Genomic DNA, 144,179 nt, shown 5'->3' with positions numbered 1-144,179 from the left:
ACTGCCACCAACACTCCCCAACACTAGCATCTGAAGAGTCAAGGCAGCAAAAAAGCTCCCCTATAGACCAGAAGGCCAATGCATTGTTTTCCAATTAATAAAAGTCCATAGATTTCCAAGGAAATCACTACAGCTTTCTTTGCATTGAAAAAAATTATCACCTTAACCACTTTCTATCTGAAAAATCTTAATTCTCTGGCTGATAAACTGGCTTAGTGAGTAAATACACTTGCTATGCAAGACTGACAACCTGAGTTCTATTCCTGGATTTTAAGCAAAAGGCAAGATGAGGCAGCTCACATCTATACTCTCAGATCTTTTACTGTGAGATGGGAGGCAGAGACAGGAGAACCACCTGCAAACTCACAGGACAGCTATAATTGAGTATTTGTTGTAACAGAAACAAAAACAAAAAACAAACAAACAAAAAAGGATCCTGCCTCAACAATATGGAAGGAGATAATCAATTCTAAAAATTATATTCTGATTGTCACATACCTATTGTGGCATGTGTATGTTCCCTACTCACATCATAACACACACACACACACACACACACACACACAGAGAGAGGGGGGGGGGGAAGAAATAATAATACATATTTTAACACATCATTTTTCTTTTTTTCTTTTTTCTCTTTTTCTTTTTTTTCTTATTTTCTGGCCCAAACTACAACCAAAGGCTCCCAACCTCTTTTCTCTAGACACTGAATCCATATTATATTTTTAATTAATTGAGAATCATTCATACAAGGTATTTTAATTATATTCACCTCCTCCCAAATTCTCTCAGATCAAACCCAGCCCACATTGTGTTCTGAGTTTGTAAGCCCATTGAGTCCAATTGATGTTGTCATGTACTCTTGGGCCTGTTGCCAGCATGGACAACCTTCCAAGGGCCACACTTAAGAAAACTGACTTCCTGTCCCAGCAGCTATGATCTGCCAAAAGCTCTCACCAAGGGTGGGGATTCTGTGTTCACCTTCCCTCTCCATAGTGGGATTTTGTCTGCTTGGGTTTACAGAGATCTAGTGAATGGAATCACAACCAGCATAAATCCAAAACTGTAACTTCTCTGATGTATCCAGACAACCATTTCCTTTTACTCACCCACTCTCTCTGCATCTTGTAGTCTTTCTACCTCCCTCTTCCACAATGATCTCTGATCTTTGGGAGAAGAGATGTGGTATAAGTGTTCTGTTTAGAGCTAAGCACTCTGCAGTCTCTTGTTCTCTGCACCTTGGCCTTTTCATCACCTTCTACTGTAAAAAGCAGTTTCTCTGATGAGGTTTGAGAGAAGCACCACATTGGGACATAACAATAAGTCATTAAAAGTAGATTTAGTACTATTTCTCTTTAACAGAGTGTTAGTAGTAAGTTCTACCACAGGGCCTGTGACCTGTCTAGCAAGATTCTTCGCCTTGATAATGGTGCCAAGTATGGGTTCTATACCATGGAATGGACCTTAAGTCAAATCAGAAAGTGATTGGTTACCCCCACAACGTCCATGCCACTATTGCACCAATTGGAATATCTTGCCAAGACAGTCATTATTGTAGCTTTGATGGTTTATAGCTGGATTAGACTGGTGATTACTTTTCTCCTCTGGTAACATGCATAACAATTTCATCACTGTGAAAACTAGCCAGTAAAATTAAAACTTCCAGGAAAGTGTCAGGTTAATTTCTCCATGTTCTATGATTCAAGTATGTGGTATCTTTGGCAATAGAGTCTAACTGTAAAATTCTGGAGGGTAAGCAAATACATTGCCAAAAGTGAAAATGTGGTACATTTACACAATGGAATATTATTCAGCTGTCAAGCAAACAAAATTATGAAATTCACAAGTAAGTAACCCAGACTCAGAAAGACAAATACTGCATGTTTTAGCTCATATTTAAATGTTATGTTTGAATCTTGACATACGTGTGTTTCATTTGTATTGCACACAGTGGTAAGGAATTTAGTAAAGGTCTGTGATGGTGTGGCTTTCATGGGGAGGAGTAGTATAAAGGGTCAAAGGGGAATAACGGAACAAGAAGTGTTAAATGGGAATGAACAGTGGAGGAGGGAATATGTGGGTGGGTAAGTACCACTAAAGACCATTTGGGAAAGTCCTATGGAGTCAGGCAGTGGTGGCACACACCTTTAATCCCAGCATTCAGAAGGCAGCAGGAGGAGCTCTGAGATTGAGGCCAGCCTGGTCTACAGAGAAAGTTCCAGTACAGCTGGTGCTACAAAGAGAACCCTGAGAGAGGGCGGGGGGGACGTTCTATGGAAACCAACTCCTATAAACACTTCGTAAAGTATATACATACACATATAATAAAAAAGAGTACAGACGGAGTTACCATAGAACAAAGTGATAATACTCCTAAGAGGCACTGCAGACTAACAAATAAAATGCCCATGCCAGGAATGGGTTGCCTCTTCAGGAATTGGTGGCCAGTAAGATCGCGCAGATACACAAACATGAGATTCAGTATATTTTATACCCCGTTGTATTAAATTATAAAAAAAAAAAAAACCACTGCTCAGTTAGACACAACGATCAGCGCTTTCCAATGGCATCAAGAGTACACCTTATGCTAAGATGTAGCTGATAAGGCAAGTCTGTTAGCTAGTCAGAGTGCTCGGCTGTGGGCACAGACTCATCTGATTCAGCTCATGCACTATTCAAATTAGCAGGGGCAGAAGAACATGACTGGGTTTTCCCCAGAAAGAAGTTTGTAACTATGAGTTTCAAACCACAAAAATAACTTTGACTAGAACACACCTTTCCTTTTGGGGTTTCTAATCATGTCTAGCTAATGAATTTGTGAACCTATGAAACTTTGGTTCTATTCCAAAAGCATGGTGCTTTACTGATTTATAATACAGTTAGGTGACGTGGGTGTGAGTTATATGGTCAGGAGCTCTGGTTGTTGGCAAAAGATATAAACACTTTGGGTAGAATGTTGATTTATTTTTCTGTACTTTAGTAATCCGAAATAATATTACATTTATTGAACTTATATTTTATGAGACTTGTCAAGATAAAGTGAGTAAAAACATTCCCTAGATTTCACAAAGAAAAGTATGTGTTTCTAGGTGGTTAAACCTTAATTTTTGTCTGAATAAAACAGAATAAGAACTATGTGTCTTCTGTACTATAAGTTTTTTGGGTTTTGTTGTGTTGCCCCTGTTGCAATTTGCTTTCATTGACTTTCTGTCCAGTGTGCTTGTGGTGGCAATCCATAGGGCATGTCTGGTCTGAATCAAATTATTTTTTAGCCATGATAAATGGTGATTTATTCCAGAGACTCAGAGAAAGTTTTCATGTCTGCATCCAGGAGAAGTTAAATTTTGCTGTAATTATACTTGTACTCCATGAAAAGGATACAAAAATGCTTCTTTAAATATTCTTTGAAGTTTAAAAACAAAAATAGGTTTATATAGTGTATTAGTGTAGAAGAAATGCAACAAAAATGAGTTGTAATGAATGTACTTTTATTTTTACTTATTCTTTGAGAATTTTATATACCTACATTGACTGGATTCACTCCCTTCCCTAAATCCTCCCAGATTTAGTTCCCATTCTCCACCACACAATTTCATGTCTTTAGTCTATATAAGCCCATTGAATCCAATTTGTGCTGCTGATAGACTCTTGGATCTGTGGCCTGCCACTGGAATACTGTCAACCTACCAGGTACCATACCCTTAGGATAACCTGATACTCTCTCTCCTAGAAACTGCAAGTTATCGATAGCTCCTTACCTGGGAGTGTCACAATACGTCCACCATTTCCCCTCCATGTTAGGACATTGTTTGTCTTGAGTGTGCACAGATCTTGTGCATGCTACCACAACCACTGTGAATTCATATGCCCAACTGCCCCGTTGTGTCCAGACAATGGTTTCCTTTTAGTCATCCATCCATTTGTTCTGGTATTTGCAATCTTTCTGTGAAGGAGAGATAAACATGTCTTTTGTTTAGATCACAAGTGAGAGATGAGAAAAAGACTTCTGAGAGAGCAGGTGATGTTTATCCCCTTAGAAGTCGAACCACCATGTGGGGGAGATTGGTTGTTAACCAGCTGAAAAACATCCTTGAACAAATTCGGTGAGGAGGTATAAATGTGAGCCAAAAACAAGAGGCAGGGATTTGGAGACTTGGGATAGTTTTGGCTGTTCATCGCTCTACTTCGAGCTCCTAGAGAGAATCACTCAAGGGGAGGTTTCGTGGCTCCAGGCTCCACCTGAGGTTCCAGGTTCTGGTTGCTCCAGGTTCCAGCATAAGAAATCCTGCTGATTACACAAGGAAAATCGTTCCTCGGAACTGATATCCTTACGGTTTCATTATTGCATTCTTTACTCTTCTTTTCCTATTGTTTAGGGTAGTTGTGTTATAAGTGAGGTACTCTCGGTTAATAAGTTCGCAATAAAATATATTTGCTAAGAAAATTGAGCCTACTTTTGCAAGACCCAGCTATTCCACTCCTTGGAATATACCCAGAAAATGCTCCAGCACACAACAAGAAAATTTGCTCAACCATGTTCATAGCAGCCTTATTCATAACAGCCAGAACATGGAAACAGCCTAAGTGTCTCTCAGTAGAAGAATGGATAAAGAAAGTGTGGTACATTTACACTATGGAATACTACTCAGCTATTAAAACAAGGAATTCCCGAAATTTGTGGACAAATGGATTGAACTAGAAATGATCATAATGAGTGAGTTAACCCAGAAGCAGAAAGACTCAAATGGATCTGCATACTAGCCCAAGGGGCATGTCCCATGAAAGTCTTCACTAACCAGGAAACTGGGATAGAGGGGAGGACATCCTATTGGGACTCTAGATGAGAGAAGCATGGGAGAATGGCAAAGTTGAAGGATCCAGAGGATCCTAGAAACCTACAAGAAGAACATTATGATAGGCAGATTTGGGCCCAGGGGTCCCACTCAAACTATGGCACCAGCCAAGGACAATACAGGCCGTAAACTTCAAACCCCTACCCAGATCTAGCCAATGGATAGGACATTGTCCACAGTTGAGTGGAGAGTGGGATCTGACTTTCACATGAACTCTGGTGCCTCATATTTGACCAAGTCCCCTTAATGGGGAGACCTGGTGGCACTCAGAGGAAGGACAGCAGGTTACCAAGAAGAGACTTGATATCCTATGAGCATATACAGGGGGAGGAAGTCCCCCTCAGTCACAGTCATAGGGGAGGGGAGTAAGGGGAAAATGGGAGGGAGGGAGGAATGGGAGGATACAAGGGAGGGGATAACCATTGAGATGTAGTATGAATAAATTAATAAAATAAATTGTTTAAAAAACTAAAATAAATAAATAAATAAATAAACAACTGAATCTCAAAAAAAAAAAAAAAAAGAAAGAAAGAAAGAAAGAAAAAAAAGCAAATTAAGCCTACATTTCTGTCTCCCTATTTTGAATAATCTCTGATGTTTGGAAGGTGGGGTGTGATATATATGTCCCATTTAGGTCTCTGTATCTCTTATTCTGTGCACCTTGGCTAGTTATGAGCCTCTGTTAATTATCTCATACTGCAAAAAAGAAGCTTCTCTGATGAGGTGTAAGAAAACACTATGTGCATGGCAATAGTCATTAGGAGTTGACCTAATATCACTTCTCTTTGATAGAGTATTAGTAGTAAGTTCTCCTCCAGGGCCTGTGACCTATCTAGCACCAGAGTCTTAGCCCTGATAACTGTGCCAGGTACATTTTCCATACCATGAAATAGACCTGAAATCATAAAATGATTTTTTACCTCCACAATATTCATGCCACTATTGCACAAGTGGACATATCTTGCCAGCACAGTCAATCATTGTAGTTTTTAGAATTCACAGCTGAGCAAGATTGCTGATTATCTGTCTCCTCTGTTAATGTAGTACAGCGCTATGAAAACTAGCCAGTAGGGACAAAGTTTCCAGTAGAATACTGGATAATTTCTTCATGTTCTATGATTCAACTATATGGTATCTTCAACAATGGGGCCTAACCATGAAGTTCTGGATGGTAAACAAGGACAACGGCTTTTGCTTTCTGCAGAACCTTACTGGCCAACAACCTCAATAGGAGTAAACCATCCCAGCCCTTTTATTTGTTAGCTTATAGTTAACAAATCTAACACGGGCATTGTTGTCCCATCATAGAGTGACTACATATACTTTATGCATGTAACTTTATGTATACATGTATGCATGCATATTTTATGTAGTAACTTTTAATGGCAAATTCTTTCCATCAGCCATGAAGTACCCTACAACTACCACAGCCTAGCCACTCTTTGAAATTACAGCTTTTTCAGTAGAAACTACTGCAGAAATCCCAGGTGGAATTGCAAAGGAAGAAAGAGTTAAACATAAACTTAAGTGATATCCTGGGTATATTAGAGAAAGGATAAGCAGGCTACCAGGATGAGACTTGATAGGCTGTGACCATACTGTGGAGGAGGAGGTCCCCTCCTGTCACAGACCTAGGAGAGGGGAATAGGGTGAAAGAGGGAGGGAGGGAGTTATGGGAGGATGCAAGTGAGTGTATAACAATTGAGATGTAATCTGAATAAATAATAAATAAAAAAGAAAAAGAGAGAATCTAAGAGAACAACACTGAGCCTCTCAGAGACAGATATAATACAAAATAAAGATAATACCGATTGCTAAAAAAAAGAAAGGAAGAAAGAAAAACAAAAAACAAAACAAAAAAAAGCAACCAAAACAAAAAACAAACAAACAAAAATCATTCTGATAAGAAAAGAAGTAAACCACATATAATTGCCTTGAAAAGCTTTATCTATATTGTTATATTTCTTGACTTATTTCAAATGTACCCTAGAGGGAATGTAGTGACAAAATTTAGACTCATTCATTCTATAAATTTCTAGTGAAGCCTAACCATGGATCAGAAAATATTCTACAGAGTAGGAACACAATAAAAAGGGTGAGTTTGCTGCCCTCAAGGGGTTCCTGATCTAGTGTGAAAAGAAGATGATGAAAACCAAAAGGAGGGATGGATTGATGGACTAAGGAGAATAGACTACCATCAGAGGGTGATCTGGCATACAAATACAATCAGATCACAGCTGTGAGTTTCAGAAGGATTAGGGGGAGATGGACCTATTTTGGGTTAAAACAATGGTTAGGGCACCCTACTTTTGTGATCGACCCTTATGGATTTACTCAGTAAAAAGAGGAAGAATTCCAGGTGAAGGTGTGAAGGAGGACTTCTTAAAATGGAATAAGAGCCCAGTGGATGGTAAGCTTCAAATGTTTAAAGGTCAACAAGAGACCTCTGTAAGGTTCAGGGGCTACAAGCTGAAGCCTGGGTAGTGAGTAGAAACAAGAGTCAAGCACAGGTTTTAATTCTTAAAAATGCATTTTCCAGTATGCGCATTGGATTGAACAAAAATTACAGACGGGCGAGTGTGAGCAAGCAGAGGCCCTTGCACCTGCTGTACCCACTGTTCTCAGTCGTTCCCCACTCACGTCATGTAATTAACTCTCCTACACTATCTTTCAGTTCTTACTTCATTCACTAATTCCAGCAAACCTTTCCTGAGTCCACACCTTGGATTGCTCTCCTTGCTTACTGGAGCAGGGTTTCCCTCTCCTGCTCTGTAATGTATTTGTCTCAAGTTTCATTGAAAGCATAAGCTCAACTAAGTGTCTCCACTCCAGAGCCCAAAGCTGCACTGCCACACAGTCTCTTCTCAGTACCTCCTGAACCAACTCTGGAAAGGACCAGGGCTGGCAGACAACTGCACATCTTGAGGGTTCCAGGGAAGAACTCGTGTCCTTGCCAGGAAAAGTATACTAAGAGAGCCTAGAATCAGTGAGTAAAAGCCAGATTTTGTGAATGTTATTAGTTTTCCTTTTTTTTTTTTTTTAAGAGTAACTAATACTTCCAGCTTTCAACAGTGTGTATGTGTTACTTCATTTTTAGGTCAGAAGTCTGACTACCATCTCATGGAGATAAAATGCAGGTGTAGCAGGACTGCATTCCTTTGCAGGAGTGAAGCAGAGTTTGAGCCTGCTTGCTTAGTGTTGTAGTTTCATAATTTATTCCTTAAAGTCATAAGACCAAGGTCCTCCTTTTGTGTTGCTGTCAGCTGAGCAGGATTCTTGCCAACTTCCAAAGGCTGGCTAAGCTCATTGGCTTTTTACACCCTACTTCTAAGTTCAAGGCCAGTAAAACCAGACAGAATGCATGCCACACTTTCCATCTCTCCTGCGTCACTGTTAGAGGAGTCAGGGAAATCTCTTTCTATTAAGTCAGCAACCATTAATCCATCTACAGCCCTAACTTCTCCAGTTCAATATATTCATTATAATGTAACAAATTCATGTTCAGGAACCTAACAATAGGGTACAAATCATAGCAGTCAGCATCCTGCCCTCTCCACTGCGTTTGCTTTAGGATTTCTTTCATCATCGCCCAGCCTTTTTTACAATAGGAAACTTCCTGACTCTCTGTAACTATAACTATGCCAGTTGAGTAAACCAAATACAGTTGTCTTTTTCAAAACAAAGAGCATACCAGTTATTTATATTTCATGATGACAATTTCTTAATGGGATAGAAAGAGAAATGGAGGGGGGGGTGGGAAACCCCAGAAAAGCCTCTCTGAATTCCTGGGAGAATGTCCCTTATACCCACAAGAAACTCTTCGTGTGGATGTGTTAGTATTCCTGAGATGCTTCTCAACTTTCCCAACAATTTCGCCCTCTTCTGCTTCTGCTCTTTCTCCTCTTCCTCCTCCTCCTCCTCCTCCTCCTCCTTCTCCTCCTCCTCCTCCTTCTCTTTCGACTCCTCCTCCTCCTTCTCCCCCCCCCTTCCTCTTCTTCTTTTTGTTCTTCAGAATATACTTTGGCCATTTCTTTAGTCATTCCCACTGTGTCTGCCACAGATTCACTGACTAATATGCCTTATGACATCATTCTAGAAAGACCCCTTTCCTGGAAAGTAACACTGTTGCTGTGTTAACTTTGAAAATCCTACAGAGCCTTTCCACACTGAATTTTCATAAGCGAAAAAATGTATCCGTTTCTGTGCCAGGTTGATGGGAGCCTCAGAAAGATTAAATGAGTTAGTACATGTGCATACAATAGAAGTTGGCATACTACTACAGTTTGGATAGGGGCTTCCCAAAGGCCTCTGTGTTAAGGGATTGATTCTACTACTAGGATGTGGTAGAAGCTTTAAGATGTGAGGTTTATGGGAGGATTTCAATTCCAAGAGAGTGGAAAGTATGCCCTTGAAAGGAACATTGGATTTCCAGTCCCTTCCCGTCTGCTTCCTGACCACCAGAGTTGAGAAGCATTCTCTATTACATGGTCCCATCATAATGTACTGCTGTGCCATAGGTGCAAATGGACAGGCTAAAATAAACACAAAATAATATACCTTCTTCTCTGGACCTCATGGAACTTTCTCCAAAATTGACAATATATTCAGACACAAAGCAAGTCTCAACTGATACAAAAAAAATTGAAGTTAACTCCCCACATCCCACAGACAACTACAGATTAAAGCTAGATTTCAACAACAATAAAAAATTTACAAACTTATGGAAACGGAACAAGTCTCTGAGAGAAAAAATGGATCAAGGCAGAAATTAGGAAAGATATTATAAATGTTCTATAATTGTATGAAAATGAATACACAGCATACCCAAACTTACAGAACACAGTGAAAGCAGTTCTAAGAGGCAAGTTCATAGCACTAAGTGCTTACATTAAGAAAAAAAACTGGAAAGAGTTCATACTAGCAACTTAACAGCACACCTGAAGGCTCTAGAACAAAAAGAAACAAACACACCCAAAAGGAGTAGATGGCAATAAACAATCAAGCTCAAGACTGAAATCAATAAACAAGAACAATACAAAGAATTAATGAAACAAGATTGGTTCTTTGAGAAGATCAGTATGTTTGACACTTTTCCAAATTAACTAAAAGATGGAGAGAGAATATACAAAATCAGAAATGAAAAGGGGGGCATAATGACAAACATCAAGAAAATGAAGAGAATTTTAAGGGCATACTTTAAAATCTGTACTCCACCAAGTTGGGAAATCTAAAAGAAATAGATAATTTTCTTGACAAGGACTACTTACCAAAGTTAAATCAAGACCAGATAAACAATCTAAACCAACCTATTAACTCCTAGTGAAATAGAGGCAGTCATTAAAAGTCTCACAACCAAAGCTAGTTTTAGCTAGAGCAATTGTAAATGTTACAGCTCTGAGGAGAAAGAATTCCTCTGATAGAAGTGTTGCACCTCTGAGGGGAAAGGTATCCTGGCAGTTGGGAGCCAAGGAATACCAGCCTCACAACAAACCTCACATTAGAGATTTATTGGCAGAGACACAAAAGGGTGGCTACTTCTGCTTGGGCAAGAAGCAATAGAGAAATGAGCTGGAGGCAAGCTTTTGTATAGGATTTCTTGGGGGTGGCGTTTTCCAGGATGGAGATTTCCAAGGTGGGGAATGGTAGGATTTCAAGGCAAGCCCAAGGATTGGTGAGTTTTGAGCTCAGAGATTGATAGGTTTTGATAAGTTTTCAAACCCAGAAATAGGTTTGGACATTTTAATCTACAACAATAAGACAGCTGAAGGAGATCAGGGCGTACAAATTGGAAAGGAAAGGTCAAAGTACCTTTATTTGATGATGTTATGATAGTATACATAAATGACCCTAAAATTCCACTGGGAAATCCTACAGCTGATAAACGCCTCCAGAAAAATAGCTGAAAACAAAATCAACTCATAAAAATCAATAGCCATCCTGTATACAAATTACAAATAGTCTGAAAAAGATATCAAAAATACAGTACCTTTCATAATAGCCTCAAATAATATAAAATATCTTGGAATAACTCTAACCAAGCAAGTTAATATCTTGTATGACCAAAACTTCAAGTCATTGAAGAAGGAAACTGAAGAAGATATCAGAAAATGGAAAAGTCTCCCATGCTCATGGAATGATAGGGAGATTGTAATTTTAGGTACTGATATCTAGTCTTGTCTTTGTTGGGTAGATGTTTGGTTCTTTAGTTTTTGTTGTCCTCTCAAGTTCTTAAGAAAGTATGGTGGCTGGTAGGGAATGCTTCTGGAATCCTGCTATTCATGGGCACTGAAAGTTCAGAGTAAAATGGGTTTCTAGCTTTGGGGACCTGATACTTAGGAGTAGGGACTGGGTGGAAGGAGGATCAGAGGCCCAGAGTATGAAGGAAAGCAGGATGTTCCTGGGAACAGGGGCAGAAATTGAGGAGAGGCCGAAGCAGCAGGAAGTCTGCTTCAGAGCCAGGGATGAGGCTGGAGGATTGAATATGGAGGACAGGAGAGAGTGACAATCTGAAGCTAGCCTAAGCTTCTGTGGCAGGCTTGGCGGCCACATTCCCCGGGGAAGGCCTGCTAGAGTTGGGGCCTGAGACAAAAGGATGAGTGGAGATTAAGTTTAGAGGAGAAGCTTTACCTGCTGGGGACGAGGGCAACGAGGGAGAGCGGGAGGACTGTAGCAGGTGGTCTGCTATAGACCGATGGACTGGATTTGGAGAAGAGGAGGAAGTGGTGAAGATCTGCAGTTAGCCTACCTGCTGTGGAACTGGATAGTAGCCTCCAGAGGGCTTCTCAACACCAGCTAGGCCCCAAGTAATCAAGACAGAGACCTTTTGGATTTACAAAACCTTTAAAGCACAGTAACTGGGAAGAAGCCAACCCTCTAATCTATTTTGCTATGTCCCAGCTATGCTCACCAAGTTACTTGCCATAATTGCTCCTGCTCCTGCGTTGCTTCCATCAAGCCAGCCCTCACAGCAAAGTGCTTATGGCCCCCAGTGTGCCATAGCTACTCTCCTCTCCCCTGCTTCTTCTCCTCCTGCTACATTTTCTGCTTCCTCTCTTCCTCCTCCTTCCAGCCTCATGGTCCCTCTGAGACTCCAAGCCTGGGAACTGAAGCTCCGCTTACCTCTCTTCTGCCCAGTTACAAGCTTCTTGCTATTTTATTAAATCTAAATTAGGTAGAGCAAAGTATACACAACAAAGACCGGTGTACTTGATGATGTACTATCTGGACTGCAATCAGATCTTGGGGGCCAGTAACTTAGCAGCTGAATACATAGCCCCACATCAACCCCCACACCTATCTGCTTCCCTGACCTGCATCAATGAAAGGTTGTTTTAAAGTAATTAATCATTCACCGCGGAGGTGGAGAGCACACTTTTAATCCCAGCACTCTGGAGGCAGAGGCAGAGGCAGATGTATCTCTGTGAGTTCAAGGCCAGCCTGATCTACAAAGCAAGTTCTAGGATAGTCAGGGCTACACAAAGAAACCTTGTCTCTAAACAAGCAAAACAAAAAACCAACTGAACAAAGATGCACATTATCCAGGTTGAGATCTGTTCCTGTAATAAATTTCATGATGAAAAGTTAGGAAGGTATATGGTAGAAAGGGTATATTTCAGCTAGATGATTGCAATCTGTTACCCAGGAAAGCCAGGGAAAAGGCTCAAGGTGGAAACTTGGAGGCAGGAACTAAAGCAGAGATAGCAGGGGAACACTACTTTGCGGCTTCCTTCCAGGATTATGTTCTTTCTTATACAACCCAGGACCACCTGCTTGCCCAATGAGCTAGGCCCTCACTCATCAATTAGCAATCAAGGAAATGTCTCACAGTCATACTAACATGCAAAGAGAGGCAATTTTTGATTAAGGTTTCCTCTTCCACTGCATTTGATGTTGACGACCAAGATTAATTATCACACACATAATGTTCTAAAAATTATGGGCTGATTTTTACTCCTTTCTTTTTTCAATTTTTACTTCCGCCATTGGAAACATTTCAATTTGGCTAGCCCTAGGTTTACTCCCTAAGTTCCTAGTCTTATAATACAGATATTCTAAGGCTGGTGAGATGGTTCAGCAGGCAAATGCACACAATAGTTAATTTTATTGTCACCTTATCACTAATCCGAATCATCTGAGTCTCAACAAGAGACTGGATGTGTTGGCATGACATGTGGGTGTGTCTGTGGAGATTGTCTTAATTAAGTTAATGTTCATGGAGGACCCAGCCTAATTGTGGGCAACACCATTCCTGGATTTGGGGACCTGCACTGTGTGAGAGTAGAGAAAGCTCTTCCCTGTGCACATGTGCCCTCATCTCTCTTTCCTCCTGACTGAGGATGTCATATGACTGGCTACCTGAAGCTCCTGTCTTAACTTTCTAAAAATGATGGCCTGTAATTTGAAATTGTAAGCTAAAATAAGCATGCTTCTTTCCTAAGATGTTTTTTCTCACAATGCTTTATTAACACAATAGAAATGAAATTAGGATACTGTACCAGCCTGGTGACCTGAGTTTAATTCCTAGATCTCACCATGGAAGGAAAAATCCAACTCCCAAAATTGTCCTTTGACCTCCACATATGCCCACTCAAACACTGTACAAACTAATAATAATAAAAAATAAAATAAATGAAAGTTTACCATTAATGACTCGCAGTAAAACAAAAAAGGAAGAAATATTTTTGAGGTCTAGCATGTCCATACATTGTGGCCTGGTATTCCATTATAAATGTGGCATGTGGTATTTGACAGGAAGTCAATCTAAATAAATATTTGCAAGATATATTATGTTTTATTATATTTATGTTATAATATATTTATGCTTGGTTTTCATTAAATATCTTGGGGTTCAGTGATACTTCTCTACATATTTTCTACATAAAGATTATCATCATGGGCCCAATTTTGCCATTATTTGTATAACTTATCAATGTCTTAAATAGCCTTGTGTTCATTTCATTTCTTTTTAGTGCTAAAATAAACGTTAGATTTTCAGTAACTTTTCTGGATTTTGTTGTTGTTGTTTATTGCTTGTTGCTTGTTTGTTTTACAACACGTGGTTTCTTTGTGTAGCCTTGGCTGTCTTGTAAATCACTATGTTGGCCAGGCTGGATTAGAACTCAGAGATTTGCTTGCCTCAGCCATCAGAGTGCTGAGATTAAAGGTGTACACCACCATTTCCAGCTCGCTCAATAAATTTTAAATGTCTTTGTTTGCTTTCTTCTTTTCTCCTCCCCTCTCAGAAACACAACAGTAAGCACCTTAGCCATGTTCAATGACCATATCCTATTACACTGACCACATATTGTGCCAGTGAATTGAACTGATCGATTACTCTAGCATCTAGAGGGAGGAAAGCTAGATGTGCTGAAGTGCTGACGTCTTCAAAGCTGAGTGAAGGGAAAGCAATGGCGTCTGTCTTCAGTGGTTACGATAACCAGCAGCCACTCACCTTGATGACTTCTTGTTCTTGTTTTTACCAAAAAAAAAAGCATTTTGGGCATTTCAAATGGTAAAATGGGTACTTTTTTCTACCCCTTTAGCCTTTGACTAGTTCTGCGTGACTATAACCCACATCGAGCGGCTCAGCCTTCTCTGGAATATGAGAAAGCATGCAACAGCTCCACCACACCACATGCTTTGCATGGCTGTCGGTCAGGATAATCACGTAAGCACACACTGATGTGGGGAAGTGCTGAGAGGATGGAAGTAAAGGGCAGGAGCCCACCGATGAGTCCCTACAAGCCGGCTCTCCTTGCCAGGACACTGCCCTTTCTCTGTCGTCCCACCGCCAGTTCCCTGACTGAGCTTCACAGCATTTCTGCAATTTGCTAGCATAACAGTGAGCAGGTAGAACCCTTACAAAGACAAGAGTTAACATTTTGAGATGGGTTGGCTTGCAAGATGATTTTAAGGTACCGTTTCTACTTTTGAATCAAGAATAATAATGATTACCAGTTCTCAAAATCCTTTGAGTCTTCTCTGTTGGAATAAACAACTAGCTTTGCTCATATTGTTTACAAGATACTCTAGCACACTCTGTGAAAACTGGTTGCTGTTGAGAGAGCTGTCATCCTTGTCTTGTGGGGATTTACCCATGACCACATGCCTGTCCACAACTGTGCTCACATCTCTCAAGTCCTCTGATTCTGCCTTCTGTGGCTTCTCTGACGCACCCTGTTCTTCCCACTAGTCCTCAATGATGAGGTCTGCTTCTCTCCAAGGAAAACTCCATTTTTTAAAATTCCTTTTGGTTCTTTCCTCCTCCTCCTCCTCTTCCTCCTTCTCCTCCTCCTCCCCTCCTCCTCCTCCTTCTCCTCCTCCTTCTTTTTTGGTGCCATTACATCTTCTATTGCAGCATGTTTTTCTGTCTGAATTCACCACGCCCTTCCCCTTAATCATAGTAAGTGACAAAAGGGAGTGGCAAATACAAGCAAATGTCAGTCATACTTTAATGAGGAAAAAAGTACAGCCACAATGTTTTCAGACTATCTGGCTGGTGTTGGTAAAACTTCACACAAACTTGTTGGGCTCAAGAGAAGGACACAGTCTCTGCAATTTCAGCATTGACCATATGGGACCATTCACACCAGATTCTGTTGTTTTGTTCAATGCAGGTAAACCTGATATGTATCTTACAGAAATAATAACTGATTTAGAACTATCCTGTCCTACTCATGCTTTGTATTCATATGCCTGAGAACATTTTGTTTTTTCATACAGTTAGTTTTAAAATAAAGAGGTGTACATGTGTTTTTATGGCTTTTTAACTAACTTTTATTCAGTGTGTGGGGTATACTCCTATGAATGTGTGTATACACATGTGTGTGTGTGCCCATGTCACACAGGTGGAGATCAGTGTACAGTCTACAGGAGTCAGTTCTCCCCTTCCACTCTATGGTTTTCCAGTCAAACTCAGGTGTGAGACCTGGCAACAAGCACCCTTACAACTGACCCATCTCATTAGCTCCAAGAAGAACATCTTAAAGCTTTTGAAATCTATGCAAGACCTGACAGTCTGGATCAGAGAAAATCAGAAATGTGCAGGACATGGAGTCAAACCAACACCCACATTCTTCAGATTCTCTGCCCTCTACCCCTTTGATGGACAAGCAAGAGGCAAGGCCATGTCTACTCTTCTGAGCTCCTATTAGACTTGCAAGAGCCTTAGGTTTATAACCTTAAATACAGTTTAGACATATTAGTATTTGTTTTATCTGATAAACATGCTTGAAAAAACCCTTTCTTCTCCTGCCTGCATACTTACTCTAATAGCATTACACTTTGTGGTTGTTCTAGATTTTTTTTTCTGTTAGTGTCCTAAGAATTTGAGAGTACAGAAAAGAGAAATAGGTACATTTCTATCCTCAGACATTCAGTTTCCTCCTTCTAACCACAAAATACTGCACACATTCATTTGTCTGAATTCCATTTTAGGTGCCCATGTGTTTAGAAATAAGAATAAAGAGTAAGGGGCTGGAGAGATGGCTCAGAGGTTAAGAGCACTGCCTGCTCTTCCGAATGTCCTGAGTTCAATTCCCAGCAACCACATGGTGGCTCACAATCATCTATAATGTGATCTGATACCATCTTCTGGCCTGCAGTTGTGCACACAGGCAAAGCCTTGTATACACAATAATAAATAAATAAATCTAAATAATAATAATAATAATAATAATAATAATAATAATAATAATAAAAATAATAAAAAATAGCAAAACATGTCTTAATCTTTATTTCAATCAGTTTGTCTCTTTTTTGTATTTCCAAGTCTGAACTAAGAAAATCTTGTATTTGTATTTCAACATCATTATCAACTAAATGAAACATAAAATGGTATTAGCAAGTATTGAAAAGATTTGTTTTTGTGCTAATTAGTTTTTTACATATGAAGATTTATTTCTAGAAATATTTTTTTAATTATGAATTTTATTAAAAAATACTTGTGCTTCACAAACATAAATGAAGAATTTTACATTTTTCTTTCTACTGGTTTAGCTTGTCTTTGTTTTAAATATCAGTGGATCTTAGCTTTGAGCCTCTCAGACACACTAACTTATCATTCAGTGAGCACTGTTTGGAGGTGGGGTTTGTTTTGTTTTTTTGAGATGGGGTCTCACTACATAGCCCTGGCTGGCCTGCACTCAATACATAGGTTAAGCTGGTCTTGAACTCACACAGCTCTGTAGCATCAGGTTCACAGATGCATGAAAGTAAGGATATACACTGGCAGTTGAGTGTAGATGGGGCCAGACGTCTATAACCATCTAACATACTCACTAACGATTAAGTAAGAGCAGAAAAGAACTATACTTAGGGAGAGCGTGAAGGCTGGGTTGTCTAGATTAGAGATGTCTAGGAATGGTGAGATACACCTCTGGGGTATCTTGGGGGTAGGTTCCAGAGAGGATTAACATGTGAGACAATGACTGAAAGCAAACAACTGCTTTGAACGTGGGCAGCACCATCCACTGAGCTCACACCTCAAATATAAAAAGTTGGACTGTGAGGAACACAAGGAAGCCAACACATGTGTGCAAGCTACCTTCCTCCTAAGCAAACGCACCTACCCTTGCTCCTACCATCCTGAGCATAAGATACCCCTTCTTCAGCCAGTTAACATTCATTCAACACCAACCACTATCTAAGAACCTTTGAGGCCTCCAATGGAGACTGTGATTGCTGCATCTTCCAGCTGCTTAGACTGAGCAGCAGCTTAGATCTCTGCTTCGAGGCTGCAGACTACCAGCTTTGAACAAGTCAAATTCCTATCATGTAAGCCATTTCAGTAAATCCCCTTCATATCACATATATTTATACACCCATATATTAATACACATATGCATACATACATAAATGCATACATACATATTTTCTTTTGCTTCTGGCCTTCTAGAAAACCTAATACAAAGAGGCAACCAAAGCAACAATTATAAGCCAGAGTACATAGAGGAAAGCACTCACTCAACTCTGCTGATCAGAAAGACTTTCCAGAACAATGATGGGTTCACTCAGTTTTAATGAACAGAATATTTTGCTATGGCAAGGAAAACAGATCAAAAGGATAGCTAATTAGACACCACACGGGAACCAGCATTGGAAATGGAATGGATATCTTGCACTTAGCTATTAGGCAATGAGGTGGCGATCGACCTTGGACAAGATATGCAGCAGCCTGGTCTCTTTCAAACTGAACCACATCATCTCATTCTCTATTTAATGACCTCTGAACATGATGTGCTTTTTCAAAAATGGTAATAGTTGTGGGCTCTTAGCAGCACTCATAATGCTCAACATACCATGCCTGGTAATTTCTCCAAGTTTGTGTACTTTACATTTCACAGAGGAAGACAACAAACATCAAGCCAACAACCCCTATGCTTCAGCCTGGATATTTTCCAAGAGTCCTCAGCATTCAGGCCTTAGTCAAAGGCTCTGAGAAGCCCTGCCCCCACCGACTGCCCTATACTAAGTGTAGCCTCCCTTCCTGTTGTACTGTCTCAAAGTATTTTTAGCCAACATGAAATGTCTGCTTATTTACTCTGAGTGATCTGCTTCCCAATGAAATTCAGTGAAAACAAACTAGACACAGCCGTGTCTCAGCATCTAAAAGGTTTGCCAGTATGGATTGGATCAATGAGTACATTCTGACCACGAGAGTGAGTGAGCAAAGATCACATGGGATCATGAGATCCAGGAGCAGTGTAAAGGCTTTTCTGGGTCAGGACAAGCTCAGAATTGGAAAGTGGAAGGGTGAATTGATTGAGATATAAGTAGGAGTCCATGGAGAACTACACTACAACACCCTCTTTTTATTATGTAGTAAATGTGGCCATACACCTTATGACTATTTATACAAACCTAGAAATATATGTATGTATATATAGTCTCGTCTGTGTGACACCAATAATTTTTATGTGTTTATTTCAGTGGGGATTAGTACTGATGAGGTATCTTATTGAAGAAAGCATCTTTCAGCTCATAAACCGATATGTCTTCCTCTTCTGCTTCTATTGTATTAAGTTGTTGATTTGTGATTAACATTTCTAAGGAAAAACATAGGCCCCAAACCAAGGCTGATCAGTGTAGGCAAGATACATGCTATCTGACAATGATGCATGCCAACATGCATATTATAGTAGCTAACAGATCTCAACTGACAACTGATTGGACTGGGAAGTCCCCAGGAAGTTACTGAACCACATTTCTGGGTGTGCCTGTAAGGCATTTTCAGAGAAGATTAACCAAAGATGGAAAGGTCCACCACAAATGTTGCTGGTACTGTCCACAGGCTTGGTATTGGATGGGATCAAAAGAGACAATGGAGAGAACCATTAATTTAGTTACTCTCTGCCTCTGTTCCCAACTCCCATAATGGGAGCTCAGACTCTTACCCAGACATACCAACTGAGTCCTCTAAAATTGAGCAGATATAAATCTCTTTTCACTTAAAATCATGAATATTTGCTCACAGCAATTTTTTAAAAAGACATACTACATGTATCTTTACATATTATAGGTATGATGTTTTGTTGTTGTTTTCCAAAAAGACAAAACCTTTTAAAATTAGACATAAACAACTTGTTACAGAGCTAGGTCCTAACCAGCATGGATGTGGGCCTCAATGTTCCTATCTACCCTGAAACCTGCTGTGTGAGCTGCTCCAACTCCACTGCCATCCTCAGGTCGCCCCACAGACAGCAGCTATATTGCTATTTTTAAATAAAAGGAAAACTTGTAAGAAACAATGATGCTTTTTTATAAAATTATTGTATCTGTCATTTACATATAATTTAAAAGTTTGTCAGGTATGTGACACATGTCTTTAGTCCCTGCATTTCAGAACCAGATCCTGGCAAATCTCTATGAAACCAGGGCCAGCATGGCCCTGGCCAGCGAAGGATAAAAAGTAAGACCCTGTGTGAAAAAAAATTTTTAAAACAACAGAAATGAAAATATTAAGTGCGGGGCTTGGAGAGATGGCTCAGCGGTTAAGAGCACTGACTACTCTTCCAGAGGTCCTGAGTTCAATTCCCAGAAACCACATCGTGGCTCACAACCATCTATAATGAGATCTAATGCCCTCCTCTGGCTGCAGGTGTACATATAGGCGGAGCACTGTATACATAATAATAAATAAATAAATCTTAAAAAAAATATTAAGTGCAAGAATGACATCTATGTCCTTTTTGTAACAATAAAAATATGTGCAACTTGATGGAAAAAATCCTGTAGTTTACAACAATATCATATCTATAAAACACAGAGAATATTTGTTATTTGAATAATATAACAAAATAACATTTATATTATAGTACAGTAGTCTCCCCTTTTACGATGAGTATGTTCCAAGACCCATAGAGGGAAGCTAAAACTGCTTGTAGTATGGACCTATACACTTTTTCCTACACATGCATATGTGTGGTAAGATATAATATATAAATAAACATGCGAAGTATAAGACTAAAAGCAATAACTAACAGTTAATTATAACAACTACAACAATATGTTTTCCCCCATAAACTTAAAAGTGGATCTTATCAACCTCAGCATATAATCTCTTTTCCTTGCTAAGTTGCAAACTCACTTACTCCCTTTTCACTTAAAAGAAGCACCTAGGAAAGATGTTTCCTTCAAGGATGTCTAATACAAATAGCCAAAACACTAAGAATGTAACATTTATATAATTCCTGATTGTGTCATGGTTCTTCTTGCTATATGTAGTTTATTGTATATATGTGTAGTAATATAAATGTATATGTAAAAAATAAAAAATATTTTTTAAAAAAGAAGCACTTTGGAGTGCATATATATATAATATATAAAAAGCAATTGAAAAATACTTTAAGGCTTCTTTGGGTTATAGTTGAATGGCTAGAATCATATGACTTACATGTTGGGACAAGTGTTGTCTTCTCTGAACATAAGAACTTCAATACCTCGACAGTTAATCTGATAGCCAGCGTGGCTGAGTGATGGTGGATAGGATGACAACAGGAGTATGCTGGGCAAAGGGAAGTGTCCAGTCCCAGGCAGGGCAGGATGGGAAGCCTTTGGAATTTACCACTTTTCTAAAAATAAAAAGTAGACAATTTAGCTCTCTTCCCTCTCTCCCTCCTAGCCCTTCTTCCTCCTCCTCGCTTGCTGTTTCTGTTTCTCTCCCCTCCCCCCATCCTTCTTTCCCCATGCTTATTTAGTAAACTTCTCCATCTAATTAAAAAAAAGTAGACAATTTAACATTTGGAATTGTTTATCTTTTGAATTTTTTAGTATTTTTATATCACCATGGAACGGCCCCTGACATCTACAGCACTAGACAACAAGGGGCAATTCATGACCTTTTCTTTCTTTCTTTCTTTCTTTCTTTCTTTCTTTCTTTCCTTATTTGCTTATTTATAAGAAAAAACTAAAAGCTTCATTAAGAAACTTATATAAGAGGCTGAACTATTTATAAAGCATGAAAGCAGAGAACAATAACATATCATATAAAACAGGGAATAAATCAAAATGAGTGGATGACAGTTTGGGAAGAGAACAGATGAAATGAGGCAATGAATTGGAATAACAAATCTGTAATTTTCTCTGACGCCTGTGGTTCCAGAATCTGTGATCAGTGCTGGAACACTCAACAGTTTTATTTCAATTCATAAACGCGTAAAATGTAGAAGCACTGAGACGGCTGGATGTTTTGGTCACAGACTTGTCACTGAACCCATGCCGAGCTTACTGGAAGCCGTCCTACTGTGTGGTGGAGGTTTGTGGCATATCTCACTCACCTTTGGCCTAGCCTGTCTGCCCTGCATCATGGCTGCCTCACAGCAGTCAGTGAATGTTGCAAAGGCCAGCAGGTGTTCCTGTCGCCTCTTTTTTATTGAGATATCTGTACTTTTATGTTTTTAATTTATGACTGGTGCTAAGTCAAAAAAGAAAAGCAAACACTACTACTGATCCCAATCTACTTCTAGGCAGATAATGAACATACGAGTGAATATGTATGGGACATAAGATTTTAGTTTCACGTTCACTCAGAGCAGATCAGGTGGAAGATTTCAGGCCTATGAGGTTCCTATGGGTATTTGAATCACGTCTTCCCACAGACTAAATCTATGTGTTTAGGGTCATATTGTATGTCACAATCATCTCAGACCCTGTCACTAAGGAGCAAAATTGAAATTATTAGTCCAGACCACTGGTTTTTGTTTTGTCATGCAAGGAGTGGCTATGCGGGAAAGTAGAACGAGTTGATTATAGTAGAAATAATAAGTACTTCCCACTGAGTGGGAAAATAATACTAATAGGAAAAGAAGTAGAACCAGAAGAGCAGGCCACCTGGTAGCTGCAGCCACTCATTCTGTTAGCCACTGTTCTTCCCTGGGGGCCACTGCTGGCGTCCTCTCCCTAATGATGTCCCCTGGCCACGCTGACACAATCAGCTGCTTAACTGAAAGAGGAATGTCTCTGCCCCTGAGTTCCTGCATATTTCTTGGGAGTATACTTACCGCTTTCTTTAAAAGGCCTTTACACTGACAAAGACTTTCTAATGATAAACCCAAAAGCCACTTGAGTTCCTATTGTGTTACTACTCAGAGGATGGCAACGACGCAAAGAGAGCAAACGCCGAGTATGTAAAAATGAAAGGATTTCCCCTTTCACTTCCCTTCAGAGCATGCGCACATCAGCATCCCGGAGTGTTTAGCAATGCTTCCAAGCGCAACTCAGAACTTCCCCTTTCCTTTGTGTATGACGGTTTGTTAGCTGCCAAACAACACCACGGTGTTGCAGTAGCCTTAGAAGCTGAGGGGTCAAACCCCACCTCAGGTTTCCCAGGTAAGACAAAAAAAAGGGGGGAAACATCAGCTTCGCCACTCTGTGACTGTGAAAAGGTGAAAGTGTCTGGGCTCTAAGACAAAGCTAGTTTTCCTGTTCAAAGAACAGAACCAAAGCTCTACCTGAAATCCTGGCAAGAGATCCAAAATTTTAGTTCATCCAGGTGCACCTATCAATTGCTTTGCGGAAAGTCTATCTCCATGACTACCCTGAGTTCTAAAGCCAGTGGAAAGAGATTCGAGAGGCTGGAAAATTAATGAAGATATAAGGTAAATGTGACATATTTTACTCACTTCAAGAAAAGACCCTCGTCCTGGTCTTAAGAACACATTTATGGGTCTTTGTGACGTGTATCGCGGCCAAATCCAGAAGGTGCAGAAGGTGATGGTGCAGCTCATCAACCTCATCTTCAGATACTTGCAAAACAGATCTCGGATTCAGGTGTGGCTGTATGAGCAGGTGAACATGCGGATAGAGGGTTGTATTATTGGCTTTGATGAGTACATGAACCTCGTATTAGATGATGCAGAAGAGATTCATTCAAAAACAAAGTCAAGAAAACAACTGGGTCGGATCATGCTAAAGGGAGATAACATTACTCTGCTCTAGAGTGTTTCCAACTAGAAATGGTCATGCACCGGAGAAGTTAAGAAGGCAGTTCAGTGGTTTTAAAAGTGTCTTCTGCTCCGAGAATAGCCTGAAATGTTTATTTGTATTGTTTAATGCCCCCTATCCAGTGATAATAAATGCTGTGAGATTGTTTTTGTTTAAAAAAAAAAAGAACACATTTATACAGAACCATATAAAAGTGTTATTTTACCAGAAATAGTTACATAATAAGTTACATAATAGTCATACTTACTGCCAGCTCATGGACCCCAGTACATCCAGTTACTATCAATACCAGGGCAGCATTGTCTAAAACTTAATCGTCATCCTCACCCTAGGAAATCTTGGTTGCCTGACACTATGCCGAGGCAATAAAAAGAATAATTAGTCCATTAATGAAACAATACACTTTCCCTTCCCAGAAGCCCCACTGCCACCACCGCTTGCAGAGTTTCTGTCAGGCAAAATTGTGGAACCTGCGCTGTGCAGCCTGCCCATTTTTCTCAGTCTTAACATAACTTTCATTTCTCTTTTTCTTTGGATATTGACCAAAGCCTGGGCATGCTTTCTCTGATGTTCTGAGTCTTCTCACTAGTTCTCCCAGATCAATCTTCTGAGACACCACCACTTGCCAGTCTCCATTGCAAAGGTATGACTTTCTCTCTCTTCTCCGGCTCGCCATCTCAGGAAACCACTGAGGTTTACAGCTTGTCTGCCCTTCTGTTTCTCTTAATCTCTAATAAATCCCCTTGGATTTCTTTTGGAGTCATTTCTATATTGTTTTATTAATAAGACTAAGAATCTAGAAGTGGAATCCCTGTTTCCTCACTGATATTAGGAAATCACAGACATGGCAAATTGCAAAGGAGATCTGGGAGTTTTGGCATATGCCTTTAATTGCAGCACTCAGGAGGCAGAGGCAGGCAGATCTCTGAGTGTGTGGCCAGTCTGGCCTATAGAGTGAGTTCCAGGCCACCCAGGGCTATGTAGTGAGTCCCTGTCTCAGGGAGAAAAAAGAAAAGAAAAGAAGAGAGGAGAAGAGAAGAGAGAGAAGAGGTGAGAACTTGGGTATCAGATCTGCCTCTGTCTGTTTTAGGATTTTTCTTGATGGTGCTGTTTTAGTTCTGTTTTGGCTTTTTGGGTTGTTTGTTTGTCTTTTGTTTTCTTTTCCTACTTTTGCTTTTGTTGTAGTTTGGGTCTTGCATTTGTGTATCTTATTTATTTGGTTGGTTGGTTTTGCTTTTTCTGTTTCTGTTTAGGAGGTGGGTTGGTCATGTGCATCTCACAGCACATGTGTGAAGAGTTAGTTCTCTCTCTGCCATTCCACCTTGGGTACTTGATCTTGTATTGAAGATCTCTTACCTGCTGAGCCCCCTCCTTAGCCCTGCATGGTTTTGCTTTTTGAGATGAGGTTTTTCTGTAGTATAGGCTGACCTAAAACAGCTATCTACCAAGTGTAAGAATGGACATGCCACCACATCCAACTTGAACCTGTTTTGGTGGTGGTGGTGGTGGTGGTGGTGGTGTGTGTGTGTGTGAGAGAGAGAGAGAGAGAGAGAGAGAGAGAGGAGAGAGAGAGAGAGAGAGAGAGAGAGAGAGAGAGAGAGAGAGAGTGTATGTACAGGCCCAAGGTCCACTTTGAGTGTACCAGAGGGTATCAACTTTGTTCCTTGAGTCAAGGTCTCTCACTGACAGATGAGAACTCACATAGGCATATGAGCAGAAAGAAAAGGGTTAGGAAATAAAAGACTTACATAAAAAGAGAAATTTCTATGAAAATCCCTAGCATCTTTCTTTGAATCTCTATAAACAATCACTGTGAATCATCCAGCCTTGTAGCTGTCATCCAGCAGATCCCTTAGGATGAGGAAATTCAACATTTCGTTGGAATGAGATGACACGAGCTTTGTCATGTGTCACTGCATTTCTAAGTAACCTAAGTATTTGTCATAGAGACTGTTCTTAAACCAGGCTCCATATCTACAGCATTATGGTTCACAGAAACAAACATTAGAAGTGGGTTGTCACAGATCCAGCTGTGCCCAAAGGGGTCATAACCCACAGACTGAGAACCACTGGATTAAAGACTATTAAATTTAGCTGTAACTCAGAAATCCAAATATATCCTCTAGAAGGAGATAAAGCATGCCTGTTCAAGATCTCATATGAAGACATCAACTTGGGTTCTCTGGCTCAGAAAGATATAGAGAGATTCCTGTGGTATGAAACCCAAGAGAGACAATATTGAAGACCTAAGTGATGGAGGAAGTGTGGTAGCTTGGTCTGGAATCTTTACACTGTCCCTTTTTTCTCCAAGATCACACGCAGTTAGCTGAGATGCCTGGGAGTTGGCATGGCTTGAGGAAAACTGGATACTGAAGGGAAAAAGTAGAACAATTGCCCAAAGCATCGCAAGGAAACTAGAAAGAAGCCATTGTGTTGTGGTATGGTTTAGATATGAAGTGTTCTCAGAGGTTCGTGTGTTTGATCACTTGGTCCACAGCTTGTGGTGCTTGCTGATTTGGGGCTGTATAAAACAGACCCGGCTTCAAGCAGGCTAGTAGGAACAAGCCTTTGAAGGCTATGCCCCCTTGAGGATCCAGCCTGCTGTCTGCTTCTTGGTCTGCGCTGAAGGAGGAATCTCTACCATGCTTTCCCTTGCCATGATGGAGTTGTGAATGACAGTTCCTGAAAAGAAGCATGTCAGGCTGTGAACAAAAACTCCTGAAAGGAGCTTCTGTGGCTACAAACACTGATGTACTAATAGGAATTTCACTCCTAAGATTGGAATGTTGTAGGTCCAGAGGCTAATTACTTTATGTTGAGCTATGTTTAGCCTTCTGAAACACCCATACTGTGCTCCATTCTGTATCTAAACTAATACCACATGGTAATAAATAAAAACCTCTTAAAAGTTTGTAACTTAGCGGAATACTAACTTCCACTAATCCAAGAGCTACGAATGCCATCAGATAGCATACTGGGTCTATAAAAAAGCTTCCACCATCTCTATGTATCTGTCTTTCTGGTGTACCTACTAATGCATTTTAAACTTGCGTTGATTTATGACTTTATTTGTATTTTTTTAAATTGAAGCGTAGCAATTGAGATGTAATATGAATAAATTAATAAAATATATTAAAAATTAAAAAAAATCTTTGAAGCTTCCCCCACTTTGCAACATGGAATTTCAGATCACTTATAATGGCTCCAGAATAAACTCTCTTGCTCTATTTAAGATGAGAGCTGTATCTGACAGAGTCAAAAAAAAACCAATTCTCTCTCTGAAACCATATGTTAAAATAAACTTTCCTCTTAAGGTGTCTCCACCAGATATTTTTGACAAAGAAATGAAAAAGATGATTAATATAACTGGACACTTTCAATAAAATCTGAAAGTGAGGATTATGCCTGGGATTGTAAGTGAAAAAGTTAAATATAGAAATGTTGAAAGTATCAAAAATCTTACCTTTCCTATGATGGTATTTATTCATTCCTAAAAGTTTTAAAGTACAGTTTTTAAAAGTTAAAAGTGCAGATAGTCATACAACATGCACACTAGACTTAAGCACAAAATTAAATAATGTTCACAGTTTTTTCATGCTAATAGAACCATTAACTTTTATCAAACAGAAATATTCCAAAACCAAAATTGTAAACTATTTGTAGTCTATATGTATTTAATCTTACTTACAGAGGAACTTTCTTGATGTTGTTTTCACAACAAATTAACTGGTTGTAGGATATGAACCTCTACCTATAACAGGCAAAGATGTGGGGGGTTGTGTGCATTCTGTCTCAGCGTAGGTGATTTTAGAAGCAGATTTCATTCTAAAGATCTCTCAAGCCATCTGTGAAGCCGATCTAACTAAAAGTAGATAGAAATTTTATAGAAAAACATAAGCTTATGTTCCATGTTTCTAGTGTGTGTGTGTGTGTGTGTGTGTGTGTGTCTGTGTGTGTCTGTGTGTGTGTATGTGTGTGTGTGTGTGTGTGTAAATGCCCATGGAGACCACAAGAGAATCTGAAATCCCCTGGGGATGGAGATACAGGTGCTTGTGAGCCACTCAATGTGGGTGCCAAAAACTAAACTATAGTCCTCTGCAAGAGGAGCCAGCTGTCTTTAACACCAAGTCCTATTTTCTTCATTAAGGAGAAATATAGATGACATAGAAAGTAACTTTTTCAAAGTCAGCAATCAGGTCACCGTTAACGTATTCACAGTACTGTCTCCTCTAGTTCCCAAACATTTTTGTCAGCCTGAAAAAAGGCCAGTACTCATTAAACAATTGCCCTTTATTCCTCCCTTCCTCTAGTGCCTGGCCACCACTCTTGTACTTTCTAATTCTATGGATTTACTTGTCTTGGACATTTCACATAAATCCAATAGTAAAAATATACTTGCTGCATGATCCCCATCAACAGTCTCATCAGTGCTCCTCTCCAGCTATTTCCTTTACTCCTGAAGATAAAGTCTCTTCTCCCAGGCTACCAGCTCCCTCCTTCCTTTAAAATTTTATGTCAGTGAGAATAAAACATAAGTGTAGTCACTAGTCACGTATCTGAAAGAACTTTGCAATTGATGAACACTACGTACATGGTAGAAGCAGAAGGAAACTGCTGGTCTAGACTAGGGTGTGTCCTTCTCAAGGAGAAGAGTTTCCACACAGCCGGCAGTGACTCCTCAGAGGTAGAAACTATGACTGTGAAACACTTCGCCAACAAATTCCTTGGAATTTACTCTCAGACTGTATGTATCTCATCACTGCTCACTCTCTGACATTTAGTTCCTGAGTCTATGTTAATGAGCCTGTGCTATCAACATTTCTCAGGGGGTAGTTTCAAAACCATTAACTTTCAAAGCGCACGCACAAAAACTAGAAGGAAAGGACAACTCCAAGAATAATTTGAGAATCTTGGCCAAGCTTTAAATGACCTTTGGCTTCTCAAGAACCCTTCAAGGTTGTAGACAGTAGACAGCTACAGTTTAACAGTAGAAAAAACTATCCTCTTAGTTACATTGTTGATACATCTAAAATGCTTCTTTTATATCCAGAAAAGATCTCCAATGGCAAGTTCTGACATTCAAAAGATAAAATACATATGTTCAATAAGGAACCAAAGTCCCCTGGATAACTAGAAAAAGACAAGACTGTTCAGTTATTTTCATTATTCAAGTAAAGAGCTCTTAAAGGATTTACCCATTCCAGCCAGAAACAGCTCTCCATAGCCTACAAAAGATAAAGAATGGGACAAGGGCAAGAGAAGTGTACAGTGTGTTTTGGGTGAAGAACTGGGACGAAATTCTCTCCCGGACGCATTGTCTGTGTGAAGTTCTTGAGAGCCCCAGCAGAGGTCGCTGATAATTGTCTCTGAAGGACAGGCTGGATGGTTTTCCACTAAAGCATTCACCCTTCTTGGAAAATCCTAAAGATACGGCAGAGGAGCTAAATTGAACAAAATAAGCCTAATAAGGTTTAGGAAATGTTGAAGGGTTCTGGGCGATCTTGAGAACCTCACGGGCTATTTTGATGCTGGAGAATAATGGCTAAATGACTACAGGTCGATACCCTGAAAGAGAACTTTGAAAGTAACATATTTTCCCAACAGAATTCTGCAATCATCTCACAGTCGATATAAGCAGGAACTGGTTGGAAAAAGGAAGCCCTAGGCTGGAAATAAGTTTTTTTTAAAAAGCAGAGCTAGTTGCATCACTACCTCTAAGGGTAGAGGCCATGGGCTAAGCGGTGATCAGTGGTGGTGGTGTTTTGCTTTTAATGTAAGAGACAAAATGAGCTGGGTACAATAGCACACATCTTATTTCAGCACTGTGGAGGCCGGAGGGGGGCAGGAAGGAAACAATAAACAATAAGGAACACTTGTGGTGTATATGTGTGTGTGTGTGTGTGTGAGAGAGAGAGAGAGAGAGAGAGAGAGAGAGAGACAGAGAGAGAGAGAGAGAGAGAGAGAGAGAGAGAGAGAGAGAAACTGTTATACACACCTCAGCTTCTAGAAGTCCTTGTTCTCTCTAGCCACCAACATTATTCAAATTAATATCTTATCTAAAAATATGACCAATGAAGACTATGTGAGCATCACAGCTGCCAAGAAAATAATTGATGTGAGGTAACCTAGCTGGTACTGGGTCAGAAACTTCTCAAGTCTGATCAAGAGGCTTATTTTTTTCTTACACATTTAAACTCCACCCAGTGGGGAATTGGGACAGATGCTGGGTTTTGCTGCTGGACTCCAGGTGACAATGATATGGAAGAATGGGGGTTCAGGAGCCCCCAATGAGACCATCAAGGCCAGCAGATATGGACCCAGGGTGGGTGGCTGCACAAACTATTGCACCAACGAAGGACAACATATGCAGTAAACCTAGACCATCTGTTCAGATCTAATCAATGGACAGTTCATTCTCCATGGTTGGTGGAGAGCAGGGACTGCCTCTGATATAACTCTGGTGCCCCCTATTTGATCACCTCCCCTTGGTGGGGAGGTTCAGTAACCCACAGAGGAAAGAGAAGCAGGCTATCTGGATGAGACCTGATAAGCTGTCATATGCTGGGGGAAGAGGTCCCCTTCTGTCAGAGGTTTAGGGGAGGGGAATAGGATGGGGAAGGGACGGAGAGTGGGAATGGGAAGATTCAAACAAGGGGATAACAATCGGGATGTAATCTGAATAAATTATAATGAATTAAAATAAAATATATAAACACAGTAAAACTTTGGGTGACAGTTCCACATGCCAATTATCACAACAAAGCTTTAAGCATGGCTACTGTGAAACTCCTTTGCAGAGTACCTTAGCTGGTTTTGCTAACACCTGCTACATTTACTACAAGAATGAGTTATATTGACTGATAAGCAGAAGCTCAGGAGTCTGGGGGTTTCATGAAGGTTGGCTTTATACAATAGCAAAGATTACCAGGTATAACACATCCATTCACTGATTTCTGGATGGAAAATGGGTATGCACATCCCTTCCTTTGAATATAAGAGCTTCTTTCTTTGAATGGAAACATGCTTAACACATGGCCTGTGTTCCTGCCAAGGACCATGATAAAGTCTGTGAACAGTGCTATGGCAGAAGGCCATGTTGATGTCCATTGTCTGTGCTGCTCCTGGAGACCATGTTACTATCTATAAGCCAGGCTGCCTTTGAGGACCATGTCGGTATCTGTGGTCCATTTTGTCCCAAGGCCCTATTGATGACCATGGCCTGTGTTGCCTCCGAGAGCTACAGAGGTGTCTGTGGCCCATGCTGTGGCAGAGGGCTGTGTTAATGTTCATGACCTATACTGCCCCTGGAGAGCATGCTGAGGTCTGTGGCACATGCTACCAACAGAGGGCTTGAGGATGTCTGTGGTCTCTGCTGTTGCCAGAAACCTAGTGGAAGTCCATTATCCATGCTGCTGCTGCTGACTGTAAATGCAAGGAATTTGGGGGGTTGGGGTTTTTGTTTTTGCTTTGTTTTATTTTGTCTTTTTGCAGTGGTATCTCTTGTTCACGATCTGCTGGGTAAGTGGCCTGAGTCCCACAACCTGATCACATGTTTTTTCTGCTTAATACACAGTAGGTGTAATCTGTATATACAGGCTGTTTCTTCTTCTTCTTCTTCTTCTTCTTCTTCTTCTTCTTCTTCTTCTTCTTCTTCTTCTTCTCTTATCCTCCTCTTCCTCCTCCTTTGCTTCTTCCCCTTCCTCTTCTTCTTCCTCTTCCTCCTCCACCTCCTTCTACTTTAGGGGAAGGATGTCACAAAGGTTGGGGAGGTGGACCCGGGAGGACTGGGAAGTGAATGTGATCAGAGTGCATTATGTGAAATTCCCAAATAATCAATAAATATATTATGTTGAGGGGAAAGTGCTAGCAATTCCTTTTTCTCTACAGTTATCTGTGACCTGTGTCCTCTACAATCAACCAACCAGGAAGGTGAAATGAAAAGCATAAAAAAGTAGAACCAAACACTGAAGACATAAAATGTAGGTCCCCATTTAAAGTGCTATGACAAGTCGATTTGTTATCTGTGGAGTTAATAGGGTGCTGGAAGTTCTGAACCTATAAAAGTGGAATGAAGATGGACACTGACCACTGAGAGAAACTACTAAGATTATTTAAACATGGGGCCTGAATTACCTCAGTTTTAGAACAGTTGCCTGATATGAGTTAGCTTCTGAGCTCAATAGCTAGAATGAGGGGGAAAGTCAAGCATTAAAAAAAAAAAAACACACACACACCTTATAAAAAAAGAGAAGCAGTGATCACTCCAAGTCAGCATGATCCCTCAAAGCACAAGCCATGCCTCAGTTACTTCACTTCCTGTTGTGAGCATTCTCTAGGCTGGTAGACCTGCAAGGCCAGTTACATGGCATGCTTGATGTTAACAAGCCAGTTAATAAATTATTTCATGACACGATGTGATGGCAACAGCTATACCCTATCAGTGACTGACTGGCAGAAAAATAATCTAATAGAACTTTACAACACCACATATACACATTTTGTATTTGTCTTTTCCTATAAATTTCCTATAAGCTTCTTAAGGAATAATGTCTCCTCATTGCCTAGAATATCACTAATGAAGCAACAGATTCCCAATATTTACTGAACAGTAACTAAACAATTACAATTAACACAAAGTCTGTCTTTTAAAGCATCTATGAGGGGATGGAGAGATAGCTCAGTGGTTAAGAGCATTTGCTGTTCTTGCAAAAGATCTGCATTAAGAGTCAGCACTCACGTGTTGGATCATCCATCCATAGTCATAAACACGGTACACATACATGTATACAGGCAAAACACCAATACACATAAATACAATAAATCTAAAACTATTTTTAAAAATAAAAATAAGAGCATCTATGAGAAAAAGCAGGTAGGTTCCTTAACTCACTTAGGAATGGTATAGAAGTTTTAATTGGTTACTTGATATTGGCAAACTGTGACAAGACTGTTAGAGACAAAAGACTACAAAAATGAGCAAGTGCTGAGAAGCATAGAAACATGCAACCAGCTTCCTCTGGCTGGGGCGTTGTTTTCTCTTCTGCCCTTGGCTGGACTCTTATATGATTTTCAGAGTTCAGAGAAGTTATAGACTTTATGAGAGGCTTTTTCTGAGCTGGTCCATTCGCTAAGCTCCTACACTGACCGCTACCAGTAGACATCACACTGCTTTATAGTCATCTGCTGACTTCCATCTTTGTGGTCACTCTGGGACACCAGGGTACCCACAGAACCCACTTCAAGCACAGGATGCATAAAACATTCACTGAGATGTTCCTCAAGGAAATCACTGGAGTTCTACAAAGAGTTAAGGGATAAAGTTTTTGACATGCAACTCCAGGGGATTAAATTTCCACTTCTGTCATTTGTCACAACATGGGGATGTTGAGAAGTCTCAGCAATGTCAAGTATAAACAAGTCCCACACAGTGTACAAATTTAGACAATAGTCACTTATGTTTCTACTCTCATCAATGTTCTTCTTCAGAATATTCCCAGGGCATGGCACAGTATCTTTGATGGATAATGTGTATTAAATGATATGTTCTTATATCTTCTGAGAACATTGTTTTTCAATTATAGCTTAATTGCTTTATAGCTGGAAACATATCTCTGCTAAGTGCTGAAAATAGAGTGTTATAGGAATCATATCTCTGTCTTACTGGTGAACTTATATCTCTGTCTTGTGGGTGATAAAGTACAGAGGCAGCCACCCTCAACTCTGAGACCAGCTAATGGTGCACTTAGTATAGCCTCTTTAGAATACACTTTATTTCCAAATGTTCTAGTTTATATTTAAGTGTTCTCAATTTTCTCTTTTCTTTCTTATGTCTTTTCTCCATTACGCAAACTCTACTATATCTGTGATAATATTTGTTCATTAATAACCAGAAAAGGTCATGATTGAAAGTGAGGAGACATTTAACCTCATTTCAGGTTTCTGAAGTGAGACTTCTCAGACCACTCAAAATGAGTGATGATCCACATACGTCTCAGTGACAGATGTCAAGTCTGTGGCTAACTTCCATCTGAAATGGAAAAGGCTAAAAACAATTCTTTAATTCTCATTTGTGATCACTTAAGGCCTACTTGAAAACTAACTCTTTGGAATTTGTAAGAAAGGGGAAACTAAAAGACAAATGTAAAACTTTTTACAAGCCAAAAAAGCAAAATTTGTCACATTAAGCTTTAAGGATAATTTTTTCTCTATGCATATTCATCAACAAAATGTGTCTTAACAATCTTAATTTTAAGTAATAAAGTATATAAGAGTCAATTTTAAAAATAAGCCTACTCTATTATATATATCAGGGCCCATTAATGTTATTAAAATCAGAGATTTGGGGAATGTTTGAGCAGCCCCAATATTGATACAACCCACAGCAAACAGTAAGCCAGGCATCTGATATTCACAAAAGCACTAATTAGGATGAGAGAGCTAAAGCGCTTCTCCTCACCCAGAAGAAAGTGTATGACTGTGTTCTTATAAGGTTCCTTATACCATGAACATTATAATCCTTTTCATTTGTCTGTGTATGTGTGGGTGGTGTGTGCATGTACATGCACATGTGTACACAAGTTTACTTGCTCATGTTCCAAGTGTGGAGACCAGAAACCAAAATTAGATGAGTTTCTTCACCTTGCTTTTTCCTCTTTAATTTTTAAAAACTCTTTATCAGAAAAATATATTTTGATCATATTCTTTCTCCTACACCAACTCTTCCCAGATCCTCACCATCTCTCTACCCACCCACCTTCATGTTTCTTCTCTCTCAGGAAAAGAAAAAAAGAAAAAGAAAAAAGAAAGACAAAAGAAAAATGCAACACAACAACAAAAAAGGGAAATCAATAACACAAAACCCACAAAAATATAAATCGTACTAAAATAACTAGAGTCCATTTTGTGTTGGACAACTACTCCTGGGCATGGGACTTGCCTTGCTCAGTGTGATAGATACACAAAGTGACATTTCACTGGTATCAATTACAAGGAGTTTCTTGGTCAGAGACTTTGTGTCTACTTTTTCTCAGTGCTAAGATTTTTTTCCTGTTTTGGAACTGTGTCTTGTGTGTGATGCCACAGTCTCTGTATGTGCCTATGTGTATCAGTCCTCTTGTGTCCGAAAGATGTTGCTTCCTTGGAGTCATCCAGTAACCCTGACTTTTATGCTCTCTCTACCTCCTCTTCCACACAAATCCCTAAGCCTTGAGGGGAAGGGTTTTATAAAGGCATTCCCTTTAAGGCTGAGCACTCAAGTCTCTCATTCTCTGTACTTGTCCGGTTGTGAATCTCTTTGCTAATTATCATTTACTGCAGGAAGAAGCTTCTCTGATGAGGAATGAATGATGATGCTTTGATCTATGGGTCTAGCAATAGGGCTCATTAGGGGTCATTTCACTGCTATGCTCCTTTAGAAGAGTAATAGTAATAAGTTTTCCTTTAAGCCTGTGATCCTTGGAGTCTCAAGTTCTTTGCTACTATAGCAGTGCCAGGCAAGGCTTCCATCTCATGAATCGGGAAATTCCTCCACCTGATTATTGAAAATGGAGTCTCTCACTCAGCCAGGGGCTCACTGTTTCAGCGAGATTGGCCAGCCAGTGAGCTCCCAGGAGGTGTCAGTCTCTGGCCTCTCCCACAAGTGCCAACTTGTCCAGCTTTTACATGGGTTTTGGGGTTCAGAACTCAGGTTCTAATACTTGCACAACAGGCATTTCCAGATGAATCAGTCTCTGCAGACCAATCATTGTAATATTTCCAAGTCATTTACTCGCTGGGGTATTTATATATTCTACAATAACTTTTCTCATCCAAATATATTAAGATTTAAATCAGAAATGTTCCCTAGGAGGCTCATGTTCAGAACAGTGGATCCCCAACTTGTAATGTTATTTTAAAGGCTATGGGCCTCGTAAGATGGAGCATGGCTGGAGGAAGTAGGTCATTAGAAGCAGACTTTTGGAGATTATACACACTTCTCATTTGGGCCTACTTTTGTGCTTCCTGTTCCATGAATGTGTCATGGTTTGCATAGGAATGGTCCCCAAAGACTCATGTTTGAATGCCTGGCCCATAAAGAATGGCACTATTAGGGGGTGTGGCCTTCTTGGAGTAGGTGTGGCCTTGTTGGAGGAAGTGTGTCACTATGGGGGCGGCCTTTGAGGTCTCCTACACTCAAGATATGTTCAATAACACAGTCTCCTTCCGATGCCAAGGGATCAAGATGTAGAACTCTCAGCTGACTCCTCCAGCACCATGTCTGCCTGCACAATGCCATGCTTCCCCCCATGATGATAAAGGACTAAACTTCTGAAACTGTGAGGCAGCCCCAATTAAATGTTTTCCTTTTATAAGATCATGGTGTCTTTTCAGAGCAATGAAAGCCAAACTAAGACACCATGTGAGGAGTCTCCACTACATGCTTCCTTTGCCATGCACACTGTCATCTCTTCTCATCCTGTGGGACGGAAGCCATGAGCCAAATTAAATCTTCCTTACTTTAATTTGTTTCTGCCATGTATTTTTGTCACAAAGATAACCCAAAAAAGTAAATAATACAGAAAACTGGCTCCAGGAGTAAGAGTTCTTGCTGCTATAAACCTGGCTGTGAGTCCTAGACTGGGGAACTGGTTTGCATGAAAAATGTGGAAGAGTTTGGATGTACATGTGATGGAAGTTTTCATTTCTTTAAAAACTCAGTTATATTATGTAAACACATTTTGTTTTAATCCCAGGTGTGGGATATGGGGGCTGCTCCAGTTTGTCCACAGCTGAGAACAGATTCGTGAGAGGGAACATGATGTTTGTCAACAGAAAACTGCCTAGTGCAGAGGTGTGGTCTTTGCCTATAGAAAAAAATATGAGAGTCCAGGGCAGGGGTGGGGGAGAGGGAGAGGGAGGAAGGAGGGCTGCAAGAAGAACGCTTGGAGGAGACGGTCGGAGGAGGAAGGAGGGCTGCTGCTGTGTATGCTGTTTCTGGCTGTATATCCTAATGATGGAGACCAGCATTGCCCCAAAGAACATGACAACCCTAATCAGCAGGAAGTAGCCAAACAGAATGATGCCCCTTCTCCTCACTAACCTTCTTTCTCTCCTACCTGGTGTTGGGGTGTTGAAGGGATTGTGGTGGAGAAGGGAGAAGGAGATATAAGAAAGCAAAAATAAAAATAGATTTAAAAAGTACGGCTACAGCTATGGGCTAGAGAACACTAGCAAGCTCTAAGCAGAGCTTAATAGGTAATCCAAACGGGAATGCGAAGAGTGGAGGCTGCACTCATGAGCTTTCAGATGAGAAGAAGGGCTCTTTGGGAACATAATGACCAGTGGGTTACATATTGGCAAACAAATGAACAAAACTGTCTCTATTTTGTCTGTGTCCTGAAAATTCAAGTGAGGCTGACTATTTCAAAAATAATGAACTAATTATGTTGGTAGAGAAAATTCCAAGGCAACCTCAGGCTGTGGCATGGCGATTTTTAGCTGCTTTTAGCCAGTTTCACATAAAAGATGCCAGAAGCAAAAACAAAAAACAAACAAACAAACAAAACCAGAGGATTTGAAGAATGCGCAGTTTAGTGAGAGGGGGCTCATGGTTATGTGTAAACAAAGCAAGTGCAGCAGCAGATGTCACCAATCAGCAGCATCACACAAAACCATGCACATTTCTCTGAGACAACAACAAAGGTGCCTGTAGGGTCAGAACCTGCACATGGAAGGCCCCACATGTAAAAGCACAAATACATTTGGAAGATTTCAACTTCAAATTAGAGTGCCTGAAGAGCCCTACTCAAATGAGGCCACACAGGAAAGGCTTTTACCAGGTTCAGCCACACAGACTCAGAGGCTACTATAGCTCTATTCAAAGCGGGCATGACATCTTCAGCTGTCAGCTGAGGAGTGTACGAGTTATGCTGTCAGAGGGATTGAATTAAAGTTGAATGACCAAAACAAAAAAGCCTGTGAGGGTAAATCATGCATACAGGATCAGATGCCCTCCATGGAGCTTCTGAGTAAGCCATTTGTGGTTCCGTGAAAACGGAACACACATGTCAGTGAAATCCTAGGATGTTGGAGATGATAGGAATGTGGGCTTTCTCCTAGGGATGGCTATGACACCAAGGAAAGTCAAAGAGAGTTATACAGGGGCAAAGCCAACAAAGCCCACTGGAGCTCAATCATACCACCATGAGCCCTAACTGCTGGGCATGGACCTCTAGAATTTAACATGCCCCCTGCTGGACCTTGAGCTTACTTTCTTCAAATCATTCCTTGATATGTCCCTATTCCTCTCTTTTTGAATAGACATGTTTACTCCATGCCATTATATATTAAATCACACACCTGCACATGCATGCCCTCACAAGTTACATGTATGTATATATATGTTATATACATGTATGTATGTATGTATGTATGTATGTATGTGTGTATATATATATATATATATAATAGAAATATTCATTTGTTTTTTGTTGTTTTTGATTTTTGCTTTGCAGGGTTCACATACTAAAAGATCCCTTGAGTCTGAGAAGAGGCACTGAACTTTAGATTTTTTTTTTGACTCATGCTGAGACTGTTAAGACTCCAGGGACTCTTGAAGTTGCACCGAATGTACTTTGCCTGAGATGACACCGAGCTCATGGGGCCTGTGGCAGAATGGTAAAAGCTGATCAGAAATATTTTCTACTGGCTCATGTTCCTAGGCATTTGTAATCATTTCCAAGACTGTGAACCCTTTAAAAGGTGGAGTCTGGCTAGTGAAAACAGTGGCTAGGAACACGGCTTTGAAGGTTATCCCCACTTCTAACACTGGCTGCTCTCTCTGCTCTGGTCTGCTTCATGAAAGAAATCTCTTAAAATATCTGCTCAAACCATTGTACTAACCAAGGACAATCCAAGTAGTCAACACAGAACCCCTACTCTCATCTACCCAGTGGACAGGACATCCTCCACAGTTATGTGGAGACCAGGGACTAACTCAGACATGGGCTCTGGTGCCCCATATTTGACTACTTCCCCCTTGGTGGGGAGCCCTGGTGGCACTCAAAAAAAGAACAGGCAGACTACCAAGATAAGACTTGTTAGCCTGTGAACATAAAGTGGGGGTGGAGGTCCCCCTGGGACATGGACCTAAGGGAGGGTAATAGGGTGGGGGTGGAAGGGTAGCAGGAACGGAAGGAGTGATGGGAGAACAATTGAGTTGTAATCTGAATAAATTAATAAAAAAAGAAAACAAAATAAATTAAATTCAATCTTTTGTTAATTTGAAAAAAGTGTGCTGCACTATGCCTTCATGGCTACCATGTGCTGAGGTCCTCTGAGACTGTGAGCCCAAACAAACCTTTTTTCTCTCAAGTTGCTTTTGTCAGGTATTTTGTCACAGTAATGAGAAAAGTAACTAATACATTAAGGAGATAATATTTAAACTAAGCCTTAAAAGGCATGATAGGGAGGAGGTAGTGTAGTAGACAAGAATGAATGAAGAAGGGAAGAAAATTAGGGTACCAATATTAAAGCAGGTAAAATATATAGAAATAAAAACTATAAAAATGAGATAAAGAATGCCATCACATAATGATAAAGGAGTCTATCAGGAGGTGTAATGTTATAAATATATATGTGCTTAACATCAATGCAACAAAGCACATGATAGAAATATTAAATATTAAAATGAGGTATATATTATAGTATACTAATAATAGGAGACACTGAGTAATCATCCTGATAGAAAAATTAAAAAGAAATGTTTAAATGTTTAAAAGATGGAAGCTATACTTTAGAACAGATGGGCTAACAGACATACTCAGCATGTACTCCCCATCAACAGCAGAATATACGTTCTTAAGTGCACAAGGAACACTCTCATAGATGTCATCAGGGTACAAAGCAACTCTTAACAAACGTTAAAAGCTTAAATCAATAAATATTAAGTACCCTTTTACAATCACAGTGCTATTAAACTAGAAATTTAAGAGAGGAGAAAAATGTACAAGGTCTCAGTATGTAGTTCTGGCTGACATGAAATTCAAGATTTCAGTCTCCATAGGAACCTTCTATTGTGTAAAATGAAATGAAATGAAATGAAAAAGAATGCAAAATATGTACAAGCAATACTGCTCTTAAATGTGTCCATATTATTGTCACTAGAGGGAGCTCAACATTTAATTTGTATTCTAAGGGTATGCAGACCACTAGAGATCAACACTGCAGTTTGTATCCCATTGCATTGTGTGTAAGGGGCTTCCAAAAAAAATCGTTACTTTCCTCAGAAAATAAAAGTGACTGAATGTATCAGTTCACTTGCTTTTTGTTGTATTTAGGGCAAGAATAAATGCCTTGGTCTCTGTGGCGCCAGTGTCAAAATGACACATACACTTCTTTGAATGCAGATTCAAAGAGGCTGGCACTCTTTGCAGTGGACACTAAGAGAACAGAGGAATGGATAAAGATTGTGCAGAGCAGACAGTGCAGTAACAACAGAGACAAAGCTGTCCTGAGGCTAGCCTCCACCTTAAGTCTGTATTGATACTATATGTGAGCCATTCATAAATACGCCTCTTCAGAAAGACGCCTTTAAAAACAAACAAAACCAAGGGAAACATCTATTTTGTCACCACCATTTATGGCCACAAGCCTTTGAACTTTAGACTGCAGCTATGTTTTTTTAATTTGGTATTATTAATTCATTCATATTACATCTTAATTGTTATCCTATCTCTTGTCTCCTCCCATTCCTCCCTCTCTCCCATTTCCCCCTTACTCCCCTCCCCTATGCCTGTGACTGAGGGGGACCTCCTCCCCCTGTATATGCTCATAGGGTGTCAAGTCTCTTCTTGGTAGCTGGCTATCCTTCCTCTGAGTGCCACCAGGCCTCAATGGACAGGACAGTCTGCACAGCAGCTATGTTTTTAAAAAAGATTAACTGAGACATTTTGAAAAACAACAACCCTTTGTCAACTCCTGGAGCTAAGGGATTTTGAAAAGTAAAGAAGTATTCTAGGTCTCTCAGAAGAATTGAGCTGTGTGAGCCTGTAAATAAAAGTCAAGACTCTAAGAGCATTACATACACTACCTATGATACCTAACGTGTAGTCAAGATACAAAACATAATAAAATAAGAGCCATCTCCACATGTGGAGCCTACTTCCTGCAGGGAGAGCCAGCAGACGTTCTTGTTCATTTGAATATCCTAATGAAAGTGTTGGCTTAAATCACAGCTTCTTGAATCTGGAAGTCACTTGGTTGTCCGCCTTTACCTTCACAAATGCACTTTTGTACTCTCTAGTCCCTCTGCCTTCCTCAACAGTCATCGGACAAGAATGCACTCCAATTTCGGCAATAATAATCACACAGTGTAGCGTGAACATCTCATGGTCTACAGGAAATCCTACCACACATTAAGGCAGCCTCATCTTTCCCCGGATACCTTTAATTCTGGCAAAGTTACTTGTATCTTCAGAACTAGAATTTTCTGCTGTAGAAATGATACTTTTATTCAATTTCTTTTCTTTGGAACAGTTTAACAATGGTTTTCTTCTCAGGAAAGGTGCTATTGAATTTGAAACTAGGCATCATGTCTTCCAAAGCTCTTTCGTGCTCCAGGCTGACACTCTCTCCTGCAAAGAATTTCTATGCTGCCAACACAGTATAAGCTTCTTTACATTGTCATTAAAATTGAAAATATTTGGTATTAAACTTTGCAGAAATTCAGAAATGCACCCAGAATCTTAAGAGGCTTGTATGTACTTTAAACAAAGAACTGTTTTTTAAAACCAGCATGTTGAACTTTGACTCTTGTAATTTTGATAGCCTTTAATTACCATATGCACCATCTTCCTGTTTTATTCTCCATAAACCCTTTGTGACTTACTTGGATCTTCTGCAATAGACTAAAGTATTTTGATTCTTCTCTCATCCTTCCTTTTCTGCTATGGAAAAATCTAGTCATGTTTATCTTGGAACAAAATCTTATTTTACCATACAAAATCCTCCATTATTAAAAGTATTCTCTTTTCATTTTTACTTGCCTCACCAAAAATGTATCCTCTTCTATTCTTATATCTCTCTATATATTCTTCTTTCCTAATACTAATTTTTTATTTTATTTTATTTTTTATTTTATTCCATCCTTAATATTATAAGACAGAGTAATATAATAAACAAGTTTATAGACTTATTAAACAAGAGTTGAATCCAAATTATATTTATGACACCATGCAAAGAATTAAGATGACCTGTTCATATAATGTTAAGCTATAAGGTTCTTTTCTATTGTCATTCTAGGGAGACTTTACTGCTGCTTAGATTTTTTAAAACATTTTATTGCTTCTTTGTGAATTTCACCTCATGCACCTCAATCCCAATTATTTCCTAATCCCATTCACATTTGTCCTTTGCCGTTGTAGCTTTCTCTCCAAAAGAAAAATAAAGAAAAATGAAAGAAATAAACAATCTCATTCTGGAAGCTGTAACATGTCACAGTGTGTCCCAGAGTATACATACCCTTCTGTCCACTTATCTTTACTTCCAAATGTTCATTGCAGTGAGTCATTGGTCTGGTTCAAGGCCTCTGGCTTCTGCAGCACTATCTATACTGGATCCTCACAGGGACTTCTCTTGGATATACTGTTGTTGCCCTGTGTCATGGAAATCTTGCAGCTTTGGATATGCAGGACTGGCTCCTTTAGGTGCTCAAGCAATTCATAGATGGGGTAGATGTTGGGATGGGCCAACTCAAAGCCCTGCATCTGGGCCTGGGTGGTAACTAAGTTGGTCACCCTGACAGCTCTCCCATACCCACAGCACCAGGGTGTGCTATTCAGCACTGTTCTGGCTACCTTACCTAGTGTTGCAGGGAGCAAGCAACAAGGCCAGCTCTCCCACTTGAGACCAGACCCAGCTCTACTATGCTGTCATGGCAAAGTGTGGGCTCCTTCTTCTGAGTGCTGCAGACTGTGAGGGGCAGGGCCAGCTCTTCTGTTCTCATGACCTTTGGGGCAGCTCTCCCACCTGCCATACAAGGTGGGAAAAGCCATGAGGTAGGGAAAAAGCCATCTCTCCCTCACTAGAACCACTATATAGCAGACAAGTGGCAGGGCCCACTGTCTCCGCTATGCTGCCTAGGTGAGGTATAGGGCCCACTCTCCCCAGTGCTGCATCTGGCAGGGGTGGGGGCAGCTCTCCTCAATGCCACATTGAGGGGCAGGACCATCTCTGCACAGCCCTTGGACATCAACATGGTCCCAGGTGGCAGCTCAGACCAGGGACATCTGCATGGCTTTTGGTGGTTATATGAGCCAAGATGTCGACACACACCCTTGCTGCTGCATGGCTATGGGCCCAGATATGGCCTTCAGTGGAAGTACAGGCTGAGACTTTATCAAGGCCTCGGGTGGCAGGGCAAGCTACTCACAACAGACTGCTCCTCTCAACCCTCTTGTCTCCAGTTTCACCTCTCTTCATAATGCTCAAAGTATTCCACTTCTCTTTCTCTCCCATCTCTCGCACACATACTTGCACATAGTAGTGGCTCCTTGCACATGGGTGGCCACATGGTACCTGGTGTCTTCTGCCCACCTACACCACATTTGTTATTGTTGTTCTGATTTAATTTTATTTTTTGTTTTTTGAGACAGGGTCTCATTATGTAGCTCTGGCTGCCCTGAAACTCACTATATATACCAGGCTGGCCTTAAACTTACAGAGATCAGCCCATCTGCCACTGCCTCCTAAGAGCTTGGGTTTTTGTAAATGCTCTTTTAAAAAGTTTTTTCCTTGTCTCACAGCAGTCTGAAAGTTACAGGATGTTACAATCAGCCAGAGCTGGCCAAGATAGAATTACCAGTGACCTTAGGCAGTTAATTATCTTACATAAGAAGAAATAATACAGAGAGTCCAAAAACTTTCCATGTTAACACCATAATCACCATTTAAGATGCAAAAAGTATGGGGGTAAGAGTTATCAAACACATAATTCTTTTCTTACACAGGTATAAGTATAGTTATACCAATTTGCCAGAACATATCCTAAGGGGCTGTCAGCAGAAATAGGGGCTGTGACACCCATTACAACGATAAGAATCATGAAACAAAACAGAATAGAATAGCACCTTTAAACCAGAGGTCACACAGGCTGTAGCCAGGAATCAGAAGTAAACAGAAAGTACTTTAGAACAGAGGTCAAATAAGCCTTAACCCAGAAACCAAACCAGAGAGCTCAAGACTCAGTTTGCTAGAAGAATGTGATAGGGGGTGCCAGGAGGGAACCAGGACAGGGAAAATCCCCAAGCAAAATCACAAGGTAGCTGCTGGGGAGGTTTCCAGCCCAGAACTCCAGGCCCCGGCAAGTCTAGGCAGCAACTGTGACTCCTGAACTCCTTGGCTCCTCCATAACTCAGTAATTTGCTAGGGTGTCCTGAGGCCATCCTGCCTCAGTCAGCAGAATACAGGAATGCTCATAATGCTTCAGTCTCCAAAGCACCACTGAGAGAGACAGAAATTGAATCTTGAAGTTGTGCTTTTATTCAGAGAGCTAGCAATGTGAAAACAGTGGATGAATACCCTAACCCTCTGCCCTACATTCCTCTCAAGTCATTAGGCTTTATAGGGAATGCATGCACGTGTGCTGCTGAGGAAGGGAAGAAAGGCAGTCAGTCATGCCCGAGCCCAGTTTTGCTCTTTGGGGAGCCACTGTGTAATCAGGGTTTCTATTGCTTCCACAACACCATCACCAAAAAGCAAGTTGGGGAGGAAGAGTTTATTTGCCTCATAGATCCCCATTGCTATCTATCGCTGAAGGGAGTCAGGACCAGAATTAAAACAGGGCAAAAGCCTAGAGGCAGGAGCTGATGCAGAGGCCATGGAGAGGGTGCTGCTTACTGGCCTGCTGTCCCTTCTTGCTCATCCTGCTTTCTTCTAGAAGCCAGGACCACCAGCCTAGGGATGGCACCACCAAATATGGGCTGGGCCTTCCTCCATCAATCACAGTTAAGAAAATGCCTTACATCAGGATATTATGGAGGCATTTTCTCATTGAGGTTCCCTAATTTCAGATGACATTAGCTTGAGTCACGTTGACATAAGACTAGCCAGGACAATCACATTTCTAAGGTTTATGATGTCTGTGTGTGTCCTGTCATCTCCTATACTTTCTCATTCTGTGGATGTTTTGGCATAGATACTTCTTGAAATTCTAAAGTCTAGTTACTATCTACTGGTGTCAACTGGGTACTCTTCCAGGGGCATGTAAACTGCTTGGTGACAGGAAGCAGGTGTCTGGTTTGGGTGTGGCATGAGGGAGGAAACAAATCACTAACAGTCTATACATGAAAAGTTATTGTGATGGTCAACCTGGCAGGACAAAGGAGACAAGCCTCTGAGTCACACTGTACCGTGAGGAATTAGCTGCAGTGGGACAGCCCACCTAAACCATGAATGGCATCCACATTCTGGGTGGAAAACAGGAATTCATTCCCTCCACTGAGAAAGCCACACTGCACATGATTAACATCCCTGCTTCTCCAGGGCGTATCTGTGAGCACTTGTGTCCTCTACAGCCAACAGCTGTCGTGTCCCAGCCCACGGGAAAAATTGAATCGGGGTTCACCAGAAAGAGGGAGTGGGATTGAAAGTAGGTTACAGAGATGCAAGAAATAACAAATCAAGTCAGGACATTTCTGATCAAGATTCACTTTAGTGCCCGACTAGTAAGAATATATATAGAGCAAAGTCAATAGGATCTATTCTAATCTCACTCACCCTAGCCCCCAGGCAAGAATACAATAGCCTGAATCGCTCTCTGGAGAACTTTCTAGTTCTCTGAATAGTTCCCTGTAGAGGAAGGACAGCAGGTTACCAAGAAGAGACTTGATACCCTATGAACATATACAGGGGGAGGTAATCCCCCTCAGGAACAGTCATAGGGGAGGGGAATAAGGGGAAAATGGGAGGGAGGGAAGAATGGGAGGATACAAGAGATGGGATAACTATTGAGATGTAACAAGAATAAATTAATAAAGGAGAAAAAATAAAAATAAATGGGTCTAAATAGTTTCAGTACCTTCAAAAAAACAAAAAAAAAACAAACAAAAAAAACACAAACAAAAAACAACAACAACAACAACAAAAAAAGAACTTCCTTGATCTTCTGGAACTTCCCTACTTCTTTCAAAGGTAAATAGTCCAAGGATAGCCTAGAACACAAGACCTCAGGAGGCAAAGGTCAGCAACTCGAAGGTCACAGCATGCAGCCTAAGCACAGGAATTCTGACATGGCAGAATCTGGCATGGCTTCCCACAAGCAGCTCCACCATGTTTTGCAGTGATCACTACAAATAACAAGTGTTACTTGAATGCAAGCAGTACACTACTTGCACTAAGTCTAACTACTGCTACCTGACAAATAGCAAGGAGCACACAGAGTGTAAACACACCTGGCGAAAAGCAGCAGCAGGAGGGCACGACCCTGGTTACGGACAGGTAACTGAAATTGTAGAAGGGGAAATTGTAAATGAGGAGACTACCTTTGGAAATTAAATATAGTGGAGAGTTTGGAGCATGCACAACACATTGGAAGCACTGCTGTGTCTTGCTGGTTGGAGCTGTTTTCCTGTCTCTAGTTAACTATTGTGCAAAAACTGTTTATCCTTTAGACCTAAAATATGGTAAAGATACCGAAAGGAGGTTTTTACTTAATTTTAGCAAAATGCAGTCTAATAGAATCAGTTTGTGTGAAGGAAGAATACAATTAACAGATGAACATAATTATCTTAGGATAATAGTTGACATTCTACATAATCTATTTCATCTGCACATTTTCAAGTACATAGCACATACAGTGAGTGCCTGTCATCGACCTGAGTCTTTGCTGAATTTGTAGAAAGTTTTCTGCATGAAAGACCTGTGCACAAGAGACACTTGAGAAATCCTGGATTTTAACAGCTGTGCTAAGTTAATCTCGCGGGGACGTGTCTGTCCATGTTCAGATCTAGATCTGAGAATCAGGCTGGAGAGGAACTCTAAACAGAAACAGTGAGATACTGCACTGTAAGAAATAATATGTGCTAGACCACAACTGCTATCAGACTTCAGACTGGAGAAAACCCTGCAAGATGTGCTGATCGGGAAAGCCGTAAGGAACTGAAGGGTCCGGGTGGGAAAGCAAAAGACAGTTTTGAGTGCAAGCAAAGACACAAAATAAAACATCCCAAGACATACTTGGGAATTTGACCCTGAAATTTGTGCTGAGTGTGCAGAAAGAAAGCAAATGGCTTTTAGCCTGCACTGCAGTTGGGATGGGGGAGAGGATTACATGGGGAGAGGGGCATTTGGCTACTACTTCCTTTCTTTTTCTCCATTTACTTATTTACTTATTTAATCACTTTATATCCTGACCCCCCCAACCCTCCCTCCTCTTCTGTCAGTCCCATCCCCCACCACCCCACCACCACCCCTGCCCCCACTCCTCCATTCTGCCCTCTCTTTCCTCTCAAAGAAGGAAAGGCCCCCAACTGCTACCATTCCCCCCTGGTATCTCAAGTCACTGCAGGACTAAGCACATCCTCTCCCCCTGGGGAGTGACAGAGCAGCCCAGCTAGGGGAAAGTGACCCAGCAGTAAGTAGCAGATTCAATGACAGCCCCTGCTCCTATTACTATGGGACCCACATGATGACCAAGCTGCACATCTGCTACAAATGTATAGAGGTCTAGGTTCTCTTTGGCTGGTGATTCAGCCTCTGTGAGCCCAGGTTATTATCTACTTTCTTTTAGGGGGATAGGCATTAAATATGAAAAATAAGATGCCAGGCAACAGATATGATATGGAGAAGTTTATTATAGAAGTATGGGAGAGCAGGGAAGGGAAAGGGGCATCCCAGACAAAAAGAAAAAGAGACAGTAAGAGAGAGGAACAGAGGAGCAAGAGAGAGGCAAGCAAGAAGAGCAAGAGGAAGAAAGAGGTGGGTTTGCCCTTTTTAAATCCGGAACAGCTGGTCCACCTAGTAGAGGGCAGGTAAGGATGACATAGCTTGCTAGGCAGACTGCGGGGCAAGTATGCTAACATTCCTCCCTTTTCCTATAATTAAAAAAATAAGGATGTTGGATTGCCTTACATGTAAGGTAGGTTAATGTATATAAATGCATGCTAACGGTAAGGATTGGAGTACCGAAGACGTGTTAGATCCTCCTACTGCCAGGAAGAAACAGGTGTGCACATGTGGTCACCCTTGGTTTCATTCACCTGTTATGGTAAGGAGGACGTGGACTGTCAGGGCATTAGCTTTATGACCACTGCCTCCAGTTCTCAAAGCATATCATCTCTATAAATAAACATATTGATTAAACTTACTCCTGGAATCAAAACTCTCAGAAAAGTAAGTAAACAGAGCTCTTCCTTTTTCTAAATATTTGTTCAGTTGCCCTGGGGAAGATCTACCCCAGACTGGGCTGACACAAACAAATGGTAGTGAGATGTTCAGACTTGCCCTTGCTGGTGTTCTCTAGGTCTGTGCTGTAGGACTTGCCACTTCCAAGGTCTTCTCTGGCAACCTCTCAGGGCAGAAGCACTGCCCTGTCTATATCATGGTAGTCAAGTGGTGATCTTTTGACACTTTTGTTTTTGCACGACTCTCATGTATCCCAGGCTGGCCTCAAACTCCTGACCTTTACCTCCCCAGTGAGTGCTGGGATTATAAGCATTTATCAGCACTCTTGGTTTACTCAGGGTTGGGGATTGGGACCATGTTTTGAACAAGCTAGATAGACACTCTACTGAGCTACATAGTCAGCCCCTTATTATATATTTAATTAACATAACATACTCCTTCCTCATAAGAAACAACCTGGTTTTGTGTACAAAAGTACACAAGAGTAACTGGCCTGACATTACCATGTGACACAATCTCACAGCAAATTCCCAGATCTTACAGTCTTCCCACCCTTTCTTTGACAATGCTCCCAGAAACTTAGGTGTAGAAGTGTTTTGTAGATGTATTCATTGGGTCAGGGCTCTACAACTGCATTTTGATTGGCTATGGTTTTCTGTTTGGTGCAGAAAGAAGTTTCCTTGCCGAGAAATAAAGACAACACATACCTGTGGGTATGGAGACAGATGTTTATAGATTGCTCCTAGTAATTGTGTTGTTCAGTGAATCAGTGCTTGTCCAGTGTCAGTTGGTGAGCCCTGAAAACATGCATACAAGCACTGTGGCATTTGTATCTACTGGGCAAGGATTATTGATGTAATACACTTATAAATGTGCATACAATAACTATTAAGGAAAAAGAGGCTATGAATGTGAAGGGCAACTATGAGAAGTGTCAGGTCCAAAGAAAGTTTCACTCCCCAAAATTCTGGTGCCTGTTCCCCTCTACTAAAAGTGGTCATTTCTTTATCATTGTCAGAAGAGGCTCTCTGTGGTGCCAATTAGCATACCAAATCACACGCTGGCCTCCAGGCTCCCTCAATACCACCATACCTAGCTCTTCTCACCCGCTCCCCTCCCTTACCCTTCTCCAGCGCATGGGCATACCTCCCCCAGCTTCTCCTGGCCTTGTAGCCTCACTATTTCAGCTACATGCTCTTTCGTCTCCCTCTCTGTTGCCACCCCTTTTCCCGTCTCTCTTGCGGTTACTCTCTTTGTCTTTGTTTCTTGCTCTCCCCAGTCCTCTCCTCTCAGGGCGAAATTTAGTCTGCTGGCCATGTTCAGTTTACCACTTTCAGTCTTTAAACTGCAAGCCCCACTTGCCAAGAGCAGATAACTTCCTGGAATGCTAGGAGCTATTGTTCATACAAGATAAGAAACATTTTCAATTCTGTAAAAAAAAAAAAAAGTGAGGTTGCCCCAACTGCACAGGATGTGCTTGATCACAAGGACTCAGGAGGAAATCAGCATACCGGCCGCAGATTTGACGAATGGAGGAAATACACTGTAGCCTTTATAAGCCTTTTTTGCCTTTATAAGCACCTGTTAACATACTTCGTTGCCATTATCTGTGAATCCCACCTATGGACCAGGCCAATATCCATCATCCTAGCTAGTATTTAATAAAGATTTCTTCAAATTTGGCTCATAAATTGTGGTAGTGGTTTTATTCTCACCTGAGCAGATTAACAAACTATTTTTAATCATCATCATTATTAAGATTAATACAAGATAAACCATGGGACCTTTTGTCCCATGCCACGTACTACAGTAAACCTTTTGGGTGTGTCTATGGTTAGAAATGAATGGAGTCCCAAAGAAAGAGATGACCACTTCAGTTGGAGTGTCTGGACAAGGCAAACGTCACTCTTGAAGAGTGCACTGAATGAACATGCCAAGACAGGAAGTGCATTTGATTTTTACTTTCACTCAAGTGATGTCTTTTTCCACATTGCCTGGGCTGTGACCTCACAGTGTTATTCACTTAACTAATCTGAAAAGAACTGTAGGTAGAATATGAAGGAGGAAGAAGAAGGGGGTCACTCACTCCTCCAAGGAGAAGAGGGTCACAGCTTCAGGTCATCACATTTCTAGAATAGAGCTGGGGGACTCTGTGTAAACAAGTTTTACTGGGGCCGGGGTGGGGGTGGAATAATACATTTGCATACCAAGTGGGAAAGAAAAAAAGTCTTTAACTCCTTGTCGTAAACACAAGTTTTATAATATTTGATAGAAATTACTCATATTAAATACTTCTTACACTACTAGTCTCTATAGTAGCACCATCAGATCAATGCCTTGTCTTCCTTTTCCAGGTAAGAAGCAAGGGCTCGGTGACATCAGTCCCTATGTTTCATTAGCTGGGAGTCATCATGTAAAACCAGGTCTTTATGATTCTGTAGCAGAATAACTCCTTCATGGCACTTGGCCTCCCTGCACATTACATCAGAGGGACTATACTATGCATAAGAAATATATATGTATATATAACTTAAATATATGTACATATGTAAATTACACACACACACACACACACACACACACACACACACACACATACACACTGTCCCTACTGCACATTCCTTAAGGATGGCAGGTCTTACATATTTGTGTCTCCATATCCAACTACATCCTGATCCAGAGACAGATTTCTCTAAAAATAAACATTTTTAATTAGTTGCATATATAGAATGTTTCAAACAAACTGTACTTTAAAATGTTTTTAGTATTTTTTTTCCATTCAACAAGAATCCTGCTCTTAGAGAAAGATCTCTATCGAACTACAGTTTTCACAAAATACCAATCTCTATTTGTTTCCTAAACGCTGAGCTAAGTGCAACTTTCTCACAGTCGAAAGGGTCTGTGATGAGGGCACTCAGTTCCCACCCTGGAATGGAATGCTCACTTGTTGCTTGTTTGGGGAACTGATGATGCCAACAATTCTTTGTAGTTGGCACATAACCAGGCCCTAAAGTTTGCCCAGCTTCTCGGTTCTGGCTGCCAACACTGGCAGCATCGTTTCCAGATAATTGACCTTGGTTCTGCTGACTGGGAAAGTCAACTCCCAGAGTCAAACAGGACTCCTATTTAGATAGGACCAATGTTATTTAACCTTTGGGATGTGGGGGTGGGGAAAGGGTTTCATGAAACTGAAATGAAAGGATTTATGTGAACCTTGGAGCCAACATCCATAAACCTTAAATAAGACTTTAAAATTAAACTACCTTGCAAGACCATATATTTTCCTTTGCCTCTTCTAAAATCTTTTCTCCTGGGAATGACCTAAGGCTAGGCTATCAGTGGGTGAACTACTAGACACAACACTGTGAGTGCTGATGGTCCTTATAACAAACACATTTACGTATCACTACTTTATTCAAAATATTATTCCATTTGGGAGAAGTTTGCATTCCCATCAAAAACAATCTTGAAGTGAGATGAAAAATAATTGACTTGGTAAGTTTGCACAACAGTACCCCCCACTGTAAAGAACACTGACAATATAACTTTATTTCCACTAACCAAGCTTGAAAGCAGTAACAAATTTGGCAGAGCTCAGTGGAAAGTGCTCATTAATGAGAGGTTATATTCTCTTCTCACGCACTTATAGGCAGCAGTGTGTTGTGAATTAAAGAACTGTTCTATTGCAGTCAAGATAGTGCACTGGTCACCCACTTTCCCAGCGTTTCTGAGTTTGCCACACCTGCAAATCTAGATAGCACACACTGTGTTTTCTTTGAAAAACCAGTTTATATACCTTTATTTCACCAAAAGACTTTTTTCCCTTTTGTAACAAAACATCCTGCGAAGATCTGTAAAACCAAGAAGGGCTGCTCCCAGAAGACCACGGCACTATAAAGATAGGATATTTGTAACAAGTTGGTGAGCTTTTGACAACTGAGAAAACAGCTTTGGAAAATTTCGGCAACTTCCCCCACATCATCTAGCAGAGATGGAGAAAGCCAGTGGATTCATATGTCTCCACATCCTGGTAAGCATGTGATCGGCTGTGAATGGCATACTTTCTATAACAAGCCTGTGGATCTTCGATCTTATCATTTTCCCTTTCAATGACTTTTGGATTTGAAATACTTAGACTTGAAATCTTTTATGGGACTAAAAGAACAGCTTCGATATCAGACTATGGGAACTAAGTGGCTACTGCTTTTGTAAAATACAATGTGGTGGTCTGCACAAGACAGGTGGCAGTGTTAACAGAGAAACTATTACAATTGAGGGGGGAGTTCAATGCAAATCGCTTTTGAATAAGTCTGTATCCATACATTCCAAAGATTACACAGGAAACATTCTAGTTACAGCATGCCCTTCTAATTTAGATCACTGAAGAAATGAAAAAAAAAAAATGTTTGGAGCTACAGAGGCAGCTGAAACAACCTGCACCAGTGCTTTCAGACTGAACTGTTATATCTTCACAGTTGGCAAAGTATCTTAGAAAGGAGACATACTAAACATTCTGACAAATATTTTCTATCTGCAGGGTTTTTAAGTCATTAAAATGCCCATAGCATGTGACAATGGAAAGTTCAACTAATTTAAAACATGTATATAGCATGGAGTTGTGTTTTCATTAAATAAAATAAAACATCACAATATTAAGATTTTATATTGTCAGGAAATCTGAAACTTTAAAAGATAATATACTGAATTGTAAGCAGTAAAATAAATCCCTTTTAATAATATTTAATGTATTTCCCTACCTTTTTTTCCAAGTATAAAATGGAGCGTTTTTATCTATACACAATTAAAGTACTATACAACTGTTTTGTGTCCTGTGTGGATTTATTCTTTGATTTAACTACTGAGACCAGGCTGTCCTCAAGCTCACATAGATCTGCCTGCATCTGCCTCCCGAAGTGATAGGATTACAGGTATGCACCACTGCGCCCGATGAGAATAAAATTATAAACATGTAATTGATTGAACAATTTTCCCCTAATCATCATGTATGAGTTTTACATTTGAAATAAAAATTATTATTTAAAGTTGGGCGTGGTGGTGCACGCCTTTAATCCCAGCACTCAGGAGGCAGAGGCAGGAGGATCACTGTGAGTTCGAGGCCAGCCTGGTCTACAAAGTGAGTGTAGGACATCCCAGGCTACACAGAGAAACCCTGTCTCAAAAAACAAAACAAAACAAAATTATTATTTAAGACAAAGGACAGAAAAGCATAACCTTTTTAGGGAAATCATCTGCCAGACCTCAGTTTTCACCTGAGATGAATCCTTGCGAAAGAGTTATTTACAACAGTCTAATTCCTCATTACAAAAGAAAGATCGTTGTATTTCTCAATCATTCCAATTTGTACTCTAATGCTTCAGGTATAAATAGCTCCAGGCTGCAAAACAAAGAGAAAGCAAAAAATAGAAAAGCTGCTAAGAGAGTGGATTATCCTAACGACTGGGGAGCAAATTGATTTTCCAGTTGTTTGCTTTCATCAGAATTGAGGACTTACTTTGTCAACTCACATATATTTAAAAATAGTCTTTAAATACAGTTATGAAGAAGTTGGTGTGTAACTTGTAAAGAACTGGAAATGACATTGATACAGCAAACTTTATATTTGGATCTCTTTAAGCAGTTTCTCATCACTTAAAAAATGAAAAAAATAAACTAATCAACAACTAAATAAAAATAAAACCAATAAAAATAAAAATGGGAGTGGGGCTAGAGAAAAGCTCAGTGGTTGAGAACCGACAGCTCTTCCAGAGGACCTGGGTGCACTTCCCAGCTCCCATGTGGTAGCTAATACCATCTGTGACTCCAGCTTCAAGGAGGATCCTATGCCTTCTTCTGACCATTTGCTAGCTTCCGTGGGTACTGCATACACATTGTTAATAGATATATATTCAAAGTAAATACTCATACAAATAAAATAAAAACAAATCTCAAAAATATTTTTTTTAAAAAGAGGGGAGGTCTGGGAAGTTGGCTCAGTGGTTAGGAGCCCTTGCTGCTCTTGGAGAGGGGCCAGGTTTGATTTTCAGGACCGACATGCCTGCAACTCTAGTACCAGAGGATCGCGTGCTCTCTTCAGACCTCCATGGGCATAACACATGCGCGTGGAACACATACATAGATGCAGACAAAACATTCATCTGCATAATAAAATAAATAAAATTTTAAAATATTAAAAATAAAAGATAATAAAACGCAGGGGCTGAAGAGATGGTTCAAAGGGTTTGTGTTCTACTCCTTACTCTTGGGTCACACGGCTCACAATCACCTATAATACCATCTTCAAGGGATCACACACACACACACACAAACACACATACACACAGCATACATTCATACAAACATGCAAACATACATTTAACTATTTTGGTAAAATCATTACAAAAGATAGAAACGAGGGCCAACGTCAAGTCATAGTCACGTAATGTAAAAATAAACCAGAAGCTACCCATCTCCTCATATAAAGTGTTAGCCTTTGTGTTGTTTACATGTCAACTGCACCTTTTTAAAAATGTTATTCTCCCTCCCTCTCTCTCTCTCTCTCTCTCTCTCTCTCTCTCTCTCTCTCTCTCTCTCTGTAGTGTGGTATAGTTGTTCAGTTGTGAAGGTCAGGGGTCAACTTGGACACTAGGGTTGGAACTCGGCTGGCTGGCTTTCCAGGCATACAGTTTTCCTGGACAGGTCAGATGTCCCACCAGCACCACCTACTATTTCATATGTACCAAACACTATTGCAGTAAAAAACCTCTGAAAAAGAAGTCTCCTAAAACTTTGTGGTTACAGACAATATTTTTTCACTTAAATAATATTAATTGTGATTTGATGGGGTGAGCAAGGTAAGACTTCCAAGCATTAAGGGGCTGAGATGATAGCTCAGTGGCTAAAGTACTTGTTTAGCATGTCTCTAGGTTGAATTCCCAGCATCCCCCTAATAAAAATACATTAAGATTAGGAGCATGAAAGAAGGAGAGATCATAACTCTGATTTTTTAAATGAAATTGTATTTTGAATAAAAATGAAAAGTTGTACACCTGTACAAAAAAAAAATCTTTATTTTTCAAAATGTAAAACTTGGGGGAAACAGAGGACAGAGTACCATCACCAAATTTAAAGAATTACTAATAGGTTGTCAACCTTCTTTTACTTCCTCATCACCTTTTTTCCCCTATAGCTTTAGGTGCAATTCACAGTCATATTTTTATAGTTTATAGATTTGGAAAGCGGATGATTAAAATCTCATTCAGAGTTAATTGGATATAAGGAAAAAGAGCAACATGACATTTGGATTTTTATTTTATTTGTTTTTTTAAAATATATTTTATTAATTTATACATTTTACATCTCAATTGTTATCCCATCCCTTGTATCCTCCCATTGACATTTTGATTTTTAAATGTCAATATTTACAGTTAATCTGAACTCACTGCATTTTACTGATTCTAAGGTGCAGATTTGGTGTGATTCCTTTCCTCTTTGTGGTGGTTTGAATAGGGATGATCCGTGTATGCTCATATATTTAAATGCGTGGTCATCAGGGGTGGCACTACTTGTGAGGAATAAGGAGGTGTGGCCTTGTTGGAGAAAGCGTGTACCTGGGGGTAGGCTCTGGGTTTCAGAAGCTCAAGCCAGGTGCCAGTGATGCACTCTTTTCCTGCTGCCCACAGATCAAGATGTAGAACTCTGAGCTACCTCTCTTGTGCCATGTGCCCTGCATGCCACCATGCTTCCCGCCATGATGACAACAGACTAAGCCTCGGTATCTGCAAGCAAGCCCCAATTAAATGTTTTCCTTTATAAGAATTCCTATGGAGCTAGTGTCTCTTCATAGCAATAGAACACTGATTAAGACATCTTGTAGGGGTTTGAATGAAAATGGCCCCATAGGCTCATAGGAAGTGGCATTATTTTAGATGTGGCTTTGTTGGAGTAGATGTGACTTTGTTGGAGGAAGTGTATCATTGGGAGTAGTGCTTTGGGGTTTCAGAAGCCAGCTGGGATTAAAGGCATGCGCCACCACACCTGGCTTGTTCTAGATAATTTACCTGTCAACTTGATACAGTTTAAAGTCACCTGAGAAGAGATTCTCATTTGGGGTACTGGCCAGATCGGATTGGCCTGCAGGTGTATCTGGCTGGCTTGGTTATTAATGTAGGCAGGCCCAGTCCCATTGTGTGTTGTGCTATCCACCAGGCAGGTGGTCTGTGTCTGTATAAGAAAGCATGGGCCTGTGAACAAGGCAGCTCCTGTCCTGACTTTGGTTGATGATAAACTGTAAGCTGTGGGCTGAAATAAACTTCCCCTAAGCTGCTTTTATTTATGGTATCTGTCGCAGCAACAGAAAGGAAGCTAGAACAAAGACAGACAGAGGCGCTTTTCACTTCTTTGCTAGTGTGAGTATGCTACAGTGCACATGGGGATGCAGGTATCCTTTCACAGGCTCACTGCCTTCCGTTAGGTGTGTGTCCAGTAATGAGGCTATTGAATCAAATACTACACTGATTTTCCTTCTTTCTTTCTTTCTTTCTTTTCTTTTCTTTTTTTTTTTTTTTTTTTTTTTTTTTTTTTTGTGGTGGTGGTGGTGGGGACAAATGTTTCCAACAATGGGTAATTTAGTTCACATTTCCACAAATGAAAAGGTTTCTTTATTATTGTCAGTATTGTTATCTTTTGCGTATGCTACTAGGCCTTCTGAAATGAGAGTGACATCTTGGTAATTAGTGATGCTGAACATGTTTTCATATGCCTACTGGATACTTGTTTGTCTTCCATTGAGAAATGCCTACTTAACTCTATTGCCCACTTTTAAAATAGGAAATTTAGCTTTGCCATAGAATTCTTTGAGGATTGTGGATAGTTTGTTGGTATTAATCCTTTTTAAGATGTACAGTTTGTATATATTTTCTTCCATTTTTGTGGGTACTCTTTTTAAACTTACCCCTTTTTACTTTTACATTTGAGTTAATTTTGGAGCTTTATTACCTAAGTTAGCTTTATTAGTCAACTTCACACTTGCCTAAGGTCATTCTAAGAGGAAAGCCTTACCTGAGGAATTGCCTACTCAGATTGGCCTGTGGGCATGTCTGTTGGGATGGTATTGATCGGTAACTGGAGCAGGAGGGCCTTGTCCACTGCCGGCAGCACCCTCCCTAGACAGATGGTCTTGAGTTGTATGAGAACACTACCTAAGCCTATGAGTGAGCGAGCCAATAAGCTGCAGTGTTCCTCCTTGAGTCTAGCACTTAGAGCTCAAAGCTTCTTCCTGGAGTCCCTGATGACTTGAAAATGTATGCCAAATAAACCTCCCTTTCCCTAAATTGTTTTTGATATCAGTGTTTTATCCCAGCAACATAAAGGAAGTATAGTAAATGTATTTTTAAAATTTATTCCCTTAGAAAAAAAACCTCCTGCACGTACATAATGTCTTTTGCCCATACTTGCTCTTCATTAGAGTCAATTAGTGCTGCCTCAGAATGTGTGTGGGGCCATCCTCTGAATCAGGATAATGTAGGCTGACTCTCCACTACTGACTGATTTTTGTTTTTTTTTGTTTGTTTGTTTGTTTTTGCTTGTATAGTTCTTTCATTTTGATAAAATCTCATTTGTTTATTTTTGGTTTTTGTTTCCTATGCTTGTCATGTCTTTTCCAAAAAATCCTTGGCTATTCTAATGTAACATATTTCCCTTATGTTTTCTTTCAGAATTTTATAATTTTGTGTTTTATATTTAATTCCTCCAAGGTGAACCGACCTTTGTAATGTTGAGATATGGGTCTCTAACTTGACTCTTCTACATGTGGATATCTTCTGTACTTTTAGTTTCCTTTTTGCATCACCTACTTTGTAGTTGGGGGGTCTGTTCTCTGTAAACTTAACTAAGCAGAATATGCTATAAAGCAACTGGGCAAAGCACTCATGTGCTGATCACATGAGAAAAGCTCCATTTATCTTAAAAATGAAGGAACTTTTAAATAGAGCTCAGCTAACACATGGCAGCTTCCCCGCCTCAGGAATTAAACTTGTTTTCTCTAAAATAGAACCAAATGCTAAGAGCTTGCATTTATTATTAGACACATTTATATGTGGAAAGAGCACTAAACTAACTCCACAGTGGATTTCTTTTTAGCCATTTTGCTTACTTTGCAATGTCTCCCTGACTTTATATCCCATAATTCTTCTCCAGCAAGTCCTAAAACCCTTATCCCATACATATAAATGAGGATATTTATTCCTAAAGTCTGTTAGAAAAAAACCCAACAAGTTCTACAGGAATGTTCTGAAGTGTAAACAAGTGTTTCTCACATGTTGACTTTTACCTTCTATGTGTACAATTCTGAAGCACATTTCAGGCTAGAGTTAACAGCATTTACTATTCTTGCAGAGGACCCAGGCCAGTTCTAGCACTCATGGCAGGTGGCCCTCGACACCTTCAACTCCAGCTCCAGCTCCAGGGTGATCTGACACCTCTGGTCTCTGTAGGAACCTACACACACACACACACACACACACACACACACACACACACACACACGCGCGCGCGCGCATCTACACACACATAGTGAAAAATACATTTTTAAAAAGTCTTAATTGTCTAAGGTAATAGCTAACAGTCTACAAGAACCATAGTGCATGTCAAAAATAAAGTCCATGTTGGTTATGATGGTGCACACTTGAAAATCTCAGCACTCAGAAGGCTGAGGCAGGAGGATCTGAAATTCAAGACCAGATTGACCTATATAGTAAGAAAGACCTTATGTCAAAAGAAGAAGAAACAGGCTGCCAAAATGGCTCATCAGGCAGAGGCTCTCTCTTCACCGTGTCTGACAACCTGAACTTGATCGCTGAGACCCACAGGGTAGGGAAAAAAACCAATTCTGCCAAAATGTCCCCTCAGCTCCACAAAGGAGTAGTGCCACATCTGAGCCCATACACATGCACACAAAATAAGTAAACCGTGCCACATCTGTGCTCATACCACGTCTGTGCCTATACCACATCTGAGGCCATATACATGCACAAAAAATAAGTAAGCAGAAATGTGTTTTAAAGCCACAGAAACGAGCGAGCGCATAAACACTATGTTCATCAAGACATCTGACATTTAGGTAAGCTCTTCATAAGAAAAAGTGTTGAACTTTAAGACCAATGGAAAACATACACTCACAGCTGATGTTATAGCTTGGCGGGTAGAGTCCTTGCTGGAAATGCACAGCTCTGAGTTTGTGAAGATTGATTTTACCCATGTTAATCTTGAGGTTCAAGTCTAAGATCAGGCAGCACCACAGGTTTGGGTTTGGGTGAAAGCAGGATACTACCAGGTGATCACATGTCAAACCAAAGAGTCATATCTTATACCAGAAAAGAGAGAAGGGGGGAGGTAGGCGAATGGAGGGACAGGGCAGGAAGGGCACATCATCCCCTCCAGAGTACATTCCCAAGGACCTAAAATCCTCCCAGTCAATGGCAGCTCCAAAAGCTCCACAGTACCTCTTGGTACTACTGTGGCAGAGGCTAGGCATTTATACATAGGACTTTCAGGGACACTCATCACAACCATAACAGTAAGAGAATAAAGAATAATTTCCTTTCCCTTGTGTAGCTTAATATCCTTTTTTTTTTTTAAATTAAAGACTATTTTTGAGACAGAATCTTGGTAGGTAGTCCACAATTGCTTCAAATTTGTAGGCCTACAATCTCAGTCTCCCGAGAGGTCAGCAGGCCCACCTTTAGCTCTACATTTCTCATCCTTGGTTGCTCGTAGAATGTCAATGAAGAGCTGGTGTTCATTGGTGGTTCATAGTGGGGCACGCCTGTAACCCCAGCACTCAGGAGGCAGAGGCGGGTGGATCACTGTGAGTCCCAGGCCAGCCTAGTCTACAAAGTGAGTCCAGGACAGCCAAGGCTACACAGAGAAACCCTGTCTTAAAAAAAAAAAAAAGAATGTCAATGAACAGCTTGGTAGCTATCTGAGCTGTCCAGGGGTTTGTATGCTGGAAGCTTGGTGCTCAGTTGGCAGTACTGAGATAGGATGGAACACTGAAGAGGTAGGACTTAGCAGGAGGTACTGAGAATGTGACAACATCACTCTCAAAAGAGGTGAATGCTCTTCTCCCAAGTGTTGACTTCTTGTAGGACTGGATTGGGTAGTTTAAGGGTAGGTTGTCATAAGTGAAGGCTACCTTGCACGTTTAACCACACTATTTTGCACAGGCTTCTTGCTATTCTCGCACAAAATGATTCGGACAGTCACCTACTATGCTATGACAAACCATGAGAAATAAGACATCCTTCCATTCCCATACAAAACACTCTCCTCAGCATGTCAGGGTAAATATGTATTATCTTTACTACCTGGGTGTACCACCACAACAAGATCTGCCTCTGCTTCACTTGTGTCAAGGGCTAATTTCTAGTTTCCTTTCCTGTTACTGAGATAAAACATTCTGACCAAAAGCTGCCCAGGGGAGAAAAGGTATTTTTTTCAGCTTACACTTTCTGGTAACAGTCCATCACAGCAGAGAGATGTAAGGGCAGGATCTTAAGTAGAAGCAGAAGCCGAAACCTAGTGGGAAAGCTGTTAACAGAGAGCTTGCTTGCTCCTTCTAGCTCGTGATCAGCCAGTGTCTTCTACAGCTCAGGACCACCTGTCCCGGGTGGAGCACCAACCAATGGGCTGGGCCCTCTCACGTCAATCATCAGTCAAGAGAATTCTCCATCCACATGGCCACCCTCATGATCTGAGGAAACTATGAAATGGGACTCCCTCTTCCCAGGGAAGAGCTCTTAGCTGAATAAAGTTGACAAAACCTAACCAGACTGGCTAATGTGGAGAACTGATTTATTAAAATTAGAAGTGCATTTTAGAATGAACATTTCCTTGGTGTTGTTGAGGTTTACAGGGGTTATTGCGCACAACTCTCTCAGTTATACAGGGACTCTCTGACAAGTACTCCCCGGGTGTCATTTGCTCTTATGCACCTTGCTTACTCTCACCTGCTGACCCCTTAGTGTAACAACTGCTTGCTACTTTGTGGGTTCTTCATTCTCTCTTCCACCCTTCTCCACCCTTTTCACCCCTAACACCAGATAGTAGAGAAGAAGGGATAGAGGGGCAAGTGGGCAAAGTTAACGTTACACTGCTTCCTGCTGATTAGGGCTGGAGAGCTCAGTGGGACAAGCTTAATCTTCGCTATCAGTTTATCCAATTTCTTTCTGTTTCTTTGCACAGGGCTACCTGACAAACTGCAACCAAAGCACCCAACCACAAACCAGCCAATAGCAACAACCTTGCTGCTGGGGCCCTAGCATTTATATGTCCTTCAAAAAGTTCCCAGAATTTCAAATGTTATATACTATCAGAAACTCTCTGCAGCTGGAAAAACCACATCCCTGCTAGAGCATGAGAAAAATCATAGTCAGCTGCTTCGAAGCAACCTCATATCCCCACAACTGGAATCGAAACAAAAATGTATTCCCATAAATTTTATTTTATTTTTTAAAGAAATCAAAAATTTAAAAATTCTCACTACACCTTTAGAATCATGGTATGTCATACACTTTGCATCTTTGCCTGTGACTGCTTTCAACAAGTTAGCAAATATGCAAAGGTCAAAACTCAAAGACATGATGCCATTGCCACTGGTCTAATTTCAACACCATCCCAGTTCTCATTTAAGCTTCCTTTAGTGCAGAAGCCAGGTCAACAATGAGTGTCTTCTGTAATTGCTCTGTACTGTTTTGTTGTTTGTTTTTGAGGTACAATCTCTTCTTGCATCTGGAGCTTGCCAATACTTCTAGACTGGCTGGGCAGCAAACCCCAGGGATCCTCCTGTTTCTGCCTGCCTGACCGATGCTGACTGCAGCATGTTCCAGAACACTCAGAGCCTCATGCTTGCATAACAAACATTTTGGCAGCTGAGCCATCACTACAGCTCCCAGATGAGGAAATCTTTAGAGAGAATCTCAGCCCTGCAACATTTAGGCCTGGGTATGGGACATTTGACACATCTGATAAGAGACATGTGTCCTTAGGTTACCTGGCCTATGGTACAGCCTTCCTCCAGTTTCTATGGAGAATGAAGAGGACTTACTGATCTTTTGGGAAGGTTTCGAATCTTTTTCTAAACCCTCCTTTCATCAATACGGTCCTTCATGTTTTTTATTTATCTCTAACCTAATTCATGTATCTGTATAGCCTGTTTTATTACAATTATGAGATGACTTTATTAAAAATATATATAAAGAAAATATAGCTGTTGATATTTAATTTTTCAGTCTACATTTCTGTATCTACACTGTCACTTTAAGTTTTCCTAACATATCCTCTGTAGAAAGCGTTTTCTATTAAGTTCTCAGTTCATATAACCATCATGTGGTTCTAGATAAAGAACTCAGTGTTCTGGGAAGGAGTCGTTCACCTACCATGAAATCCTTGCCTGGGCAGCAAGTGTGTCAGAGTTTGTAGGATTGTGGTACCTATAGAACATAACATGATTTTCTGTGCAAAAGTATATATGTGTGGATGTGGCTCATATACTTATGTGAGTACATATATTTATCATTAATAAGAACTAAAAATCATTTAAGATGGTTGTATCCCATCTTATGATCATCACAATTCATTTTAAGTACTGGTACCATGTCTTCACAAAATATGGCACTGCTTTTATTGCACCAGTAAATACTATGAGGAATTAGTTGAATGGACATTAATGTAGAAAATCCCTGATAGGAATTTATATTATAAATCCAATGTGCTCTTACAACTCAGCAAGAAAACAAATAAAGGCTGGAGAAATGACTTAGCAGTTGGGAGTTCCAGAGCACCCAAGCTGCATTCTCAGCACCCACGTGGCATCTCACAACTATCTGTAAGTATCTGATGCTCTCTTGTGCACTCAGCAAGCACCACGCACATACAGGGTGCACAAACGTACATGTAGATGAAGCAGTCACACTTAAATTTTGAGTTAATGTTTACCAGATGACTCCAATGAAATAATGGACCAAGGTACGAACCCACACTTTACTAAGAGGGCAAGTGAGGGCTGGCAAGATTACTTGGTAGGTGCAGGCGTTGGCTGCCAAGTCTGACCACTGCATTTAGTCTCCAGGACCCACACCGTAAATGGCAGGAGAAGATTCACAAAAACTGTCCTCTGACCACCATATACATGTCATGGTGGATAAAGAGAACTTATGCCCAAAGTTGTCCTCTAATAACTTGTGTATATTTTAGCATACATTAAAATTTCCTGGGGCTGGAGAGATGGCTCTGTATAAAAAAAAAATTTTTTTTCCTAGAGGGTATTACTTAATGTACAGGCTGGATAATGTTCACAGCTGTGTTTTTGTGTAACTATATGCTCTTACATGAGATGTAGTTTCTCTTTCAGTGTTCTGATGAACATGTTATTGAACTGGTGTGTTTGGGGGACTGATTTACAAGAGGCAGAATTGTGACTGTTAATCATTACTATGGACTCAATGAGTGTATGCATGAGGGTGTTTCTAGAGAGCTTCAACTAAGGAGAGAAGATCACTCAACAAATGGTAGAACTGTCCCTTGGGATGGAGGCCGGACTCAACAAAGGAGGAAAATAAGAAAGCCTGATGATGCTGATGAACACTGCATAACTGATGGAGGACACCATGTGGCCAGCTACTTCACAGTGCCGCTGCCATGCCTTCCCTGCCACGAGGGATTGTACTCGCTGAAACTGTGCCAAAATAATGCTTTCCACCTTAAATTCATTTCCCATCAGGTATTTGGTCACAGAGATGTCAAGAGCAACCTACGTCAAAGAAGCAGTGACTCTATCAACATTATCAGAGCTATGCCATTTCAAGTGAGAAAAAGATTTCAGAGTAAGGCAAAAAAAAAAAAATCTTACCCATATTTTGGCTGTAAAGTACATTTTCATAAGCAGCCAAGGAATTTAACACCTAAATTAATCAAACAGTTTACAGGTCGTCATTTACTTTCAAAGTGAAAAGCTGGTTACACAAAGCCTGTCTGAATGGATTGGTCCTCAGAGTTTTCCTCAATAATATAAGCAGGGAGAAGCTGGATCATGGTCCTCTAGGAAATGTTGGCACCTCAAAGCAGAGGAGGTAGAGAAACAGCCATCAGACAACTCCCAGAAACCACCTTACAACAGCGCCGGCTAGCTGTCAACTGGATGCCTTTTTACCAGGCTTCCCTATGGTGGCCCTCCGCACTATCTGGGCCTGACACATCCGTAGGAGGCAATACAAGGCACTATTAGAAAAAAGAGTACATGAATAAAAGTGTCAACAACAAACAGGGAGTAAAGAATCTGTGCAAGCCAAAAAATCGGCGCCAGTAAGACATAACGTCTCTACAACCTTATAACCCACTCAGACTCGTGCAGTTTGTGGCTGTGCCATGCCGCTAAACTCAGCAGGTGTGTACATGTGTTCGGATTTGCTCAGCCTGTCCTCTTTGTATCTGAAGTCCGGCATTAGGCTTCTGTTGCGAGACTTTAGTATCAGGGCCAGTACCCACTGGAACCTAATTCAGATTGCAGAGGAGAGGCCTCCTTGTCCCACTGGCTAATCTCTACAGTCTATTAGGGACTATCTCAGCTTTTGCTTGTCCCACAGCACAGCACCTACCTTAAGTAATAAAAGCTACATGTAAATTCTATCAAAGTATTTTTACTGGGTAGAATTATATGCCAAGTAATAATAAGGTCCTAAATATAGTGTATTTCAGTAGGGGATTCACAGAAGAATTGTATTGTACCTTGGAAATGATGAACATTCAGAACCACTTAACATAGATCAGATCTGTTAATTCTTTCAAGGAAAAAAATGTCAATTTAGTCTCTTTGTATCTGATATCAATAAATATAATTATGATGTTCACAAAGGAATGCATTACTTTGTATGGTACGTTAAAATTAATTAAAAAGCAAAACGTTTACTGTTTCAAAACTAGTTACTTAGTAAATATAATTAGAATTCACAAGTATCAACAGAATAGTAGTTTATGAAGACATTTATATATTAAAGAAACCTACACATTTCAGATTGACATATCAAATATAAGCTGATATTAGAAATAGCCATGCAAACCCGTAAGTCAAGAATATTAAGAACGGAAAGTCTGGTGTGCTGTTAAGTCAGAAGTACATAGGAAAATTTCTAGGTGTCAGAAATAAAGATTGAATAGAAAATGGAAGGCAGAGATCTGTGAGGTGGAACAAAACTAAGAAGCCTGCCAGTAACCTCAGTATTAGGATGGCAGATGCAGGCAGATATCATGAGTTCTAGGCCAGCTTGCTGGTCTACACACTACATTCTAGGACAGACAAGGCTACACAGTGGGACAATGTGGAAACAACAACAACAAACAACAACTCTGTAACACTGCAGTGACCATACACATGATGGTTACCAGGGTTGTCTTTTTTATACCTGCTACTCAAGAGTAATTAACATTAATGTACTTTTCAATTTCCAAAGTACTCTGACATAGACCACCAGCTGTCAGCTCTTATTAACTAAACAGATATTTTGAAATCTGATATCATGTTCATGAGTGTGATGTTGGGTTACTGACAAACAAGCACTAATAGCATCTTGACCAAAATCTGACTAAGTTGATTGCACAACCGTAGGAGTTTTGAGGGGATGACCAATCTGTGATATGGGAGAAAGCTCTGCCCTTGACCATGCCTCTGAATCAGCAAGAATGCTTATCCTCTGTTGAGGCTCTGAAGTGGAAAAAGTCACAGCAAGCCAGCACTTCAGGCTGTGGTGAGCTGTGGAGTACAAATTCATTTTGTGTGATTGGCTCAAATGATCCTAAGCAGATGTGCACATGGTAACTGGTCAGGATATAACTAAATCCACACAATGTAGGCAAATGCAAAACTGCTTGTGGTTAACATTCTACATACTAAGCACACTCCAGCCAAGGAAGATCTGCTGGAGATGAATTTAGTGTGTAAAAGTGAGTCACTCCAAGGAAGCATCACTAGACACAACAAGTAGAATTTGTATAGCAAGGACCAGAACAGGGACAAGGTCTTCTTATGACGACACTTTGAAATCAAGAGTGAAGAATATAATCATAGAACTAGAGAGTACTTTTAATAATACCAGGAAGATTTGTAAGAAAGCCAAACAGAATCCCCTTGCAAATAAAATACATACTCAAAAGAAAATAGTAGAGGGAAAGTTCCAATCACTTTTCTTTCATTAGTCTGCCTAAAGTACTGGTATTTTGTGATATTTAAGCCTGGAAAATGACTCTTGCATACATAAGAAATTTATTTTAGCTTTCCCTCCTTGAAACTACATGTGGAAGGCAGATGTGCTTTTCATTTTGTTAGTTGTTTCAATTTGCCAAAACCTTGCATTTTTAAATTCTAGATATCACACAAAATTTACTGCACATTTGGTAGCCTGCATTGATTTCTTTATGATACATAAATTGACATAAAATGCACACAATTCTATAAAGGCATACTTTAGGCAAACACTGCAGTATAACAGCCCATTAGTTAATCTGATGAATATTTTAACTATGTTGTAGCTGGTACAAAATACTACTTATGACTGAAGACTTGGTTTCTAAGACTTACTAAGATCTATTGTTACACTGAGATGAAAGATAAGGATATAGTTATTCTATATAGTTATTAGTAATACTAAATATCTCATAACATCACAATTAAATAAATGAAGTGATTATAAAAGTTTAATATCTTAAGTTGGGCTTTCAGGTCCTGAAAGTACTGACAATTCATACCTTAGAATAAAGCATATTAAAAATAAATTACATAATGATGGGAATCAAATGCCTAAAACAATACAAAGCAAGAACATTAAAAATAAATTAAAGCCAGGCGTGGTGGCGCACGCCTGAAATACCAGCACTCAGGAGACAGAGGCAGGCGGATCACTGTGAGTTCGAGGCCAGCCTGGTCTACAAAGTGGGTCCAGGACAGCCAAGGCTACACAGAGAGACCCTGTCTCAAAAAACCAAAAAAAAAAAAAAAAAAAAAGAAGTAAACAATGGTGGGCATCAAAGTAAAGTAATTTGTTCTCTAGATATTTGACATTATACTGCTTTGTCTAAGGGTTTTTGTGTGTTTGTTTGTTTTTGTTTTGGAAATAAATACAAAATAGCTGTGTCTAAACTAAGCCTAGTCATCTTGCCAAAAGCAATCTATAGATTCAATGCAATCCCTATCAAAATACCTACACAATTTTTTAAAGACATTGGAAGTTCAATTCTGAACTTCATATGGAAAAAGAAAAAACCCAGAATAGCTAAAACAATCTTGTACAATAAAAGATCCTCCGGAGGAATCTCCATACTTGATCTCAAACTGTACTATAAAGCAATAGTAATTAAAACAGCATGGTACTGGAACAGCAACAGGCTGGTTGATCCGTGGAATCGAATCAAAGACCCAGATATGAATCCACACGCATATGGTCACTTGATTTTTGACAAAGAAGCCAAATCCATTCAATGGAAAAAGGATAGCATCTTCAACAAATGGTGCTGGTCTAACTGGAGGTCTATGTGTAAAAAAATGCAACTGGACCCATATTTGTCACCTTGTACAAAACTCAAATCCAAGTGGATTAAAGACCTCAACATAAAACCAGAGAAACTAAGTCACTTAGAAGAAAAAGTGGGGAAGAGCCTGGAACACATTGGCACAGGAGACAACTTCCTGAAAAGAACACCAACAGCCCAGGCCTTAATGTCAACAATTAATCAATGGGACCTCATGAGGCTGAGAAGCTTCTGTAAGGCAGGAGATACTGTCAAGAGAACAAAGCGACAGCCTACAGACTGGGAAAAGATCTTCACCAACCCTACATCTGACAAAGGTCTAATATCCAAAATATATAAAGAACTCAAGAAATTAAACACCACCAAACCAAATAACCCAATTGAGAAATGGGGCTTGGAACTAAACAGAGAATTCTCAACAGAGGAATATCGAATGGCTGAGAAACACTTAAAGAAATGCTCAACCTCCTTAGTCATCAGGGAAATGCAAATCAAAAAAACTCTGAGATTCCATCTTACACCCATCAGAATGGCTAAGATCAAAAATTCAAGTGACACCACATGCTGGCGAGGATGTGGAAAAAGAGGAAGACTCCTTCATTGCTGGCAAGCGGTAAACTTTAAACCCCTACCCAGATCTAGCCAATGGACAGAACATTCTCCACAGTTGAGTGGAGAGTGGGGTCTGACTTTCACATGAACTCTGATGCCCCATATTTGACCACGTCCCCTGGATAGGGAAGCCTGGTGGCACTCAGAGGAAGGATAGCAGGTTACCAAGAAGAGACTTGATACCCTATGAGCATATACAGGAGGAGGAAATCCCCCTTAGGAACAGTCATAGGGGAGGGGAATAAGGGGAAAATGGGGAGGGAGGAATGGGAGGATACAAGGGATGGGATAACCATTGAGATGTAACAAGAATAAATTAATAAAAAATTAAAAAAATAAAAATAAACTGGGCCTAGTGGCCCATGCCAATAAATCTAGTACTTTGGAAGTTGGTGTACTAAGATAGCAAGTTTAGGACCTGTCAGACATTAGCTAGACCTTATGTTAATTAAAAACTAAGCAACCTCTGGGGGCTTGGGAGACAATGTAGTCAATAAAGTGTCTGTTGGATAAGCATGAGGACCAGAACCCACATAAAAGCTGGTGTGATGATCCACATCTGTACCCCAGAGCTGTAGGAGCGGAGATGTTGAACCCTGACCTCACTGGCCAGCCAGGCCAGCCAAGCCAACAGGAAGTTCCAGGTGCAGTAAGAGACTCGAGTGATAGAAGACGACACCTAACAGTAGCCTCTGGCATCCAAACCTACGTGCAAGTACATCCACACACATCCACATGCCTACATTCACATAAGAGCACACACAGGCACACAAAATTCCTTAGGTTTCTCTCAAGACAGGGGTAGCATGCTTACCTGTGAATTGTCTATGTAGCCAAGGTAGGCTTTGAGCTCCAGATCTTTCTGCTTCTTCTGGAGTTCTGGGATTACACGTAGTTCCAACTGAGTGCTTGCAGGGCAGGCAGGAAGTCTTCGGTTTAATCACAGTAAAACACCCGCTCCTCACTCTCTGTGTTTTCCCGAGAGCAGTGGATGTTCAAACCGAGAGTCTTTGTTTATGTGTTCCACATGAGTCTGAGATCAAAGAAGAATATTATGCAAAACAAAGCATGGCGGAGCTAGAAAAACCTTGCATGAAAACAAAACAAAACAAAAACTTGCATGGACTGGAGAGATTTGGCTTTCTTAAACCTAAAAGAAAATGTAAGAGCAGACTGACAAAAATACACTTGAAAGGGAAAAAATATTCTGGAGTCCTCCTAAATAACTCTGTTTGTTGGCATATATTTGAATCCTCAAGCTTATAGTTTGGATTGTAGGAAAGGGACCCCTTTCCAAATATATGTTCTGAAGCAAGAAGATGCTGAGTTTGTATCCAACCTAGACTACATAGTGAGATCCTGTCTCAAAATAAAGAAGCAACCAATAAAAAAGAAAATACAATATTAACAGTTTACTTTAAGCTCACAACTAATAAGAAAATACCACATAATAGAAAAGCAAGTTAAATTAGAATTCATTTATGTTAATCTTTTTCTTTTATACATTAAATAACTAATGTTTACAGGTGTAAAATAACTTGACGAACATTTTATAGACACTTCACAGATCGAAGGAGGCTATAGGCCAGACCTTCAGACTAACAGCCCAGCCCCACAGGAGACAGAACATTTGCCTGGGGAGATCTGAAGGCTTTATGTAAGTGTGTAATGCTAGCACATTCTAAACACACATTACATAACGTGGCTACACACTTTTTTTTTTAAAGGAAGAAAATGAGCCAAATGCTATTTAAGAAGCCAGTGAAGTTCAACAAATATTTACTGAGGGTTCATGTAGTGGGCGTTTTTGTTTCTTTAAAAACTCAGATATGTTATGTAAACATGTTTGTTTTAATCCCAGGTGTTGGATATGGGGATGCTTCAGATTGTCCACAGCCCCAGACTATTTTCCTTGTGCAGCTCTGAGAGGAGCACGATCTTTGCCAGCTGTGGATAGTTTAATTCTGAGGATTCTAAGAGGGTATAAATGCCAGAGCTCAGACAAGGGCACGCCAAGGAAGAAGAAGGCTGCTCCTTCTAGATGCTGTTGTTGCAGATTGATGAGAAGAAGTTGGAGCTATCCAGATTATGAAGACTGGACTTGCCCTAAGGAAATTAATGACCCTCACCAACAGGAAGTAGCCTTTGAAGTCTATGCCCCCTTCTCTCCACTAACGTTCCTTCTCTCCTACTTGGTGCTGGGGTGTTGGAAGGGATTGTGGTGGAGAAGGGAGGTAAAGATATGAGATAGATGAAAGAAGAGATAAAAACTACAACCTAACAAGTGGCACCCAGATGTAGGGCTTGCAATAATGGAAACTCTGGTTTCTAATGAGGTAGAGGAGACAGCAGGGTATGAAGGAATGAATACACTGTTTCAGGATAGCAGCAAAAGGTTTACTGTGATTTCTGACACTGGGCTCTCTCCTACTTTACTCCCACAGGGGATTTTCTGTTTCAGTTTGATGAGAAACAAAGGTTGGACTTGCCCCAAGAAACCCAACAACCCTAGTCAGCAGGAATGAGTCAAAAGAGAAGTTCACCCCCTCTACATACTTTCTTTTTCTCCTACCTGGTGTTGGGGTGCTGGAAGGATAAGGGCGGGGAAGGGAGAGATATAAGAAACCCAAATAAAATAAAAAATATAAGATAACAGGTTCACTGATGTTAAGTGTTTCAGACACTTAAGACTTGTTTTGTCTCTACGTAGCTCTGGCTAGCCTGGAACGCAGTTTGGCTGATTTGAATGGGTAGAGATCCTCCTGCCTCTGCCTCTTAAGAGCTGGGATTAAAGGTGGGCACCATCATGTCCAGCATTAATGGATACCACTTTTAACACATAGGGAAGGATATATTTTTAAACAGCCTCATTGAGGAGGTAAGAGATATGGCCATGTGCTCATGGTGGAATGTATCAGGCAGAGGAAATGGGCAGCACAAAGTTCTAAGAGCTTGTTTAATGAGAACTGCGGTAGGTGTCAGAGGGGTTAGCGAATATGGGAACAGCTCATGTTCACTACAGCAAATTGAGGAAAGACATGCTGGGAGAGAGTATTAAACATAATTAACTTTGACAATGAACCAAAAGCTACACATTTTCTATTTATGCTACAACCTATGAACAGACAAAAGTGTGTGCATAGGAGCTGGGCATACAGCTCAGTTGGTAGAGCACTTGCCAAACATGTTGGATGGCCTGGGTCAGATCACTGACCCTGCATAAACCAGGAGTGGTGGCATATGTGTATAATACCAGCACTGGGAAGGTAGAGGCAGAGTGATCAGAAATTTAGCATCTCCTTTAGCTATATAAGAAATTTAGTGAGTTCAGGGCTTACCTGGGATACAAAAAAAAACAAAACCAAAACAAACAAACAAACAAACAAACACAAACCCAAAAAACCTGTCTCAAAAGAAAAGGAAAAGAAGCAAGAAAGGCAGGCAGCCGCACCCAGCACTGGGGAGGCAAAGAAGGGTGAATTTATGAGTTCAAGGCCAGCCTGGTTTCAGAGCAAGTATCAGGGCAGCAAGGGCTACACAGAGAAGTCCTATCTTGAAAAACAAAACAAAACAAAGGCAACTCTTGGTTTTAAAAAAAAAGGAAAAGGCTGAGTATAGTTCTTCTTTTTCAGTTTCCCAACTTTCGTTCAAGGCCAGCCTGGTCTACAAAGTGAGTCCAGGACAGCCAAGGCTACACAGAGAGACTCTGTCTCGAAACACCAAAAAACAAAACAAAACAAAACAACAAAAAAAAACCAAAACAGTTTCCCAACTTTCAGAATGAAATATTTGAAAAAATAGAGTTGTGACAGGAATGGTGGCTCATGCCTGTAATCCAAGTACTCAGGGGCAGAGGAAGAAGGATTGCTGTCAATTTTGGGTAAATCTGGTTAACACAGTGAATTTTAGGCTAGTCAGGACAGCTTAGCCATACTCATCCCTCATTATTCCCAAAAGATAGGGGTCAATTTAACAGTTTCGTCAATTCAGTGGCTAATCGTTCGGAAATCGCCTGGCTTGAATGATGGGCCTCAGCTCCCTTCCATGGAAACTTTTAAACTTAATTGCCAAAGGGGACACAGCAGGGGAAGCGCTGAAGCTCACAACTGAGGGTGTTTTAGAAGCTCCACTGTGTGTCAATATGCAGCCAAGGTTAAGAAACACTACTCCTGGCCCAGTAACTGCTCACTGCTCACTAGAACTGCCCCTTTCCATGCTACCCAGCACTTCCAAATCACAAATTCCACCTGCAGAAATGCTGGGAACACTATTCCACTGGACCAGAAAAGTGGGACAGACCATTTTTCCTTTGTGCCCCTTATGAGTTCCCATCATCAACACACAACAGCAAGTGTAGCGGAAATCTTGTGTCAGACACTGAGAATGGCAGAGGAACGGGGAAATGGCAGCAGCATGGTTGGCATCAACTGCTCAACAGACCTTAAAGACTAAGCTGTGCAATATTCAATCATACATTTTTGTACTGTCATAATAGAAAATATTCTGTCTCAATCCTCAGAAAAGTCGATTTCATATGTGTATGCCTGGCAAAAATGACGTACCGTGGATGAAGTGTGCTGAATGGAAAAAACACCCTTCTTTCCCCAATGTTCCCAATCTTTAAAAACAAAACAAAACAAAAAAACCTTTTTAGTAGGGCTGGAGAGGTGCCTTGGAGGGTAAGAGCAGTGACTACTCTTCCAGAGGTCCTGAGTTCAATTTCCAGCAGCCACATGGTGGGTGGCTCACACCCATCTATAATGTAATCTGATGCCCTCCTCTGGTCTGCAAGTGGATATGCAGGCAGAACACGTATCTATAATAAATAAATGAATCTTAAAATTTTTTTTTCTATTGCTTCTTTGTAATTTCACTTCATGGACCCCAATCCCACTCATGTCCCTGTCCCTTATCTGCCCTCTGCCCTGGCAACACCTCTCCCCCAACACACACACACACACACACACACACACACACACACACACACACACACACACACCTTGCTGTGGAAGCTGCAGTCTGTCAGCGTGTCACAGTATACACTTCAAACATCTTTTCTTTTTCTTTTCTTTCTTTCTTTTTTTTTTTTTTTTTCGAGACAGGGTTTCTCTATGTAGCCTTGGCTGTCCTGGACTCACTTTGTAGACCAGGCTGGCCTCGAACTCACAGCTATCCGCCTGCCTCTGCCTCCCGAGTGCTGGGATTAAAGGCGTGCGCCACCACGCCTGGCCAAACATCTTTTCTTGCAAGTGTTCATTGCAATGAGTCACTGGTCTGGTTCGAGGCCTCAGGCTATTGCTACACCATCAGTCCTGGATCCTCACTGGGACTCCTCTCAGACACCCTGCTGTTGCTCTGTGTCATGGAGATCCTGCACAACACTTCCAATCTTGTTGCCTAGAAACAACCACTATACTTAATACCCTCATATGTGTAATAAGCTTATGATGCTAATTCTTGATTATTGTTAGATCTTAAACTTCATGACACAAATTTTATACATTAAACTATTCCAATTTTTTTTAATGCACAGTATCTAAATATATCACTATGGCTAGTTTCCCCACAGATTACATTTGTGACTTTAAATCTATATTTCAATTTTTATTTATTTAAACAATAGGTAGTATATCATCACTTTGTAAGACAATTTTGTACCACAAACTTTTAATCCCCCATGCCTTTTTCCACTAGAGTATTTAACACTTGCCCCAGTTTCGTGAGGACAATGAAGACCTTCTCACCTTGTTTATGGGATGTAAATCTGAAAATGGATGGATGTTCATGTGTCTCCATGTAAACAACATTCCCTGTGCAGGCAAATCTCATTCCCCTTACTGGACATTTTTGTCACAAAGTCATCTCAATTGGATTTCAGATTGCAGTTTTATTTTTGTCTTTAAAGTTTACTTTTATGGCAGTATTATTAGGAGAGGTTCTTAAAATATTTTCAGGATACTATCATAACTGGGAATTCCTTTTTTTCCCCCTACAGGCAGTTATTCCCTACATCCCTGTAGTTCATTAATCTAGTTATCAGCTCTCCAAGTGAAACGGCATTACCTGGAATTTTCAAAGGTTTACCTCCTAAGACTCAGTCTTGTTGTGGACAAGTCAGCTGGTAATCTGGTTGTCACTTTCTTTTCTCCTTTTTCTTTTCTTTCTTTGTTTCTCTCCTCCTCCTCCTCCTTCTCCTCCTTCTTCTTTTCGGTTTATCAAGACAGTGTTTCTCTGTGAAGTGCTGGCTGCCCTGGACTCACTCTGTAGACCAGGCTGGCCTCGAACTCACAGAGATCCACCTCCTCTACCTGTTGAGTGCTGGGATTAAAGGCGTGTGCCACCACGGCAGCCTAATTCTCACTTTTAAAAATATATATATTTATTAATTTATTACATATACAGTGCTTTGCCTGCATGCCAGAAGAGGGCACCAAATCTCATTACAGATGGCTGTGAGCCACCATGTGGTTGCTGGGAATTGAACTCAGCACCTTTGGAAAAGCAGACAGTGCTCTTATCCTCTGAGCCATCTCTCCAGCCTGAATCTCACTTCTTAAACTTTTTCTACCTATACATTTCTTCCAACATCTTCTACTCTCACTTTCTGAAAATTAAAAAAAAAAATCTGTTATCTTTTGTCTCATGTTTCTGTTTTCTTCGCTAATCTTTTAACAATGCAAACAGTGCCTATATACTGAGTTTACAATATGTACGCTGTAAAACATGTAAGAGTCTCTCTTACCTTGTGTCCATCCCTCTCATTTAGTTCAAGACACATCCAGCTTCAGTGCCGCTGAATTATGTGGTAATCAAATGTTTTTTCTATGCCCACAATAGCTCCCAAACATAACACAGAGACCTGTACATTTATAATAAGCTTCAAGCACCATAACTGGGCGCATATCGATCTATCCTAACTTGACTGGGTATAGAAGTCCACCTACTGTCTCCTCTGCCCTTTTTAGACTCTTCAGTTTCTTTATTGACCAAATAGAGATAATTGGGAAGTAAGTTTTACACAACATTGAGACAGGAAATTCCTAAACAGTAATGACAATACTGTTAGCATTTAGCCCCCTGCCACTTCAATCATTTACATTTGAATACACAGAGACACATCTTAATACAACGTAAATAAAGGTCACCTCTACAAATTTACTTTTGTGTTATCAGTGTGTTCTACCACAAGCCAAAGTTCTGACCTCCTAACCTAACTTTGTAGCAGAGGAAGAAAACACAAAACACACCAAAACCCTGCCTGTCAAGATAGCTGTAGCTAGCTTTCTGATTGGGCACACAGCTTTTCATTCTGACAGTGATGGAGTCTTCCAGTGTGACCTGGGGAGTTGTCTGAATCCCACCTACATTAGGCTTCTTCTGCCCTCTTATTCTATAAAGTAACCTCTATAAAACATAATGTACGTCTGAATTATTTTTATTTTTCTCTGTAAACTCTCTGCAGCTGAATAAGATTGTTGCTATATTAAAGGAAACTTTTAAAAGGCTTATTTAAGTGGGAAGTCTCTTGGTTAGATTTCTGTCTCTTGAAATCAAACTTGCAGGGTCAAACCTCATCTGAAGTCTTTAACAGAGCTTCTATGCCCAGTGTTGTATGTAATCACTGAAGCATTCCTAATACTTCCTGTGTAGAGCAGAAAACTAAACTGACAAGGATTCCAGCATCATCAAAGGTGGGCACAGCTTCATATGGTACCAAAAAGGACAAATGATTTTGATGATAAAAAGTTTGAAATCTTCTCCAGCTTCAAGTTAGTAAAGTATCATTTATAAAATCTTTCCTGGAACTTCATGAGTATCCTATGGTCAACTTACTGGCTTTTCTGACATGGCTCATTACCAGGTTTCCCCAGAGTATATAAAATGCAACTATTTGTTTTGAATGATTATAAACCTTGTTTGTAAAAATGCAAAAACATATTATCTTAGCACAGGCTGCCATCCTGTAATACTACAGATTAGAAGGTTTAACACTAGGAATTTATTTTCTCACAGCTCTGACACATTCAACACACCAGGGGCTGGAGAGACAGCTCAACTGTTAAGAACGTTATTGCTTAATAGAGGACCAGATTTGGGTTTCCAGCAGAGACTGGACAGCTCCCAACTGCCTAAAACTTCTGGTCCAGGGGACTCCCATACCTTCTTATGGTTTCTGTAGGCACTTGCACTCACGCACTCCTTTCTGCCCCGTACACTCTGGACACAAGTGATTTTAAAATCTTTGTTAAAAAAAAAAATACATTAAATACAAACCAATGTAAACTTGAAATCTGATGTGCCCAATTTATTCTGCAACTATTGTAAAACAAAAACAAGGGCTGGGCATGGTGGTACATGCCTTTAATTCCAGCACTCCGGAGGCAGAGGCAGGTGTATCGCTGTGAGTTTGAGGCCAGCCTGGTCTACAAAGCGAGTCCAGACAAGGCTAACACAGAGATACTCTGTCTCAGGGAAAAAAAAAAAAAAAAAGGATAGCAGTATTAGAAGTATAATCTTACATGTCATGTTGTTGATGCAAAAAACACAACTTTCCTCTAAACAGACTAAGAGGAAATTGAAATTACAGTGGAACCATTTTGAGAGAATGTAGCCCAGGAACACAGATTTAAAACTACCTCAAATTTCATGTTCCTGCTGGAAGCAGTTTTGTGAAGTTTTACAGAACAAAGAAATGAAGACAAATTTAAGCTACATTAGTGTGCTTTATAAAGTACATCAGAGAGAAGGGTACAGCAAGGGACACTTTGCTGTAGTCTCAGGATGCTGCTAGCTTACTGCATTCATTCTTAAAAACAAGCTTTATAATCATTCAAAACAAATAGCTGTATTTTAAATACTCTGGGGAAACCTGGTAATGAGCCACGTCTGAAAGACCAATTGATGGGAGTTAAATTCTGAAAGGTTTTACTAAGCACAGTTCACACACAGAGGTGGGCAAGTATGCTGTTCTGCAGTGCTAGAAGTAGCCCAGGATGAGGCAATTACCCTCGGGACCTCAGCGTTTCAAGCTTTCCACAGTGCTGCAGTTCTAGAAAGTCAATCAGTCTCTGCAGACACAGCTTCTCTCCCGAAATTCTGCTTCACGACTTGTGAACACATTAGCAGTAAAATCAACTGTTATGCTATTACTTCAACAAGGAGAAAAATAGTTTAAAAAAACTAATAAACACACTTTTAGATACGGAAGCCTGGAGGCAGGCTGAGTGCTTTCTTTTTCTTTTACTTAATTTTTATTTTTTTCGAGACAGGGTTTCTCTGTGTAGCCTTGACTGTCCTGGACTCACTTTGTAGTCCAGGCTGGCCTCAAACCCACAGGGATCCGCCTGCCTCTGCCTCCCAAGTGCTGGGATTAAAGGCATGCGCCACCACGCCCGGCTCTTTTACTTAATTTTTGAGACAGGGTTTATCTATAAAACCCTGACTGTCCTGTGTAGATCACACTGGACTTGAACTTACGGAGATCCACCTGCATCTCCCTTTACTCGCTGCCCCCAAGTGCTGATATTAAAGGGGTGAGCCACGCTCTGCCGGGATGAGTTCTCTTTAAAATCCAAAGACTCCAACATTTGGAAAAACGTAAAGAGAACTTCCTTCAAAGAAATAAACATACACATATTTTAACTGCTCCCAATAATCTTGGTTTACCGAGAGGGGGGAGTGACAATGTGTGCACAGCAGGTAGTCAATCTCTCCTCTCGTGTCCACCCCCACCTTTTAGGACAAATAGCAAACAGGATTCGCTCCCTATTCAGAAAAGTCCAGACTACCTACGGAGTCGCAGACACCTGGAGGAACTCAAAACATTTTCAGGCTCTGCCCCTTCCCCCAAATGTCTCTGCGGGGCTGACGCCTTTCCCCACTTTGGGGAATGTTGGAGGCTTATTTAAGAAGGGAGGCGAGCCCGCCGGGAGAAGCGCCAGGCTTGCGGCCGGAGCACTTGTGGTTTGCGGGATTCTCAGGGTGACCGCGATGCGGGGACCGGGGTCAGACGCACCCGAGACAGCGCGAGGACGTGAGCTCAGGTAAGGTTCTCCCTGCCGGACTTCCCTCAGACCCACAGGCCGGAGGGAGAAGCCCCTTCCCCTCTGCTAGACAACCCCGGGGCGCGAGCACGGAGTTCGCACGCCGGTCCCTGACCACAGGCCTCGCGACCACCGGGACCGCAGGGCCGCCGCCGCCGCCGCCGCCTCGGCCGCGCGCAGCTTGCCCTTCTCCGTGGGCCCGCCCCTCGCCGCGGCTCCACCAATCGGCGGCCTCGTCCACGCGCCGCAGCTGGTGGGCGGAGCCGCGCGTCGCCAGCGTAGCGCCCGGTCCCGCCCCCGGCGCGGCGCTCATCACCCGCTGCGCCGCCTTGCCGCCGGCGGAGAAGAGCGGAAACCGCTGTCCGGAGCCAGCCTTCCGCGCCCCGTGAGCCGCGGTGCAGCAGAGGCGCGCGCCGGGACGAGCCTGCCGACGACAGCCGCTCTCCATGCCTGTGTGGTGCTGCCGCTGCTCCCTGGCCGGTCATTTCAGGTGACTTTCCCCCGGGGACGGGTCGGAGCTGGCTCCGCCGCGTGTGCTCCTCAGCCGCCGCCCGCTGGGCCGGCGCTGCTCGGAGCTCCGGGGACCCCACTCTTTTCTTGTCCCTGGACCTCCCGGGTCACGGGACGCCAAGAGAGTGGCTAGGCCGGTGGTGAGGCGGTTACATGTAAATGGTAAATCTGAAAATCTGCAAAGAGCCTCCTTTAAATTTTTATCTTTTAAAAATCTAGGAGCATAAGTTAACTGGCTTGAAGGGAAGTGGAGAAGAATGTGTCATGTAATGACAACGGATTGTGACTTACTAAGGTTGTTAGTAATTTTAAGCCATGTTGGGATGGAGGAATTTGCAAAATGGTAGTTTTATACTCAAATTATGGTGAAAGTTTCTCAAGGTGAGAAAGAAAAAAGTATGAATGAATGTGTGTTTTAAATAAAGTACAATTGACCAACGCTTAATAGAATTACAGAAAAAAGCCAAAGTACTAGAAAGTGGGTATTAACAGTGGGGTGAAAAAATGTTATGTTTAGTAAGGACTCCAGGACCTGGCTTTCCATGTGCGACTGTTAGAGAATAAGGATGTGTAACACTTCAGTTTTGCTTTGTTTTGCTGTTTGCTCATTTTATTTAATTTAATTTAATTTTTATTTATTTTTGCAAAATTAAAAAAAAACTGATCAAGAGTTGTTTAATGGAGGCGAGGCTCATAGACTTTAACTTGTGTGGATAGGATATTAATTTCACTTCCAAAATACTATTTCCTTCATTACTAATGTGAGCCACAAGTCACAGTATTTGTGACTGTCATCAACACAAACCATGGAGCTTGTTATATAATAGAAATAAATTGTATGTATTTAATAACAATCACAGAAGAGGTTACAAAGAGGTTGTGAGATGCAGAGAAAGCACAGACTCCTGCTGTAAATAGCAACAAGCTTGGTCGTCCCAACCTAGTTAGTTTGTAACAAGGCTTTAAATTCTAGATCCTGAAAAACTTTCATGTCATAGGCTGCTGGATAATAGCTTCCAGACAGATTGTTTGCTGTGTGCATAAGAAACTATTCACTCTGAATGTCTTAGAAAGCAGATTGTAGTGAGAATTCAAAGCCTCTTGGAAAAAACTATATTCCTTTAAGAAAATAAACCTCCAACACCTTGGTATACTGTTGAACAGTAAGGGGAAAGGTTGGAATTTGTACTCTTTGGCTGTGTGGTAAATGCCATCTATTATCTATATGCAGAGAAATTTATAGGAGGGCCGGGTGCATGCCTTTTATTATTATTATTATTTTTTTTTGGCTTTTTTTTTTTTTTAAAGACAGGGCTTCTCTGTATAGCTGTAGCTGTCCTGGAACTCTCTGAAGACCAGGCTGGCCTCGACTTCACAGAAATCTGCCTTCTTCCGCCTCCTCAGTGCTGGGATTAAAGCGTGGACAACCATGCTGATGCATGCCTTTAGTCCCAGCCGAGGCAGGCCTGGTCCACAGAGAGAATTCCAGAAAAGCCAAGGCTACACAGAGAAACCCTGTCTTGAAAAACCGAAGGGGGGGGGGGCAAAGAAATTTAGAGGAGAGAGTGAAAAGTATTTGCTACATTTTAGTGTTGGGGGAGAAGAAAGGGTATCTACTACATTATCATAGTTGAATGTATCATTGTGAAAATATGTCTGTTAGGCCCAGGGTGGATGTTTATTTATGTATTTAATTTTAAAGATTGTTTGCCAGCTCATTCAGGAACATTTGTAGTGGTGTTTTCATTCACTTATTTTTGCGTTGCTTGGGATGAAATGTAGGAGCCCTTGCTAATAAGCAAGTGCTTTCCCATTGCATTGACTGCCCTCAGCCACTCATGCTGTCCTTTGTACAGGGTTAGTGGAAACTTACTTTAAAACAGTCTGTGGTAACAGCTACATCTTGGGGTGTCTCCAAAGTCTGCATTAATAGGCATTGTGATAGAATTTTTCAAGGGAGAAAACTTCACACTTCCTACTCTGGAAATTAAAATGTGAGATTGCCTTTAGTTGGCACATTAGAACTCTCTTTCAGTGTAGCACCGTCAGTTTGAGAAAACATAGAATTACAGTTCTAATGCCCTTAGAATTAAAGTACAAATATGTATTTGATTATTTAATAAAAGGTGTTGCTGTGATTGAGTAAAAGTTTTTTATTATGCCTAAAATTATGCCTACAGTATATTTAGAAATTTTGGACTGTAGTGTTTAAAAAACAAACAAAAAGGAAGGCTTTCAAAATCATAGCAAGTGATCTTTAATGTCTGACTGTATGTGTGTGGTAACATTTTTGCATGTGTGCAAAATGCTCTTCTGTACTGATTCTGAAATGTAATTCTACAAATTTTGCAAATTTCTTGGTGCCATGAATAATGAAACAGTGGATTTAAAAAAAAAACTCAAAATAGTTGGTTTTCAATAGACTATTTATCAAGTTGGAAATCTAAGGACAAATGAACACTGTTCATATTCCTGAACTGTAGCACACATGAACTGTAAAGAAATGCAGCAACACCGTCTTCCTAATGTAGGTCGTGCATAGTTCCTAGTGAACTTATATTTCATTAGTGCTTTAGGCAAACCAGCTAGCCAGAGTTTGGGAAATGTATTGCCAGTGGTTTGCCACACTAGAAGATTAGCTAATGACTAAGAAATCACGAGTTGCCTTATTGTGTAATTCAGGTAAGATCATGTACAGAGACATTAGAGCCGCTAAACTTTGTTTTGCCTCTTCCTCCTCAAGTCTTAGGAAATACTTGAGTCAAAACTTCTTGAGACCTATACCAAATTCAGCAGTATTTCAGAGTACAAGATTGATGTACAAGAGTGAAGTATACTTGTATACAGCGATAATGGATAACCAGAAAGTGAAATTAACAAAATAGTTTCACTTAGCGTAAAAAAATGAGACACTAAGAGAGACATTTAACAAAAAATACAAGATTGTACATTGAAAAGTAGGAAGCCTTAGAAGAAATTAGGGTCTAAGGGTGCTGCATGAGGAAGTTACAGACCGTGACAGACTGAATATAGGTGTGGCTTCCCATAAGTTTACATGTTTTGCAGGACCGTAACAGTCAGAGTTTGTGTATCATACACTTGGTGTTGTCATAGGGATGGAAATAGCTGGCGCACTTCTCAGAACATCTTCCCCCAAAGCACGAGTGTGCAAACAGGTATAAGTATTTTACGTTCATGACCGAGAACCTGAATTGTTTTAAAGTAATACTCTTGTGGCTGAGCTACAGGTCAGTGCAGTTTTATAAAGATAAACTACCCTGCTTGCACAAACTGATTGATGGAGATTCAAGGGACCAGAGTAGTCTCGCCAAGGTTGAAAAGGCAAAGTTAAAGGATTCACTGTTTTTTAGTTTCAAAATTTAGTACAAAGCAGCAATAATCAAGAAAACTTGGCACTGGCGTAAACATAAGCATAAATCAGTGGGATGAAATAGGAAGCCCAGAAATTATTTTATTTTAAGTGAATTAAGTCTTTAATGAGGGCCCCAAAAAGCAGGAAATGGACATTAGTTTTAGCAAATGCCTTCTGTCAGATCTCTATAAACTAAACAATGAACTTGTCTACTTGCTCACATTGCACAAAAATGAAATGGGAATATTCTTAGATGAAATCAGTAAATATTGGTGGCTAGAAAATAAGCAGTCATCTCTTACTTATGACATCAAAAGCACAGCAACAGAATTAAAAGTCCATTGGGAGTGGCCAGAACTTAAAATGTATGTAAAGGTTACTAAGAAAGTGAAGAAATAGACTATCAAGATAGTAATGGTGCTTGCTGGTGAGCCTGCTGACCAGGGGGACTCCACATGGCAGAAGAAAAGTGACTCTCACACACGCAAATGCACAGACATCGTACACCATGACACACACAAAGGAAAAAACCCACAAAATGAGAGAAAATGTTTACAAACTACATATCTGAAGAGACTTGAATCCAGAACTTAGGAAAAAAAACCCCAAACCTTAAAAGATTATCTATGCTAAACTTAAAGCCAGGCAAATGATTTGGGGAGAGGAGGAGAGGGGAGGGAGGGAGGGAGGCAGGGAGAGAGAGAAGGGGGGGCATATGAATGAATTAGAATGAGAATAAATGACAAATACATGGAATGATGCTTAATATTATTAGAGAAATAAAAGTCAAAACTCCAGTGTAATGCTGTTGGGATAGTGGAGAGCCAGCGTGTATGTTGGTTAGTTGGAGGGGACGCTAATTTTCTAAAGGGCTGGAGAGATGGCTCAGTGGTTGAATGCTTTCTGTGCAGTTGTGAGGACCTGAGTTCAAACTCCAGCAAAACCAAGGTGTGGTTGTGTGTGCCTATAGCCTCTGGATTTAGGGAGGCAGAGACAGGAGGATTGCTGGGACTTGATGGCTGCCGGTGCAGCTCGGGATTCAGTGATTCCCTCAATCAGGGTAATAAGGCAGCGAATATCTTTGGAGCAGGGTGTCTTTGTCTTCTCGCCTCCTCCCTGCACATCGGCACACACCATCACACAACATGTGTGCGCACACAATGTACACATAAAGAATAAAAGCTAATAAGATAGTTGTTTCCCGAAATTAGTGTTGATTACAAAAAAGAGAATACATTGGAAACCATGGATTTATCCATGGGAACCTCACAAAAACAGGAAATGGATACTAGTCTCAGCCTTGCAGTACCAGGTGTGATTCTCTCCTGTGTAGAAGGCCTCAGGCTCAACCAGAAAGCAGTTTGTTCTTCCTAGAACAAACCTGCCACCCCTGGGCTAATGGGTACATCTTGCCCGGCCAGTCAGGAGTATACTTGCAGGGTCCACAGCTGAGTAGGGATGTTGACAGTTTCCCCTCAGCAGCCTGTGTGTCCCCTTCTGGCACTACGAGGGCTAGCCAGTCTGGAGGAGCCTTCTTTCCCAGTTACAGCTTGACTTCTTTTCCTGTGACCAGAGCATGTGATGTCTACAGCAGTAAGATCTTACCATCTAGTTCTGTTGCACTGCCAACAGCAGTGTTAATTACTTGCATTATTTTGGGGGCCTCTAGAGCTTGTAGGGAGAGAGAGCCAACTTCTGGGCATTGGGATTTTCAATCAACATCCTATGGATTCCGGGAGCCACTTTATTTACCCACAGAGTAGTGCTATTTTAACCTCTTTAAAATTTGAGTGTGTTGGTGGAGTGGTGCATGGTGGTGGGGAGTGGGTGTTGGGCATTAAGTATCCTCATATTACTCTATTCTGTCTTACTGAACCTAGAATGTGTACTTGGGAGCCAAGCTAGCAGCTACCAATCTCCATTGATCCTCCTGTCTCTACCCTCTCAGTGTGGAGATTTTAGGCATACAGGAACCATGGCTGGTTTGTTATGTGATGCAGCAATCCAAACTCAGATCCCCATAATTGCACTTGCAAGTTTGCACTGGTACCTCTTGCCTGCTCTTCTACTCTGAGTAGCTCAGCTCATCACAGGCAAGGAAGATGCTGCTAATAGCTGTGCCCATTGCCATTACACCACTGGCAAGGAGATCATTGTCTTCGACAGAGTAACAGACTGGCTGACCAATGCACAGGTCCTCAAGGCTTCTTGATTTTTCTTAGCTTTGACAGGGGAACTGGCTCTGGCTTCACCCACCCACCAGCTGATGGATTAGCTCTCTCTGTTGATTAAGTGAGGAAGTCCAAGCTGGAGTTTTTCTGCTGTTGTTGAGTCCGACCATTTAATCCTCCCCACCAATACCACCCTAGAGCACTCTGACTGTGCCTTCATGGTAGACAACGAGGCCATCTATGACATATGCCATAGAAATGTTAACAATGAGTGTCCAACTTACACTAACCTGAATAGTTTGATAGGCCAAAATTATGTCTTCCATCAATGATTCCCTCAGATTTGATGGGCTCTTGACTGTTGGTTGGTTGGACTGATGGAATTTCAGACCCAGTCTGGTGCCCCACTCTCAAATCCACTTCCCTCTGGCCACATATGCCCCTATCATCTCTGCTGAGAAAGCCTACCATGGGCAGCTTTCTGTGGCAGAAATCACCAATGCCTGCTTTTAGCTAGCAAACCAGCTGGTGAATTGTGAGCCTTGGCATAGCGTGCTGCTGCGTTGTTCAGTAGTGATGTGGTTCGCAAAGATGTCAGTGCTCTCATTGCCAGCATCAAGACCATCTAGTTCGTAGACTGGTGTCCCACTGGCTTTGACATTGGCGTTAATTACCAGCTTCCCACTGTTGTACCTGGTGGAGACGTGGCCAATGTCCAGAGAGCTGTGTGCATGCTGAGCAACACCCACAGCCATTGCTGAGGTCTGGGCTCACCTAGATCTAAGTTTTATCTGATGTATGCCAAGTGTGCCTTTGTGCCTGTGTGAGTGAGGCCATGGGGTGGGGGTGGGGGGCTCTCTGAAGTCTGAGAGAACATGGCTGCTGTAGAGAGGGCTTATGAGGAAGTTAGAGTTGAGCTGTTGAGGGAAAGGGTGAGGAAGAAGGAGAATACTAAATAAAATTTCACAAAGGTGCTGCTTTTACATTACATAATGTTTTGCCATTAAAAAGTGGTCTGGTCGGTTAATTTGTATGTGGCAATGTATGCATTTCATATAGTTACTGACTTATGCTTTAAACATGAATAATTTGTCATAAACCCAAGCTGTCCATTTCATTCATGGGTTTTAAATAAATATTCCCTGCTTCAAAAACAAAACAAAACAAATAAACAAAAACAGAACTTTAATAATGTCACCATTAACTGCGTTTAAGGGAATATTTTTCTTTTTAGAGCCAGGAAAGCTTATAGTACTTTGTACTATCCTGGGGTATTATGTTGGATACATATTGTGACTTTGTACTATCCTGAAGTATTGTACTAGATGCATAGTGTAACTTTGTATTATTCTGGGGTGTTGAATTGGATATTTAGTGTAACTTGATACTAGCCTGGGGGTATTAGATACATAGTGTAACTTTGTACTATTCTGGGGTATTGTATAGGATACTTAGTGTAGCTTTTTACTACCTGGGGTACTGTATTGGATTGTTTAAAGGAATAGAACTGATCAATTAGATATTAAAGAGGATTTAGTAAACTGACTTACATGGTCCAGGTAGTCCAACAATGGCTGTTTCAGGATGGATATGCAGAGAATCTGATAGTTGCTTAGTCCATGAAGCTGGATGTCCCAGCATTTCCAGTCTGGCATCAAAGTCCTAGAAGGTTCCTGGAGAGCTGTTGGTCTTCAGTCTGTGTTGGTGCCCTGAAGAAGCTGGTTCTAGTATTAATGAAGGAAGGCTGTAGCAATAGAATAGTAGATGAACTTGCCAGCAAGATGAAGGCAAACAGGCTAAAAAGCAAATTTCCTTTTATGTTCTTTTTTTTCTGGTTTCCTACTAGAAGGTGTGACCCACACTTATGGTAGGTCTTTATCCTTCAAAAATTTCGTCAAGAAAATTCCTCAGATGCAGTCAGAGTGACAGGAGATGTTAGCTATCATAGGTAGGCGGGAGCCTCTGGAAGTTACAGGGAAGTGAAAGCCCTGCTTGGAATTCTTTCCATTTATCAACACTGAAGATTAACAATTTCACCTTAGTCCTATGAAATAGCATCCATCATTTGGAAAGTCATAAAAACACAGGTAGTGTACTACGTTAACCCTTCCAGACATTAAATCTGTTGTTGACTAAAGATAAAAAGTAATTTGGGGATTCTATTCTGAAGTAGTCTAAAAATAACAGCATTGAGTTCAGAGGATGCTACATTTATTGAATGAACATGTCAGAATACTGAAACTAGTTTCTAGAGAGGCAGTTGAGAAATTGACATTAAGGTCTTTCCTTACTTAAAAATAAAAATGTATACACCTCATTTCTTTTACCAAAAAGACCCAGTTTTGTTTGTTTGTTTTTTTACAATAAACTTTCTTTAAAATATCTGTGATTAGATCTGTCTAAATGCTTTTTTGTGGGGGAAGCATAGTTTCTCTGTATAACGCTCTCTGTTCTAGAACTTTGTAAAGCAGGCTAGCCTCAAACTCAGGAATCCACCTGCCTCTGTCTTACAAATGCTAGGATTGAAGTTGTGTACCACAACTGTCCATTTGGGGGGCGGGGGAAGGAGGGGAAACTAGGCCTTCCTAAGTATCTCAAAAGAATTACAAAATCTCAAGTATAATTCTGTCTTTGGTAGGTAGGAGGAGCTCTGTGTGTGTGTGTGTGTGTGTGTGTGTGTGTGTGTGTGTGTGTGTGTCTGTCTGTCTGTCTGTCTGTCTGTCTTAGTGTCTTAGAAATATACATATTTGGTTATATTTTCTAGATGGGATCATCCACTGGCCTGGAGCTTGTCAAGTAGACTGGACTGGCTGACCAGTAATCCCCAGGAATCTGACACAGGGCTCAGCATTTTTGTGTGGTTCTGGTGATCCCTAGCGTGGATAAAAGTTTACTCAGTAGTTAACTTGCTTATAAGATACTAAAACAAGATAAATGGCTACTTCGGAATTGTGAACTTAAATGATATACCATTGAAAGCATTATGCAACTGATGGATAATATGAGAAAGAATTGAGTTTATAAAACCTGTATTAACTATACATTATTTTTTTAAACTATAGTGACACTGAAACTGAAGGAGAGATTTTTAATTCTTTAGTACAATATCTTGGTGATAATTTGGGGCCAAAAGTTAAAGGGATGCCATTAGTTGAAGAAACTTCTTTACTTGAAGATTCATCAGTAACTTTGCCTGTGGTAATAATTGGTAAGTTATTGTATTTTATTTCTTAGAGCTAGTTAGCTGCTCTTACTACTGTTGTAACTCTAAAATGTGTATGTTCTTACATTTATTGAAAATGTTCCACACCTTAAAATAGAAGCAGTTTGAATGCTCCCAGCACAAATAATTGATATGTATCTGAAGTGATGTATATGTTACTTTGATCTAATTACTATTGTATATATGCACTAAAATGCCACACTTTGCCTCACAAATATCTATACCCACCATGTGGCAATTAATAAGTATCTTAAAAGAACAAAAGTAAAAGGGGATGCTTCTGTGACTGGAGGCATGTAATAAAGGGCAGAATTATAATGAAGTAGAAAGTTGTTTAATATGCTAAAATAACCATTACCAAATCTTTGGAGAAGATGTGGCTTATATGAAACAGAGTCCGTGTTGGAATGCAATAGCTCTTTTCTGCATTACTGATAGTAGCCGTTAATGGTAACCAGGATTTTTAGAGTTCTGTGGCGGTCGTTATGTATTATTATTGGATCTCAACCCTATAGCTCTGTGATATTGGTTACCTATAGACACACTTATAAACAGAACGACAACTTGTACCATTTGAAATTATAGTGTTATGCAGTAATCTTTGTAATTATTATAATACCACTGATATCCTTTGTATCACCTCAAAAGATAGGATGTACAGCTATTAAAATTTAGGTATTCAACAGTTGAGATATTAAAAATTTTTGATATTTACCTGCTATTTATATTTTTAATCTAATATTCAGACTTGAGGAAATCAGACAAGACCTGTCTGAAGATAGCATTTGGATTTTTGAGACAGGGTTTCTTTGGGTAGCCTTGGCTGTCCTGGAGTCCTTTTTGTAGACCAGGCTGGCATTGAACTCACAACGATCCGCCTGCCTCTGCCTCCCAAGTGCTGGGATTAAAGGCGTGCACCACCATGCCCGGCTGCTATTTGCCTTTTTAAGTAGTTTTAGAATAGATATTCGAACAGTCTTGCCTTCAGTTGTGTAGGTCATCCTGTGTATAATATTATTAGATTTCAACCCAATTATAGCTCTGTGGTATTGGTTACACTGCAGTTGGAATTGTATTAAATCTGTAGATCAGTTTATGAACAATCAATAATTTTTAGTCTTCTATCTATGAACATGGACTATCTTCCCATCTTTGTAGGCCTTCTTAAAGTTAGTTCTTTAGTCAGATTTTGTAGGTTTTTTGTGTAGCTCATATATATTTTGTTAAAATTATGCTAAAATATTTCTTTTGACATAAAGATAAATGATAGTATGGTTTTTATTTCAAATCCCACTTTTTTCATTGCTGATGTAAGAAAATAATTGACTTTTGTGTATTGACTTGTATCCTACAGACGTGCCATAATTGTTTGTTATGAGGTCTTGAGGGGTCGATTCTTGGGAATTTCTATGTAGATAATCAAGTCATTGGCAAACAGCACAGCATCTCTGCCCCTCCCCCTCCCTTTTCCCAGTTTGTGCATCTTTTCTTTCATTCCTTCCAGCCTTCCATCATGTGCAGAGTAGGACTGGTTTTTTTTTAGTTTTTGTTTCTTTTAACATGTTCTTTGTCATGTTGAAGTTTTCCGCTTTCAAATATGCTTCATGCTTTTTAAATTTTGGATAGCTGCTGGGTTTTGTCAAACTACTTTTCTTGCATTGCGTTTGTGGATATTACCACATGCATTCTCTTCCTTTTTAAAAGGTATTTTAAAGTTTTTTTTACATCTGTTTTTGTCGTTTGCTTACTGATGTAATTTGCATATGGGTCCTCCAGTCCCCAGCGCATGTGGAGGCCAAAGGACAACTTGCAAGAAGTGGTTCTCCTCCTACTGTGTGAGCCCCAGAGGTTTAGCTCAGATTAATGAGAAGGGTGGCAAGTTGCCTTTACCTGCTGAGCCGTCTTTCCTGCCCATTGTCTTAACTTATTTTTGATTCCACATCAATTGTGATAAAGAAGTAACCAATGAAAACCTTTATTTCTCAAGAACAAGTCATCCGAGACAACTAATTTTGGAAGTCAGTAGCATCGAGATTTTGAAAGGCTTAGAGAGAGAATGTAGAGGTCCAGCTTGTGAGAGCCAGGCTCTCATTGGCTGGGGGAGGAGGAACACGTGAGGGGAAGTGCGAACCAATCAGAAGACCAGCTTATATCATTTTGCTGTTTTAAAAAACACAGGAAATGGACCTTCAGGAATATGCCTTTCGTATATGCTGTCAGGCTACAGGCCGTATTTATCAGCTGAAGCAATACATCCAAATACAATCCTACATAGTAAGCTAGAAGACGCGAGACATCTCTCCATTGTTGATCAGGTATTACTTGTCCCAATAATCAGTTTTAAAAACATTTTAATGCTAAAACAAGATTAGCTTTATGTATTTCTTGTTGTAAATCCTTCATTCCAAGTAATGCTTTTTCTATTTATTTTAACTTTATATATTCTGATATCATATCGAAATTATATTGAATTTTTGAGCAAAAAATACCAAATTGTTTCCTAATGGAGATTTAAAATTCCATATGTGTCTGTGGGTTCATGTTTATTGAGAACATGAGTGTGTACATGCGTGTAGGCCACAAGTTAACCTTGGGTGTTGTTTCTCAGGAACTGTCCATCATGGTTACTGAAATGAGGTCTCTTACATGCCTTAATCTTACCTAGGCTAGTAAACCAGAGAAGTCCTCATCTCCTCCTCCATGGTGCTGTGGTTATAAGCCTGGGCCACCATGCTTGGCTTTAAAACGCAAGTTGTCAAGCCTGTGAAGACAGCACTCTCAGCCTTGCGTCGGAGGGTTAAATGTTCTCTGTGGTGAAATCAATTTGGGAAGTGCTACCTGTACACCCTAGCTGACATGTGTGTGCCAAAGGCATCGTTGGCCTTTATTGTTTTTTTTTTTAACCTTGTTTTAAACCCAAACATTGCCTAGGTTTATTTTACTAAGGAATCTAATATTAATGAGCTCAGGAAAATACATGTTCTTTAACTCTCTGGGAACCACTGACTGGTCATGTCCTTTAGTAACATAATTGTCTTGGCTTTTTTCAAACTAACGTTTTTTTCCCTGCTCTGGTTCAGGACTTAGAATACCTGTCTGAGGGACTTGAGGGTCGGTCATCCAATCCGGTTGCAGTACTTTTTGATACACTTCTTCATCCAGATGCTGACTTTGGGTATGATTACCCTTCCATTCTGCACTGGAAATTGGAACAACATCATTATATCCCTCACTTAGTTCTTGGTAAAGGCCCTCCTGGTGGGGCATGGCATGTAAGTATGTTATGCACATTTTAGTGTATATTGAGGCATTTATTATATATTGCCTTAATAGAACCAACTTGAGTTGTATTTGTTTTGTTTTGTTCAAAACAGGGTTTCTCTGTGTAGAACTCACTTTGTAGACCAGGCTGACCTCAAACTCAGAGGTCCACCTGCCTCTGCTCCCAAATGCTGAGATTAAAGATGTGTGCCACCATACCAGCTTGCAACTTGATTATTTGTAGGGGGCGCGGGGGACTGGGCTGTTGTAACTCACTCTGTAGACCAGGCTGGCCTCCATCTCAGAGATTCACCGGCTTCTGCCTTGAGTGCTGGACTAAAGGTGTGCACCACCCTGCCCAGTTTAATTGCAGTGTTCTATCATGTGTACATTATAGATAGTTAAGCCAGATTTTTATTAAAAATATAATCTTTGAATAAACATTTCTAAACTACCTTATACAAATTGTGTAGAAAAATAAAGGGGATATATTTAATAGAACATAAAATATTATTAGTTTAAAGCTTAGAAAAATCTTCCAGGAAATTTTGAAAACCACTATCTCCTATTTCCATGTATTTTTTTTTTTAAAGATATATTTACATTTTATGAGTATGAGTGTTTTGTCTGCGTGTGTATTTGTGCACCATGTGAAGTTAGAAGTGAGAAGAGGAATTGGAGTTACACATGGTTGTGAGCTGGCGTGTAGGTGCTGGGAATCAAACCCTGGTGCTCTGCAAGAACAGCCTGTGCACTTAAACACTGAGCTATGTCTCCAGCCCCTATTTCCATGTATTTTCAAGATTAAAAAAAAATGTAAATGAAAGGTTTGATTTGAACAAAAGACACTTCTCACAGTTCAGGAGCCTGTGAAGTCCTGGAGTGAACCCCACTGAGCAACTCTGTCTTAGTGTTCTACTGCTGGGAGAAAACACATGATCAAGGCAATTCTTATGAAAGAAAGCATGTAATGGAGGCCTTGCTTATAGTTTCAGAGGTTTCCTACATTATCATGGCGGGGAGCACCGTGGCATGCAGTGAGGCTTAGTCCTGAAGAATCCACAGGGAGCAGGAAGAGAGAGTGACACTGGCCCAGCAAGGGCTTTTGAAACTTCAAAGCCCACTCCCAGCTAGCTACCTACTGCCTCCAACATGGCCACAAACTCCTAATCCTTCCAAAAAGGAAACAACTCCTGTCTAAGCATGCAGGTGTATAAGCCTTGGGGGGCCATTCTCATTCAAACCACCACAGTAACCGGACACTAACCATTTGCCCTGAGCAGCTGCTTAAACCTTGCTATTTACTGAACAACAGTGAATGATGTATGAAAATCTACTTGTAAAGCTGCCAAGCAGGGACACTAAGGATAGTGTGTGTGTGTGTGTGTGTGTGTGTGTGTGTGTGTGTGTGTGTGTGTGTGTGTGTGTATGTATTAGACCAGGCTGGCCTCAATAGATATATTTCTTAATCAGCCTAACCTAGCCCTAAACTCCCAGGGTAGCAAAGATGATTTTGAACCCCTGGTCTTCCTACCTCTACTTCCCAAATGTTGGAATTTCACATGCTGAGGACAGCACAGGGCTGTGTGTATGCTAGGCAAGTACTCTATCAACTGGGCTGAGCCCTAGTCAAGAGAGAGACAGACAGGCAGGCAGACAGATAGACTGACTGACTAGTAGGTGTGACCTCTGTCTCAAGAGCACTGGTATTCACCCTAAATTACATTGTTAGGATAATGTCATTGGTCACAGAAGCACAGCATTCATGGCCTGAGGCTCAGGTATGCAAATACACACTCATTAAGTACAAGATTACAGAGGCTTAGAGATCTTTGAGCCTTGGAGACACTGGCCTGTTTTAGAAATCTGAAACATTGGAGTAACCCTGGCTTGCAGAGTTTATTATCTCCTCACTGGTTCAGTTTCTTCGAATTCTTGAAGGACACTGATGACCTTTTTCATTAGGCTCTTACATCAGCTTTTATCTTGCCTGGAATATTCTCTTTTCTAATGGTACATCTCCAAAACCTGTTTTTATTTTTGAAGAAGTGCCATTTCATATATACTCGGACAATACTTCTGTCACATTTGCCCCTTTTAGAACACTGCTGTTCCAATGACAGCAGGCATTCATGATATACACATCGCATAGAAAAGTTCAAGATCAGACTGGCATATATGAGGCCATGTGTTAAAAATTTAGATAAATGAACCAGAGATAAATGAGACCATCTCAAAAATTATGTAAGTAAATGGATAAAATGTATTATACATCCATTCTCAGCGCTGGGCTGGGTAGAAACAGGGCAAGTTATGAGAACACAGCCATTGTGTACCAGAGCTGAATGGGATTGGTGATTGGGTAGGCCCTTTGGCACTTAGCTTTTTTGCTTTATTTTGCTTGAAGCAGAAGTAGGGTGAAAAAGCTTGAGAGGCTTACTTCTTTGATAACATTAACTCCAGTACTGAGTCTGTTTCTTAGGCAACCACTGCTTACTTTTCTATTTTAAGAAAGTGATTATATTGTATCCAGCCTCATCCAGATTTCAAAATCATAATTGATAGAGAAAAGCGGTTTTCTGATTTAAAAAAAATCTATGAAACAAATACCGAAATGAAAAAACAAAAATTTGGAAATTAATGAACATTTTTTTATTTTATTTAAAGGAGTGGAAGTATTGATCCATTCTTTAACATGTATATCTTAATTGTACTGATCAAAGATGAAAGCTAGTTCAGTAATTTGTTTCATAAATATATGACTATAGGTAATACCAAATGTTGAAAATGTATGAAAGTTTTATTTAGAAGCCTGGTGCTGTGGTGCATGCCTGTAATCCCAGCACTCATGAGGCAGAGGCAGGTGGGTTTCTGTGAGATCCAGGTCAGCCTGTTCTACAAAGTGAGTCCAGGACAGCCAAGGCTACACAGAGAAACCTTGTCTCAAAAAAAGCTAAAAACAAAACAAAACAACAACAACAAAGTAGAATTTTAAAGGAAATATACTCCAAATCAGAAAAATAAGATACTTGGATTTCTGAAAGCTAGTGCTGTAATTTGTTTCATAAATGTATGCCAAGTATAAGACCAAATGGTGAAAATATAAGAAAGTTTTATGAGAATGGTTTTAAAAGGAACTATACTACAAATAAGAAAACAAAAGATCCTTGTATTCTGAAAGTGGCTTAATTCACTTAACAGGATTATCTCCAGTTTCCTATCATGTAACTTTTATTCTTTATGTCTGAAAACAAAATCCATAGTATTTATTATATAGCATTCCTTCTCATGAATTCTTGTGAATATGTTTTTTATGATCTGAATTTATATATAAATAAGATGTGTTTGGTTTCAAAAGGTAATACTGCTTTTTTTTTTTAAACTGTACTTTAATCTAGAATATGGAAGGCTCTATGTTGACAATCAGCTTTGGAAATTGGATGGAGTTACCTGGACTTAAATTTAAAGACTGGATGTCTAGCAAACGAAGGTAATGACTGACTATGTTAAAAATTTTTGATGTATGAAGGAAAGGGGACTGTGAGAAGTATTCACAGTATCTGTGACTCCTGTATTCGATGAATAGAAATATACTTGTTAAATAAAATCTCTTTTGTGAAGCAGTGATTATGAGCTGGTTTCCAATTAATCTATTCAGCTATGTGTACACAAGGAACTGTTTATAGGAGCCTTCCTGCAACCCTGTTAATCAGGATTTATCTTTCATATTAAATCACTCTTACTTTCTCATATACCTATGCATTATTTCCCAAACTTGTGTCAGTTTTTGAATGGGTATGTGATTATTTATGTATACTTCATGCGTACATACCTAAAGTAGTTTGGTTTTTTTTTGGTTTGCTGTGGTTTTGGTTTCTGGAGAGAAAGACTCTGCATATTCTTGGCAGGCCTGGAACTCACAGAGACCTGTCTGGCTCTGCCAGAATTATTAAATTTGCTAGGATTAAAGATGTACACCACCACATCCAGGAGGGGGTTTATTTTTGATATGTAATGAGTTTGTTATGATTGGTCATGTAGAATGATAAACAAAAACATTGGATATGGCTGGCTACTTTTGACATGAAAGTAAACATTCAATTATAAATACTTTAAGTAGGACTGAGAAGTTTCTTAGAAGAATACAGGTCTTATTCATTTTGGGGGAAAGAGCATACAATTCAAAAGAAGTGTAAAGATCCCTATCATTTTCAGGTACATGTACAAAGTAGGTTTGAATTACTAACACAGAACATCTAATTTCACTACTAATGAAAATAAGTTCAAGCAAGAACTTAATCTTTGTTAGAATAGATGTAAAAGTTTGAATTATTGACATCCTGCTAGGTAACAACTGTTTAATCCGTAAAATTTTTTTTTTCTTAATTTTAAGAGCTTTCAGGCTTTTGGATCTAGATCATTGAGGTGGCACATGGCTTTGATCTCAGCACTTGGGAGGCAGAGGCAGGCAGGGCTCTGTGTTCAACAGAGCAAGTTTTAGGACAGCCAGGGCTACACAGAGAGGCCATCTCAAAAAACAAAAGATCTAGGTCATAATGAATTTAATTAAGATTAAATTTTCAGGGGGCTGGAGAGATGGGCTCAGTGATTAAGAGCACTTGCTTTTTTTGTTTAATGACTTACTTATTTTTATTTCTTGTGCGTTGGTGTTTTAGCTGCATGTATGTCTCTATGAGGGTATCAGCCTGAAACTGGAGTTGCAGATAATTGTGAGCTGCCATCTGGGTGCTGGAAATTGAACCTAGGACGTGGAAAAGCAGCCAGTGCCCTTGACGACTGAGCCATCTCTCCAGCACCAAATATCTATTTTGTTTTCTTTTGGGGTTTTTCTTTTTTGTTGCTGTTGTTGTTTGAGACAGCATTTTTCTGTGTAGTCTTGGCTGTCCCGGAATTCTGCTCTTAACTAGAAGCATTTATCTTTCTAAATTAAACAGAGGATTAAATGGTGTGTACCATGGTATCCATCTTCGTGCTGGGATCTTAACCTAGGCACTGTTAATTGCTGAGGTATTTGTCTAGCCCCAGCCCCACCCCTTGCACTGTAATTTGTTAATGATATAATCTAAGTAATTACAGTTGTAAGATAAAATCTCATTTTTGGATATCTATATTTTAATCCACTTATTAATTGAAAGTGTATCAAGCAGTCCCTTCTCACTTGCTTCCTTTGATCCTGGACAGCTTTACTTCTCTTTTCTGGTCACTTATATATAAATACATGCTTTTATATACTAATAGTCCAGGAACTACTGCGACTGGTCAGATTTGCTTAATATGGTTATTGCAGTGCATCCGTTTTCCTGTGGAACTTCTTTACTTGTTATGTCTCTGGGGGAAAGGTTTTTTGTTTTTTAAAGATGCATTTATTAAGTATACAGTGTTCTGCCTGCATGTATGCCTGTACAACAGAAGAGGGCACCAGATCTTATTATAGATGGTTGTGAGCCACCATGTGGTTGCTGGGAATTGAACTCAGGACCTTTGGACAAGCCAACTGTGGTCTTAACCTCTATGCCATCTCTCCAGTCCTAGGAAATCTTGTTGTTTTTTTTTTTGTTTGTTTGTTTGTTTGTTTGTTTTTGAGACAAGGGTTCTGTGTACCCTTGGCTGCCCTGAACTTGCTTTGTAAACCAGGCTGGCCTCAAACTCAGTGATCCGCCTGCCTCTGCCTCTCAAGTGCTGGGATTAAAGGAGTGCGCCACCCATGCCAAGCTGGGAAAAAGGTTTTATATGCTATGTTTTATCTGTTTTTTGTGCTAGACACTTAGGTTGGTTCTACAGCTTGGCTGTTTTGACTAGTGCTGTAATAAATGCTGATGTGCAAATATAAATATCTCTGTGACATGCCAGCTTGAAGCCCTGTAGATAAATACCCAGGAGTGGTGTGACTGTGTCAGGAAGATCTAGTGTTTGTTTTTGAGAGCCCTCCATACAGATTTGTGATGTGACGAGACAGGATTGTATACTCTACCAGCAGTGTCCCTTTTACCCACGTCCTTACTAGCATTTGTTGTTCCGTGTTTTGCTAATGCCTGTGATTCTGACTAGGATAAGAAGACCGAGAACAGTTTTTATAAAGCATGAGGATACTTTTTAGCTGATATTGTCTTGAAAGAACTAAGATATAAAAGCTTGCTAGCTAGAGAAAAAAACCTGAAACTGAAAGTGCTGTCTTCATAGGGTATTTTTCCTTTTCATCTTACAGGAACTTAAAGGGGGACCGTGTTATGCCGGAGGAAATAGCTCGCTACTACAAGCACTATGTAAAGGTCATGGGTCTTCAGAAGAATTTCCGAGAGAATACTTACATAACCTCTGTGTCAAGACTCTACAGAGACCAAGGTGATACCAGTAGTCAAGACAGAGATATTTCAGCACAGTGTTTACAGAACCAGAAGTCAAAATTTATCAAGAGAAACTGGGAAATCAGAGGCTATCAGCGGCTAGCAGGTGGTTCTCACGTTCCCTTTTGCCTCTTCGCTGAGAATGTAGCTCTTGCAACAGGGACACTGGATTCTCCTGCCCATCTGGAAGTTGAAGGGGAAGAGTTTCCTTTTGTGTTTCATTCAATGCCTGAATTTGGAGCTGCTATAAACAAAGGGAAGCTGTGTGGCAGAGTGGATCCGGTGCTGATCGTAGGTTCCGGCCTTACTGCAGCGGATGCTGTGCTCTGTGCTTACAACAATAATATCCCTGTGGTCCACGTGTTTCGCCGACGAGTGACTGATCCAAGCTTAATTTTCAAACAGCTTCCCAAGAAGCTGTATCCTGAGTATCACAAAGTCTATCACATGATGTGTACTCAGTCATACTCCGCAGACTCAGATCCTGTGTCTGATTATACCAGTTTTCCTGAGCACCGTGTGCTTGCCTTTAAGTCAGACATGAAATGCATTCTTCAAAGTGTCTCTGGATTGAAGAAAATATTTAAGCTGTCTGCAGCTGTAATCTTGATAGGGTCACATCCTAACCTATCTTTTCTGAAGGAACATGGGTGTTACCTAGGCCGTAACTCAAGCCAGCCAATAACATGCAAGGGTAACCCTGTGGAGGTTGATGCATACACCTATGAATGTGTTAAAGAAGCCAACCTTTTTGCTTTGGGTCCTTTGGTTGGAGACAATTTTGTTCGATTTTTAAAGGGAGGGGCATTGGGCGTTACACGCTGTTTGGCTACAAGACAGAAGAAAAGGCAGCATTTGTTTGTTCAAAGAGGAGGAGGAGATGGGATAGCTTAAAGTTTACGAGTCATTTAAATGGACCCTTATCCATTAAATAATTTTAACAGTGGTTTGCAGTGTACTGGCTTGAATTAACTGGGAGAGCATCCAGCTGTCACTCTTCTAAAGTTAACAAAGCTTGGTATCCAGAGTTGTATTCAAGTATATCAAAGACGTCACTCAGACAAATCCAAACACTGCCAACGTGGTATGCTTCATGCTTTCATTTAACCAGACGTTTTTTCTAACCTGGCATTTATAAAGCCCATCACTCAGACAGAAAGCGTATTTGATACTGGGTCATCTTACTGCTCAAGGGAGGTTCCAAGGGCCAGCCCCACCAGCTTCCTCTGGAGCTCACGGGGAATCTAGGCTTATGACGCTTACACAAGCTCCCAAGGGTTCTGTGTGTGTCCACTGACGTTTGTAACACACTGGTCTAAATGAAAATGGGCCATAAATATGTATGCTGGGTAGGATAGGAGGAAGCATTTTTAACTCAGGTTTTATTTATTTTGAAATTATCAGTTATATAAACCTAATTTATTACCAAATATGATGGTCTTTAAAAATATTTTTACTGTTGAAACTTTGATAGGTACTTGATATCTTTAACTTCTCATAATTTCATATTTCAATAATGCTGGCATCCAGGAACCCACTAAGATGCTTTTTAGAGATTTATTCTCTGTTTAGCCATTATAACATCTAATGAATCTGATTTGCAATTCAATAAATTGTGGACGGAACTACTTACCATTGTGTCAATACTGAGTTAATTTCTATTAATGAAACAAGATTTGGGGCACGGTATGTACTAAAATTAAAATGCTGTCTGGGTATTGCCAGAACAATTAAAGGTTAGTGTGGAAAATCAGATTGTGCCCTTTTCCACTCTCAAAGTGATTACTGGAGATCTGTAACAGTTACTCATTTATACGAAATGACACAGCGGCCCACACTGGTTATTAGGCTTCTCTCCTCTAACAGTCATGATTGATGTATGCACGAACTGTGGAATGTATTAGCGTTAAACAATGTCTGTCAGAGTTCTTTGGAAGTTTTCAAAAGTTGTTTTAACCCTTGTGTGTGTGTGTGGTATAATTTTATTTAGAATGTACTGACTGGATTTCTGTTTCCAGTTTTCTGAAAACACAAAAACAGTAGACTACCTAGCACTGAGTGTCCTGTTGCCTGCAGTGTTGCGTGCTCATGACTCAACTTCTAACAACTAATCACACCGGATAAGCTTCTGACTCCTGATAGCTATTAGCTGTGTCATGACTGTGAAGTCTACTGCTAGCTCCTTATTAAGACTGAACTGTTCACAGCGCACCTTCACACCGTCAGGAGTCTCTTCCCTGCCTGTGCTGCTTTAATGTCTTTGGTACATCAAAAATATCAGAAAACGTAATTTCTGGGGTAAAATGAGACTGGTTGGCATTCTCTTCTATCTCAGGAGACTGTTCTAATTTAGCAATTGTAATTCCTGGGGTGGGGTGGGGTGGGGGTGAGCTTACACATTTTAAGAATAATGCCAGAGAAATTCACGAAGTCCTTAAATAAGCCTGGTATATGAACTCCTCCCAGATAAACTCCAGCTTCCCACAACTCCACGGAGTATCACAATCAAGCATTAACTCTGATGTACTCTCCTCTTACACTCTTATCAATTAATTGATTAACTTCTGTGCCAAAATTCCATTTAATTTGTAGTCTAGACTTTTTAAAATGAACTAAGTACCTGACTTCTTGCATGTGAGTATTCTTATCTTATGTAAGATACAGACCATACTAAAAATTGATGAGAGAATGCGCAAAGTCTTCTGGTGAGAATTAAAAACAAGCAAACAAATGGATGAACAGGCAAGGGCAGCACAGCCACAAGTGCCTTGGAACCCCTAAGATGCAAACTGGTGGTACTTTTCTATGCATAAACATGAGAACATTAGAGATTGTGAAAAAGATTGTAAAATATGGATGTCTTAGTTAATGTTGATATAAAAATTATGACCAAGGCAACTTACAGAAGCAGCAATTTATTTGGGGGTTATGAATCCATCACTGTCGTGGGGAGCTTGATGGCAGGCAGACAGGCATGGCTCTGCAGCAGCAGCTGAGGACACACGCCTTGATCCGCAAACAGGAAGCAGAGAGAGCTAATTCTAAAGTGATGCGAACTTTTGAAACAGCGTTCTTACCAGAGCGACACCTAATTCCCCCAAGAGCCACCAGCTGTGAACCAAGTATTCAAATGCCCAAGGCTGGGATGGGGAAGAATCAGTCACACCAATGCAATGGCATAGTCAAGAGGAAGTGGTGCAGCCTTCTAAATCCATTTTCAAAACAAGCTCTGGTAACTCCTGTTTGTGAAATGGAAGACTCAGATTGAAAGAAAATTAGACTACATTTAAACTTCACATTGAAGGGTCATTAGCTCAATGAGATGTGTTCACACGAATGAAAGAAGACTAACGAGGTGGTCAGGTTTTCCTAAAAGTACTTAGAATCTGATTGTTGAGAGGAATATACTTAAAATCAAAACCTAAAATTTCAAAATTTAAGACAAGTAATATGAGTTAAAGCATAAATAACAGGAAGGCGGGTGGAAGTATAAGGTATGTAGAGTACACGTTAAATGTTGCTGCTCATGTAAAGTGGACAGTTACATATTCTTACATTTGCTAAAACTGATGAAGCTACAAAACCAGTTCAGGAGACTAAATGAATAGTAAAAGGCTGAAATGCAGAGGAGAAACTGCGCACTGGAATAAAGCTGTCACGTAGCCAAAGCAATGCAGGCTGAAGTAGTTTCAGGTACAAACATTGAAATATGGTCTTAAATGACCTACAGGACCTAGAGCAAATTAATCCCTAAGTATAAAGAAGGGGATAATGGAAACCAATGAAGTAATATAGAACAAATAAAATGGCCTTCAAAATATTAATAGACTTGACATGCCCTTAACAAGACAGAAAAGACGAACAAAGTGCTAGTAACAAGAATGGAAAAGGAGCTATCAGTGCATCTATAAATGGAGAATGTAATAGGAAAGCATGCGAGAATGGATAAATTCCTTGAAAGACAAGAAATGGAAAGTCCGAATATCTATGATCAAGCATAATGCTTGGCATTGTTTTAATAGTCAATTGATTTAATAAAATGAGAGAAAAGGCAGAATAACTGGGACAAAATCAGAATTACAAGTGCATATGTAAAAATCTGAGAAATTATACAAATATTAGAATTTATATTAAGGTGAATTTAGCTACTTACAGGGTTCCACATTCATTATGCAAAAATTTTTCCCATATACAAGCAATGTACCATTAAAATGAGCTTTTTGGAAGACCATTTACAATGTCAAATTACTAAGTACATTAGAGTTCAGTTTAGAACATAAGCCTCACAGCTGAAATAACAAAAGAGTCGAAAGAAATGGGTAGGATAGAAAGAATTGAGTAGCTACATAGATCGGATATTTTAAAGGTATAATTTCTTAGTGGGGTGTACTGGTATACTCCTTTAATCCTAGCACTAGGGAGGCAGAGGCAAGCAGATCTCTTGGGGCCAGCCTGCTCTGCAAAGCGAGTTCCAGGATAGCCATGGGTACACAGAGAAACCCTGTCTTGAAAAACCAAAACAAAAAACAAACTAAAAGATATTTCTCTTAACTGATTTCTAGTACAATTCCAGTTAAAATCTGTTGTTCCCACCCTGCCCCACCACTCTTCACAGCATTAACGCCTGTGGTTGGGCTTCACTGAGCAGCTCTTCAGTTGAGAGGAACTTCCTTTGAGGTGAGTGTACATCACTGGCTGGTGCTAAGGTGCCTGGAATGCCTTATTTGCCTTTGTTCAACTTCCTGTTGAGAAATTGCATGTGCTTGCTAGACTGGACCTTAAAAAGAGAGGTTTAACCTGACTGCAGTTATGTGACCTCTGGTATAGGCAAAGGTGTGTGTGTGTGTGTGTGTGTGTTGGGGGCTCTGGTATAGGCAAAGGGGGGTATGGGTGTGTGTTGGGAGGCATATAGTCTCAGGGAAGGGGAAGTGGTCCCTACTACAGCTCTGGAGATTTCTGGGGTTGGACATAACCATGACCCCCAGTTCTGCTCAGGGATCAACTCTTCATGGTTTCACAGTAACCTGGCCCCACAAAAACCCTAAAAGATTCCTGAAAGAAACTAGTTTACTGCAAGGACTGAAGTGTTGGATTTCAGGGAATGGGGATATAGATGCCTCAGTCATGAAGCACTTGTCTCAGAAACTGAGGAATGGATTCAGGTCCCCAGAAGGAAGAGGTGGGATCGCTAAAACAAGATGGCTAACCATACCTATGAGCTGCGACTTGAGAGACCCCCACTTCAGTGAATAAATTACACCAGGATTTTCAACATCAACGTTGAGCCTCCACATGCCTGTGAGCGTGTGCACATGTACTTAAACAAGAGTATTGGTTTTCAAGGCTTACATACAGTTATAGTAATTCAAGAAAGAGTAGTCTGACAAAAGGATGGGTACACAAGTCATAAGTAATGTGTGATAAAGTTAACAAGATAATTTAATGCAGAAAAGACTTCTTTCAATAACCTGACATTCCTATGGGAGAAGCCTACTTTATATAATACTTACAGGCTAAGGGATTTATAATAGTATTTATGGAAATATTAAAATGTAACCTTATGGATTAACACTGAGTCTTGGAGTTAAGCAGTATTTGTATGTGTGTGTAGGAAAAATATCAAATAGGTAAATGAGACTTCATCAAAATTAAAAGTTTGGGCTTGTGTGTAGTTCAGCTGGTAGAGTGCCTAGCATCATGCAGGCTTGGATTCTCCGCAGCACCACACCAAGTGCTCTTCCTCGCTGGGCCATCTCTCCAGCCTATAGAAGACATTTTAACAAAACTACTAGATCTGAGACTAGAGACCTTTTAGTGCCTATTTCTTCAGTGTGTTGAGGAAAAGAAACACATTAGAAATGTGCTTAATGTTTCATAAACAAAATTTGAAAGAGTCATGAAGGATGAGAATAAAAGCCCGTATTTGTAGTTGTCCCTGCAGAACTGTAGGAGTGTGTGCTGGGGTCTGGTAAAAGGATGAGAATAAAAGCCCGTATTTGTAGTTGTCCCTGCAGAACTGTAGGAGTGTGTGCTGGGGTCTGGTAAAAGGTAGAAAGGAGCTGATCCAGATACCTAAGTGTAATTATAAAGGGACACACAGAGACCTAGCAAATATATCTGTGCCTTGTTTCTGTTATTTCTGACTAAAAAAGGTAAAATTGCTAGGGAGGCAGAATTTACATGGACCAGGAAACTTTCAGTTTGTACTAAAAGATTTAGAATACTTTCTAGAATATAATGTATAATATACAGACAGAGTTGAGGTCTACTTCTCTATTCAAATATCTGAAAAAGACCTATTTCCTGTTATCATTTTCCTTTTTAGATAGAAGGCAAACTCACTGCCTCTACTTTACAGATAGACATACTTAGACATTAAAGAAGCCAAGACAGAGTCACTGTGCTCAGTACAACCACTGAAAAGGGGTCAGCCTCTCTTTGGTGAGATCTAGTCACGGCGTGAAGCCTGCGTACTACCTCAGTCTCTTGTGCGAAGGTGTGGAAGCTATTCTTACACTGACATCATTTCACTTGGGTCATATCAGTCTGGGCAGCTTATAGAATAATAATAAAAGGTAAAATTACATTGATGTGCCTGTTATCTAATCTATACTGAAAACAAGGTACAAAGTAATTAAACATGTAATTCCTGAAAAACGTTATGCACAGGAATTTGAGTCACAGGAAGTAATTACACCTATATCGGTATCTATTAACACTCCCCCACACCGAGGGAAACCGAGTAGCTAGTAGAAAGGAGACTTGGGTCTTTACCCTTCACACAGTTTCAGGATTTTGGACACGATGATTGTGATACTTACTTAGTAAGAAACACATTGAAAATAGAAAAAGAAAATATGCCATGAAAGACAAGATTACAAAGGCCCCATGGCCTTTATGTGTTATAAAATGAACGGAATTTGTTGGCTTTATTTAATGAACTGAAGCCTTAATGGATTTGTAATTTCCATGTACTATATTCACGTATCCCAGTTGGTCTGAAATAAATGTCTGCTAAGAAATGTGTTTCTATGGCTTCCTTCACAAAGTCCATTTATCTTCTTTTTACATTAGGATTATATCTGCAAAGAAAAAAAAAATCAGTTAAAGGACATTTCACTAATGGATCACATTAAAGGGCTTTCAACCTGTAGTTTTCATGCTAGCAAACTTCATGAAAATATCAATGTTGTTATTAGAGTTGGATGATAAACATGGTTTCTTTCCATTTATCCCTTGATGTTGCTTAGGTACATGGTAAAATCATCAGTAACAAAAATCAAATGAAGCATTAAAACTAAAACAATAGCATAAAAAATTTAGTGTGGATTTGAATAGATCCTATATAACCATTTCCCCAAATAAAAGTACAAAAAGCTTAGTGACCCTAAAATATAATTACTATTTTATAAGATTTTCTCCTATAGAAACTCAGGAACTAGATGTCTCATTGATTCTTTTTTTTTTTAATTTGTTTATTTTTATTCTATTTGCATTGGTATAAAGGTGTCAGAATCCTTGGAACTGGAGTTACAGACAGTTGTGAGCTGCCATGTGGTTGATGGGAATTGAACTCAGGTCCTTTGGAAAAGCAGACAGTGCTCTTAACCACTGAGCCACCTCTCCAGCCCGGCTCATTGATTCTTTTTTTTTTTTTTAAGATTTATTTACTTTATTTATTGCATATGAGTGCTTTATCTGCAGAAGAGGGTATCAGATTACGTTAGATGGTTGTGAGCCACCATGTGGTTGCTGGGAATTGAACTCAGGACCTCTGGAAGAGCAGGTGGCGCTCTTAACCACTGAGCCACCTTTCCAGCCCGTCTCATTGATTCTTGTACTCATGAAAATTCAGTAGGTCACGATTCTTACCAGTGACTTGTAGCATTTACTATCAAGTCAACGGAATTGTACACTGAAGGGGGGTGGTGGCAGCAAGATAGCTCAGCAGGTAAAGTTCTTGCTGCTGAGCCTAATGACCTGAGTTCAGTCCCTGTCACCCACACGGCAGGGGAAGACTGACTCCTGAAAGTTGTCTGCCAGAGGCCTAGGGGAGAAGAGGGAGGGAGGGTGGGAAGGGGAAGATAAGAGCGAGGGCAATAATAATTGGAATGCAATGTGAATAAATTATAATAAATTTTTTAAAAAGTAAAAAAAGTGGTCTTCTAACTTCCACACACTCATTATGGCATGCATGCTACAACACACATATACATATGTGCAGGCATGCATACATGTGTGCACATACACAGAGTAAATGTGTAAAAAAAAAGATTAAGACATCCTGTACTTTAGGATGGGAAAATGTTACTGTCTACCTGATCTAGTACTTCATTAGTATTTGAGAGGTAACAATTATAAAGTTGATTTGCTTTATAGAAATGCTCAAAATGTATTAAATTATAATCATTTCTATCAACAATCTAAACCTGCCATAAAGCAAACAAAAACCAAAGCTAGTTTTGGATCTCATCCATCTTTCTCATCTCATCTCATCTCTATCATCTTTCATTTTTATCCATTTGCCAAGTTAGAAGTAGACAAATGGTCTGGACACTTGGCTGATTTCAAAATCTGTTCGTTTAATTCAACTAAAAAAAAAAAACAACTCACAGGCTGATAATCTAAATATTTTAGGAGATTTACTTTACCTGAAAGACACCATGCAAAATTTAAATGTGATAAAACTGAATCAAACTTTAAATCTATGGCCAGGAAATTTCGTATGTGTTCAAGTAATAAAATACAGGAGTTAAAAGTCAAACATTCTTTGTGTGAAGAGATTAGGTGTTTCTTATAAGGACAGAAGAAACAAATATTTGATTGACATGAATATAAATTGTATCTACATTTCTCAAAAGGCCTTGCGAGCAAAGTCTAATCTTACCTAAACAGGTCGTCAGCAAGAGAATCTTCTTTCGCTTGTTGTTTCTGTACCTGTCAAAGTTAACATAAAGTGAATCATTGGCTCAGTGGCAAATACTTGTTATGCTGATTATACAGTCATCTTCCAGAGTTCCAGATCCAAGCTGTCACTCCTCGGGAACATCCTTTCTTCTGGAGTCTCTCCCATTTAGCTGACCCCTTTATTTTCACTTCATGCTAAGGTTACTATAAGATTGTTATAATTAAATAACTGTCTAGTCAATTTCAAAGACATCCAACATACACTGCTAGCTTACTGAGTTTGTAAACATCCTTTCTGTCAGGAAATCCAGTGTTCTGGGTTCAAGAATGACGATGCTACATGGGCTTTCTTAAAACTGGGGGTTTAGGAACAGCCAGTTGGCTCAATGAGAAGGTGCATGCTGGCAAGCCTGATGACCCACGTTCAACACATGATAGAGGGAGAGAACAGACTCCCACAGGCTGGCTTCTGGTATCCATGCACACAGAATAGTACGGAAGTGCGTGCGCACGCGCGCACACACACAAACTACAGGATAAAAGCTTTTCATTAGGGATTTAAAGAGAGACTTGACTAACTTGCTCTGAGTCATTGTCATTGCCTATGAGCATGAAAGCACAATAATCATGTTGTCTTCAACAAAGCAGCATTACAGACAAAAGATCTCCCTTCCTCTTGCTTCTGGATCAGGACAGAGAAGTTTTTCTCCACAATCATTTTCAGCAGACCTCACTAAACTCTGAAAGCACCACGGAGTTAGGATCAGGGAAGAGCCTCCTCTGACAGCTCCTTTCTCAAGTCCAGTGTGATCACATTACGTGCCACTCAAAACCCCTCCGTGACTTCTATGTACCAAAGAGAGCACAGCTCCTGAGTGTGACCCTTAAAATACACGAACCTTCTTAAATCTGGCTCTCAAGTGTGCTGCCATCCCAAACTCCTCGTGCCTCCCAATGGGCCCTATGTGCTTGTTTGTTAGTCAAAACAGAGCCACAAAGAGAATCATCTCCTACATATGTAATTCCTTCTGGTTTTGTTCATATTTTTTCCTAGGCTCAGAAAGACGCCCCCATTGCTATTTTCCCACATCTAATCAAGGTCAATTTATCTAGTATTTACTTAGTGCCTACTACACAATGAGGAGCACACTGAAAAGGGCTGTGGGTCTCTGGTACTTAAATAGAACACCTGCAAAAATTCACCCCAAACCATCTGCTACAGAACTTATGTAGCCTATGAGTGATCCCTGGGCCACAAGGCAGAACAAAGAACTAATTCCTGCAAGTTGTCCTCTGACCTATGCTTGAGCACTGCAGCATGCCACATGTGTGAGCATATGTGCACACATACATATGTACACACACATAGACAAAATTAAGTACAATTTAATTTTTAAAATGTTGAATGGTGACCTGTACAGATTTAATCCTACATAGATTTCTTTTATGCATATTGTGAAATGTCAAAATGAAATCACATCTTTTCTTTTTACGTTTTCTATTACAGTAGCAGAAAAGAACATAAATAGGAAAATAAAACGTGCATAAAAGAGTTTTTTAAAAAGCTATTTAAATCATTTTTCTAAAAAAAACTCAAAGCTTCATGACAAAGGATACTAAATTTTAAAGGGACAATAAAGAAAAAATAACAAAGGAGTATTATTTTAGAAAATACATTTAGACAGTATAAAGAAACAGAAACGACTTGTCAGAAATTCTTTGAAGGACTAAGATTTTATCTCAATATTTCAATATTCAAATCAGGTATCAGCACAAAGTTAAAGATTATGTTTGATCTACAGAATGACAATATCTCAAATTAAAGGAAACGTTAAGAACTGGCCCACTGATTATCAAAATTAAGATGGGTCTGCAGCGTAACTAGAAGGGCTGAAAAAACAAAAAACACAGTCAACAAAAGGAAAGGAGTGGGGATAAGTCTAGGGCAAGATGACAGCATGTGGTACACTGAGGTACGTGTACAGCAGCTGTATGGAGTAGTTTTACGGAATGTCTAAATCACTGTGGCAACAAACCAAGAGCTTGCTGCTATAAACAGAGCACACTTAAAGCACAGGTCTCTAACTCCTGGAGAAAGGAACAGAAGATGGAACAAGTCAGCAGCTACATCATCATTTTAACTTCTCCCAAGCATCCAAAGAGCAATGAACTGGGTGCATTTGGTGTGGCTTCCTTCTACTTGGTCTTTCCTCGCTCTCAGTCTGCTTCTGCCTCTCACCCTCCTCGACAAAGAGCATTTTGATTATTATTCACTTAATGTTCCAACAGGTAATTTCTGGGTTTTAGGTTTAACCTTCATTATTTTACGTACTACCATAAAAGAATGTGTACTCATAAAACATTTGTACACATAAAAACAAATAATTTAAACAAATCAGATATTGAAATCATTGGTAAAAAACGTATCTGTAGAAAACAGGAAGAATAGGAAAAAAACAACACAGGCTTTCAGCAACAAAAACATCCAAGTCCAAAATTAAAACTCCATGGCTGGATGCAAAAAAAGTGTTAAAGACAAACAGTAAACTGAACGACAATCGAAAGAAATGACCAAAATTATAGTCAAGAAAAATTAAACTTGATAAAGTTTTGCTGGGCGTTTCAGATAGGCACTGTAGGGGAAACAGGAAGGAGGATCCAAAACTGCTGGGCAGCAGCTCCCAGCTGAAGGCCCTAGCTACCACCTGGGTCTAGAAGGAAGCCTACAGGAGGCCCTGGGGACATCTTTCTCAGTGTGAAGCTTTCTCACTTATACTTTCTTGTTTCAGTCTTCCTTTTCCCTTTACATTAGGATTTACAATTAATATACTCAGACCCCACTGGCTTTTTAACTAACAAAAATCTATAATTCTCTTAAATATGGAAAAGTCAAGGTTAGTCCTAATGCTCTGTAGTAGAATAATTTTCCTAAATGAATGAACTAAGGTCACTTAGGTCTGCATGTAAGAATATGCTTGGGGCTGGGGAAATGGCTCTGTGGGTAAAGGGCATGCTGTGCAAGTATGACAATGTGAACAGAGAGCTCTAGCACCCACATAAAAAGCGAGGCACACACCAGTGACCTCTGACCTAGGGGACAGAGACAGGCAGATTGAGAGGGCACAGCAGCCAGCAGTCCACGTTCAGTGAGAGACCCTATCTCAGAAACAAATAAATACAAACAAACAAATACAAATAAGGTAGACAATAATAAAGACTTCTGAAGTCAACCTTTGGCCTCCAATATGCATGCACAGGCATGCACACCCAAGTACATACCTGCATACATATCACCCACATTAGAAAGAAAAAAGTTTACTCAGAAAGTTACAAATGGCTAAAGTGAAATGCAAAGTGAGGGCCCCACTTGCCACTAACCTCCATTTCATGTTTCAACCACTCTTCTAATTCTGTATTCTTTCGAGCATGGTGAGCTACTAAATCTGATCCTCCAATGATGTGTGGAAGCCTTCCTGCTCCAGGAAATGTGGTCTGGAAAACAGTAAATCGTGAGATTAAGCATATTAATAAATTAAGATAAATGTTTAAAAGAATACCTAAAATGCAAGCAGTGTAAGTAAGTCATGCATAAGCATCAAAGGTGTGTGTATTGTTAATGAAAATGAGACACAGAAAACTGTGCCAGAACCATCTGTTTTCACCCTTTTCTAACTATTACTATATCTAGACTTAGATATGCCATTAGGCCTTATACACAAAGAAAAATAACTTTAATTTTAATTGTAGGTTTTATTTAAAAATCACTTTAGTTTGCTACCTAGCAATCAAACCAACTCAAGAAAAACAAACTATAGTTTAAAGCACTATATCTTATTCTAACTTTTTCAAAATTTATCCTGTAATCCTAGCCCTTCAGAGGCTGGTGCAGGAAGATTAAAGAGTTCAAAGCAAGTCTGGGTACATAGCGAATTCCAGGACAGCTCATACTTCATGTAAGGGCCTATCTAAATAATAATAATAATAATAATAATAATAATAATAATAATAATAATAATAATAATAATAATAATTTATTAGTATTAATACTACTACTAATAATAATAATTGTTATTGTTATTAAATTAATTTAAAAAATGGGGATGGCTCTGGGTGGTAAAGGTGTCTGCCACCAAGCTTGATAACCTGAGTTCAATTCTCATGACTCATAGTGGAAGAAGAGACATACAAATCTTTTTTTTTTTTATGTTTTATTTTTTAAGATTCATTTATTTATTTATTGTGTATGAGTGCTTTATCTGCAGAAGAGGACATCAGATCACATTACAGATGGTTTTGAGCCACCATGTGGTTGCTGGGAATTGAACTCAGGACCTCTGGAAGAGCAGGAGGCGCTCTTAACCACTGAGCCGTCTCTCTAACCTAGAGACATCTAACTCTTACACATTATCCTATGACGTCCAGAGAACACACAACAAACAATACATTAACTTAAAATGCAAAACTTAAACAAAACCCATTAAATACTCCTTTGATCTGTATTTAGTGTCAGGGTTGTTTCAAACAATCCTAACGCTCCCATCTTGAGACACAGTTAATAAAGACACTTACCTTCTTGAATTTCTTGAAATTCTTCAGTTGCCCATAATCACTTAGCACGCACAGACTTCTGGCAGTGGAGTGACTAACCACCAACGACCTAAATTCCGTCAGCAGCACTCTCCTCGGAAGCACCTCACTGCTGTCCTGAAGGTCATCACTGTCCTTAAGTGGGGATTAAAGGGTTAGACAAGAAGCGAAGGAAAGGGCAATTGACTTGTCATTTAGAGATCTACAGAAAAAGCCCAACTGCCCAAGGACAACAGAGAGTTGTTCCCAGCACCTGAACTTTGCACTTGGAATCAATTCTATCTATTACAAAACCAAAAAACTTACTCAGCATCTCTATAGCACTGAAAACATCTATAGCATGTCAGCCTAGAAGACTATAATTAGTGCAGTATTTTCCCCCTAAAGGCTGTGAAGCACCTCAGTGAGCAAGCTTCCTTCTTTACACAGTCTCCTGACATGTATCATCATCACTGTCTGCTTCTTTGCCACTGACACTGGATGCCACAACTACTAAATATTCCATTCTACGGGTCCCCAGCTACTATATATTTTTGTTTTTTGTTTTGTTTTGTTTTGTTTTTTAGAAACAGGGTTTCTCTGTGTAGCCTTGGCTGTCCTGGACTCACTTTGTAGACCAGGCTGGCCTTGAACTCACAGCGATCCACCTGCCTCTGCCTCCCAAATGCTGGGATTAAAGGTGTGCACCACCACACCTGGCCTATATTTGTATTTTTAACACATCTAGAAACCAATTCTGAACACACTTGGTCATTAACTAATAATTTGTTCATTGAGATTCTTTGCTTATGTCACTTACCACTATTACATTGGTAGTAAGTGCAGTTTTACAGTGGTAAAATTTGCTGTTTGATACTGAAATACAGTTTAACAAATGTGGTTACAGAATATTAAGAATTGTAATGCATATTTCCTGCTTTATGTTTTTTCTAATGACTTTCTGTTCTCTGCTTATTTTATACTATAAAAAATGATATTAGACAAAAAACAAATCTGAGTGAGTTTGTTGAGTTGAAAATGTCTCATAAGGCAGCAGAGACCCAGGAATTGCTGATGGACATATATGCAGTGATGATTAAAGAAGCTTAGCAAAGGCGGCAGGGGAGCCTTGAACATGAGAAGCGTGGTGGCAGCCACCGGAAAGCAGGGCCAACTGAGAGCACTCATTGAAGAAGATCTGCTTATAACTACAAGAAAAGTTACCAAAGAATTCAATATGGACCAAGTATTATTCAGCATCTGAAGCAAATCTGAAAGGTGATAAGGATTCATAAGAGGATGCTTGGAGAGATGAGAGATAATAACAATGATGACGATAATAAATAATACATCAGTTTGACTTTGGTTCTCTCTTATCCTATACAACAAGCCACTTCTCAGTCTGACTGTGATACATAGCACAAAGTGTACTGTCCATGACGATCAGTGATAATTATTTCACTGGATGGACTGAGAAGCTCCAGAACCGATCACTCAGCAAAACCAAACTTGCACCCTAAAAAGGTCATGATCACTGGTTGTCTGCTGCTGGCCTGACCCAGGACAGCTTTTTAATTCCTAGTGAACCATTGCATCTGAGAAGTATGAGCAGCCAAGTGGTAGGATACACGCAGAGCTGCAATGAGCACAGCCAGCACCGACTGACACAAAGTTCCTCACTCTCCATCACACCATCAACACTTCTCAAGTTGAAAAGCACTGGACTATGAGGTGTTGCCTCACCCACGATGTTCTTGCTAACTGACTACCACTCCTTCAGGCAGCCTGCCACCTGTTTACAGGAAAACATTAGCAAGCAGAAAATGCTTCTCAAGAGTTCCTTGAACATGGGTTTTTATGCCACAGAAATAAACTTAATTCTCACTGGCAAAAATGTATTGATTCTAACAGTTCTCATTTTGATTAATAAGGATGTATTTGAGCCTAGTTATAACTATAATGACTTAGAATTCACAGCCTGGATCTGCAATTTCTTTTACTTTTAATCTAATCTTTATCTAATCTAATTCAACCTAATACAAATCAAGCCTAACCACCCCAATTATTTTTTTTTTCCTTCAAGAAAGGGTCTCATTATGTAATTCTGGCTCACCTGAAACTTGCTATGTAGTTCAGGCTTTTTAAGAATTCACAGAGATCTGCTTAGTGCTAGGATTAAAGGCATAGGCCACACTCAGCTATTAACTCTTTTAATCGATGATCTATATAATTCATATGTAATATAAGTACAGATAGAACAAAAAAGGAAAGTAACTAAAAAGGCTTTTCTGGCCAGGCAGTGGTGGCACATGCCTTTAATCCCAGCACTCAGGAGGCAGAGGCAGGTGGATCTCTGTGAGTTCAAGGCCAGCCTGGTCTATAGAGCAAGTTCCAGGACAGCCTAGGCTACACAGAAAAGCTCTGTCTCAAAAAACAAACAAAAAGGGTCTTCTGATAATAAAATGTAATCAGAATCTTACTTAAGCAAAACAGGCCTAATTCTTTTGGAATTTACAGGTAACACATATCCATCACTGTATTTGATATAAACAACAACACTGCTGGAAAGCTTCAGTTGTTTTATAAACAAAGGAATTTTAGTCCTTAAGAAAACGAATTGTTTAAGATTGCGTATCCATGCAGTATAGAGAAAGGGGTTAAACCTAAGGTTCTCTGTACTCTTAATTGTCTCATGGCTAAAGCATAATCTATTTCCAGAAGAGGCCAAATCCCAAAATGGACCAGAATTATAAAAGGAAGTATTTAATAAGATAAGCCGGGCATGGTGGCGGATGCCTTTAATCTCAGCCCTTGGGAGGCAGAGATAGGCAGATCTCTGTGTTTGAGGCCAGCCTTGTCTACAAAGTCCAGGACAGCCAGGACTACAAGACAAACCCTGTCTCAAAAAAACAAAAAACAAACAAACAAACAAAAAGAATGTAAATTAGCAGAAACTTATATGATGGTAATCATTTTAAGTCAAATGTTTGTAATAATTAAATAAGAATTTTCTTACAGTTTTTTCATCTTTTGTTGCCCGTGGTAATTCTCTCTGGAACTCATCTTTCTTTTCTGTTTTATCTTCCTAAAAATTAAAAAAAAAACTATTCATATGAGTTATTAATAATCTTTTTAAAAACCTTAAAAGCAATCATTCTGTGAAATAAATATAAATTGTATCTTAGAGAATAACCAACAAAATGTAAATATAACAAGAAGTTATAAAATCATATCCAGAAAATTGAATTGATAGTTGATCTATACTGAAATATACAGATAGATAGATAGATAGAAAGAAAGAAAGAAAGAAAGAAAGAAAGAAAAAAAGAAAGAAGATACTATGCCTGGCTGGGATGACAGAGTATCAGTAGACTGCTGGTACATCTTCCTTTATAAGCACATACAAAGATAAATTCAAAATGGCTTAAGAAAATCAAATGATGAATAATCCCACAGGGAGTAAGGCTGGTTAACTGCACGATTCCTATAGTGATGTATCAAGCTAACTGACTAGGAAAACCAACTGAAGGGCACATGCACCCTCTAGACCATTTCTTTCATATACAAGAGAGTCAGCAATTACTTTAAAATGAAAAGAGTTTTGTTGCTGCTGTTTTGTTTTTGGAGGCAGGGTCTTACTGTGCAGCCCTGGGTGGGTAGGAACTTACTATGTAGAACAGGGTGGTCTCAGATCTACCAGACTCTGCCTCCTGAATGCTAGAAAAATAAAATGTCCTTAATACCTTACAATAAAAACAAAAACTCTTTTTCAAATGACTCTTAGTAAAAACAAGTTAATTCTGGAATATAGTGATCTCTTTTGATAGATCCTAACTTGCTTATTCTCTTTTAACTTCTACATTGTATATTTTTCATTTATGGTGTTACTGTTAGATCCAAAGGGACACCTCCCCCACCACCCCGACCAAAGCAGTGATATCTCAAAACGGAACTCTAGGCTCAGCTCAGGCTGGATATAGCATTACTGGTAGATAGAGAAAAGCTCAAAAGCAGCCTTCCTCAGGAGCCTGTGGCACAGATTTCTGTCTGCCAGAAAGAGGCGCTCGCTTACCTCTTTCTACTGCAGATGGCAAACAGGGCATCTAGTTACCTATCAAAGCCCCACGCTAGCCTTCCGGCTCCTCCGGATCCCTATTACCTTGTACCTGTTATGCATACCAGAGCCCCGACATTAGCCTCCTGGCCGCTCACATCTCCTGCTCCAGCCTAGAACTCCATGCTGCTCCAGTTTATAAGCTTCTCTCCTCTGACCCTACAGCTACCTGCTCTGCATAATGGCTGAGCACGCTCTCTCCAATTTCTCTGTACTCTAGAGAGATATGTCTGTCTGCTAGGTTACCCTCTGCCCCAGAGAGGTAGCCATGGCTGCTTTGAACTCCCCCAAATGTCTCTAGTTATTCTCTCTCATCTCTACACTAAGAACCTTTCACCCCTGGATGGGGTGATCAGGCCAGAAGTTTCCCTGTACCCTTGCTTAAATCACTTTGTCCTAAGTTTCCAAATAGTAAAATAAGAATAAAAGAAATCTGCTATAAAACCATATACCACACATAATATTACTGTCTGATAACCATTATCATGAACCCTTAAATAGTAAATGAAAGGCTTTTGCTGCTTCACAAAAGACTATTTTAGTGGGGTCCACGATACATAGTACTCACGTCCTGTCTTTTCTCAAGTAACCGGAACTCTGAACAAACGTCTAACAAAAGCAGGCATTGAGGACTATGAAGTAAAGTCAAAGAGCAAAGACGTCTGTGACTCACAGCACAGCCACTTTTTGTGGGTCTGTGTTCATTGTGTGCAGGTGGATCAATGTGGGATGGTATTTAAGGAAAAGAAGCAAAGCCATGTAAAAACCGAACTGTAATCCCAGCACTCAGGACACGAAGGCAGGAGGCAACCAGCCTGGGGGGGCATGAGATCTTGCCTCATAAAGTGACTCGTTACTTACAATTATTCTGCTGCTCTCTGGCACTGTCTCACCATTAAGGTGATGATTCCGTTCTACATCCGTCCTCGGCTTTTTTCTGGTGCTGATGTCTTCCTCTTGCTTTTCAACTTTCACCTGAACTGCCGGCTCTGGCTTTGTACTCCTGAGTAACTCGTCCAGGGCTTCCTCTTCTAGAGCCAAGTCAACTACTTTTCTTTTTTTTGGTCTAAGATTTTCTATGGAAAAGGCTGTACTGGCGGAACTCTTCCCATTGGGTTTTATGTCTCTGTCACCCTCAAATGAGGCATGTGCTTCCTTGTCCACATGCTCGCTCTGAGACAGATGCTCCTTGCTTTTCCACAGTGAGGGTGCAGCAGGCTGCGTCTGTTCTAAAAGAGAACAAGACAGTTCCAGTCTTGATGATTTGGATGAGGACATTTCTGCATTTTCTTCATGCCTTTCCCTTAGGTTTAAAAGAGAAAACAAAGTCAGAATGAGAATTTTGCTTACGTTGTCAATTACTTACACTCCGCTTAACTCACAGCCTACCCCCAACTTTATTAACAGTACTAATGGAAAGCAAACCTTTCGAATGGCACGTGCTCCATATTCTTCCTACTGTTAACAGGATCCTGTGGCTAAAACACAGGAAGAGCCCTGACCTCTCTGCTAATGTACAATCAGCCAATAAATCAACGTGAGGGAAGAGAGAAATATATGAAACACAGGAGGCCCACTGGCAGACGGCAGCACCCTTATTTAGCAGTGAAGGGCTTAATGGGCACTTACACCTTTACCTGGGACTATTGCCTGATGAGCTGGAGTCACTAAACTAAGGCAAAGGGACTAAATGTAGAACGCGCCACCAACTGAGTACTGAAAACACCACGTGACCATGTCTCTAACAATACTTTCTACAACAGCACATCATTTGCTCAGGAAGTACTAAACACTTTTGTTTACACAATTTTTATAGCAGTCTAGAGGACTCACACTTGGTTCTTTACTTTCTAGGTTGTCAAAGATGTTAGTGTACATCCGGCCACAAATGGACAGTAGTGGAGAGATAGATCGGGGGGGGGGGGGGGGGAGGCAGAGAAGAAATAATTAATGATTACAATAAAGTAATTTACCCTTTTTACCTTGCAAGATAGATTATTATAGAAAAGATACAAGAAAGATGATTCTGGAACTTAGGTTTGGGTAATCGTTCCTACAGACACACAGCATACAACACAAAAACTAAAGTAGAAGGAAGATGAAGAAAAACAAAGTGCAGTTGGCATAATGGGCCTAGTGAAGGAGAGGAGGACAAAACTAAGATGGAATGAGCTCAGAAATAAAACCACTGGGCCAGCCTGGTGGCTCAGCTGGTAAGGGCCACTAATCCTGACTGTGCTGGCGGGTTTTGTATGTCAACTTGACACAGAGTCATCACAAAGAAAAGAGCCTCAGATGAGAAAATGCCTCCATGAGATGTAGCTGTAAGGCACTTCTCTCTATTAGTGATAGACTAAGGAGAGGGCTCAGCCCACTGTGGGTGCTGTCATCCCTGGGCTGAGTCCTGGGTTCTATACAAAAGCTGAGCAAGGCATGGGAAGCAAGCAAACCAGTAGGCAGTGTAGGCGCAACTTTCTTAACAATTATACTTTATTATGAACTCACTAACAGAGTTTACCTCACTTACAACCTGACTAACCCAAACCATCGGAAAAGGAGATCAAAGAACACAATAATGAAACTTTAAGGGATCAGTTCTGAGGAATGATTCTCCTGGTGTAGTTAGCAGGACCTCAGCAAACCCACAATTGAACCAAGGTTGCTGCTGGTACCTGGAACAGCAGCTGAGGCACAGACCTCAGCTGGAGCCTTCCCTGGAGCAGTTCTCTCTAGGAAGTTTCTAGAAGTGCAGGGATGAACAGTCAAAACAATCCCAAGTCCTCTCTCTTCCCTACCCTCTTGTTTTGGGCTCATATATATATATCCTCTCAGAGTCTCTACTAGGATGTTTTCAGCTGGCAACATCCAAGCTCCCCCACAAAGTAGTTTTAAGGGGATAAACATCCTGCTCTCACTAGTCTGTTTCCCAATTCCACACTTGGGATCAACACAAAAACATGTTTATCTCTCCTACAAAGCAGCACCCTCCATGGCCTCTGCATCAGGTCCTGCCTCCAGGTTCCAGCCCAGCTTGCACTCCTGCTCTGACTTCTTCCAATGATGGACCACGATCTGGAAGTGTAAGCCCAATAAACGCTTTGCTCTCCAACTTGCTTTTTGGTCACGGTGCTTTCTTGCAGTGACTGAAACTGAAACTAAAACACTGACAATCTGCAGTCAAGGCAAGCCTCTAAGTTGTCTTCTGACCTCCACAAAAGTATCTCTCTCTCACACACACACACCCAGAGAGAGAGAGAGAAAGAGAGACAGAGAGAGAGAGAGACAGAGAGAGACAGAGAGAGAGAGAGAGAGAGAGAGAGAGAGAGAGAAAGAAACAGAACTACAAGTATTCTGTTTCTATTTCAAGAGAGCAAACCTTTTCTTCAGACACAGTTGAGGGATTACTGACGACACACCTTTTCCTGCCACACGGCTGGAAGTAGTTTTTGATGGAGCTCTGCTGCTGTGCAGAAGCCCAGCCTTTGTTTTTATTTGCAGCAGGGGATTTCATCGGTGAAAGCTGGTAGTCTGGAATCTTTTCCCTAGGCAGCATATCTGATGCTACACTACCCGCTTTGGAGCTTGGTTTGTGGTCGTCCTTTATGTTGTAGGTTTCTTGAGAAAGCTTTCTAGAGTTCTGTTCCATCCCAGCGATCTTTGCTTCTCTTGGTCTTTCACTCAGAGACATACTATAGGGAAAGGAAGGAAAGGCAAACAATTAGCAGCAAGGTCTCTAAATTTTCTGATAAATAAGATTAGGTCATAGCTAATTAATCTAATTAGATAATTTAAGTTAACATATCTTCTCATCCCAAGAAAGTAGCACAGCTGCTATCTAAGTGCCTGAAGGATGAGGTCAAGGCAGCACACACCTTCAGGCGCTCTCCTAGGAACAGCTGCCAAGCACACTTACGGCCTTAACCCAGGGTCCTACTGTATATGAGGTGGTAGGCCTATGTAATCTTTATTTCATTCAAACATTTTAAATTATTTTTATGTAAAAGAGCTATAATACAAACTATACAACTATATATATATAACCTATTATTCCAGTATCACACATACAGTGCACTTAAATCACCACAGACAGGTTGATATCTGTCTACGCAGACATCAAACGGTAGTATCTACTATAGATCTCCGCACTACTAGAAAAATATTTTGAGGACATACATTGTTTTGCAAAATTTGACTGAGTGGACTAAAAACCAAACAAAGCTCTTTTAAGCAACTACTAAATATTAATTGTTTCTTTCACAAGTTCTGCCCACAATAGTAAAGAAGTATATATAATCTAACAGTGTTATTTAGTATCTTAATAGGAACACATTTTTGTGTAATATTGAAAATAAGACTTAGATGGAAACTATCAAAGAATATAAAAAGGGTAACCCTTTCTGCTGAACAACAAAAACAAACATACATAAAGTAACAAGAATTCTTCAAATAAGAGAAACCACTGAAAAACTACATGTGTGGATGAATATAATATTATTTTGGTATCTAAGCTGTCCTAATACATTATCTCCGAAATTACAAGCAATATTTAATTACAGACATTATGTCCAGGGCAAGACAGTGCACACGTTCCTCCATCTTATATTCTTCCTGAGGCCATTTTGGGTTTAACTAGAATTTGATCTTCTTTATGAAAAATCCCATGACAAGTTACCCATCTCTCAAAAAAAAAAAAAAATGGCCTCAAGTCGTGCGTGGTGGTGCACGCCTTTAATCTCAGCACTCGGGAGGCAGAGGCAGGTGGATTGCTGTGAGTTCGAGGCCAGCCTGGTCTACAAAGTGAGTCCAGGACAGTCAAGGCTACACAGAGAAACCCTGTCTCGAAAAACCAAAAAAAAAAAAAAAAAGATACCCATCTCTATTCCAGGACCCAAGGCCAAGACGCCCCAACTACCTCATCTTAGTTTCTTTTAAACTGCCTGCTTGTGCAAACCTCCCTCTGTAGCTGCTGAGCAAGACGACAGGGTGTGGGTTTTGTCTTTAAAAGCCTCTTGGTCTAAATGCTTAGGGCTACATGCAGGACCAAATACATGAGTGTCGTTCCAGCTGCCTGGAGCAAGCTTTCAAATGCCTATAAGCTGTGTCTCAGTGATCATCTCCGGTGAGCTCCATGTACCAATTATACAAACTAACATATTTATTCTAATATCCCCATATTCACGAGGAATACATTCCAAGACCATCAGGCACTTGAGGCCTAAAACCAATGATACTGCCAAATTCTATACATACATATGTTTCTTTCTTTTCTTTTCTTACATACTTCTCTCTCTCTCTCTCTCTCTCTCTCTCTCTCTCTCTCTCACGCTCTCTCTCTTTTTGCTAATGAGACAGGGTTTCTCTGTGTTAGCCTTGGCTGTCCTGGAACTTGGAGATCTGTCCTGTAGACCAAGCTAGCCTGCAACTCTGAGATCTGTCTGGCTCTGTCTCCCAGAGTGCTGGGATTACAGGTATGCACCACAGTGCTCAGCTATAAATATATATTCTTATACATATATACCATTAGCTTATAAATTAAGTGTAAGTTAGAGATAAAACATAGTAACTAAGCCGGGCGTGGTGGCGCACGCCTTTAGTCCCAGCACTCAGGAGGCAGAGGCAGGTGGATCACTGTGAGTTCGAGGCCAGCCTGGTCTACAAAGTGACTCCAGGACAGCCAAGGCTACACAGAGAGACCCTGTCTCGAAAAACCAAAAAAAAACCAAAAAAAACAAAAAAACATAGTAACTAAAAAAATTAATATTTACAATGTACTATAATAAAAGTCATGTAAATGTGGTATCTCCTAAGATATCTTATTGCACTATACTCATCCTTCTTATAAGACATAAAATAATTAGTATGTGGTTAAAACGAAGAGAACTGAATGCTTCAGGCACTGTGATATAGGATCAGGTGACTGTATAGAAATTACATGAACACAGTACATCTAAGTAAGCTAACATGACAGTGAGTTAAAATCTGTGGGTTGTGACCCCTTTGGGGGTTGAATGACCTTTTTGCAGGGTCGCCTAAGACCGTCAGAAAACATATTTACATTACGATTAGCAACAAAAATAATTTTATGGTGGGGGGGTCACTACAACATAAGGAACTGTATTAAGGGGTGGCAGCATTAGGAAGGTTAAGAAATTTCATCAGGATATTCAGAAGCATATGTTAAAACTTAGAAATTTACAGTTTCAGCAACTTCCCATTGAATACAGTGATTTACTGTGGAAAATTAAAAATATATATAAGCAGAGGCTACTATATTTCAAGTGTACTTCATCAGCCACAAATTCTTTTTCTCTTTCAAATACATTTGAAGGAATAATAAAAATTACCCTAAGGCAGTAAAAGTACTGTTTGCAGACAAATCAGATCCACACCATTGCACTTAGCGATACAATGTCGACAGCTCCTCTGACCCTGCAAGGGCAGAGTTATGGAGCTATAACACAGACGGCTCACAGGAAGCCACAGGACTTCCCTGCTGGAAGAACTACCTCCAACAAAGGAATGCTGAGGGTGGGAGGAAGTCTTCCCCATGGAAGAGCACACCTGTTGGTTATCCAGTATTAAACGGCCAGCCCTGAAAACACGCATACAAGCACATACAGACTGAGCAAGTTGTATTCATGCATTTAGGAATACACACACACACACACACACACACAATTAGAGGAAAAAAGAGGTTATGAATTTGAAAGAGGGGGCAAGAGAGGGTTTGGAGGGGAAAAAATGGAAGGGAGAAATGATGTAATTATAATCTCAGGAAAAAAAAAAAAGAAAATTGGCTGATCTGAGATTCCATTTTCGCTGGCATTTCCTTCTTCCATGCTTTACCTTCTAAATGATGACGGGATAACAGCAGCAAGTTTTTCTTGAATATGCTATTAACTGATAAAATAATGACAACAGCTCGCTAACAAAGACATTTTACCATGTGTCCGCTGGCTCTGATTCTGTGTCTGCTACATATGCTGTCATGTTCACTGGAGCACTTGGCATTATCTTTCCATTGACTGACAAGTCTTGGGAAAGGCTTGGTCCTGGAGTTGTTGTCTTTAATTCTACACATCATGCAAGTCAAAAGAGAGAGAAAGAAGTCGGAGCTATTACATATCAGATAGAAACAATTATAAAAACCTCAAGCTGTTTTGGAGGCAAAACAAACTGACATATGGACAGCAATAGGAAGTCCTGAGAAGCCAGCAGGACTATGTCACTGATAGCTGTTATCCTAATCATGTGTTGCTCATTCTTTATTCTTTGTGTTTAACATGATTATAGGCATATAGACAATCACTGATAATGTTTACAAATAAATTCATAAATATGAAGAAGAGGAGAAGAGGAAGGAAGGAGACTGTCCAACACTGATTGGTATGAAGCCATTTAAGACAGAACCCTACCAAGGCTACCTCTGAGAATGCAAAGAGTGCAACAGCTGCTTACAGTGCACACTTTTATTCCCTTTCACGGCCTGGTTTCTATATAAAATCGTATACTAGAGAAAGCACTGATCTGCCAGTCAGAAAACCAAATGCACGATCAGTTTGGCTCTGACAGCTATAAGATCTCAAATGTTCTCAGCTTTGACATCTGCCCTGCCTCCCTTGGAGATAGGGTTTCATAAAGCTCATGCTGGCCTTGAACTCAGAATGTAACTATCTTTGAATGCCTGTTCCTTCTACGGCTGCCCTTGGAATACTGCAATTTCAGGCTTGTACCACTTCACTTGGTAGCTTTCTAAAAAAATCTGACAATGAACTTTAATTTTAGTAAGTTTTAGATGAATGGAAAAATGGAGCCATTAGCACAGAGATTGCTCATATATCCAGTAACCCTTACTATTAGCATTTTACAGTTATATAATTCAGTGGTTCTTAATCTGTGGGTCATATCCCCTTTGGAGGTTGAGCAACTCTTTCACAGGGGTTACATATCAGATATCCTGCATATCAGATATTTACATTATGATTCACAACAGTAGCAAAACTACAGTTATGAAGTATAAGTAAAATAATTTTATGGTTGGGGATCACCACAGCACGAGGAAATGTATTAAAGGGTCACATCATTAGGAAGGCTGAGAACCATTGATATAATACAGCTATTAAAATGAATGAATCATCAGTAATAACACTTAATACTATTACCAAATCAAGCTTCTGGTTTATGAGTGTTTAATATTTTTAACTCTTCTTTTTCTACTACAGGATACTTGGTGTATTTACTTGCCAACTTTCATAATCCTTATTTATTTATTTATCCATTTACCTACTCATCTAGTTAACTAGTTAGTTAGTTAGTTTCTGAGGATGGAGCCCAGGACCTTATATGCACTCAACCTCTGAGCTGCAGTGGCAGCTCTACCTCTTCATTTTTAAACAAAAGATTCAATGATCTCTAAGGGGTTTTCGCCCATAAATGCCATGTCCTCAGTGAAGCCTTCTCTGAAGACCAGGCAGCACCCTTCCAGTTACTCAGCTTCCTGTTTGTACTCAGCAATCCTGCACTGTGTGAGTGCTCTTCTTGTTCACTGTCCGAACCCCGATGGCTAAGGACAGGGGTCCTATCCACTTTGCTCCCTGATGAAGCTGCAGCAACTAGAGCAGCCCCCAGTGTACAGCAGAACTGTGTACTGGATGAGCAAACGAACGAGCGAACCAAGGGCTAAGTAGATAGGCTGTAGAAGAGGTATATGGTCACACCTTGCAAGCAGAACAGAAAAGCACACATACAAATACGTGCATATATAAAACTTCTCATGTTATTTACCTGTACAAGGCTGGCCCTGTGGATTACAGTAATTCTCTGTAGTCATAAAAATAACAGCCAATCCAATTTCTGCTTCAGGAATAGGTCTAAGACCATGCCTGTGAGAATAAAATAGTTTAAATATAGTAATATAGTAAAACTAACAACTTTAATTAATATAATATCAAGCTTCATAAATCTATTTTTCTTCCCAAAGAGAAACTGAAATTTTATGGTGTGGAAAGAACCTGAAATGCAGTGAGCTGTTTTGAATTCCTCACTAGAGCAGTGCTGCTGGGGAAAATCCATCATTTTCCAGCAACCTGGTTAGCATCATCAATAAAATAAGGGGCTAGAGTAGAGGATGAAGACTGTCCAGTTCTAACAACAGTTCTATCTAGAGACAGGAAAACAGACCTTCATAAACAAATCTACAATTACACCAATCCCCAAATAGATGGCAAGGAGGTGGGGGACATAAACCATCATATACAATCTCTATCTACACGCATACACAGGTCAGCAAACTAAGTCAGCACAGCCTTCATACATCCAGACACCTTTGTGGGGAGGTGAGAGGGCACAGTCTTGCCATGCTGTACTGACTCAGCACTGAGAGCCCTGGACTGTAGGTTACAGGCTGGCTCACAGCACTTCATTTAAGAGGCTATGGGGACTCAATGTGCTACATTTTATAAAATGAATTATTTTATAGGCCAGAATATTAGTATAATTTTTAAAACACTATCCAGAAACTATGGCTTAAATTTTAAGCTATAAAGCACCTTTTAATACTCATTGAAGAGCTGTTTTAAGTGGCTGTGGTAATCTATATTATGCGACATGTTTTATGTGCTCTGAATTTGGAGTTCTATTGTATGTGTAACTATAATCTTGCAGAGCTACAAGAGATGTGCCTCAGCAGTTAAGCCTATCCTTCGCAGCCTATATCCGCTGGCCCCTCCCACAAAGAGCTCCAGCAGGATTAGCTACAACAGGCTGCGAGGGGTGGCTAGATACTCAGGTGAGGGTCCAGTGGTCCTCCCCACACCGCCTTCTATGAGGAAAGGGCAGTGCTCAAAAAGCCTAGCTATAGTGGGGCACAGTGGCACACGCCTGTAATCCCAGCACGCTGGAAGCAGAGGCAGGCAGATCTTTGTGAGTTTGAGGCCAGCCTGGTCTGCAAAGTCAGTTCCTGGATATCCAGGGCTACCTACCCAGTGAGTCTCTGCTCCCCTCACCCACACCCACCCCACCAAAAAAGAAAGGGGGGAAAGGGAGGAATGGCTATGATGGTCTTTTTTTGAGTGGCCCAGTCAGACTCCTGAAGATGGCAGCAGTTTGGCTCTGAGGACAGTCTTGCAAATCAGGGATCGAGATGAACTCAGTTGGCAGAGTGCTTGCCTATCATACATGAAGCCCTAGGTTTGATCCATAGCATAAAAACAGCTCAGTGGTTTAAGCTTGTAATCCCATCACTTAGGAAGTGGAGACAAGAGGACCACAAGTATAAGGTCATCCTTGGCTACACAAGTTTGATACCAGTTCTGTCTCAAAACAAACAAACAAACAAACAAACAAACAAAACCAAGAGCCCAGAAAACAGCTAACATTTCCCTATCTTCCCATACTGTCACACATGTATGTATATACATGTGGAATTACATATAATATGTAATATAGAAGTACAAATAATTATGAAGGGCAAATTTTTTATTTAATTTACTTACTTTTATTTTATATGAATTGGTGTTTTACCTGCATGTATGTCTATGTGAAAGCATCAGATCTTGGAGCTACAGTAAGTTGTGATCTGCCATGTGGGTGCTTGGACTTGAACCCAGGTCAGCTGGAGGAGCACTCAGTGCCCTTAACCACTGAGCCATCTCTCCAGACCCTGAAGGGCAAACTTTGCAGTTCTTGATACTTTCAAAAAATATTTTAATTTTTGAGTTTTAACCCCAGCTACAATATATTATTGTGCATAAAATCTACTAGCTCATTAAATTTAAGAAACTACTGGATGTGGTGGTACATGCCTTTAATCCTAGCACTCAGGACGGGAGGCAGGGAAGGTATGTAGATCTCTGTGAGTTCAAGACCAGTTTGATCTATATAGTGAATTTCACGACAGCCAGAGCTACATAGTGTGACTCAGTCTTAAACCAAACAAAACAGCAAGTTCTATAAATTTTATTAAAAGAGCAAAAATACCTAAAAAAAATTATACGTATATGGTCTAGTACCCCAAATCATAACTCTCAAGAACATGGCATGACAAACCTTTGTACACACATTTTTATTAACTGGGAGGCATATAAAATCTACTTGCATTTTTAACTAGTGAAGAATTTTGTACCTTTGAAGCATATCCATTATCAAATGAATCCATTTCTTCTGGGAGTCAGTAATTGTGATCTGTGTATTTGTTATTCCTATGTCGATAACACAAGTTCCAGGAGCTGAAAAAAAACTCTCTTCCTCTTCATTTTCTTCTGCTATCAGCCTGGCTTCCCCGCCTCCGAAAGTAATCGCTGAACTTAATTTCTTATGCTGCAAACAGGAAGAAGCATTTAAAAAGCAAAGCAACAATTGGAGTGAGGTTCTGGAGCACATTCTCATTATGTACAAATTTGACCTGGCAATTACGACAGAAGAACTCATCCTCCTCCCAGAGGGCTACTTGAGCTTGCACGTTGAAGTGCAGCAGCCCTGTCCCACACACCACACTGGGGCGCGGCTCTCCAACGGCTGGATCACCTGCACAGTTTTGCCACTACAACATAGACTCCTGAGGTTCACATTTTGGAACACAAACGACATTCCACAAATGTTCCGTTAGATAAACCACTTAGGACTTGAATGTTTTCTGCCCTCCCTACTAAGGTGCTCACATAAACGAAATAGGCCTATTAGGCAGTATTCAGAAATACCATAATCAGACACACAATCACTGGGCAGGTTCTGTGCACAAGTGGCTTTTTATCTTACTTCACACATCTACATAAGGACCCAAAATGGAAAGCCTAAGAGCTGTTAATAAGAGTGCTAATGTAGCGGCTATGGAGACACCTCAGTGACTCAGAGCACTGGACAGTCTTGCAGAGGACCTGGGTTCAGCTTCCAGAACCCAAACGGCAGTAACTCACAAGCATCTGTAACTCTGGTCCCAGGGATCAGACACCCTCACTGATGTCCAAGAGTACCAGGCATGTATGTGATAAGCATGCAAAAAGACACCCATACATAACATATAAACAAATACAACTAAGAAAATAGGAATGTATCCTAGCTTTAAAATTACCTGTTTTGCATTTAAAAATACAAATGTTTTCCCTTTGAAGATTTGTTTTCTTTCCTGTCGTCCTGACAAATCAACACTTTTACTTCCAATAGCTGGTTCATCAATGGGTGGGTAAAAACTGTAAAAATAATCAAAATATACTCTAATTATATACTGTTCTCTATGATTACTATTAAACTTGCAAATGAACTGACACCTGATACAAAAAAGGCTGAATTTCAATATTCTCTGACCAGGCACAAAGATAAAGGTCTGTATCCCCACAAGGCAGAAGCGGGGAGTCAGAGCCAGTCTGGGGCGAACCTGGCTTACATTATGAAATGAAGTAACTGAGAGAACATTATAGGACATGAGCGACCAGCCAGGCCACCACAGCAAGATCCTGTCATAAAAACAAAAACAACAATGACAGCAAAGAAAACCCAAGAAAAAGCAAACAAAAGCCAGTATTTAGAGGGGTTTTGTTTTGTTTTCTGGTAAAGAGTTTTATCTGGAACAAAATGAGCAACTATATCTAGATGCCTTTTCCTAAAACATGGTATCTGTTGCATCTATTATAGCAAAATGCCTCTGTAGTTCTTCAAATAATACGCTAAGGAAGATGATTGCAACAAAGCCCCTATTTAAGCAAATATAAAGTTGAAAGGTTGTTTGGGGCAGATCTCTTCTCCACCAAGTTCCTTGGAGCGTGTATAGAAGGCACACATGATCATTTGTGTTCCAGGGTTAGGAGCACTGCATTTGTGAGTCCCAACCACCCGTCAACAAGCAAGCTCTTTATTTCAGAAGAGCTGTTGCTTCACCTCCCAAGATTCTCACTGCAAACATTACTCAGAAATGGCTGTGGAGAGGGCTGGCAGAGCTCTGTAGTCTTTGCATAGCCAGCAAGCTATGTATGAATGTCAGAGATCTATCAAGACTCTCCCAACAGTCAGAAACCTGCTTGAAATAATAAAACTGAGACAACATGTCACAACATGAGCACTCTGTACAAACTGAGAGGGAACGCCCTCGTTTCCTTACAGTAAGACAGACACAATGTGGACTTTCTATTAGAATACACATAGTACAATTAAACAATCCTGTACAGCATCAAGTCTTCTAAAAAAGACTTCATCTATCCCAGTACTGAGAATGGCTGACAGAAGCCAAGAATCACAAATCACATGAGGTGCATGCAGGCTGTCTTACTGTTGGTGACCTGCAGAACGCAGATATAACTACACTAAACAGGACAGCACTTGCTGCACAGTAAGACCATACACGCCCCTGATTTAAATTCAGAGCTGGTCACACTTTCAGAACTAAAAGAAGTGTAGTGACAGCAAGAGCCACTGTAGTTTATTTGCTATCACCTTTATATTCATTTCATTTCTCCTCTTCCTCCTTCTTCTTTTTGGGGGGACAGTGTTTCTCTGTGTGCATCCCTGGCTGTCCTGGACTCGCTTTGAAGACTAGGTTGGCCTCAAACTCACAGTGATCCACCTGCCTCTGCCTCCCAAGTGCTGGGATTAAAGGTGTGCACCACCATGCCTGGCTTTATATTCATTTCTATTAAAATATTTAAATTTTTCTGTTTATGAGCCTTTGCCAGGTGTGGTGGTATACTCCTGTAATCCCAGCATTCAGGAGCCAGAAGCAGGTAGATTTATTCTTCAAGGCTGAAGGCAAGAAGAACACAAATTCAAAGTCTTCTTTTGCCTACAGGAGTTTAAGGGCCACCTGGGCCACAGGAGACCCTGTGTCAAAGACAACAACAGGGCCGCAGGGATGCTTCAGTGTGTAAAGGCTGGTCACTAAGCGGGATGATCTCAGTTCAATCTCTGGAACCCTCATGGTGGAAAGAGAGAACCTCCCTCCCCTTGTATGCTGGGGCACATTCATCCATCCATACATGCATGCAAGAAATAAAATTTCCTCAAGCACTAGGTAGTATCCTATAAAGATACCCCATAAGCAGTCAGTCTATTCTTCTGACATATTTTGCATTAAGTAAAATCCCTATATATTAAATTGACAAAAAACATAACAAAACACCAGTTTATAGTCTCTAGCAGCCTTACCATGCAACCTACGGAAAAAAAAGGTCAAGTATCTTCCTCTTTAATCACAATTTATATTATTTCAAAGTATCACTATACAATATATAAATTTCCTAAGATGCCTGTTTAAAACTTGATAGAATATCAAAAGCAATAAAGCAAGACTATAAATCTAGTCTATTCTTTTGGGAGGGGTTGTTTTTTTAGACAGGGTTTCTCTGTGTTAGCCTTGGCTATCTTGGCTTGGACTCACTTTGTAGAGCAGGCTGACCTCGAACTCACAGAGATCTGCCTGCCTCTGCCTCTCAAGTGCTGGGATTAAAGGCGTGCGCCACCACTGCCTGGCCAGATATTGTCAGTTAACAACAACAAACATTTCTTTTCAGCAAGCGCTTATCTCAGACAACATGTTCAGATTTTAAACAGTACATTATCACTAATACTTAAAATAGCTCAGCTAGGAAGCATTAGTTACCTCTGATACATAGGTGAGTTCTCTTTTTGTAGAGACAGGGTTTCCCCATACAGTTCACAATGGTTGTGAATCTGTCATACTTCTGCCTTCGCCCCTGCTGAGTGTTGGAGCTATCAGCATGAGGCTCCTCCGCAGCCAGCTTAGCTATTATATATACAATGTTCTGCCTGCATGTGTGCCTGCCGCCAGAAGAGGGCACTAGATCTCATTATAGATGGTTGTAAGCTGCCATGTGATTGCTGAGAATTGAACTCAGGACCTCTGGAAGAGCAGGCAGTGCAGTACACTTAACTTTTGAGCCATCTCTCCAGCTTCCTTACCACATTTTTTACATGAGGTAACTAAGACCAGAGACCTGTTCTCTGTGGCTTCAAGAAACTTGCTGCACACTCTGTCTCAAAAAACAAAACACCCCAGAATGCCTACTTATACCTATGCTATATTTTATTATGTTTAATATAAATTGTATACCTTTCAATTTCTGGAGGCTGTTTCTTAGACTCAACTGCTTTGAGAAATTCAGAAAAGTATTCCGGCTTTACAATTGGACATCCACAAATGAGTGCACATATAGTCTAAAATGAAAAATCGCATGTAATTATAAATACATATATTCATACAATAGCTTGCTTAAAAGAGAATTACAAGTTATAAACTCAAAGATGCCGTTTTACACTATCTCTCCTTTCAAAGTCCTAAATGTACAAAATGTACAAAGGAGACACAATTTAAAATAAAAGTCAGTGCTCAGTCACAGCTTAGGTTTAGAACACAAAGCACTATATAAACATTCCAACTTAAGAAGTCCTCAATCCCTGCGCCAAAGGCAAAGGCACACATCTACGTATCTAGGTTGGTGAGACTCACTAAGGTAAGACTAAACTACAAGAACTCCCAAGTAGCCGGGTGTGGTGGCGCACGCCTTTAATCCCAGCACTCGGGAGGCAGAGGCAGGCGGATCGCTGTGAGTTCGAGGCCAGCCTGGTCTACAAAGTGAGTCCAGGATGGCCAAGGCTACACAGAGAAACCCTGTCTCAAAAAACAAAAAAAAAAAAAAAAAAAAAAAAAAGAACTCCCAAGTCTTTGTGAATGGAATGTGAGATCAGGAGATGATATGTGCATAGGAGAGGCAACTTAACAGAGGAGACGTGAGATGCTAGCTTTCAAAAGTAGCCAGCAGTTTAATTTATAGATCATGAAAACATGATCTATGCAGTCAAATAAATTTTCATGGTAAAGGATAATATAAAACATTTTTAAAATTACCAAATCAAAATGTGAAATATAATTCTGCTTCTCTAATACATAACGAAAAGCCACTGAAGCCCAAATACAAACACAGAGTAGTCATGCATAAATCTCCAGCCATTCTGACTGTTTCAGAGTAGGTGATTGTAAAAGTCTGCGCAAATTAACTAATTAGGAATAAGCTGACAGAACTTGATCTCAACACAGAAAGACTTCCACCTACTTTAATGGTGACTTTGACTGACGACATGACAAGATGAGTACATTCTTCTGTCCAGTTGTTTGCTGTAAGTCCTCCGAGCTGTAACACAGCTTGATTCAAAGCCGCTTTCCCGGCGACGTCTAAACAAGAAGAACAAACAACCAAAGGCTCGTATTCTACTCTGCAAATGAAAATAAGTACATAAAGTTAGACTGCGATTCTCAAGACAGCAACTTATAGGACTTTAAAATATCAGCCATTTTAGTTTCAATGTACTTTCCTAAGAAATTATCATTTCTTAAGTCTGGAATCCTAATGAAGAAAAAGCAATGACCCAAATTCACATTACAATGTAACCTATGAGGACTCAAACAATTGAGCTACCATTACAACTCGCAACTCATTCAGTTATGGCAGTTTAACTCGCTGTCCAGGCCCTTCCTTTAGAATTTCAAATAATGCTGTGGATTTTACATCAACTTTGAAAGTTCTTACCTGAATTTACTTTCAAACACCCCAAAGGTAACTCTGTCTCCTGTCTTCAAAGTGTAGGAAAGGCCGTTCTGCATTTTTTCCTCATTAACAAAGGTTCCATACTTAGAATTATCTTTTATTGTCAATGTAGGAATTTCATCTGTTTGACTCTGGAAAAAAAAAATCAACAAATGACTTAAAGTCTTTTGCCACTTAGTAATTATAGGGCAGATCTCACAGGATTAGTAACTTTCTGGGTAAGCAGGAACTAAGCAGATGATGGTCCATTTAGGCCACCTTCCTCAGGGAAGGAGCACCCGGCCAGCATTTTTTCCTAAGGTCATTTCTTTCCTCTCTTTTTTTTTAAATTTAAATTTATTTTTAAAAATTTGTTCATTTTACATCCCAATTGTAGCCACTTTCCCTCATCTCCTCCAGGTCTCACCCTCCCTCCCTCATGCTCCTCCTGGGCCCCCCTCAGGAAGGGAGAGCCCTCCTCCCTTATCAACAGACAACAGCCTATCCAGTCTTATCAGGACTGCCTGCATGCTCTTGCTCTGTGGCCTCGGAAGGCATGCTGCCTGAGGGAAGTGATCAAAGAGCAGGCGATAGAATCCATGGCAGAGGTAGCCCCTGCTCCCCTTACTAGGGGACCCCTATGGAGACTGGGCTGCTACATCTGAGCAGGGGGCCTAGGTGCTCTCTTCTTAAAACCAAGAATTGCCCCTTTCAGATTTCACTGCTAAGACTGTGGATTTCCCTAACCACTCAGATTCATTCTTCTGAGGCTTTTTTGTTCAGTACAGTCTGTTTTGTGTTTAATGTGCCAAGTATATCCTCTCCTACATGTTTTTAACACTATTAAAAATCATATTGTTAAAAACGAACCCAATGAAAATACAAGGTAAAAGGCTAGCATTTGTGACTGCATGTAACAATATTTTACTTTTTTAAAAATTTTACTTTTTCTACAGAAATTTCAATAATAAACATTTTCTCTGTTCCTAAGCAATCAGACTAAAAACCTGATTTTCTTTGAGTATATCTAGCATTTACATACATGTACCCTATGCATAGAACAGTAGCTTTTCCTATGCACAAGTACTAGCATATAAGCAGACAGTTAAGAAAATACTTTATTACTTCCATCACCCATGGCTGTGATAAAATATAGCAGAACCATTCAAATACAGCATAAGCAACTGATTCTCCCCAGTAAAATATATCAATCCCTATTCTGAAAATGTGTTACATAGGAAAAGCTAGCGTCCTCTAAGACTGTGGGTCGAGCCGGGCATGGTGGCGCACGACTTTATACCCAGCACTTGGGAGGCAGAGGCAAGCGGATCTCTGTGAGTTTGAGTACAGCCTGGTCTACAAAGTGAGTGCAGAACAGCCAGCACTGTAAGAGAAACCCTGTCTCGAAAAACAAAACAAAACCAAACCCAAAAGACTGTGGGTTATGAAGGTTAATTCACTATTGTATTTCCAGAGTTGGCACATGACTGATACATACAAACCATTCAATAAATGCCTGACAGTTTGGATCTGAGTCTGCTCCAAAGATCTATATGTTAAAGGCTTAGATGTCAGCCTGTCGGGTCAGAGGAAGGAAGTCAGAAGCGTGGAAATGTACCCTGGAAGGAGTTCTGGGGCCTCCACTCTCTGCTCTCTGTTTGCTTCCTGGCTGTCAAGAGGGAAGCAGCCTCTATTAAGAGTTCCATGACGTACGACATGGACCACAGATCCAACATCATGCAGTAAGGAGACCATAGATGGAAATCTTGAGCAAAAATTAGTATGTTCCTCTTTAAGCTGTTTGTCTTAGGCTGTTTCATCACTGTGACAAAAGACTAACACAAAATGCTTTCTAACACATTCTCTGAATTTCAAAACCACTCAAAGAAAAAGTAAACTTTCAAATGGAAGCTTCCTGTTTCAAAACAATTATGAGTAGAATCACTGCTAACTTTGTGTGGCTTTTTCCTGTTGTTGTTCCCTGTGCTGTTTCTGTCTAATCTTCTTACAAGACAGTAAAATAAAGTAGCAGCATACCAAATTGGTTACGGCAAAGTTCGCTGTTAACACGGCATGATTCCGACTGATGGACTGATCATTTTCTATTAGAATGGCGCAGTTTTTTCTTCCAACAATGTACTCTACACCAGCCAAAAGTCTGCATGGTTCTCCTAAGGGAACGCAAAAGTAACAAAACGTAAGGTACACATACATATACTTATAGTATAGGACATACTGAATAGGTATCACCAATAAATCATACTTCTGTTATTTAAATGCTAAACAACTTGACATTATGTGTATTTATATACATATATACTTATACATACATGCATATATACACAGCCCCCACACACATACACATAAAATGTGGGGTTTTACTTTAAAAAATTTTTGCTAGATCTATTTTATATGTTCTGCCTACATGTATGCATGTGCATCATGTGTGGGGATCCGTGCAGCTATCCATGGAGAGTCAAAAATAAAGCTTGGTTTAGCTTGACTTAGCCACTGCTATTTAAACTTCTAGAATCTAACACCAGGCAGTTTATTTCAGCCATATTCAAGCACAGCACAACTTTGGAAAAAAGTTTCCTGATCTTGGAGTTGACTAAATGATATTGTAAGGACCAAACTGATGCCATGTTCTGTATGTCCTGTAGCTAATGCCATGGTCAGTATTTTCTGTGAGAGCTTGTCTTCCCTGCATTCCGGGAAGGACCAAGGGCTGCTGTAAACTGCACCTGCCAGCAGCCCCCAGAAAGCCCACCAGAGCGATTAGATATAATCAGCTCCCAATGTTCCTCTGAGATGAAAAAACTTCACCTCGAGACTCAGCCTCCACTCAATCCGCCTGAAGGTCGCCATCCCTGTGACCCACAACCCCCTAATGGTTTTCCCCCTTTATAAGCCCATTGCCCTTGAAGCTCTACACCACGCCCCTCTCCTGTTGTGTCAGGAAGGATTGAGGTCCGAGCTCGAGCCCGTAATACAGGGCCCTGTGTATGTTGCATCAGTATCAAGTCCTGGTGGTTCGTCTTCGGGGGTCTTGTGATCTGGGTACTACAATATCCAAACTTCACTGGGAAACTATCTTAAAAATAAGTCAGGCAAACTGGGAAACTATCTTAAAAATAAATCAAGCAAACTGGACATGGCGGCACATGCCTTTAAACCCAGCACTCAGAAGGCAGATCTCTGTGATTTCAGGCCAACCAGGTTGATATGGTTGAGACACACACACACACTCTGTCTCTGTCTTTAAAAAGCTGGTAAGAAAAAAATTATCAAAACTATTTTATTTTTGATTTATGTGTATGAGCATTAGCCCGAACACAGGCTCAGAGACCAGAGGATGGTGTTGGGTTACAGGCTGTTACACTAAACCCAGACCCTCAGAGAAGGACAGCCTTAAGCGCTCTTAAGATGCTGAAATTTAATCATCTTAAATGGTGATTTAAGGGGGGGAAAAACCCAGCATAGATTAATACAATTAAGATCAGATTAGCTGCAACTATACATTTGGAAGACTTTTGTTTTATTGTTAATAGTAGCATTTCAAATTATGTGAATAAATTATTAATTAAAAAAAAAAGTTGTGGTGACTATTTGGAAGAGGCCCCAGGTCGCACTAAGATGAGCAAGTAAGTGTGGAGAGATAGAAAGAGAAGGAAGAATGGTATGTGCACAATGAGGAGCAGATGGATGGGAGGAGCCTGTGCTGCCACCTGGGGCCATGGTGAGGATGTGGCTCATGCTGTCAAAGGCCACATCTGGGACTGTGGCCCTGCAGCAGTGAGGGTCTGTATCAATGTGACCCCTCATATCATGTCCCTGGTCTGGGCTGCTGCCTGGGGCCATGTTGTCTGAGGGCTGTGCAGAGGTGGCCCCGCCCCTCACCAGCTGTGGCACTCAGGAGAGCGGGTCCTGTCCCTCACCAGCTGCAGCACTCAGAAATGTGTTGTCCTCCCACCCCCCACTCCACCCTAGGAAGCACAGAGAGTTGGCTCTGGTTTCAGAGGGTGGAATTACGGGTGAGCAGGCCCCAAGGACATAGGCAATAGAGAACTGGCCCAACCCCTCATTTGGGCAGTGCGGGAGAGATGTCAGGGTGACCAATTTGGCTACAACCCAGACCCAGATCCAGGGCACGAGTAAGCTCACCCCAACATCTATTCCATTGATGGACGACTGTAAAGGAGCCAGCCCCTCCAAAACTAAAGCTGCATGAGCTCCGCAACACAGGGTAACAACAGGATATCTGAGAGAACGCCCAGTAAGGATCCTGTATTGAAAGTGCAGCAGAGGCCGGAGGCTTCAAACCAGACCAATGACTCACTGCAGTGAACATTTCTAAGAAAAGCTTCTTGAGCAAAAGGGTATGTGTGACACACTGTATACGCTGCAGCTTCCACGGCAAGATTTGGTTTGTTTCCTTTTGGGGGGGGGGTTGCAAGGGCAGAGGGGGGATGTGAGGAATGAGAGTGATACTGAAGTGGATGATGTGAAGTAAACAAAGAACCAATAAAAAGTTTATATATATATATATATATATATATATATATATATATATATATATAATATAGATAGATAGATAGATTGTCACCAACTGTTGGAACAATATTGGAGTCTTGTGGAGTTTGGAAGCATGGGGTCCATGCTAGAGTAATTAACACAAGCAGACAAACAAGAAAGGAGCCCAGCAGACAGAACCATAGTATCCTTTCCACACTGTTTCGGTTATAGCTTGTCAATGAGATTGCATTTGTTGTTATTTCATTTTTAGATGAAGTCTCACTATGCTACCCAGGCGGTCCTCAAACTCAACGTCCATAGCTTCAAAGAGCTGGGGTGAAAGGAAGGCATCATCTTACTCAGTTTATCAGAGATTAACTCAGGGGGTTTCAAGGAAGGAAAGCGTTCTGGTATTTTATGATGTACACAAAGGGGACCAACTAACTTGAAAACTAATCCATTAGAGTCCACCAGATTCTGAGATGCATTTATGCCATTGATTCTAGAAGCATATTTATTTTGCTATAATCTTTTGGGGGGGAGGGGGTCCTAAAGTAGTGGATTTTAAAAATTAATTTATTCAGATTACATATCAATTGCTACCCCATCACTGTATCCTCCCCTTTCTCCCTCCCTCCCACTTTCACCCTATTCCCCTCCCCTAGGTCTATGACTGAGGGAGACCTCCTCCCCCACTATATGATCATAGGCAATCAAGTCTCATCTTGGTGGCCTGCTTATTCTTTCTCTGGGTGTGACCAGGCCTCCCCACCAAGGGGATGTGGTCAAATATGGGGCATCAGAGTTCATGTCAGAGTCAGTCCCCGCTCTCCACATAACTGTGGAGAATATCTTGTTCATTAGCTAGATCAGAGTACAGGCTCAGTGTTTACTGCTTGTATTGTCCTTGGTTGGTGCAGTAGTTTGAACAAACCCCCTGGGTCCAGATCCACCTGTCATGATGGTCTTCTTGTAGGTGTCTAGGACTCTCTGATAATAAAGGGTTATGGCTGCCTAGTGATACTGAACTGTAGCCTAAAAGTACACTTTTCTAAAAGGGCCCAATATCAGCCAGTCACAGACTGCCAAAAGATCACATAGAGCCCTTCCACTGTAAATGCCTAACACTGCCAAAATAGGGTGAATGCTGAAGTAAAATTCAATCGAGGTGTTTTTCTAAATTATTTCCATTTCCTGTCTACAAATTATTGCCTGTGTGGAACTCTGTTTAGTTCTACTCATTCAATGTGACAGACAATTCACGAATCCTTCCCTCATTTAAACTTAAATTTGGCGGACTGCTTCTCTGTTTTGAGACAGGATCTCACGCAGCTCAGCATGCACAAACTAATTCACGAATCCTTCCCTCATTTAAACTTAAATTTGGCGGACTGCTTCTCTGTTTTGAGACAGGATCTCACGCAGCTCAGCATGCACAAACTGCGTAGCTGAGGATCCTGTATCTCCGGATCGTCCTTCCTCCAAGTGTTGGGGTTACAGGCCTTTAGAAAATGTCTGGTATTTTACAGAAACCCATAGATCGGCTAGACTCAAGGCTAATTATTCAGAGACCTACTTGCTTAACAGCACAAATTTGTGTTCTGTCTTTGCAGTGCGTCAACCCACACAGATAACCTTTCAGACTTCGTATTTCCCTGCATACTGTTGGTAAACTGCGTCCTGAGAACAAAATGCTTACTCTTCCACCAACTAATAACGTCTATATAAGGGTACAACCACCAAGCATGGAAATAACCTTTTCACTATGTAAAAATAGGTGGGTGGCGGGCTTTTTTTTCCACTGTTCTGATAGTATGCGGGGAAATTCTGAAAACTCTGAAGTGGTAACTGTGGTGTCACGTGATTTTTCGCAAACACGCTCCGGTTTGGGTCTTCCGTCCCCACCCGTGGCTGAGCGTCTGAGCTACCTCTGCGTGGTGTTTCCCGTCAGTGCTTAAGTTCTGCTCCACGGTCCTCAGCCTAGATGGAGAGGGTCTAACCTGGGGCACGCACACCCACCGCCCCAAAGTACGGTGGGCTCACGTCTCAGCTTCCCGCATTGCCCGTGTCTGGGATGTCAGGGGCGAACGCCGGAAGGCGAGGAAGACGGACCGGAAGCGCGCTCCGTAGCTTCCCCACCCCCACCTCCCCGCAGCCACAGCCGGGGAAAACTCCGGGCCGCCTCCTTATTCGCGCCTACCTGGAGCCGCTCCCGAGGCCGGGAGCAGTTTCCACATGGGTCCTCCGCCTCAGAGCCCCCCGCGACCTGCGACGCCAACCGCGGCTGCCCAGCGTGCGCGGTCACCGTGCTGCACCGGCGCGGGCTCCGGGACGTGCGCGCTCCCAGGACTCCTCCAAGTTTCTTCCGAAACGCGGGAATTGAGGCCAGAGCGCGCCGCCGGCGCCACCTGGTGCTGTAGACGCGACAGTGCAGTGCAGAAAGTGTGTGATGGACCAAACTCACTGCACACTTTAATCCGCGAGCTGGGATAGTGTTTTAAAAGGTCGGAAGTAATGTGGATTTTAAAGTAAACGCATTAAAGAGCTGGTTGGTCACATCATTTCCTGTATTTAAATTGTCTTAATTTACATCATTTGTGGTACTGTGAGTTAAAGTGAAGATTTCATGACAAAAATCAACTGTATGTTTAATCTTTTCCAGTGTGTCCTGCGTGCATTACGCCAGAAATATATGTTTGCCTCTTTCCACAATGTCAGAATGCAACAATAAACTCACAAGCTGCATAGGTATCTTTGGCTGCAATTTGCCAAGTAGTCCCACTTCCCCTTAATAGTTGATCATTGGCAAATATGTGTTTTTATTCCATTTGCGATTGCTAATAGTAACTTTGAGATAACATGTTACACATCATAAGTAAGTGTGAGTGTGCATGTGTTGTGTGTGTGCAGATTAAAGAATGAATGCAAGGGAGTGAAAAGACTGTAGCAAAAGAGGTCAAGGGATTTGGGAGGTTAAAGTGTGCAGCCGACACAGACACAAGCAGAGTAGATGCACTGCTTGCCTAGCATGCATGATGCAATGGTTTTGATCTTCAGCACCAATACATAAATAGCACAGTAATCTTCACATATGGTGTAATTGACTACTAGATTACATATGATATACGACAAAATGCAAATGCCACTTAAACAGTTGTCAGGTTCTAGTGTTTAGAGAATAGTTTGAAAAAAAATTATACATGTCCAGCAGAAATACTTTTTTTAAATGGTGGTTTGGGTTTGTGGTGGCTAGAATCTGGAAATCCAGAGAACCCTTAGAATCTAAGACTTAGCTGGAGAGTCAATTGTTTACACTAAGGGCGATCTTCTTTTATTTATGGCAAGGAGCACTGAGCTTGAAAATTAAGCTTATTGTTCTTTTTGTTTGGTTGGTTGCTTGGTTTGGTGGAGAGAGAGCATCATTATGTAGTGCTGGCTGTCCTGGAACTCCCTGTGTAGATCAGGCTGGCCTTGTACTCAGAGAGATCCGCCTGCCTCTGCTTTCAAGCACTAGGGTTAAAGGTGTGGGCCACCATCACCAAATCAGCTGCTAAGCTATTTATTGATTGTTTACTTATTTTATTTATTTATTTATTTTTGGTTTTTAGACAGGGTTTCTCAGTGTAGCTCTGCCGTCTGGAAATGGCTTATTCTTAATCGTGCCTGTACTGCAAAGCTGGGAGGGATTGACCACTCCTTTCAAATACCTTCCCTACCCCAGGTGCTATGAAGTCTGATTTAATCCAGATTTAACATTATAAATGTATACAAGGCACTGCATATTGGGTTTTTATAAAAACTAGCAAAAACATTAACCAGTAGTTTTGTAACTTCTGGACAACATTTTGGTCAGGACAGTTGAAATGCCACCTCAACTTTCTGCTCCAAAAATCCCAAACCAAACCAAACCAAAACAACAACAACAACAAAAAACCCAAAACCAAAAAACTCTGAGGTTGTTGTTTACTTTTCATTCAGTTTGCTAAACAACTACAACATGGGAGACCATTAAAAAAAGAAGAAGAAGAAAGACCTAGGGGAGGGGAATAGGGTGAAAGTGGGAGGGAGGAAGGAATGGGAGGATACAAGTGATGGGATAACAATTGAACTGTAATCTGAATAAGTTAATAAAATTAAAATAAAAAAAATTAAAGGACCAATAAAAAATTTTAAAAAGAAGAAAGAAAGAAAGAATATTAAAACCAGTGTTAGTTCCTGTCTTATCACTCTAGCTTTTCAACTATTCTCTGTCTCTGTCTCTCTGTCTCTATCTGTCTCTTCTCTCTCTCTCTCTCTCTCTCTCTCTCTCTCTCTCTCTCTCTCTCTCTCCTCACCTTTCCCCCTCCTCTCTATCTCTGTCTCCTCCATCCTTCTCTTTTAAGACACGGTTGCTCTATGTAGCCCTGACTGTCCAGGAGCTCATGCTGTAGACCAGTCTGGCCTCACAGAGATCCACCTGCCTCTGCCTCCCAAGTGCAGGGATTACAGGTGAGCGTCACCACCTCTGGGCCAGCAGTTACTCTTTACATGCAGGAAGTACTGAGCATTCACTGTCTATTACTAGACTAAGGCATGGTGTAAGTGCTTTAAACTTACTGGGAGGGGAAGGAAACGTGGGGTGAATCCTACCTGGAGGAAGCACGTACTTAACGAACATGTTGGCACTGAAAAGAAAAAAAAAAAGCAAACCAAAAGAATACTATATTCTTAAGGCAAATACGAGTACCGTTGTCCCAAGATATGCATTCAGGTTGTTCTAAATACCCTCTCCCAAAATGGAAATAGTTCCCTGAAGCTGTAGTTACAGAAGGAAAGAAAGTCTTAAATCAGTGTACTTTCTAAAGACCTTGGTGGAAGCACCAGGCAAGCAGGTTGCAGCAAAAAAGAGAAATGTACACTATGTCCTTATGATATCTGATGATGCGCTTAGCCTTTTTGTTGCCAGAAGCTAGTTGTCCGTTAGTACACGTTAAAAAGGGTTTAACTGGTACAAAGATGTTGAGTCAGACACAGAAGTAGGTGCAGTGCATGTCTGTTAACAGTCCAACTCTTCACAATGGCAGCATTTTGATCAATCACCGCCTCCTGCAGCAGAGGAACAGGGTGAGGCAGCCCCGACCTGAGAGCTAGCGTCTATCGACTGTCTTAGCCTTCAGGTGGCACCGGTCAGACCACGCTGGAGCCTTGACTTCACTGCAGAAAAGCATTTCATAAAGCAGAAATGGACTTGGTGGAAGTGAGGTTTTTTTGTTTTTTGTTTTTAAAACAAAGATGTAAGTGCAAGGGATTAGCACAGCGGTGCTCAGGGACGGATTAGACATGTCTAAGAGCATGGGGGAAGGCTTCTGAGAAGAGAGCTGCATTTCTAAATGTCGTGTGTGTCGTGTGATGATCCTTGTATGGTTGTATGTGTGTATGTATGTATGTATATGTGTATGTATGTATGTATGCAGGCATGCATGTATGTATGTGTATGATGTTAAGCTACATCTTAAAGGCTGTTAAGGGACCCCTTTCCTAGATGGGTGTGGTGGCACATGATGTCAATCCCAGCACTAAGGACGTACAGGCAGATGGGTGGATCTCTGTGAGTTTGAGGCTAGTTGGTCTACATAGTGAGTTCCAGGACAGCCAGGGCTGCATAGTGAAACCCTCCCTGTGGTAGTGAGAACCTGTCTCCAAAAACCAAACAAACCCAAAACCTTTTCCCACTTATTTGGTGTGTGTGTGTGTGTGTGTGTGTGTGTGTGTGTGTGTGTGTGTGTGTGTGTCCCTCTGTGGTGGTTTAAATGAGAATGGCCTATATATTTGCATACTTAGTCCCCAATTGAAAAATCCTTTGGGAAGGATTATGAGGTGTGGCCTGGTTAGAGTTGTGTGGCCTTGTTGGAGGAAGTGCGTCACTGTGGTGGAACCCAGACCAGGCCCAGGCTCTCTCTCAGTCCGCTGGCCAACTGTGGATCAGGATACAAAGTTCTCAGCAACTGCTCTATTGCCATGCCTACCTGCTTCCCACTGTGATGGTCTCAGACTAACCCTCCATCAGATTGGCCTGTGTGCGTGTAGGAGGGATATTACTGACTGATGTGGAACAGCCCACTGTGTGAGGTACCTGTAGGGCAGGTGGCGTGGGTATCAGCTGAGCAATCCACAAGAAGGAAGCCAGTGAGAAATGTTCCTATATGGTCTCTGCTTCAGTTTTGTTTTGTTTTGTTTTGAGAAAGGGTTTCTCTGTGTAGCCTTGGCTGTCCTGGACTCGCTTTTGTAGACCAGGCTGGCCTCAAACACACCTGAGTCCTCCTGAGTGCTGGGATTAAAGGTGTGTGCCTAGCTTCTCTGCTTTTGTTCTTGAAGACACCTCCCACCCCACTGTTCGTGCCTTGAGTTCCGGACTTGGGTTTCTCTCTAAGGGACTAAAACCTGTAAGACAAATAAGCCCCTTGCCCCACATGCTGCTTGTAGTTATGGTGTCTACCACAGCTACAGAAAACAAAATAGGACACAAAGGGAATACGAGCAACCATGGCCCAGAAAAACAGATTTCAAATATTATGTTTCAACATGGTCACAGCACCTGGTTCATTGACAGGGGCCTTAGAAAGAAGGTCGGTAGATCCAGAGATAAAAAGGATAATAGAAAAAATAAACAGACTAGGGGTTGGGAGGTTTATACAAACTATGCCTTATGCTTAAAAAGTTTACTAAGAAGTGTGGCATCTAGCCAGGCAGTGGTGGCATGTGCCTTTAATCCTAGCACGTCGGAGGCAGAGGCAGGTGGATTTCTGTGAGTTCAAGGACAGACAAGGCTACACAGAGAAACTCCAAAACTCTCAAAAAAAAAAAAAGTGTAACATCTTGTATCATCTCCAGGGGAAAAACGGGGCAAAGTCAGCAGGCTCTACCACACAAAGGGACAGACTCAGTAGGAGGCTAATCAAGCAGTGTTGCACAATCAGAACATGAGCTGTCTGAAGAGCATTGCACATTGAACACGCAGTGGCCTTGGTACTGATAACCTTTGCCCATTAGCATGGAAGAATTGGTTCTCAGGGTCTGAAAACACAGTTTCCCTAAGGCCCTGGCCACCGGCTATTACTGCCTCTGTGAAGCATATTCCTTCTTTTAGAGATGGAGCTGTTTTGTTTGTTTGTTTGTTTGTTTGTTTTTTCCTCTCTGCATCAGGGCCTCAGGGAAAAGGGCCTAAGGCCTTGGCCTCAGGCTCTTACCAGCTCTGCTAGGAGTGTTCCCAGTTTTGAGAGAAGAAGCTGTGTTACTCCTTTTACTTATCCACACATCAGTGCCTCAGAGACAGCCTCAGCAGATCATGTAGCCTTCAACAGTTAACTCTTTCATGAAATTTTTTTATAAACACAGAAAAAGAAAGAAAGAAAGAAAGAAAGAAAGAAAGGTACAAGCTAAGACACTTTTCAGATGGATTAGTAGAAATACCAGGTGGAGATAATAGCAAAGCAGGGAGCAGGGAAATGCCTGCTGGTATCAGAGTCAGATGCTATCTGTTGACAGCCTTGGCTTTCTGGTCAGCTGCAACGGTAGGGTGCCTGTTAATATATCCCGCAAAGCTTCATACTGTGATCACGAGGGGGTTGGATCAGAGGCAGAGGTGGACTCGCTTGTTTCTGTCCTATTTCATACTCCAGCCTTTTTTTTTTTTTATTGAAGGATTGAATGCAGACTGTTAAGCTTTCCCACCAACCACTTGTAACTGCTCAGCCTTCTTGATGGCCCTCAATTCATTAAAAAAAATTTTTTAAGAAGGAAAAAATATCATTATGGACTCCTTAGAACCTAAAATCCAATAGAAAACAGGGAAAGTAGAAGGAGAGGGGTTTTCTTGAATTCCATTAAGGGAAAGCAATTTCTTTCTGATGATATATTTTTAATTATGTGTGCACATATATGTCTGCACCGATATGTGTACATAAATGCTGGTACCTGCAAGGGAAGGTTCATCCCTTGGAGATGGAGTTGCAGGTGGTTATGAGCCAACAGGGGTACTGTGAGCCCAACTCTGCCCTTTGTAAGAGAAGTACATGATTTTAACTACTAAGTCATCGCTCCATCCCAGGCATGGCCATTCTTATGCTCTGGGAGGGTGAAGACTGATATTTTATTTTATTTATTTGGTTTTTCAAGACAAGGTTTCTCTGTGTAGCCTTGGCTGTCCTGGACTGGCTTTGTAGACCAGGCTGGCCTCGAACTCACACCGATCTACCCGTCTCTGCCTCCCAAGTGTTGGGATTAAAGGCGTGTGCCACCACACCTAGCCAAGACTGATATTTTAAATTTCCCAGAAGATAAAGACACTTCTTGCAGGATATTTGATCCTGTTGTGATCCCTGAGATTGTGAACTGTAAATCCCTGTTTCTTGTGCTTAGCACACACCTTTAATCCAAGAGCTGTCTGTACACAGGATTTAATAAAGTTAATCCTAGTTCAAGAGGCAGAGCAAGAATCCCACTGTTAGGGATTAAAGACTGAGAGGGACCTTTGAGTTGGAGGGTATTTAAGACAGTGTAGAAGTAGAAGAAGCTTTTAGTTCTTTAGCTCTTGAGCTCCTTGGCCTTTGGGCCTTTTGGGTTTTTTGAGCTTTGAGCTTGCAAGCTTTTGGCCTTGGGTTATTTTGGCCTTTTTCTCCTGGATTGCCAGCTAAGGTAGTGAGCCTTTTGGGCCTTTCACATTGGGATGTGAGCTGAGTACAAGGTCAGCTGAGTGCTTTCTCTGCCTCTC

The 144,179-nt window shown here is 40.5% G+C and overlaps 4 protein-coding genes and 1 pseudogene across 6 annotated transcripts; 4 read left to right on the top strand and 1 right to left on the bottom strand.

The window, feature by feature from the left end:
* The first annotated feature begins 22,986 nt into the window (after positions 1-22,986).
* LOC311597554 (small nuclear ribonucleoprotein E-like) lies at positions 22,987-23,448 on the top strand. Its single transcript, XM_084781766.1, has one exon. The coding sequence runs from the start codon at positions 23,013-23,015 to the stop codon at positions 23,286-23,288; it is 276 nt and encodes a 91-aa protein (XP_084637892.1). The 5' UTR covers positions 22,987-23,012; the 3' UTR covers positions 23,289-23,448.
* A 52,936-nt stretch (positions 23,449-76,384) lies between these two features.
* Positions 76,385-78,288, top strand: LOC311606692 (uncharacterized protein; the record flags this gene model as incomplete). Its single annotated transcript, XM_084798038.1, has 3 exons — positions 76,385-77,899; positions 78,020-78,177; positions 78,272-78,288. Exons 1-3 carry the CDS (start codon positions 77,541-77,543, stop codon positions 78,286-78,288), a joined length of 534 nt encoding a protein of 177 aa, XP_084654164.1. The 5' UTR covers positions 76,385-77,540.
* OSGIN2 (oxidative stress induced growth inhibitor family member 2) lies at positions 78,206-101,825 on the top strand. The gene is made up of 6 exons (XM_084789494.1): positions 78,206-78,389; positions 87,016-87,161; positions 89,355-89,491; positions 90,257-90,448; positions 93,836-93,927; positions 96,664-101,825. The coding sequence occupies exons 1-6, from the start codon at positions 78,346-78,348 to the stop codon at positions 97,694-97,696; spliced, it is 1,644 nt and encodes a 547-aa protein (XP_084645620.1). The 5' UTR covers positions 78,206-78,345; the 3' UTR covers positions 97,697-101,825.
* LOC311601775 (tubulin alpha-8 chain-like) lies at positions 82,505-87,009 on the top strand (annotated as a pseudogene). The gene has a single exon. The product of its transcript is annotated as a tubulin alpha-8 chain-like (transcript).
* A 1,871-nt stretch (positions 101,826-103,696) lies between the features above and the next one.
* NBN (nibrin) lies at positions 103,697-137,955 on the bottom strand. 2 transcript variants are annotated; one of them, XM_084789470.1, is made up of 16 exons: positions 137,631-137,955; positions 132,953-133,086; positions 130,919-131,067; positions 130,445-130,604; positions 129,445-129,548; positions 126,457-126,574; positions 125,512-125,705; positions 123,174-123,271; positions 121,333-121,462; positions 117,806-118,078; positions 115,251-115,692; positions 113,292-113,360; positions 110,279-110,431; positions 109,088-109,201; positions 105,690-105,739; positions 103,697-103,884 (listed from the first exon to the last, which is right to left on the bottom strand). In XM_084789470.1, the coding sequence occupies exons 1-16, from the start codon at positions 137,665-137,667 to the stop codon at positions 103,857-103,859; spliced, it is 2,253 nt and encodes a 750-aa protein (XP_084645596.1). In that variant the 5' UTR covers positions 137,668-137,955; the 3' UTR covers positions 103,697-103,856. The 2 variants fall into 2 exon arrangements, with proteins under 2 accessions (XP_084645596.1, XP_084645597.1); XM_084789471.1 differs by lacking the exon at positions 137,631-137,955 and adding an exon at positions 137,359-137,523.
* Between the last annotated feature and the right edge of the window lie 6,224 nt (positions 137,956-144,179).

The sequence above is a fragment of the Acomys minous genome (genome assembly GCF_964271855.1).
Source record: "Acomys minous genome assembly, chromosome: 1".
Taxonomy (NCBI): Eukaryota; Metazoa; Chordata; class Mammalia; order Rodentia; family Muridae; genus Acomys; species Acomys minous.
This window is presented reverse-complemented; position numbering and strand designations above follow the sequence as displayed.

Excerpts from the sequence above, each read along its gene's own strand:
- LOC311597554 (XM_084781766.1), top strand. The coding sequence starts at position 23,013 with ATGGGTCTTTGTGACGTGTATCGCGGCCAAATCCAGAAGGTGCAGAAG.
- OSGIN2 (XM_084789494.1), top strand. The coding sequence starts at position 78,346 with ATGCCTGTGTGGTGCTGCCGCTGCTCCCTGGCCGGTCATTTCAG. Across the intron at positions 90,449-93,835 it reads CTCCTGGTGGGGCATGGCAT|AATATGGAAGGCTCTATGTT; the intron begins GTAAGTATGTTA and ends ACTTTAATCTAG. Across the intron at positions 93,928-96,663 it reads TGGATGTCTAGCAAACGAAG|GAACTTAAAGGGGGACCGTG; the intron begins GTAATGACTGAC and ends TTCATCTTACAG.
- NBN (XM_084789470.1), bottom strand. The coding sequence starts at position 137,667 with ATGTGGAAACTGCTCCCGGCCTCGGGAGCGGCTCCAG. Across the intron at positions 125,706-126,456 it reads TATTTTTAAATGCAAAACAG|CATAAGAAATTAAGTTCAGC; the intron begins GTAATTTTAAAG and ends TCCTGTTTGCAG. Across the intron at positions 113,361-115,250 it reads CAGAGAGCAGCAGAATAATT|GAAGATAAAACAGAAAAGAA; the intron begins GTAAGTAACGAG and ends TTTAATTTTTAG.